The following is a 144,179-nucleotide window of genomic DNA, read 5'->3' as shown; positions in this document are numbered from 1 at the left end:
TAGTCATCCCTCGCATAGACTACGGAATTGTGGCCCTCAGCGGACTCCCGCTATCCACAACAGCACCCCTAAGGGCCTCCCTGAACGCTGCCGCGAGACTCATTACTGGCTCAAGAAAACATTCGCATATATCCCCAGACTTACATTCTCTAAAATGGCTGCCTTTTGAAGCCAGAATACAGCTAAAAATTGCCGTTATGACACACTCGCCGTGCACCACAAGGCACCCAACTACCTCGCTCAAAAGTTGTCTATATCAGGAGGTTCGAGATCCAATAGAAGTACAAAAAATCTACTCCTGAAACCTCGTAGATTCCGGAAGGAAAAACTTACAAGCGCTCCTTCTCAGGAATGGCACCCAGGATCTGGAATGCACTCCCTCCTGAAACCAGGCTTATCTCCTCCACTGCATTCTTCAAGAAAGAGGTGAAAACCATCCTTCTGGCCAAGATCTCCTGAACTTTATAGGTGTTGGATCAGAGACTCTGCATCGCTTTGTATTATTGATCACCTGATTGTCTCTTGGCACTATATTCTTACTTGATTGTGACACTACTATGCTACTCTCCTACTACCGACCAATATATGATACACTTTAGTTTGTTGAATCACCCTCCCGATGCCCCCACCCCGTGTTCTCTCTATCCTAAGAAATTGGTATAAGCCATCCATACATCCAAAGTTTACCTGAACTCTACTGTAGCGGGATCAATGACTTGCGCCGTCTTATATTACTTGTTACCTGATTGTATATCGATATGTTTTCTGTACATTACTGTTATCCTATTATGTTAGTGACTATTATACTGCTCCCATTATTTCTGTTCAGTCCTGTTGCCCCTACCCCTGTCTCTGTGAAGCGCTCTGATATCTGTAAAGATCTTGTTCGCGCTATATAAAACTTTGAATAAATAAATAAAATAAATAAGCCACGCCCTTAATAACATCTGAAACGCACCTCCGATAGACCCCCCCCCCTCAGTTTTGTCATCTCATTTAAAGCCCTGTCTAAAAGCCTCTGGATATACCTGGTGTTTGACAGACCAGAACCTATATTGCAAGTTGTCCGAAAGTATTACCTTTGTTTACAATCCATGAATTGCTATGACTGGAGTCCTGGTAATTAACAGGGCCGCTCGTAAATAATCCCAAAGCGAAACGTCTATACAGATTATTTACGGTGGCTCGTGCTGCGAGACGAATGGCGATAAAGTTGGCCTACTGTCTGCTTTCTGTCAGCCATTATGCATCACTGTGTTTGATAGACACTCTTGCTTTTCTTTGTGTGCCCTAGTCCCGTGTATTTCTGGCAACTCGCCTTCTTACACGCAACACCAACAAGCACATCATTTGTTAAAAGATAACCCTGAGTTTGTGCTGTCAGAGAGTCACCTGTCTGCATCCTTCAGGGCTACAGCTGAGCCAGTACTTAATTTGAGCCGGAGCTTTCTGGTGCTGAGCACCAGCACTTAATTGGTTTCCGGTGCTCGGCACCGGCACCTAATTGTCAACACCACACTTAGGGCAGTCTGCCACAAGATGGCGCTGCTCATGTAATTTAGAGCTGAGTAGTATAACAGTTGTTTAGGAAAACAATATACATTAAAAACATACTAATACCTGCCTCCCCAGCCATTCCTTTAGCTTTGGGGACCTGGAATAATCTGAACTGTCGCATTGACATGTGAGAGAGATGGTTAGTAGTTGTTTTGGCAGTGATGACAGGGGCAACGGGTGGTGCAAGCTGCAGTGGCTTAATGGTCAGAGCCCTGGCACTTAATATTTTACAAATTAAGCACTGAGAGAGCTATTCCTGTCCGCCTTTTCCCGTCTGTCGCCGGTGCAAATGCATTCCTCCCACTGAATGCGGACAAATCCTCGCCGAAGCCCTGTGGCATTTTATTGTCAGGCCCGGGTCACTGATGATGTCTCATGCACGTGTCATTGATGGTGTCGCAGCAAAAAATGAGGGAAGTTCCGGGAAATTAAACATATGCATTGCTTTCATAAATCGAGGCGGGAAACTTTGTGGTGCAATCTCTGGTAGTTGGAAGCCTGGGCCTTTTATCTTTGCTGGCCAGAGAGAAGTGACACATGCCGAATGGAAGTCAACGATGGAAAACGTCAGCTGACAGCCAAGCATTTGCAATGCAATAGGTCTTGCATTTCGCGAAACATGTTGACCGTTTAATAATAATTTCCAAAAACTGACATAGCAACAGGGGACATTATACCCCAACGAGTGTCAGTTACACTGTTTTTAACTGAGGCAGGAGACCCCTAGAATCAAAGTTTTTTCCAGGTACTCCCAGCCCCATTTTTAACTCACTCCTACGTCTACACACTGGTTCTTGTCCCCATACCCGCACTTCACCAAACGGCTGTTGGAAAAAGATCTCCGGTAAAGTGCCCCTCTTTGAGGTGAGCCCGTTAGGTATTGCACCGCCGACCCAATGAGGAGCAGCCCATATGATAAAGCATGACACTTGCAAGGGTGTGTGAGGACATTCTAATCCAACAAATGGATTTCCCCTGTAACTCCCAGAGGAACAGCACCACATATCTTTCTTTGACGATGTTTTAAAAGACAAACATAAAAGGCATTGCCATTTGCAATGTTAATAGCTCAAACTCGCGTAAATGCGAGACCTATTGCATTGCAAATGCTTGTTCTACATCTGGTCACCCTCCTGGGACATAGTGGTTGCAGGTAACGTGCTTTCTGGGAATCGGCATTCACCGCTGGTCTCCAGAGGCACTTTCGGAACAATGGAAGGAGGCCAAGGATGACGCAGTGAAAAACTTCACACAGATACAGACTCATTTAAGTAAGAAATTGGATGAGGAAGGGATCAGGAGGTAACTTGTATTTGAACAGATGGTTAAGCAGCCCTGCTGCCCCACTGGTATTATGGCATGGTACTGCCTAAGTCCCCTTTTCTCTAAAACCCAAGACCACCCTGGTATGAGGACTCCCTCCCTCCCCAAAGGCAAGCATTTCCGACCACACTCTTTTGGATTAGGGGGATTAACCCCCGGCCGTATTTATTACATAATTAAAAACATTCATATTATTTACATTATGTACAATTACACAGAAAGTCCGGGTATCTTGATCGATACACATGGTTACTTGGCTAACCTTAACATGTTGCTAGTACATCATCATTCCTATCGTAATCTACACATATATATTCATTACTTTCTGCGTGTCCCCGCCAGATCCTACGGCAAGGTCAATGACTGGCAGCCCCAAATCCTGGTAAGAAGAAAAAAGACTCCACTGGAGTAGACCTGCGTAGGGCCTACAGCTTATCGGATAGATATTTTCCCTGGACCCCCCCTACGCCCTGAGCCTCAAGTCCATAACGGGGGCTGCAATTCTGCATATTTGCGCCCCGATGCGCATACATGTTGGCCACAGGCCTACTGGAAAGAGTGACTCCCCTGGCCCCCGCACCCCGACAGCCTACCTACTGCTGTCACTGCCCCTGGAGATGTAAACGTTGTGTAGGGGGTCCAGCTTACCGGACTGATATCTCCCCCAGCCCCCCCACGCTCTGAGCCTTAATGCCATAAATGGGCGCAGCAATTCTGCATCCTTGCGCCCTTGTGCGCATGTGTGTGCGACAGCCTACCCAATGCGAGACCCTCTGTCTCCTCCTCGTAGCCTAAACTACTTCTCGTGAAGGCTCCACTACCCTACTGCCCCTGTTTTTTTACTCCTGAATAGTGCTCCCGAAAGATTCAGGAGCCCAGACAGACTCACCCCTCCTTCTACTGTGATATGGGTGTTGTGTCTGATCACCTATTACGTGACTTGGCGCATTGTTCCCCTATCCTTGCCCCTGCAATCATTAACTGCTGGGAGCCCATCCTCCTGTTGGAACGCTTCCTCCTGGAGATCGCGCCGGCCGCCTCCGTGCCCACACTGGTCCTGTGCTCTCTCTTCCGACGCACCCGCCGACAAAACCATTGCTTCCCTGATCCTCATGTCCAGGATCACGCTGCAACGCCAGCCTGCTCCGGAACCACCGCAGTACTCCCCAAGGATCCACCTGCAGAACGAAGAAAAGAAAAACAAGTTACATGCTCTTTTTCGGCCCGGACCCGTATGCAGGGAGCGTGAGAGAACAAGAGACTGTTCCCGCTCCTCTCGCCCCCTTTTAAAAGAGGTCTAAACCGGCCTGCCCCGATGTCTACAGGTCGCGCTGAACCGGAAGCACTAATCTTCCGGTTCGCACTCCCACTGGCACAGTCATTGGTTGTTCGTTGGAGGTGGGCCCCGCGTCAGAGGGCGCGTCGACCCCCCACCTCCTCCTGGCCCCGGGGACTGATGCGACTGCCATAATGGTGGCCCGCGCTAGGTCGCGCTAGCCTTGCCCAGACGTGCGTGCAAGGATGAAAGGCCAGTCCCAGTCCCTCTACAGCAAGGGCTGAAAAAAATGTTGTGTATCAAACCGACATGGTGGCCAATCTAAGCAGCCCTGCCACAGGACACCACCATGTCAGGCACTGGCAACTCTGCATCTGCCCGGCTTGCCGCCTGATCAGGACATGCCCAGGATGAAACCTGCTAATGCAAGGCGGCCCTGACTCATGGTTCCACAGCAACACCCACCCCATAGGGGGCACTGGAGCGGGACAGACCATAGCAACCATGCTGTGCAATATACTGCCTTCTAAGCACAGCAGGGTTTGAAAAAAATGCAATACAACTCTTGAAATCAGGGCTTTGTTTCATGGTGAGATAAACAGGCTGTCTTATGAATAAGGGGCGAAGCCGAAATATAAAAAGGGAAAAAAAGCTATCCACTATGTGAAAATGACTTATTTCCCATCATGGAATACAGGGCTATATGCCTCAGAATGAGGACTCGCCTCACATATGCAATTGCTGGGATGAGGCAGACGAGCAAGGTGCCTTATAATCGTGACAGATTGCCAAGCTGTGATTTTACCAGATATCGATCTTTATAGCCAATATGTAAGAGGGATCATTCAATATGACCCACCTCCGGACAGGAAGAGAAACAGCAGGCTGGAATGTATTTTACTGCTGCCAGACCACGTGTTTTTTTTTATTTGTCTGTTTCCTTCCAGTCATTGTTTACTTGTTATTAACCAGATAAAACATCTATCATATTAGATCCGCCGTGTTCTGCATTGTATGAAAGCTGAATAACTTCAATCAGAGCAGTATTCTTAAAATTATACTGATGTTAGGTTGTCTAAATTTATGGAAATATAAATGTACTAGCAGCCCGTCCCGACCTTGTCCGGGAGCAATCAGGCTTCAGGGCCCCCGCCCGCCCCCAGCCCCCCCGACATTGTCCGTGGGTCCCCCGGAGCCTTACCTCATCCGCCGCACATCCCCGCGCTCCTGAGTACACCGGTCCGCCGCTAGCAATCAGGCTTCAAGGCCCCCGCCCACCCGCCCCAACATTGTCCGTGGGTCCCCCGGAGTAGCAGCTTGTCCCGACCTTGGCTTCAGGGCCCCTGCCCGCCCCGACATTGTCCGTGGGTCCCCCGGAGCCTTACCTCATCCGCCGCTGCTCGCCGCTCCTCCCCGCCTGTCCGCCGCTCCTCCCAGCCTGTCCGCAGCTCCTCACCGCTCCTCCCCGCCTGTCCGCCGCTCCTCCCCGCGCTCATGTCTGCCGCTCCTCCCCGCGCTCATGTCCGCCGCTCCTCCTCGCGCTCCTGGACGCCGCTCCTCCCCGTGCTCCTGATGTCAGCACGCACGTCGCGGCCGGCGCTACTTCCATGGGACTACTTTTTTTTTCTCGTACATTTTTTAAATAACTTATATTTTTTTAATTTATATAGCCTATGTCCATCTGCACACCCTGACAATTACAACAATGTATCGGGTGTGTGGATTGGCGCTGTGGTTCCCGAGTTTACCCGCCTCAAAGGCTCAAAGTTCTTCCTTTATAATAGTAGTATAGATTGTCTTCAACTATAGATGTCAGAAAGAATGGACCACTCTTGTTTGACTTCACTTTCCTTCAAGTGACACCCTCTGGCTTAGGAAGTAAAGCTAATTAAGAGCCTCATTCAGAATATGGCCTGCTGGCCATCAGGGTAGTTCAGGTAATGACTGAGACTGGACTAAAGGCCTGCAGGGATCTCTGTGCCTTCAGAGGAGCCAGCTTCACAGGTCTCCTCTGCAGGGCCGGACTGGCCGTAGCAGGCCCCAGGCATTTCCTCGGTGGGCCGGAAGGGTGGGGCCGGTTTTGTACCGGTGGGGGGCGTTTTTTGGGGGCTGGGGGCTTGGGCCGGTTTTGCAGCAGTGCTGCAAAATTGGCCCCTTGTAACAAATGCGCAGCAGCAGTTTTTCCATCCCTGGCAATTACATATGACCAACCCCATATCCCTCTCCCCCAAGGCCGGTCGGACGTAATTGCCAGGGCTGGTTTGCAATCCCAGTCTTGCCCTGTTCGTCTGAATGCACTGAAAGTTGTTGAGCAGACGCCATGTTTCAGGCGGCCGTTCAGACAACTTTTTTGTTTTTCGAAAACAAACTCCCAACGCAAAACAAACAAGCATTTGCAATGCAATGGGTCTCGCCTTTGGGATTTAGCAATGCAGCAAATTGTGCAGATCAACACTGCTTAGTAAACAAATGTGAGAAAGGAAAGGGGACTAAAGAAAGGGGTGCAAAAGAGAGGAGAGAAGGAACACAAAGATGTCGATACATCTTTGCAACACCACTGCATTCATACTTCTATTAATGTCTTTTTACAGTGTTTTTATTATTTCTCTTGGCATTATCACAAGTGCTGATTGCATTGCATTTCAAGTATCACAAGTAGGGGATACAAGCTGACGGCCTTAGGCTTGCTCACAGAATTTCAACAAGCCAGCCTCAGCGTCACAGGAAAATGTCACACATACATCACAACCAGAGGCATCACCTTCTCCCTGCCTGTGTCTGTCTACACAGGAAAAGAACTACACACCGCATACTTCGACACAACCGGGAAGTAATACTTCACTACATATGCTGCACATTTAGGAGGATCGCCCCACTAGTTGCAGGCAAAGCTCAAACAGAGCCCAGCCACAACCCCAAGAGTCACCACCCAGGCAGAGGCCAGCAAGTCAGCAGCTGACAGACAGAGCCCAGGACAGCCAGAGCCACGAGTCACCTTAGACCAGAGGTCTTCAAACTTTTGTAGGTTGAGCCCCCCAGCTGAATTTTTTTAGATGTTGGGCCCCCCAACCACCTGACAGAAATTTCTGGACTCGACCGCCACGGGCACTTTCCGGGTATATTCAGCGAATAACATTCAATACAATAAGAGTGTTTAGTAAACTGCAGGTTTGTGAGTGGGTGTGGTGAAATGACAGAGGCTTATTACACAGCTCAAAACACCTCTTTCCAAGATAAAGTGTGTGCAACTTGTTTTTACTAGGATGCTTTGTTTTACACATGACATGGATTGATAATAACACCACCAACATAAATGTGACAGGTGTGCCTGTTTTTCAGAGACGGTCAATCTGTGGATGGATTTTTGCTACTGCCATCCTCAGGTTGTGCTCCACATCCAGTCTTGAATGGTAGTTAGTCTTTAATATCGCATGTGCTGAGAACCCAATCTCGCATAAATAGGATGAGCTGAAAGGCAAGAAAGTTTTGATAGCAGTTTGTCCCAAAGCTGAATATTCTGCAGACATTTTCAGCCAAGACAGGGACTGTAAGGGAGACAGTGTTGTCAGATGTTTCGAGCACTTCCTAGATCAGAGTAAGTACAAGAGAAACAAATCTTCTCTAGAAATCATTAAAAACGTTTTAGGCAGCATTATAATGGGATAATTGCCCACCAACCAGTTGTGGATCCGAAGAGAGTTGAAAGTCCACAGAGGAGGAGCTGAACAAACACCTCATTGAGAATTCCTTAGTGGTACGATAAGTTGCTTGCCTGAAGTAGTGGGGGTTTGGCACACGTCACTCTTATGTTTAAAAAATAATAGAACTAATACTAAATTAATGATGTTGTCTAGTTTACTTCAGAGTAATGTTGTCTGACAGACTTTGTGATGGCAGGGACATGTTAGGGATTTTGGGTGCACTGGGCCAAAACTATTCTGGGGGCCCCTGTTCAGTACAGGTTTGAGTTTAAATGATTTATTTTTAGCTCTGACATACCCTATTAGCCAGGCTACTAACGATGCACAGGCACTGTAGTCGAAATTCTAAAAGCATTTACAACTAATATTCAGAGATAGTGATGTGTTTTCACTGTTGTAACAAAGCAGCCGCCCACTAATTTTACAGTGAATAATATCTGTGATATCCTCCAATTTCTCATACATGAGGACCCGCTTGGATCTAACTTTTTTATGGTTAACATTTTTATGGTTGTTGCATGAAACAAACACATTTCTCTACAAATAGTAATAGACTCCCTCACATCAATTACATTAACAAGAAATTAAACAAAACGGTATTTGCAAGAATCTGTTTAGGAATTATTCCAGTCCATCAGGGCAAAAACAGAACTGTCTCTATCAAGGGGCCTTTAGAAGGCTGGATTGTAGTGCATTTAGATATCTCCTTTTGTAATTTAGGACGAAAACCTTAATGGGGCACAACATGCCCATACTTGTGTACAGGGGTGAGTGAGGCGACCATATGAATTTGGGTGTGCATGTTAGTGTAGAGTGGGACAAATTAATGTATGATAGTGGTGGGCTTATTGGAGTGAGATTGCAGATTGAACAGTGAGGAGGACAGGTGAGTGAAGTGTCACGAGTGCAGGTTAAGTAGTGTGCTCGTGTGACTGCAGGGTGAGGTCCAGGGTGAACAGCGCAAGTGCATTGTGAGTGCAAAGTGATCACTGTGAGTGGAGGGTAAGTGGGTGTATGGTGTGAGAACATGGTGATCAGTGTGAGTGCAGGGTGAGCGGGTGAATGGTGTGAGTGCATGGTGATCAGTGTGAGCGCATTGTGAGCGCATTGTGATCGCTGTGAGTGCAGAGTGATCACTGTGAGTGGAGGGTAAGTGGGTGAATGGTGTGAGTGCATCGGGATCAGTGTGAGTGCTGGGTGAGAGTGAAAGTGAAGGGCGAGAATGAGGAGTGAGTTGTCTGAATGCAGGGTGCAATCCCAAACACTTGAAGTAACTCAGCATGTTATTGACTGCAGCGTAGGGTTTCAAATGTGTTAAACTATTGCTATTATGGCTGTAACCAGGGATCAGGGTGGAGGAAATAAATGATATGCTGATCCCTCAACAAACTTTCAGTCTTATGATTGGGGTTGCCAGCTCATTATTTTGATGTCACAGATGGTATAAAAATAAGCAGTCACCTAAAGCTGTATTTTCAGCACGTGTGTGTGCATACTTTGAACAGCAAATATAAATAGAAATAACTTTTAATTGTTTTCTAGAGCAGCATGAATGATCCATGACTGATAATGAAAGGGAACCAAGATAGAAAAAACACATTACAAATGAATCAACAAAAAGAAGGGGGGACCGGGAGCTCGTTAACATTACAAATGAATACGTACTTCTTATATATAACCATATTTAGCAATTTGCAAGCTGTTTAAATTACACATGACTGGCTGGCATTTTGCGTGCCTGCCTGTGTAATTTTAAAAGAAACTTTCAGGGATGTTTTAAGGATTTTGGGACCTGTGGGCCAAATGTATTTTTGGGGCCCCTGTTCGGACCAGCTTTGATTTTATGATGTGGGAGCTTTAAAGTAGGTGCCCTTAGCCTGATGTCATCTTCTTCCACGTAACCCAGAACATTACTTTGTTTTCCTTACCAACTTCTATTCTCTCATGCCGCTGACAGTTGTGGCTCTGGACACGTAATTAAAAATAGATAACTCAGTACAAATAGGAACCTGGTTAGGGAAGTAATTTGGGTAGATAAAAGTCAGAACAGTGGTTCCTACTCAATAAATGATAAAAATAATTGGCACCAGTGACACTTTTCGGCTACTGGTATGACTCTTGAGCAACAGCTTAATTGTAAACATAAAATGGAGAAGCGCACACATTTTATGAACATGAGATTAATGATACAATAAAGCATGATATCAGTGAATTATGAGCAATGCAGTTCTCAGACTCAGTCCAAAGTGTCAACGAATAATTGTGCACAGAAGCATCTTTAAGAATTAAGTAGTCATCCCAACTAGAATAAGCAGGTGACTGGTCAGGTTCCTGAGTCCAGGTCAAAATCTTCAATTATATAATGGTCAGAGAATAATATACGTGTGCTACCTGACCACAGGCAATGTTTTGACCTATTAGGATTAGCCAAAATACCATCATCAGGACAGCATAATAAAGTATACCTGAAAACAGCAACAATCCTGCCATGGAATTAGGTGTAATAGATGTTTTGTATTTCAGTATTGGGAGTGGAAGAGGTCTGCTGAATTAGTTAAGCAGGAGTACCATTAAATCAATTACAATTCCCGCAAAGAGCGAAGCAGACAACTGTCGCTGTTCATGCTATGGATGAGCACTGTGTTATTCATATATCACGGATATCATTAACGCAAAATGTAAGAACAGAATTTTTGGTCACAAAACTTTTGGTCTTCACCTAGTATAAAACAGTTTGGATTAGCCGTCTACTATGTTACTATAACAGAAAGAGTTAAAGGTGAATCTGAGTCCCTGAGAGGGCTGGGGAGCATCCGGTGCTAGGAGCAAAGCACCAAAGAATATCAACGGTAAGTTGAGAGGTTATGCATCAACTTGTACAGCTACTACTTGAACAAGGGAAGTGATCCCAAGAAAGAATGCAGAAAGGGGCAGTGCCAAGCCAGATGTCCTATGGACATTTTTTTGCATAGCCCTATTCCTGTTAAACTGCTATACGACTTAAGTGACCCATCTAATTACCGTGGGCTTGGTAGTGAATTCTCCACCAGCCAGAACGGACTCATATGGGAGGGCACCAAAGCCTTTCAACATAACTGTATCTGCGTATCGAATTGAGAGAGCACCAATCTGGGAAAAAAATGTATAAGTGCACCATATTTACAAGCACATAGTTAGTTAACATATACCTTGCACCAGAGTGTCTTATATTCAGTAGTGAAATGTATAGAGTGTTCAGGTAGGGTAACAATAATCATAGCAGTGTGAGACTAATGTAGAAATGTTGGAATGAATATGAAAACCTCACGTTCTCATGTTAAAGGAATCATGTAAGAGTTAAGTGGAACCTTGCAAACCAGTTAAATTGTGTAGGCCTCATGGCAATTCACAGAAAATCTAAACGTGCTGCTAAAATAATGTGAGGTGGGGTTAACATGGTTCTTTCAAAATGTATTATCGAATTTAGTATTGAAATATATGCTTTATAGATGTGTTGCTTTTAGAAACGTATTTTAGTTAAGAATGCTGTTTAAATCAAGTTAAATGTTTTCAGAGTGCAGGGACCCGCTTCATGTAAATCAAGTAGGCCCGAACTGATAACGTTGTTCCTTTGATCTGTAATGTGCTCGTTAGAGAAGAAGTCGAGAGGCGCCAAGTACTGTGCTTTCCATATGCTTTACGACCTATAGATATGGTGGAGCCTGGAATTTGAGGCCCACTGGAGGACGGCCTGTATGCAGGTGCGAGGGGTCCTAATCAGTCGAAATGAATGGAGCTTTGTTCAGTGACGCTTGGCGCAGGCCTGTAGGAGTCTTCAGGAATTTCAGGGGGTACCGGCGCACTGAAGAAGAAGCCTGGGAACCAAGGTCAACTTTAACGAGGGTCTTGAAGAGTACCATCATGGAGTCTACCGCCAAATTTGATACCACGTGAGGGGCGTCCCGAGGGGCGTTCCCATTGGAAATGTGATTTTGTATTAGGGAAAGCGACCCGGGAGGAGAGCAGAGCAGATGATATTGGAAGCCTAAGAGAGCGGTTGGGTAGGCAGATAGGCTGATCAGGAGAGACCCATTATCAGAGAAGAGACAAAGAGAAGTGCGTGATCTTCTTAGGAAGTCACCACGGCTGACACCTTTTTGGGGTAAAGATTTTGTTAAGTAGGGATGTCACTTAGTTCAGTGCAGGGACAGACTAACCTGAATTTTCTTTTCTGTAATGACTCTTAAGTTGCAACTTGTATCCATTTTGGCAACACTAATGATATTTGAACTTGTACTTATTATTCTGTTTTGTAGACTCAGACTATTCAAAGAATTCATGTTCATAGTGATACCAGTATATCTCTTGAACCTCATCTTAAGAAGTTTGTATCTTCAGTTATCTTTGGCTTTATATTAAATCTTTAAACTTTATCACTGGTCACTGGTTATTTAGAGTGGTGTAAGTTCTTAATTGACTAACCTAGTAGTAGATTATCTTTTACTCAATGACAGGTACCAACGATCCAGTCGACTTGATTTGGGATCTGGTAAAGTAACTAGAAACCAGAAACCCCGCGTTAACAGAATGTTAGAATGAGAAGGTTGTTCCGGTGTCCAAGTAGGGAGCAATATTGTACCACACTTGAGGAGTTGTGGCAGTAGGGCACAGAAATTCGGGGATAGCAATGTAATGGTACAGGGGAGCCAATCACCCCCTCAATGTATATATATGATGGAGATTCAGCAGATATTATAAGCCACCACATTGCATGGTGAGCCAAAGAGTCAAACACCAAAGCAACACATTTGGGATTTTCAGACACCCCCCCCCCCCCCCCCACCCTCCCACACACACAAGACAGTCAATGCATCAAAGCCAATCCAGGTAGCCTCTCCCCCAACAGCAGCCGGCGCCGGCACAACTGTTCTGGGAAGAGCTAACTCTCCCAGGAGGGGGTTAATTTACAGAGCTGACAGCTTCAGTTGCAGTGGGAGGCAAGGGGTCCGAAAGTGTGTCTGTTTGCTTTTGGTTTTAGCAGAGGAGACTCCTTACCTCACACTGCAGCTGAAGCTGTCAGCTCTGTGAATTAACCCCGTCCTGGGAGAGTTAGCAATACAAAAGAACGGGCACCTCGTGCCCCATCGATCTCCCCTCCCTCCCCCTTCCACATACTGGAGTCCTCCAAGAAGACTTGCACAGAGGCACAGAACAAAGGTCAGATTGTAGTGGAGTGCGCGCCCCCCCTGGGATGGTGTCGCGCCGCACCCTACAGATTGAAGAACACTGCCTTAGACAGCAAGCCTCTTGTTTACTCCTTTATTCTGCAATGTCAGATTGTTGTTTACTTTTTTTTTTTTACAGAGTTTTATATAGCGCGGACTTGACCCGAATCGGGTATCAGAGCGCTCTACACAGCACCAGTTGCATTACATTAGGACACATTAATTTTTTTGTTAGGCACAGGGAGATCTGGGGCATATTAACAACAGCCAGCGATAATTATAGCTGGCCGTGCTTAGCGATAATTATATTATCGCAGGCTATCTCTGGTATTTATTGCCCTGGTAGCGCGTAATTAACAATGCGTTACTCCAGGGCGATAAAAATTCCAGAGATAGCGAGGTTATCGCCCTTTTGCAGGAACATCGCTGGTTTTCCAGCGATGTTCACTGCAAAAGGGCGATAACCTTGCTGATATGACCCACAGGGTCCTATCAGCATAATCCACCCCCTATATTAGTGATGGCTAAGTCAGGATTTTAGCAGACGTTAGATTTTGGCGAAAATGGCTGTTTTCGCCAAAATCTAATGTGTGCTAAAATCATGTGGGCTGCCTTGTAAATATCGCGATGTAAAAATCTGCGATATTTGCAAGGTAGTCCAACAGGGGTACGCCCAGTAACACCCACTTTGCATCTCATTAGAGATGCATAGGGAGGCATTGGGAAAAAGGGTGCTAACATGCGTTACACATGTTAGAACCCTCTTGTAAATAGGGCGCTGGTTTTAGCTTCACTTTTTTGGCTCTGTTAGCCAAAAAGCGGATATAAAGCCCTTGTAAATATGCACCTAAGTAATTTGCGCATAATCACAGGATGTTCAGCATCATTGCCGAGACTCAAACCCAGTTCCCCAGATTCCAGGTCGACCGCCCTAGCGGTAGTCCAACTCCTCTCTACTTTCTTGTCTCCCTCTCTGTTATCCTTGCTCTTATGTGAAGCGCTCTGATACCCGCTTGAGTCATGTTCGCGCTATATAAAACTTTATAAATAAATAAATAGATCAGGAAATTTTGCGGCACACTATTGCACTTTTTGTGGCATATTCTTTGTTGATATTCATTAGTTATGCATGGTTTTGTTTCAGATTTTTGATTTAAACTATGAGTTACCTTCAGCGTGTGCGCTGTTCTCTGATAAAAGTCCTGAATAAAAAAATGAACTATGAAATAAAAATTGTTTTGACATTGCGGATGTAGCAATCTCAGAGTCTGAAAGGTAAACACATTCAACTAATTGCTGCAGATGCTTTTGCAAGGAAATGTGGGGCTTTCTTAAACTGACAGGTCAAACAGTTCCTCTTTTCCTTTTAAAGATATAAAGATGAAATTAATGTTAGCACATTGAACTTCGATAGCAAAAGTAGTTAAACATCCCTCATTGTAGGCTCTACTATAAGCTGCTTACGGTTTCCTGTAAATGTGCCGGTCATTTGGCAGTCCTGAATTATATATATATTTTTTTTAAATCAGCAATACATTTGGGAGCTATAATTATTTTCCAACATTCTCAGTCCCCGTCCAATGCTCTGGAGTGCACTTCTGCCTGACAGGATGACATAAAAAAAGTAAAACACACCCCTGTTTGGGGAAATTCGGTTCTTCATCTGTACTCCATATTGTAGCCAGGGCTCACTGCAATATCGTGCACCTACATTAAAGGGGATGAGTGTTTTATTTTATCTGTACAGTTTGGCCTGTCCAGTGAGGTATGCTGTGCAGAATATAAGAAGCAGGTCTGCACTTCTCGTTCTCCCCCAAGCAATTGCTCCAGCAGGAAGGAGAAATGGGCCAAGGCTTTCTCTCTGATACTGCCTGCCATAACATCCCGGTGGCAATGCTGGGCTATGATGGCAACTAAAGACGTGGGCGGGTGGAGGGGTTGGAGAGTGGTTGGGGGCGGCTGTGGGAGGTCCATAAGTCAGAGCCCTACTTTGAGGAAGTGTCTTATGGTGAACTATGGTGGACCATGCCCCGCTCACCGAGTGAACCTGAGACTAGCTTAGGTAGTGAGCACTCCAGGGGCCATATTATCAAGAACGGCGATAAGGGGCTTGATAATACGCCCTTGTGAATTCCCATAGAAGCCCAGGTTCTGGTGTGCTGGACATCAAACCTGGGCTTCCATGGGAATTCACAAGGGCATATTATCAAGCCCCTTATCGCCGCTTTAGCGGCAGTTTCCTGCCGCTAAAACGCCGATAATGTTATCGCCGTTCTTGATAATATGGCCCCAGATATTTTAGCACGCTATCCAGTCTACAAGCTCTAATGAGCGAGATGCTGTGGTGACCCATTTATTTCAATGGGCAGCGGCACAGGTATCAGGATAGGATTGCTTCAAACATTTGTTCCTTTGTGCGTTTTGCTGATGTGGCGGTTCGCTGTAAGGTTGGGTAAATAGTGCTGTCCGTTGCTTCCCATGCAAGCCACGGCCGGGCTGAAGTGCAGCTCAGGCATATACAGCTCAACTTTACATCCCTTCATTATAGCACAAAGCAAAACTTTCAGTAGAATTCATTTGTGCCGAAAAGCACATTGACGCCTCGTCTGGGGTAGAAAGCGCTATATAAATACAACTAAAAGTACATAAAATGACAAAATCTCTTACACTGCAGTCGGGGTCGGGAAACATGGGAGCCGAGAGATGTCCTTGTCTAACATCAAAGAGCTTGTTGCAGATAGGCTACGGATCACATGATGTTTTAACCCCGCAATGGCTGTAGATAAATCCATTGTGTTGGAGCTGCAATAAAAATAAGAAAAGGCTCACGGACGACCAGGAGGACCCGTGAACGCATAGCGTCAGGCAAACAAAATAAACAATGAGTGAAATCGCCTGGGATGGAACAAAGCACATAAGGCGGGACAATTACAGCGAATGCTCCAGTAACAAGCCAGCATTTCTGAATGCCACAGATAACAACCAATGTCAATTGGTGGTTGTGCCAAAAGCCCACCGAAGTGAGACAACTGATCCTGCAGACAGCACAAGCGCTGTAGAGGCTCGACCTAAAAACCAAGTGTGGGGGTCATTAGGTCGAGCCTTCTGACAGCGTGCATGAGCTATCAATTGGCGACCTATTGTGTATTAACACCTTCCGTGCGGGGCTGTTTCCCCTGGGGGGCGCGTACAGCACCCCGGTGCTCATGACGAGGTCAGCTCGTCATGAGCTCCGGTGCTCCAGTGCTCATAACGAGCTGAGCTCGTCATGGCCACACCCATTCCAATGGAACGCTCAGCACTGCAGGGGAAACAGCCCAGCATGCGAGCGTTCCACGGAACGGGCGCGGTCATGATGAGCTCAGCTCGTCATGAGCACCGGAGCGCCGTTGCTCATGACGAGCTGACCTCGTCATGAGCACTCAAGGGGTTAAAAAGACTCCTAAAAAGGCATTTAGCCCTCCCACTACTTACCATTCATTGGCATCATTACTGGAGCTCTTTAAATGAGCACTAGTTACACAAGTTTACTTGCATTTTTTTAGGCATGGGGATATTAAGTGGTTTGCCCAGAATCACAGGATATAGCTGACACCAAGACTTAAACATGGTTACCCAGTTCCAAAGTCGGCAGTTCTGGCAATAGCAACACATCCAACTTCCCCTTCCCATTCACTCATTTTCCATTTTTAGGTCTCGGCTAGCCGCGCGAAGCGCGTCTCCGCCGAGAACCTTTTGTCGGCATGTGTGCTTCCCAGGAGACAATCCTGGCCGCGCGCATCGCCTTGGAGGCGATTTGAAACTGGCACGCGCCGACTGGCACGCGCCGCACTCGGCCTGGCTGTCTCCTGGGAAGCGCAAACATACCCAGGCACACCTCCCCCTGCACGCATGCGGCCACACACACAGAGCGCAGACAGAGACACGCAGACAGAGACACTCCCCCCTCCCCCCGCCGTCGCACACAGAGACACACACACAGGAGCGCACATACACGCACACATACAGAGACACCCCCGCCTTCGCACACATACACACACACGCGCGCACACACACTCACACACACGAGCGCCCCCCAAGGCCCACTTACCGCCCATCCAGTGTTCTGTCGCCTCCGCGGGGCTCTCCCTCAGGCATGGGAGCCCCGCGTCACGCACTGCTCTTCGGACCAGGAACTCCGTGGGCGCGGGCTTCGCGCACAAGACGGAAGTCCCGCCCCCACGCTAGGTTTCGTTTTGGAATGTGCGCGCAGATATTGCAGTCATCTCGAAACTAAGATGGCGAAGAAACTAAAATGACAGGAAGAATGTAGATGATGCGAGAGGCCTGAAATACGGAATGGGAGGCACTGTGTAAATTGTAATGTATCGCTATTTAAATAGCGCTTCCCGTACGCTTAGCGAGACTCAGTGTAGTATGTTCATGGATAAGGGAATTTGACGCAATGTTGGGACGACGATGCATTGTGTAGGGTATTGCAATGGGTGATGTATTGGAGGTGAGATAGGTCCAGCGTAGGGGAAAATCTGGTGTATTACGAATAGGGATGCACGAAGCGCAGTGGTTAAAAGGCACTGTTCAGAAAAGGGAGCTCCGAAAAGGAAGTGAGTAACACTCAGAGAAAGCGAACGTTTCACGAGAATACACCCGATTGCGACAGGAGGCTCTAGTTTTTTTTCTTCAAAACAATCGCTGTGCTTTCCCATCGCTCCTTCTACAATCGCCTTATCTCCAAGGCACTTGAAAGGGGGGCATATATTACCTCAGTGTGTTTCCATATGTTGATCGGGCGTAGGTACCAAGGCAGGGGTGAGTGAGAGAACTAAGGTTTGAGAGACAAGAAGCCCGGCGCAAAACTGAACACACGGGGTGTTGGGGAAGTCACACGCCCACGACAGAGTGTTGAGCTGACTAGTGGAGGTGTAGTGAGAAGCCATTGCAGGTGGGTGAATGGGGTAGGTCAGCTAAGAGGCGTAAGTAAGGGTGGGGAGCGATTTCTGGTGTAGGTCATTAAACACTCAGTGAAAGAGAACGAGAAGAATGAAAGAGAGAGAGCTGTCTAAAGTAGTGAGTACAGAGTAGTGAGTGCAGAGTAGTGAATGCAGAGTAGTGAGTAGTGAGTGCCGAGTAGTGAGTAGTGAGTGCAGAGTAGTGAGTGCAGAGTGAGTGTGCAGAGTGGTGAGTAGTGAGTGCAGAGTGAGTGTGCAGAGTAGTGAGTAGTGAGTGCAGAGTAGTGAGTAGTGAGTGCAGAGTAGTGAGTGCAGAGTAGTGAGTAGTGAGTGCCGAGTAGTGAGTAGTGAGTGCAGAGTAGTGAGTGCAGAGTAGTGAGTAGTGAGTGCCGAGTAGTGAGTAGTGAGTGCAGAGTAGTGAGTGCAGAGTAGTGAGTGCAGAGTAGTGGGTGCAGAGTAGTGAGTAGTGAGTGCAGAGTAGTGAGTGCAGAGTAGTGAGTGCAGAGTAGTGGGTGCAGTGTAGTGAGTGGTGAGAACAGAGTAGTGAGTAGTGAGTGCAGAGTAGTGAGTGCAGAGTAGTGAGTGCAGAGTAGTGAGTGCAGAGTAGTGAGCGCAGAGTAGTGAGTGCAGAGTAGTGAGTGCAGAGTAGTGAGTGCAGAGTAGTGAGTAGTGGGTGCAGAGTGAGTGTGCAGAGTAGTGAGTAGTTAGTGCAGAGTGAGTGTGCAGAGTAGTGAGTAGTGAGTGAAGAGTAGTGAGTAGTGAGTGCAGAGTAGTGAGTGCAGAGTAGTGAGTAGTGAGTGCAGAGTAGTGAGTAGTGAGTGCAGAGTAGTGAGTGCAAAGTAGTGAGTGCAGAGTAGTGAGTAGTGAGTGCAGAGTAGTGAGTAGTGAGTGCAGAGTAGTGAGTGCAGAGTAGTGAGTGCAAAGTAGTGAGTGCAAAGTAGTGAGTGCAGAGTAATGAGTAGTGAGTGCAGAGTAGTGAGTGTAGAGTAGTGAGTGCAGAGTAGTGAGTGCAGAGTAGTGAGTAGTGAGTGCAGAGTAGTGAGTGCAGAGTAGTGAGTGCAAAGTAGTGAGTGCAAAGTAGTGAGTGCAGAGTAGTGAGTGCAGAGTAGTGAGTGCAAAGTAGTGAGTGCAGAGTAGTGAGTGCAGAGTAGTGAGTAGTGATTGCAGAGTAGTGAGTGCAGAGTAGTGAGTAGTGAGTGCAGAGTAGTGAGTAGTGAGTGCAGAGTAGTGAGTGCAGAGTAGTGAGTAGTGAGTGCAGAGTAGTGAGTAGTGAGTGCAGAGTAGTGAGTGCAGAGTAGTGAGTAGTGAGTGCAGAGTAGTGAGTGCAGAGTAGTGAGTGCAGAGTAGTGAGTAGTGAGTGCAGAGTAGTGAATAGTGAGTACAGAGTAGTGAGTAGTGAATGCAGAGTAGTGAGTGCAGAGTAGTGAGTGCAGAGTAGTGAGTGCAGAGTAGTGAGTGCAAAGTAGTGAGTGCAAAGTAGTGAGTGCAAAGTAGTGAGTGCAGAGTAGTGAGTAGTGATAGCAGAGTAGTGAGTGCAGAGTAGTGAGTTCAGAGTAGTGAGTGCAGAGTAGTGAGTGCAGAGTAGTGAGTGCAGAGTAGTGAGTGCAGAGTAGTGAGTGCAGAGTAGTGAGTGCAGAGTAGTGAGTGCAGAGTAGTGAGTAGTGAGTGCAGAGTAGTGAGTGCAGTGTAGTGAGTAGTGAGTGCAGAGTAGTGAGTGCAGAGTAGTGAGTGCAGAGTAGTGAGTGCAGAGTAGTGGGTGCAAAGTAGTGAGTGCAGAGTAGTGAGTGCAGAGTAGTGGGTGCAGAGTAGTGAGCTGCCTCAAGTGAAGTACTCTGGTACCCAAGGATGACTAGCAAACAATATTATTCACAACGTTGCTTACTATTCAGCAACATTTGACAGTTTGCAAATCATCTTTATACAACAATTCAGAGTTTGATAACAAATTAATGTAACACATTGTAATATACAATGCCAATAGCTCAAACTTTAATGCTGCGAGACCTATTGCATTGTAAATGCTTGTTCTTTGAGCATCTCAGCCGAGGGAGGTAGAGGCATGAGCATACATACATGATAGTGAAAGAGGCTTGTCATTTTTCTGGTTTTTCTTTAAATGACACAGAGCTACTTCCTTTATTTTATCCACTTAAAGCCTAACAAGTAGCCAACTCACTGTTTCCCAACATTACAACAAGCTATGTTCAGCATGCCTAGAAGTAACAAAAATAGTTCTAGGACGCGGTCAACCCAGGCTGCTTCATAGAATTTTTTTTTTTGTTTTTTTACTTTTAACCAACTACACAGCTGTACAACATGGCAAAGAAAACATTAACAAAGCCAAATAGCTCTATTTTTTTGTTTTACAATGTTTTTATACATACTTTGAACAGCTGTGTGCCTGCTGTGTAGCATGATGGAAAGTTAAAAAAAAGCTCTATAACGCGTGACATGACTAGCGTTGATTGAGTCACAGCACTTTTTTTTACACTTCCACTCATGCTGCTCAGGTCTGAGGCAGGACACGGCCAAAAAAACATTGACAAAGCCAATAGATCCCACATAGGCGAGGCCTATTGGCTTTGCCAGTGCTTGTTTTTTAATTCTTTTCGGTTTGTGGCTGCCAGGGTTTCGCTGACAATCTGCACTGAAAAAAAAGTACATCAGAACGTCTTCTCTAAATAAGGCAAATTGTCTGATGCATCTACACTGGCGGCCATCAACTCCATTGGGTGTCAGTGTATGTTTTTCGGTGGGCAGAGCCAATGGGGAACCGACGTAGGAAACATGACGTCCCACCTAGAAATAGAGCGCGTGGAGCATCAGTTTGGCAGGCAGGATTTCCCACTAAATTTATGCCGAAGTACCATGTACTGCCTCTAGCAGCTTTAAACAAGTGCTTTGAGGGATCTCTATCCACATGGCTAGCACTGAGGTGACTGGACTGTGCAGGCCGAGGCTGAGATAGTGTCACAACCAGAGGAGCTAACCTTCTGCTGCAAGGCTGTAAATGCACTGGTGAGCACTTCTGTATCTCCAAGGACCAAGCTCTGCACTCTGTTTGCTGTTACATACTCTTCCAAAAGGGTACACACAACAGTTTGTGCTGAAAGAAACCCTGCTCACGGGGATTTGTGCTTTACATGGCACTGCACTATTCTAAATTGAGCAAAGCACTGATAAAAGCACAGCATAAAAAGCAGAAATAAAACTCCAATCATTTTGCTGCTTTGCCCAACATCATAGTTCTTTGTTTTTAAAGAATTTTAGTTGCAGGTATGATACTCTTCATTTAAGTTTTCACAGCATCTTCTCTCACCTCTCCCTCTCTCTCTCCTTTTCCACTCTCTTTACTGGCATCTTCAAGTCTTCTTCCCTCCTGTCTACTCCCAGTGCCCTTCTGGCCCTCTCTTCCTTTTCTTGTCCTTTTTCAACCCCCTTCCTAAATGTCCTCTCCCTGTTCTGTCTCCTTCTTTTCCTTTCCTCCTTACATTTCCTTCTCCCCTTCCTGTTCTTCACTCCACCCTTCGTTCTCTCCTGAGTTTTGTATTTTTGTTGCCTTGGTTGTCACTTTAGCTCCTTCCTCTGGGCTTCAAATAAATCAGGTCCGCGACCAAAATTATAGGTGCCTGGTTCATGCTTTAAACAAATATCCGCTTGTCTGGAACACGGTCTGCAATTTGAAACATAAATAGAAGCACAGGCTTTATAAGGGCGGATATGGAGAGAGCTGAATTGCTTTCCCAAAATGTTTTTCAGTGAATATAAAGGTTTTTGACCATTTCTGTAAAGTAAAGTGTTGTGCCATCCCCTTTTAGATAAATTCCTATTTTACACCACAGGTTGCACCCCAGTAGCATCTCTAGAAGGAGGGGGGCGGACGGGGCCCATGCCCAGCTCTATTTGTATTACCCACTCTAGGGCCCACCCTAGTGCCCGACCACTACAGCTGCTGAACGTGCCAGGGGGCGACATAAGAAAAACAAACAGACTCTGCAACTTGACATTCACATGCATTTGTTCAACACCTTTCCTTGCAGAGCAGTGTTTGCCCAAAATGTTTAAATCTGACTTTGTATTATGTATGTGCCTATATATAAATATGCAGTGCTTTGCAAGGGGCGCGAGTCATAGTTAGCTAATTATAACGGATGAATTTCTCTGTTTTTTTATGAGTGAAATGACAGCCTAACTATAACGTCCCTGAAACCTGCGTTTTTTTCATTGAATGTCTAAGGTTTTTTAAATGCTAATTTGTAACTATAACGTCCCTGAAACCTGTGTTTTTTTCAGTGAATTTCTAAGGGTTTTTAAATGCTAATTTCTAAATATAACGTCCCTGAAACCTGTGTTTTTTTCAGTGAATTTCTAAGGGTTTTTAAATGCTAATTTCTAAATATAACGTCCCTGAAACCTGTGTTTTTTTCAGTGAATTTCTAAGGGTTTTTAAATGCTAATTCCTAGCCATAAAGTCCCTGAAACCAGTGTTTTTGTTAGTAAATTTCTAAGGTTTTTTTTAACTAAAAGTCACGTTTGCAGAGTGATGGAGAATGGGTTCTGGGCATCCCACCAACTCTCAGGAATTCCGTTGCATAGGACTTACAGGATGTGCCAGGAGGGCTTCTTGGCCCCCAAGGTCCCTCTGGAGTAAAGTGGACTTCATCCCCCAACCAGTAGTGTGCCAAGAAGTGCGTTTGCAGAGTGGTGGACAAAGGGGCCGTGGCCTCTGAACACCTATTAGCAATCCCACTGTGTGGGACTTACTGGAGATAACAGGAAGGGTAGTTGGCCCCCAAGGACATCCTTGGGGGCCGACTACCCTCTTGTGACCTCCAGGATTGCTGAGTTCTGAGAGGAGGCCACGCCCCCTTTGCCCACCACTCTTTAAACGCGCTTCCTGGCGCGCTCTTCATTGAGGGATGATGCCCCCTTCGCTGCTAGGGGCCCTTAGGGGCCAACTAGCCTACCTGTTACCTCCAGTAAGCCCCACCACAGTGGGATTACTGAGATGTGGTCGCAGCTCACGCCCCCTTTCTCTACCCCTCTGCAAATGCGCCTCCTGGAACACTCTCGGTTGGGGGATGAAGCCCCTTTGCCTCTTGAGGGTCCCTGGAGCCAACTAGCCCTCCTGTTACCTCCAGTGTGCCCCACACAGTTGGATTACTGAGAGGTGGTCCGAGGCCACACCCCCTTTCTCCACCACCACTCTAGTCCTGAGGCCCTCAGGACACAAGGGGACCTCATCCCCCACTAGCAGTGAGCCAAGAGGCATGTTTGCAGCTTGGTGTAAAAAGGGCCAAGGCCTTCAACCACCTCTCAGCAATCCCACTTTGTGGGGCTAACTGGATGTACCTGGTTGGCTAGTTGGTCCCTAAGGACCCTCTGCAGAGATGGGTACTTCATCCCCCAATCAAGAGCGCACCAGGAGGCACATTTGCAGAGTAGTGGAGAAAGGGGGCTGGGCCTCCAGCGAGTTGCTGGTTCATGTATTTTTTTTTATTTTGGAAAGGGGGCTGTGTGGCCTTGCCTTCCCTTGCCGCTTTTCGGCCCTGGGAACTCCTTCCCCGGGGCTAGGCCTATGTTTTGATTATAATTCATTGAGGGAGGGGGTTGTGCGGTTCCCTCCCCAGGCCGATTTCAACCCAGGGGGCCCCATCCCTGAGGCCCGGCTAATTATTTTTTATTTTTTAAGGGAGAGGGACCCTCTCCCCTAGGCAATTATAGGCCCCGGGGACCCCATCCCCCGGGGCTTGGACTGGGGAGGTGGCGGTCCCTGGGTCTGCGGTTGAGGGCAGGAGCCCACACACACATTTATTTATTTTTAAAAGGCCCCAGGGAGGTGGTAGTCCCCGGGGCTGCAGGGGGCCCTCGTGGCTCCCCCGCACTTAATAAACATAGTCCTAAAGAGGTGGCGATGGACTGGGCTGCGGGGGCCCCCATGGGACCCAGCATATCTAATTACAATTGCCCCCAGTACCTGGCCCACCCGGGGGCTTAAAAGAAACAAAACATAGGAGACCGCGCTTCATTTTATAAAAACAAAATTCGGCAGGATTTGCGGACCCTAAGCACTTCTAGAAACGCCACTGTCCTGCGATCCTTCCATGGGGTGATGGAGATCTACTCTGGCTCTGTGCTCTGCTCGGTTCTCCTTGGTGATTTCTTGGCTCAGCCACATCTAGTTAGCAGCCATCATTCCACTTATGGGGGCCAAGATACATGAAGGGGTACATATTTGTTATTTCTACTCAGTGCCTAGTTTGTAAAAGAGTAAGTGTGAGGGCCTAAAGTTTTCTTCAGAAGTCCGCAGGCTGCATTATTAAATATAGGCTGCATAATCTTGATCTCCTCGAAGGATCGCCACCTTGAAGTGGGCCCGCATGTCTCAGTGACCTGGAGAGCTGTGCTGATGGGAGCTGAGTCTCCTGGCAGGGCCTCCCAGGCCGGTCAGGTCAACACGTCAAAGGTGAGAGACCAGACAAGCCCAATACACTGGTCCTCCAGGTTGGAGGTTGGGCACAAGGCTAACAACCTTGTCCCATAAAAAGTATTTGTTACGAAAACAGCAGCAAGAATCCATAATCTGGATGCAAGGGATTTCCGGAGTCTCTCGATGAGACGTGAATGCTTAACAGTAGTCAAAGCAGCAAGGAAACTGCTGACAGGATGATGGAAGTTCTGAGTGTCAAGTGTAAGACCACATTTGAATTGTGGAACATACCAACTATGCATGACACAGGAAAGCTGGCTCAAGTAACATTTGAGATGAGGCGCTACAACCTTCATAATTTAGGAGTCACCAAAAGTAGGTGAACCAGATTTGACAGATTGAAAATCACCGTAGGGGAGATGGTACTGTACTCAGGAAGGGACGGTGTCCAACATCATAAAGGAGAAGTCATCATCTTGAGCAAGGAGGCAGAGAAAAGTCTACTTGAGTGATTTCAGTCAACAGCAGAATCAGGACAGCAAGGTTAAAAGGTAGACACATCAACACTACCATTATCCATTGTGGTGCTCCAACAAAGGATGCAGTGGAAAGAGTCATGGACATATTCTACCAACAGATGCAAGCTGGGCATGAAGCCATGTAGGCTGTGAAGGGAGGGGAACTTGAATGCTAAAGTGGAAAGTGACAACAAGAACCATGACAGTGTTTTGGGAAAGGAAGGTTGTAGAACAACGAGTGACAATGGAAAAAAAAACTGTTTGAAGATTGCACCACAAAAAATCTGGTAGTATGAGTGACCCTCTTCCCCACCGTGATATTCAAAAATCAACTTGGTGCTACCTCAATGGCAGAGACAGAAACCAGACTGACCAACTGATGATAAGCGGCACCTGGAGATACTCACTGCAAGATGTCAGAGTGACGACGGGAGCAGATGTTAGCAGTGATCACCATCTAGAGATGGCTGGTATGAAGCTGAAGATCAGAAAAACAGAACACAAAACATCAAAACGGCAGCCCTTCGATGAGACAGAATTAAAGGACACCAAGACCGAGAGATTAATTTGTCTTACAAATCAAAAACAGGTTCCAATGAATGGCAAACAAGGAAGATCAGTTTGAGCCAGCTGCAGACGCAGTCAACATGAAATGGTAAAAGGTCTCTTCAGTATTTGTGAAGAGCAGTGAAACATGCTAGGGGACCAAGTCACAGAAGAGGAAAGGATGGATAAGACAAGACACTTGGCAAGCTATTGAAGAGAGGAGAGAAAAAGAAAAGGGCAACCCGATAACCCCTTGTGAGCTTGGGTACTGAATTACTAGAAAGTAAATGGCAAACAAGGGGATCAAATTAATGAAAAAAGCATATTTATAATGTCCCAAAAAGTGACATCTAAAATCAGTCCTATGATGCATATAAATGAGCAAAATAGAAAATTATTTTGAAATTAATCAAAATGGACGAAAAACAGGCATACATGAGAGAATTGTCTTAGTAAGTTACTTCATAATATGTCAGGTTGAAGAAACCAAACAAAAGGCACAAAGTAAGCAAAACAATCATACGCTAGACACCTGGAAAAATTACTTGCAAAGAATATAGACCTTGAAGCAATGTATTACACAGTCCACTCTCAGCTGAGGGAATCTGTCCTTTGTATGAAACCAATGATTGAAGGATATAGATCCACAAAGTAGGTTATGAAGATGATGTGGAAGCACCATCGCTGTTTCAGTCTCTAATGTCCTCAGTGTGCGATACAATCATCAGGGCTGTTTTGAAAAGGAATTTTAGTTGTTGACCCCTATAAGTTATGATTTTCAAAGTCAAAGTACAGGCAACAAAAATGATATAGATGTCTTGAACAACTTATGAGAAGATAATATAAATCAGATATGAGGGGTGCCGGTTTTCAGCCTTTGTTGCCTCTTCCACACCTGCCAGCCTTGAGCCTTCTATCTTACCACTAATTAAGAGCTTCTAATTTTACTTGCAAGGTGGGAGATTATGAGTATAGTTTCAAAGTCAAGACCAGAGTGAAAAAGGGATGTGTGATGTCAGCATTGCATTTCAACCTAGTCATCGACTGGGTGATGTGATGCACAACTGAAGATCAAGCCAGAGGTGTCAGATGGACTTTATTCTCTACGCTGGAGGACCTTGACTATTTAGAGGACCTAGACTTGCTCTTGCAAACACTAGCATATGCAGGGAAAGATTTCTTGCCTCAGTATCTAGCCACAGCAAATGGACCTGGAGATCAGCACGAAGAAATCAGAATCCATGCCACTCAGCAAACCAAACCCTTCACAAATCAAGGTGGATAAAGATGCCCGAGCCATGACTGATGAGTTTACCTACCTACGCAGTACTATCAGACATGAAGGAGGGGCAGGGAGGGACATCAAAAGCGGACTTAGCAAGCCCAGGAATGCCTTCAAGATGCTGAACAATGTATAGAGTTCATCTCAGTGCAGCACCAACACCAAGCTGCGTCTTTACCAGAGCTGCAATCAGTCCACACTCTTGTATGGACCAGAATGCTGGTAGATGACAAAAAGCAACATCACCAAACTGTCAGCCTTCCACACCAGTAACCTGAGAAGAATCCCCAACCAGGAACTGCTCATAAGATCAAACAAGAGAGCATGGACGTCATTATGATGAGAAAATGATGAGACGGACAGGCTACACCATCAGAAGAGAACAAGACTCCATCACAAGAACAGCAGTCTACTGGACCCCAGAAAGGAAATGGAAAAGAGACATACCAGAGAACACCTGGAGGCGAACTGTGGAAACCGAAATGAAGACCCTAAACCACAGCTGGGGCGCTGTGCAGAAACTTACCCAAGATTGACAGAAGTGGAGATCCTTCGTTGCTGCGTTACACAGCCGCGGTCCCTGCAGGTAACATTTGTTGGGCTGGTTGGGGGGGATTCCAATGGACGATGACGAGGGAAACGTATTTATTTATTTTATTTTCCCTAGAAATCCCCCCAACCGTGCCCCACCGCCCCACCACTGTTACCTGCACGGACCACGGCTGGCTTTACATATCAATTTGCATAATGGACAGTAAGCTAGCATAGTCTTGAATCCACCTCATGCCGCTTTAATCCACCACCAGACATTTCCTGCCCCCTTACCTCACTCTTGCAGGTTCCTGCTTTCTCTCTTGTCATAGTTGTCACAGTCTTACTCTTCCTGTTTCTTCTCCCCTTGTGTGTTAGCAAAACACCTCAGCTAACCGAAAGGCTTCCTGCTGAGTCCTCCTAGTTCAAATTTGGGGGGGAAAGAGTGTTGGGAAATGTGAGCTTAACAGGACACAGAAAACACAAACCGCAAGAGCATGAGCATGAAGTTAGTCATAAAAATGATGTCAGGCACAGCTGACAATATTTTTCTTGGCAGGCAGAAAAAAAAACAAGGGCTCACCCCAGTCAAATACATGCCACACTCAGACACCTTTCTTTCTTCTTCGGTGTGGAATGTGTTTCCTTTCTGGTACTATTTATCTCAATGTTTCTTCCTTTACGTAGAGTTTGCTGTATTCATTACCATGAATAAAGTTGGAAGTTAGCCCATCTACTCAATTTGATTCACAGGATTAGGTAAATACACTGTTTATTTGTAAAAGAATAAGGTTTGATGTGAAGCCCGTGGCTGGAGCTATTGAATGTCAGGGGTGCCAAATACTAAGTCTATGGGACCTTGATTCCACATCATGCCTCCTACATTCTTCACCACACATTGCCTGCCCCTTTATCTCACTCTTTCGAGGTCTGTTTCATCCCTCCTATCTCTCTTCGTCACCTTTGTTATATCTTTATCTTACTCCTTCTATCCCCATTGTGTGTTTGCTCTTTCTTTCCCTGTCTTGCTCTTTGTCAAAGACCGAGGTTGCAAAATAAGAGTTGGTCCCGAAAATGAGTGTCGTAGAGCGCCCCTGCAACCACTTGCTCAAATCGAGGACTGGGTTAAGGCATGGAAATATTTACAGTTTGCAGGCCCACTACTCTCAGCCGGCAGGACTGGGTGCCCAATCTGCAAGGCTGTACAGACCTAGCATAGGATTATGGACTACAATGGATCCAGTTAGAATAACCAATTGCTATCATTGTACCACTTATTAATGGGTTCACATTTCTTTCTGCCTTCCACTGACAGAGAGATTACTATGAGTCTGGAGAATGAAAATGCAGACCCTCGCTTGGGTGTCACTGCTGTGCTGGTGTTTGCTCCCTGGGAAACCTCAGACAGTGCTATGGTGCCATTAGCCACTGGGAGTCATTTCTGCACTGCTGTTTGAGTACTTCTTAGAGAACCCCAAATCATGGCTTACTGCAGTTGAATGTCACTGCTGCATCAGTGTTTGTACATTTCCTTGCAAACCTTAGACAGTGCTGTACCGCAATTAGCCACTTGGAGTCACTGTTGCTCTGGTGTTTGCCTGCTCTCTGATCAACCTTAGACAGTGCCCTACTGTGAATGGCCAGTGGGAGGGAGTTACTGTGCATCAGTGTTTGAGTGCTACTTGGAGAAACTCAGAGAGTGCCTTACTGCTTTTGGCCAGTGGGTGTCACTGATACGCCAGTCTGCTCCCTGGACAACCTAAGACAGTGCCACATGCTATGCTAGTATTGCCCACTTGGAGTCGCTGCTGCACTGTTGTGCTCTGCTTCTCATCTCTGTGCTCCCACTGACATGCCTCTTGTACTCCTATCTGTCTTTTCTGACAGAAGCTTAGTCTATCAGCTGACTCTTGGGTGTGAATGGTGCACCATTGTTTCCTTCCACCACATACGGGTCACTGCCAAGCTGTTGTCAATGATACAGCTGTAGTAGTCTCTATCTGCTGTCTTTAGGCTCTGAGTGACTACTATTCTGTGATTGGCTAATCAGTGTCACTATTGCACTAGTGTGTTTCTCCTTTTACCCTGAGGACCTGAGCTCACACTATTTTGCGATGAGATTTTTGATGTCACTCTTCATGAGTGCCTGCCTGCTCCCATGGAAGACTCTAGCCAATGCCTTACGAGGAGTCCCTTTGGCAAAAAAGGGCAAAATGTGGCCTTTCATCCTCTGTTTACAGCACGTGAAGCTTTCACTGTAGACACAGGTTTCTCCTACATCTGGGGCGATGGCCTTGACTACTTCTGAGAGGAGTGCCCTGGCTGTGCTGGGTACCTGAAAAAAAGAACCTGCCCCATATGCCAAGATTCTTCATTGGGTACTCCAGGTCACGTTCAACAAAGATTATCACAAGGAAAACAGCTTGCTATTATTTTTATGGAATCAATAGAAGTTTTGGATGGGCTCCTCTTTAAGGGGCAAAACTCATTTGTTAGAGATGTTAATGTAATGGGAACTAGCCAGTTAGGGAAATACTTTTGCACAATCCCAGGAGCAATGAAAGGAACACACAATACAGCAGTTTGCTCAGGAAGACTGCGTTGTGTGCTTCCCTCAACCGTGTCAGTTGGTGTCACCATACCTGTGACACTTTATGATGGGCCCTCAGCGTTGCTCTCAGGAATGGTATCTGTTCTGTCCTCTCTTTGTCTGGTGTGTTGAGCAGCTTCCCTGGTGACAGATGCTCATCAAGTTCTCGGACCTCTGTCTCGGCGTTGGGGGTGCTGCTCTGAATCTTGTTCCATGAATCCATTGAGGGGGTCCTTTGACCGTCTGTGGTCCAGTCCTTCTAGAAGTAAGAGAAACAGCTTTTATTTTTCTCACCATGACCATGTCTCCAGAGTCGCTTTAGCTAGCTTCACCCTTATGGCCTGCAGTACTAAAGGCAGACCATCAGGCCATTTCAGGCCTGTTGCATCAGTTGTCTTTACTAATCTATTTTTTTATTTTGGAGTTCAACCTCTCCGCCTGGTCTGAACATTAGGGAGTGATATCGGACATGCAGTTTCCACTCTATTCCCAAACACACCATAAAGTCTCCCCCTGTGTCACTATTCATGCCCTGGGGAATCCCAAACCTGGGGGGTGATGGCTTTCATCAAGCATTGCATGACCTTTGCTGCATCTTTCTTCCTTCTGGGAATTCCTCAGCCTATTTTGAAAACTGAACCTAACACATCAGCAATATTTCAAATCATTCACTGGGAAGAGAAACCCATCTGCAAATTGGTAAAGGGACCCTGTGGTCCCTGCAAGTTATTATGTATAGCATGTGTACAAACCGATTAGAATGTTTGGTATAGACAAGACATTGGGAGCAGAATTGTGCAATGGAAGCTGTTATTCCTGGTGCAAACCTACTCCTGTCTAATTAGCACATTTACCCTCCTTTTCCAATATCAGTGGATCCATGTGTAAGCCTTGTAAAGGGAAGGAACATACTGCGTGGGTTCACAGGCCTCTTATCTGGTAGATCCTCAGTCACTCTCCATTGAAATCACATCCAGCGCCAATCCACATCCTCCTCATCTGGTGTTTAAGACCATTGGGCTTCCTTCATATCAGCTACCAACAATTGTCTCTGAATGAGCTGAATTTTTGGAATGCTTTTGGCCATTGAAGGCACCATCTGTACTGGCTGTCACATGCTCTCTCGTGCTGCTGTGTCAGCCATGGCATTACCTTTAGCTATCTTAGTATTTGCTACTGTGTGGGCTTCGCATTTCTTTAACGTTATCCTTTTGGGTAGTAGTATTGCTTTTAACAAGCTCTTTACTGAAAGGCCATTTTGAATGGGGCGCCCTGCTGCTGTTATGAAACCACAATACTGCCACAGCCGGCAAAATCTTGGACAACTCCAAAGGCATAACGTGTGTGAGTGTAAATGTTAACATTTTTCCCCTCAGCTAGGATGCATGCTCTTGTTACAGCATACAGCTCAGCGTGTTGGGCAAATGTGCCAGGTGGCAAAGCTTCACTTTCAACTATGATGTCAGCCGTTATAATAGTATACCCTGCTGTGTAATTAGTGTCTATCAGTCTGCAGGAGAAACCATCAGAATACAACTAATAGTCTGCCTTTTCTAAGGGTGTCTGCTATAAATCGGGCCTTGGTGTGTTGCAATTTTCTACGGCGAACACACAGTCATGCTGAGGGGTCTTGTCAAAATGACCTACTGAAGGTAATACTACTGCCAAATTAACAGGTGGCCATCTTTTAATGGTGATCTTAGCGTTAGATAACAAGGTGACCTTATACCATGTGTGCCTGTCAGCCGAAAAATGTTGCGTCCCTCCATATGACAACTGCTGTACCGAATGTGGCACCTAAACAATACAAGTATAGTCCAACCCAATGGCAGTCGTCCTCTCTACATCACAGCTGCTGATGCTCAATGCAGCAGCGATGGGTTACGTGGAGCGTCGGAGCGCCGCCCTCTCAACTCTCCACCTTGTTTTCCCTTTATTTTACTGCCACCACCGAGATATGGTTTTCTTTATATCTGCTTTGCCCTCATTCATTCTGAGCATCAGCCAGGCACGTTTGAAAGGCATATGCTAGAGTGCGCATGTGCCATCTGTCGCATGTTTTGCAGGACTTCTTTGTTTTTAGCGCTGACCCATTGTGGTCTTAAACAATGTTAAACCACGCCCTTATGTGACGTAGTGAAGCCTTCCTCATTGAACTCAGGCTGGGTGCTTTCAGCTTCAGCCTGTGCTCCATGAGTTTGTCTTTCAGTTATGTTACACCTTTTCGGCCTCGTCACAGGGAGGGAGGAGACTAGGCAAGTCTCAAAGGCCCCACCCAAGCTGTGAACAGCATCACTGAGACATGAAAACAACATTGGGAGTGTAGATGACCAGAAGAGCACCCAGCGAGCAAAGGTGATGTAAAATTATGAATTTTAAGTAACACGTTGCTGCTCTGTTAATCCTATAGACATGGGTATATATTCTATATATTCTGGTTGTGCATATGGGATGGGGCGAGGAGGCAGGCATAGATATAGATGTTTGCCCAGGATGATGCTGAATGTGGGTTCAGAGGGGGTAAATGCATACCCTGTGCAGTAGTGGAAACAGAGCTCTCAAGTTTTAAAGGTTCATGCATGAACAGCTCATTCAGACCTGGTGTTTCTTTGCATTGTGGGACTTGTTGTCCTAATTTTCTAAAAAGATCAGAAAAATAGGAAAGTCAGAAAGCCCAAAAAAAATACAGTTTGCTGAGCTACTCAGGTATAAAAATGGAAACGCGAGAGCTTGTAGGGTTTTGTGGAAGTGCTCATATTTCTCAAAGTAATACAGATCCTCGCTTGTTCGCAGCAATGATAGGTGCTGCACCTTGGCAGATTTAGGTCTGATCACCCCTTTGCATCAAGCAGGGATGAACCAGGAAAGGCCATGTGCGCAGGGGAACCAGAGACCGACCTAAGTGCAGGGAGGACCTGGGAGAGGCATTTGTGCTGCAGACACCAGGAACAGACCTTGTTTTCAGAGAATATCAGTCAGACGAGACCACACATCAGGAAGCACCAGGGACAGTCCTCGTGCAGAAGGTATTTCTCAGAAAAGCACTCCTGCCGCAAAACAGCAGCTCTCGCTGGGTGTGTATGAGGCATGTTAGAGGATTTGACATAGATATTACTTGTGCTTAGGGCTGTTTATTGTCCTACGTTTAACACACCTTCAGTCTGAGCAAGTACACGCCACAGTGACCAACTGCATGCATGGATAGGTATTAATAGTTACCACAAGCAGAATAAAAGGGTACACCATTAATTACAAAGAATGTATACAGTGACATAAAAAATGGAAGTCAGCAAGGCACAACAGCTAAGTAATTAACACAAGCGTTCCATGTATTGACAACCTCCTCTCACCACTGCCAAAATTCTATTTATTAATTAAGATTTTAGGTTACACATTGTATAGATTACGTATTATGTTGCACACACAGGGGTACTTTTTGTGGGCAATACTTTTTCAACGTTTTAGGGCTCAGTTGTGTAGTTATGTGGTGCACTCCAGGGAGAGGTATCTCTGTTTCTTTGATTGGGCATTTGGAAATAGGTTAATGAAAGTCACCCTAGAACATACTAAGACACCATACGTTGTTACCTGGGACATCTTAGGACAGTCTGAGGTGTTAGAATTGGGGGTCTCTGGTTGGCATAGGTAAGGATTTGTGACAAGCAGGGACCCTCTCCTCTAGTCAGGGCAAGGGACTTACTCTTTAAAATAACCCCTGCTCACCCTCTAGGTTGCGTGGCGCGAGCAGACAAGGCTAAGCTTCAGAGTGTTATGGGTTAAGCATTTTTAAGTGCATACAGTAATTCAATGATAACACCACAAAAGGGATACCACACAAGGTTTTGTATCAAAAATAATTACTTTATATAAGGCTTAGCACAAGAACCAATTACGTTTTAAAATTAGGCCAAAATACTATTAGAAAGGCAAAGTTTTACTTCACAAATGCTTGTCTTAATGGTCTCTGCGTGTCGCGCTGACTGTGGTTCTCTCGTGTCTTAAAAGAGTAAAAACCGTTGCGGACTGGCTGGTCCGATGCGCACACAGTCTGGGGCAACTCTCACAGTACCTTGAAGTTCGTAGGGGTCGACGCGGATGATGCGGCAGGTGAAGGTGTCCCAGGAGCGTGCATGGGCACATCTCCGGTGCGGGCCTGGCTTGGTTAGATGCCTCAGTTCGGGGCGCCTGACGGGGCTGCAGGGTGAAGCGGACGCCCGGGTCGTAGCAGCTTCACAATGAGGTGCAGGATGAGCGTCGTGCCTTGTAGCGGGGATGCCAATCCGAACCCAGCGGCGCAGTACGGGGGGGCCGGTACGCCTCGAGCGTACGAGCCGTACTCTTCAGTGCGCGGCTGCGGGTTCAGTTTCTGGAGTGCGGTGCCAGGGGAGCCGGTACGCTTTGGCGTACATGGCGGATTCTCCTTGCGGGGCGATCCGATCTTTAACTGCCAGCGGGCCGGGCGGCGAGACAAGCAGTGCTGCTCACGGGGGGAGGGTGCAGCGGGGTGTAGGCGGCCCGGCAATGGACAGTGCGGGTTACGGCTCGGACAGAGCGGAGCCACACGGTGCAGGGCGGCCACAGACACGGCTGCAGAGTAAACAGGGTTTCGAGTCGCACTTCGATCGCGGCTCCAGCAGCAGGGCAAGTTTTGGGCAATGTCCAGCTGCTCTTGAGGCAGGAGGAGTCCAATATACCTGGGACTCCGTTCAGGGGGCAAGCTCACCCACAAGCCCTTGGAGATTTGGTTGAAGCACAAGTTCTGTAAAGTCTCTCTCAGTCTTTTCCTCTCCTTTCTCAGCAAGGCACCCACTGCAGGACAATCCCCCAAGTCAGGGACAGTACTCCTCCTTCAGCTTTTCCAGGTCCTTCTTGTCGGGCAGAGGCTCTTCGTGGTTCAAGCAGGATCTGATTTCTTAGGAGCAGGGCTCCTATATTTATACTGCATTTCTTTTGTTCTTTCAGGCCAGGGGGCCTTTGCCATGTTCAGTCCAGTTCCTGAGCACCTTGTTGACATGATACAGGCTTCTGCTTTCAGGGTGTAGGGCAGAGACATCAGACGCTCCACAGGAGGTGGAGCCATCATTGTGGTGGCAGAGCACAGCCCTATTCAGAGTCAAGGGGCACTCCTCCCACCCATCCTGGTGTAATCTTTCTATTCACCACCTGGCTGCCCAGCCTGTCTCCTGGAATTCCTCAGCCCTGTCACACACAGAAACCAGACAGCAGATGCACATCTTAGCAGAGGTGGGCTGAAATGGTCCGGTAAGCAAATACCAACTTTCTAAAAGTGGTATTTGCAAACACAGGATATTAAAATAAACTTTACTAAAAGATATATTTTATTATTCTGAGTTCAGGCATACCAAACTTGAATTTCTACCATGTTCCCTGAGTCGGTTGGGATCATAGAGTGTAACAATTCCAACAGCCCATTCTGGCCTATGAGAACAGGTAGCCTTACAATAGTGAAAAACGAAAATGGCTGTAATTCACTATTAGGACATGCCACAGACATCAGGGCTTGTCCTACCTTATGCTTACAATGCACCCTGCCCTTGGGCTTACCTTAGGGGTGACTAATATGAAGCTACGGGAAGGTTTAGGTACACTTGCCCAGTCAGCATGACAGTACCAGACTGCACGCAGGCTCTGCAATGGCAGACCTTAGACACATTTTACCAAGCCGCTACTGTCGGTGGCACAACCAGTGCTGGAAGCCCACTAGCAGCATTTGGATTTACAAGCCCTGGGCACTCCTGGTGCACTGTACTGTGGTCTGACAGTAAACCAAATAAGCCAATCATGGAATCCAATCAATATCGCTTTAATTTATAGTAGGGAGAGCATATGCACTTTAGCACTGATCAGCAGTGGTAAAGTGCCCAGAGTCATTAAACCAACAAAAACAGGTCAGAGAGAATATAGGAGGAAGGCAAAAAGTTCAGGGATGACCCTGCAGAAAGGGCCAAGTCCAACATGAGGTATAACCACAAGCAGCGACCACAGTAGACCCAAGAGTTATGGGGAAGCCTGTAATCTGATGGTAAGCACTGAACTAAGGATTCTTGGACAAGACCTACTTCACCCCTCTGCTACCAACCGTCAATAGACACTTAAACTGAAATCAAATTACCTGCAACAAGGTAACCAGATGTCTATATGTACACCAGGTCAGATACCAAACCATTGTTGATGGGGCTCAGGAAATTAATTATTAATTTAGACTATGTGCCACAAATGGTTTGGATGCAAAACGTGGGGTTTTAAAGTGTTAGTCCATAATCTGTGGGTGCAGAACATCTAAGTGCTGAGAGTTAGTGCAGTAGCGGTAGACACAGGATATCTTTACAGGATGTGGTAATGAAAGTCCTGTAGTTAGAAGAATTGTGCGTAGAGAACCTGTGGGTTTAAGGCATGCGGAAGCAGAGAATTAATACAAGAGCTGCCTGGACAGGATCATTCCAAAGCATGTATTTGTTCAAGTCCTGTGTGCATAGGACTTCTCAATTTGAGATTAAACATTTGAATGTCTAGTTATATATGTACATAGCAGTGAATGATAATTCACTGCAGGTCAGTGACAAGATGAAGAGACTATCAAGAGAGCACGAGGAGACAATCTGATGAGGATGAGGTAAGAAGAAAGGAGTAACGAGGCATTTAAGGAAGAGGTAAGATAACAATCAGAAAGTGTTAAGGATATAGTCAAGGAGGCATGAGGAGACAGGTAACAATGGATGACAAGACAATTAAGAAAGAGGCAAGAGACAGTTCAATTATGAATGAAAAGAGAATCAAGCAATGTTTGCAGTGAGGTAGAAGAAGGGATGAGGTAACAATCAAGAAACAGCAGAAGAACAGAGGAGGAGACAGTTAAGGAAGGGGTGAGATGACAATTAGGAAAGGAGTTACAAAGTATGAGGTGATTATTGAAGAAGAACTGAAGTGGCATACCAGAATATATGTAGGACGTAGGATGAGGTTATAGTGTACGTCAGCTTACTTGGCCAAACAGCAATTCTATGAAATATTGTATGAGTGTTTATATAGAGACGCCTGTTCAAACAATTGCTTTTTTCTCAAATTCTTCTGGCAATTGTGTTTGAAAATGCATTATTTTACACCATTATTAAACAAAGTTCTCTGGGCGAAGAACCTCAGAATCCTCCTTTTGTACTATGCTTGTAAGAACATGAAAATACTGGATTTTGTCTAATGCCTCACCACTTTCAATGTTCACCAGCCGCCACTGGCCCAATGACTGTGAGACGAAAGCCACATTGTAGTACGCCACATGTCTTTTTTCTGGTGTTTCCGCACACCATGTGCGATGCCATTTAGCCATTTCACTCTGACACGTAGAGATGGAAGGGAGTTTGTAGTCAAGCATCCCCAATGCTGGTGCAGGACACAATGTCTCTTTCAGTTTCTTGAAACAGTCTGCAAATTCATTAGTCCATACATTGTTGTTGGGTGCATTTTTAACATACATTGTCTCAAGATGGCATCATAGGATCTGTGTTCAGGGATCCATGGGCTGCAGTTGCTTATCATTGCCAGGAAAGACATCATTACTTTCTTGGTGGACAGGGGCTGCATGCTCTGAAAAATGTTTAATCTGTCAGGTGATATGCAGTATGTACCTTGATATATCACATAATCCAGGAAAGTCACCTGTTTTTTGCAGCACTGGAATTTTGGCAATGATACTTTTGTGTCCTCTCTCCTTGAGGTTGTTCAGCATAGCTACTGTGTCTTTTTCACAGGGTGCAAGTGATGGAGATGCCACAAGGAGGTCATCACCACCCCCTTTTGTACCGCTTTGGCCGCCATAAGTGTGGCAGGGTATGCTCAGTCGTGAGTCCCTTGCTCACTTTGCCACTGGATTCAAGCAAGCCGGGCTGAAGACGGCTGTAATTCCAGAAACCGGTCCTCGGAAGCTTGTTTCCGGTCCAGGGAAGGCATGGCTTGGCAGTTCCGGCTGGACTGTTCCCATGAGGCACAGGGTCAGACTGATTTGCATATAGCCATGTCTGAACTGGGGTGGCAGAGTGGGCTAAAGAACGGTGATGGATTCAACCCAGATCTTTTGACTGGGTGTGAGTGTTTGATTGGTTCAGATGCTCCGTCCATCACCACCCCCTTTTGTACCACAAGGAGGTCATCAGCATTGTGAAAGGCAACGCTTCCACTTTCCAGGTGTAGGTGATACAAGTCTCTCTTTAGTGCCTACTCGTAGACCATGAGACTCTCAGTGAAGGATGTTTACGTGGAGGGCAAAGAGAAACTCACTCCCTGGATGGACTTTAATTGTTAACAATCCTGAGGAGATTAAAATACTCTGACTCTACATGTGTAGAAGATAACAAAGTATTGGTGTCAGGCACTACAGGCACTAAGGGTACCACAAGTTTGTTTATTTGGTGCAAATCATGTATGCCCTGTTTTGCCCAATGGCAGTTGAATGATACGACTAATACATGGGCTAGTGCTCTCGGTTAATGATAACCTGGTGCAGGAGAGATTAAATCAACAGTTTCATTCCCTCCACTGCGTGAGGTGACAGTCTGTCCTGTCCACACCTTTTGCCTGACTCTGATGCACCTTTGACTGATTGTGCACTGGGTTCCTGCTAACCAGGTTCCCAATGTCTGTGTTCCTTCACAAAACTGTACCTTTCTTTCCTCAATTGGCACACCTCTGGCTCACATATGACCCTTGCAAAATGTATCAGTGGTACCAAAAGCCTTGTGACCAGAGAGAGTCTCTAAGGACTGCAGCATGTATGTTACCACCCTAAGAGACCCCTCACCAAACACAGGCATACAGCCACAGCAACCTGCATGTTTTGGTGCAGCTAAAAGGGAAGAGTAAACCTGGCACACATCACTGTGTGCCAGGCCTAACAGCACTGCCATAGGCATGGGTAAGTCACTCCTACAGCAGGCCTTACATCCCTAAGGCAGGGTGCACCATACCTCTTGTGAGGGCATCAATGCATGAGCAGATACACCCCTATAGTGTCTAAGTTCATTCTTAGACATTATAAGCACACAGTGAAGCCATACTGAGTACATAGGCTGGGAGCTTGTCATTACGAGTTCCACAGAACGTGATGACTTCACTCAGTTCTAAGATTTTTATACCAAACATCTCAGCTTAATAAAGCCACACTAATGTCAGTGTTGGATTTATCTAGCAATGCACCAAGAGGGAACCTCAGAGGTGCCCCCTGAAGTCCTACTAACCTGCTAGTGTGTGGTCCCCACCAGCCTGCTACCTCTAGACATGTTTCTGACCATCTGAGATGGGAGCCTTTTGCTCTCATGGGTGGAGGTGCTTCACACCTACCCGCAAGCAGGAACAGCATAGAAAGGCGGTGAAGCTCAAGGGCTTCCTGTCCTTTGTTATGCTAAACAGGGCTTCTCCAGCTAGTGGAGACACCCACACCACTGACCAAGCCTCATTTTTGGCTACAAGGTCACTGTGAAAATGATCAAACGAGAGGTGTGTCACCTCTCAGCCAAGGCCACCCCTAAGGTGCCCTGAGCTGAAGTGAGCACTCCTTTCAGAATCCTTCATATTGTTTTGGAGTTCGCAAGCCAATAGGGTTAGGGATATGGACATACAAAGAGTGTAGGCACCCTAAAGGTAAGTAGCCCATTGGCTACTACCTTTTGACCCCTTTAACACCCCCAAAAGTTAGTAATTAGGGGCACTCCTGAACCCTAATCCTCAGATTACTGATGATCTATGAAAAAGAGGAAAAAGAAGAGCCAATTCCAGCACAACAAGAAGCTCCAGCCACTGACAAGGTCCCAGCCCTGCCAGCCTATCTGCAAACTTGGAACTTTGCAAGCTTTCATGACTCATCCCGCAGACCAGCGACATCCAAAACCATAGGAGGACTGCCTGCCTTCCATAAAGACTCCTGATCGTCCATGTACAGCGGACCTGTCCAAAACAAAAAAAAAAACACTTTCAAAGAACTAAGCTCTGCCTGCGGAAATACAAAACCGACTACCTCTGCACCCGGCACCCGTGATCTAAGTCCCAGTGGCCCACCGGGCCAGCAAAGGTTCCCCAGCTTTTCTGAGCAAGAGTCCACTGTGGGCTAACCCATTGAAGCCTGCAGCCTTCCAACAACTCTCCCCCAACCGTGACCTGCTCCAGTAAGCTGTTTTCCAAGGCCAACTGACATCCTTGCACCAGGAGCCCCTGGGCCTTGGGGAGATCAACCAACGGTGTCCTGTCGCTCCAGCACATCCCAACTTACCTGTGCAGCTGTAGATCTCCTTTGATCAGCCTCCTGGCCTGAGCCTGCAACACTTTTCTGACTTTGAGATTCCTCATTGGTTTGCATTGGGCACCTGACGCTGAGTTGGCTCTCTGCACGCAGCTGCCTCTTTGCCGCTATAGGTGTGAGTTTAATGCTGCCTTGTGCACCACCCACTACATACCTTAACCCCGGAGACTGGGATACCAAACCATGCCACTCATTTGTAAGTAGTACCACTTTGATTGCCCTCTTTCTCCATTGGATAGCATTGGCACCAGATACCGAGTTTGACCTCCGCACCCAGCCACCCCATGCAGTTTTGTCACTTACCTGAACTTTACCTGGTACTGATCCCTTATGCAAAAACTCAATATCGTAAATCGTTCACTTATCTGCATACTGCTGATTGTATTTCCTCTCTTAGGATGACATTGTATTGTTTAAAAATGCACTGTGTCCACTTTTTATATTGAATAGCATTGATATTGCAAAACATATTTACATGCAGAAAAGTATCTTTGGTTCTAGAAAATAAATATACTAAGAGTATTATTTTTACAAACCTTTGGTCTCGGATTCAGTCATTGAGTGTGTGTATCATTTATTGCCTGTGTGTATACAACAAATGCTTAGCACAGCCCTCTGGTAAGCCTAACTGCTCATCCACACTACCACAAAAGAGAGCATTATTATTATTATCTACTTGAGCCTCTGTAAAGCCTCTGGGGATCCACTGGACTCTGTGTACACTATACCTCATTTTGGTATAGTATACACATACAGAGTCAGCTTCCTACATTGGTCGATCAGCTGTGGGGTCTAGGACTTTGCATTTGCTGAACCACTACGACAAAAAGTGACTATTGGACTAAAATCTAAAATTGCCCTTAGATTCAACTGTATTTTTAAATTGACAATTTATTTTAAAAAAAAAATCTTGCTAGGGCCTTGGTTCCATCCCTGTAGTATTTTAAAAGTTAAAAGTCTCCCATAGTTAGGGGTAAAAGTACTGTAGAAGTTTTTAAGTCGTCCTTTTACAAAGACCCAAACTTTTGTGAAATAAGGAAGATACAGAGAATGTGGTTGTGGAGCTCAGCCTGACTCCTTACCTACATCTTGGCATGAAGGCGCTAAGGACCCTCCGTCAATTCAAGAAAATTAAAACTGGTTCCAATCCTACCAAGCTCTAGCTCAGGGAGCTCTTGTCAGAATATACTAAGTAACACCCTTCTGAAGAGGAGGACCTCCTCACAGAACACGGAAGTAGTGATGAGGAGACAATTCCCAACCTACTTTCCTAGGCAGAAAAAACATGGTCCATTCACCAATTGTTCCAAGAGTAGTGCAAACGGTACCTGGCTCCCACTCAGGTGGATCCGGAACCCCAAGCAGCCTTGAGGATATCCTCAATGGGGAGGACATCCTGTTAGCAAGGATGGCTTGTTTAATAGCCCTGTAGGATAGACTCCTGGCTGTTGAAAGGGAAAGAGCAGATATGGGCCTAGCCGCCATAAATGGTGGCAGCAACATAATTCCTAGGGACAGAGAGAACTCTTATGACCCTAAAATCCCCAAAGGGATTGTCCCAAAATATGAGGAATGTAATGACATCACAAAATGGTTCACAGCCTTTGTGAGGGCCTATGAAATGAGAAAGGTGAAGAAGTCACACTAGGGAGCATTTATTTGGGAACCATTCACTGGTAAGTGCAGGGATAGACTCCTGGCACTCACTGGGGCAGATGCTGAGTCCCATGACCTCATCAAGGGTAGGCTGACTGAGGGCTTTGGTTTCACCACTGAAGAGAATAGGATCAAGTTCATGGGGGGCTCACAAAACTTCAAATCAGCCCTGTGTTGGTTTTATAGACTTCTCAGTGCAAACACTAGCTGGCTGGTTAACTGGAAGTGAATGTGCATGAATATGGTGGGCTGTATAATCTGCTTATGAAAGAACCCATTTTAAGTAATTGCATTAATAAAAAGGTGGATCAGTATCTAGAACACCTGAGGTCAGCCTCTCCCCAAGAGATGGGGAAGAAGGCTGATCATTGGGTAAGAACCAGGGTGTCCCAAACTAGGCATGGAGGGGGTGACCAAAAGACTGATGCCAAAAAGAACCCATAAAACAGAAGGGCCTCCTGAAAAATATACACCACATAAGTGGGTACCAAGGTAAGAACAGGGGCCCCAAGAAGGATTAGTGCCTTAACTGCAACAAGACAGGGCACCTATCCAAGGACTCTTGTTGTCCTAAAAACCAAACCCCTAGGGTAAGCTCAGGGGCTGCCAGTGTAGCCTTTCAGGAATGTTCCTCAGGTGAGGAAGTCCTCTTAGTCTTCAAATGGAAAGTGGGCCCAAAAGGTGAGTTGGAGATTCCAGAGGGGATAGACACTTTCCCCACCTACTGGTGAATGGAATCCCAGCCACTGCCCTGAGAGATACCTATTCCAGTCAGAATGACAGGTTGGTACTCTCAAACTAGTATATCCCAGGTGAGACAAAAAGAGTAAGGGCTATCCCAGGGGAGGTTGCTGTTAGGCCTTTGGCTGTGTTGCACCTAGAAAAAGCTTGGTCACTTAGTTGGAAAAAAGCAGTAGTCAGTAAATACCTCCCCCTTGACTGTCTCCTTGGAAATGACCACCCAGAGGTAGGTCTGAGCCAAAGTGAGGTACTGGTACAGTGCCAGTCCTCACCCAAGGATTCTGAGGGGGGCGCGGGCTGAGCCAGCAGCTTATGCAGGTAAGTCAAAAGAAGAAGAAGAAGAGAAAGTATAGGAAAGATGGACAACTGTTAGCCACAGTTCCAGTGAGCCAATGAGATTCTACACTAGCTAGGGAGAACTCCAAAGTTGGCAGTGTTGAAGCCCTACCTGCCCCACCAGAAGTCCTGATCCCTCAGGCAGCTGTTCAGATTGAGATGGTGGCTCCTCAGCTGACAGAAAAGGGGAAGGAAGAATGGTGTTCACTACAAGATGAAGAGACCCCCCCTACTCTAAAACAGCAGGCAGGCAACCTGAGCCCAAAGAAACTGTACGTTAGCACCTTAACATATCAGTAAAGAGCTAAAAGAGTGGTTCTGGTCACTGACAGCTGTCAGTGGCCTCTGCTGGGTGTTAGCCTTCATGGCTGCACTGTCCTTGGCATGGTGGTCTAACCCCATGTCAAATATGGCAAGTTAGGCCCCCTGACCCTGTTAGTCATGGTGGGGTTACTCAAACTGTGGATAGCCTCTTTGGGTAAGCTTGATGTTGCCCTGGCTAAGTTAGAATTTGCAGAGGCGGACACCCCGATCCTAAATTAAAAAGATTGGGTAAAGACGCCAAAGACTTAGGAAAGAGGCATTGTAAGTTACATCCTGAAACTGCTTAGGTAGGTCACCTTTCCAAAGGGACTGACCTGGACAGAAGGATGTAAGGCAGAGTAGGCCCTTCAACATTCAAACCATTTCCTCTACTCTTCTTCACCTGACAGACTAGGAAGACTCTCCTATGTTTTGCTGAGTCTCCTGGCCTGTGGGGAGGGGAGCTTGTGTAGGAAAGTGGGTTTCTGTTGCAGTACCTCCCCACACTTTTTGCCTGACTCTGATGCATCTTTGACTGAGTGTGCAGTGGGTCCCTGCTTACCAGGCCCCAGTGCCGGTGTTCTTTCCCAAAACTGTACCTTTTTTTCCAGAATTGGCACACCTCTGGCTTACATATAAGTCCCTTGTAAAAGGTATCAGGGGTACCAAGGGCCATGTGACCAGAGAGGGTGTCTATGGGCTGCAGCATGCATTATGCCACCCTCAGAGAAGGCTCACCAAACACAGACATACTGCAGATAAAAGTGAAGAGTCGACCTGGCACATATCCCTGTGTGCCAGGCCTACCAGCACTGCAAGAGGCAAAGGTAAGTCCCCCTACACTAGTCCTTACAGCCCTAAGGCAGTGTGCACTATACCTCATGTGAGGGCATAACTGCATGACCAGATGTGCCCCTATAGTGTCTAAGTCCATTCTTAGACATTATAAATGCACTGTGAAGCCATACTGAGTACTTGGGCTGGGAGCATGTCACTACGAGTTCCACAGCTCAATGATTGCTTCACTGAATTCAAAGATGTTTGGTACCAAACATCGCAGCTTAATAAACCCACACTGATGCCAGTGTTGGATATATTTATAAATGCACCCAGTGGGCACCTTAGAGGTGCCCCCTGAAATCCTGCTAACTCACTCTTATCTGTTTGACTGGCCCCACTAGCCTGCTACCTCTAGATATGTTTCTGACCCCCTGAGGTGGGAACCTTTTGATCTTGTGGGTCATAAACAGAGCCTGTCTGGATAGAGGTGATTCCCACCTACCCCTAAACAGGAACAGCATAGAAAGGAGGTGAGTCTCAAAGGCTTCCCATCCTTTGTTATGCTGACCAGGGCTTTTCAAGTTAGTGGAGACACCTGCCTCCTGGACCAAGCCCCATTTCTGGCTGCAAGGTTGGCAGGAAAATTAGTAAGCAAGAGAGGTGTGTCCCCTCTCAGCCAGGGCCACTCTTAATGTGCCCTGAGCTGAAGTGCCCCCCTCCTTTCAAAATCCTCCATATTATTTTGGAGGACTCTAGCCAATAGGGTTATGGATATGCCTCATAAATCCTGTCTGGCCAATATATGACAGAGGACCCCTGTGATGCCCCATCTGATCCTGAGATCAAGAAGTATAGATAGGACTGCCGTGCATCACATCATGTTACCGTCTAGCTTGGTAATGTATACATATGGAAACATAAACATAAATCAATGTCTCCATTATTTAGGATGTCTCAGGATGTGTGTACTGGATAGTAAGGAAAGTATATTTTCAGACTTCCAGGAGCACTTAAAGCATTATCGGGATGTGGCAACCTCTGTCACACTCCAGAGTATCTTTGTTATTAAGCTATAAAATTTGCATGCATGTCTGTCATCTTTAACTATGGTGTGTCTCCAAGACTAGAGATACACTCAAAGTCTGTATGCAGCCGGGAGAAGAACTCCAAGAGCAAAGAAGTGGGTGCTGGAGATAACTGTCTGCTATTCTATCAGGAACATAATGACAATTTAGCCAGCTCGCGCTGTTATCTCTGCTCCTGAGACCAGCTGCAGCACATGGGCTTGTGAACAGGTAAGTTTTATTACCCCACATTCATTTACATTGCTGAATACATGTGAAGGACGACTGCATGGCTCTCTGTTTCTTAACCCTGCTCTTTGGAAATGTTGCCAAGAAAATAGGTTATTGGCTGCCACACAATCAATCAGGACATTTGTAGAGCGCACTACTTACCCGTGAGCTCTGCCTCACCTCTCTCTGGCAGTGTCTCACACTGTGTACTTGTAGTCTGGGACTTGCTGCACCCTGGCTCTGTTGACATTCCGGATGAATGAGTGGGTGCTCGTGGCGTGGTCATTACACGGCGTTCCCCACAGTCTCGTTAAATGGCCAGGGTGAGTGCCAGTGACATACACATGAACTCATCCTTGTGAAAATACCAAATATTGCTTGCCTGTACTTCAGTTTGCACAAATCAACATGAAGCTTGGTGTTTACTTTTTTATTTCCCACCCTCAAAAAGTCAGAGAGAGTCTGACATCATTAAGGGGCCTATTCAGAATATTCTTGCAAGTGGTGCCAATGTTATCTTAACCACCGGCGGTATCAATGATAGGTGCTTGAAATATTCTGCTGACGTAGGTGCAATGGGGCTACTATTTAATCAACTCTGGCCAATCTGGAGGGTGAAGAAAGCTTAGAAGAGCTTATGTTGGGACAGGCAGAAGAAGTTGAGAAGTACACTTCCCTTTCCAGTTTTTAGTAATAATTCTACTTGGTGTATACACAATTGACAAATTTAGTTTACTTGAAAGTCTTTTATAAAGTGGTATACCCTCTGCCTACTCCTCTTATATTGATTGCCTTATTATTGGGAAAGTTCATTTTATCATTACTATTTTATAAATGTCCCTTCTACAATGTAAAAAATAAATCAAAATATAAATGAGGGGTCCAGTTCCTTATGACAGAAGACTTTGGGGCACATGCATCAAGCTAATTACCGGACGCAAACGGGCTGATTCGCAGAATCAGTCCCTTTGCGACCGGTAAATAGTCTTTTGGGATGCATCAAACCCAAAGCCATTCGCAAAATAGGTAATCGCAAAATTTGCGATTACCTATTTTGCGAATGCAGTTAGGGAATCGCAATTTGCGATTCCCTAAATGTAATGCAAGAAGCATTCTCAGAATGCTAGTTTGCATTAAGGAATCACAAATTTCCATCAACTTCAACTTGATGGTAATTTGCAATTCCTTAGAAAAAGCACAAAATTGCATTTTGTTAAGTGCCATGTGGAGCTCACACATGCCCTGGGGGTATGTGTGTGCAGCACTATTTGAATTTTTACACTGGTAACATTCAAAAACTGGGCTGCCCTTATTTTGGCCTATTTAAATTGGTTTTCTCCCATTGAATACTAGGGTTGGTCTTGCCTAAACTGGTTTGGTAACCTCTGATCCTAAGCTTCAATGGAGGACAGGAAGAGCAAATATTTTTCCCTCTCAAATCCCAGCCCTGCTAGTTTCTTTGAAGATTCCCTGAAGGACATTCCTTCTTATCTTCCAATGGGCCTCCTAGGAAAGTAGCCATCCTTCCTCCTTTCCTCCTCATCAGACTCTTCTGAGATCTAGCAAAGGTAAAAAACAGCCAGTCTGCCGCTTTTTCCTGAGAAGAACCAGCCGGTTGTGCACCTGTAGCTGAGAACTGAATGCAGTCAACTTAAACATCATAACAGAAACACATGCACTGAGAAACCAGGATCTTCGAGTCCCTAGGGATTTCAAAATCGAAGGGGGGTACACCAGGGCTGCACTCTGGCCCCCTTCCTGTTTAATTTTTATATAAATGACCTCGAAGGAGCCCTGGTTGCAACGGGGGCTGATTTTCCGCATATAGGGTGACGGGGTCTCCCAGGCCCGGACTGGCAATGCCGGGCACCGGGCAATCCCCCGGTCGGCTGCCAGGGTTGGGGGCCGGTTTTTTGGCCGGGGGCCGGTTTTGTTGCTGGGTGGGGCTGGTGCCGTTTTTTTAACACTGCGTGCGTGTCACTCGCTCCGGAGCCTCCTTGCGGTAAAACACACAATTTAAACCATCTCAACAGAATTGCAATCACCTGTGACTGCAGCTGCGTTCTGTTCAGGATAAATACATTTGGAGCTGGCGCAGCAGTGCCATTTTAGTGGGTGGGTGGGTGGGTCGCGTGCGCGCCCGGGCTGCCCCTAGTCTTCAGTTCAGTTCAATCACCTCAGGAGGGGGAGGAGGGAGGGGGGCAGGCGCGGCTGTTGGCGTGGCACATGCGCAATAAAAAGTGCGCGCGGCGTGACCAGAATTCCAGATCCCAGAGACTGAAACAACAAGAGGCCCTCGGCCTCTCCCACCCCATAATTTAATAATTTCTAGCCCTGGCCCTGCCTGTCCCAGTGTCCAACTTCCTGCAGTGGCCTGTCTGCCACCCGCCGCCAGGTGAGTGTTATTTGCATTTTTCCAAATTGAATTTCAATCCGATAATGCACAGCAGAATAGGAGCGCGGGGTTAACAGGTAGGTAGGGCCGAAGTTAGTACATGTAGGAAGCGTCTATTTATCTAATGTGCGGAGCGCTGAAACGAGTCAGTCTGCTTTTAGGGCGCTGAGACTAATGAAGCACAATTTCTGCTAAAAAAATGATTGCTCGACATATTTGCCTTGTTCCCACGTGATGAATGTTCCTTTGCAAGCATCCATAGCTAAATGAACCTTTCAGCCCTGTAAGTTATCTAATGCAAATGCTATCAAAATTTGCTTTTTTATTTCCTGGCTAAGATTTGCAAAGATACGGGCTGTGTTCCCTCAGGTTTTATGATTGCAGAATTTCTGTACATCCAGGGGTAATTAATATAGTTGGACTCGAGGTCATTATTTTTGAGGAGAGTTAAAATGTACTAGAATTTCTATGTGTAAGAGATAAACGAATTTACTAGGTTCAAAAACGGGGATGTGCATTTCCAACAGCAATGTAGCCTGTGTCATTACACACATTGCTGTTTGAGACCTTCGTCCCTTACTTTAAAACAACACAGTTTTGAAATGACAATACCTTTGCACACGCAATGGTGTGATGAAAGGTGGTACTTTGCAGCACACAAAGAAGCAGCAATAAACATTTCAGATACAAAAGCTATATTGCGCCAAAAGTTGACACTAGCACCGTGCAAATTTGCTTTATGCCACAGAGCCCCGTCCCGTTATTAGCCAAGCAAAGGGGATTAACAGGGCAGGAACAACACAACCATTCAATTTTGACGCAAAACCACATTTACTGACCTGGCTCTGCCTGAAATCTGAATGCCAAATGACACCAGGGACAAGTGGACTATAGTTTGAGATTTCTATACATAACGTGTGATTTCTGGGAAATAATTAATTTTACCCTGCTTACCCCTGAATAGTCAGGGCCCCTAGAGCGGGCAGCTCTGCACATTCTGTGCTTGGAAGGTTGGTGTAAGGGCGGGGCCAAAGGCCCCCATAGCTAGTAAATGACCACACAGATGAAGTGCTATACTATCTGGAATGGGCTCAGAGCACGTACTCCTGGCCCCTTTTATTGGAAGGGTCACCTGACCATTGACACCTGTGATGGATGGGTGTGAGGTGTGTGGAAGCCAGCCCTCAAGGAGTGTCTGGTGGATGCACAGTATTTGGAAACACTAGAACGTGACAAGCCGGTCACTGCAGTTGGGTGGGGCAGAGGGAGTGATACTGTGACGTAGTGGCCGTAGGGCTGGCCACGTGGTGCTGGCACATACAACTTGAGCGTTCTTTCCTTTGAACAATCAATTTACAGATGACTTGAACTGATTGATTCTTATACATTTCTCTAATATTGCTCAGGAGGAGATTTATTTTGTAAGCGTTCTTTCCTTTGTGCCAGCTGCCAAGCAGAAGCCCACCGCCTATCCTGGTACATGTTGTTGGAGGTTGTGAGCAGGTGCAGGCCCGGACTGGCAATGCCGGGCACCGGGCAATCCCCCGGTAGGCTGGAGGGGGTGGGAGCCGGTTTTGTGGCTGGGGGCCGATTTTCAGTCCGCCCGTCACAGCCTGTGATAACCTAACATAAACAGACGGAGCGAGGAGGAGGAGGTGCCTGTGCGCAGCGCGCAGAATTCCATTTCCCGCATGCGCATTGGGCAATTAACTGCGCGTGACTGACGAGAGGAGCAGAGGTGCGCACGGACGGACTGTAGTTGAGCGGCCGGCCCCTGCATAATTTCATTCCTACAGTGGCTACTGGCAGTGGCTGGCTAGCGCCGCCGCCTAGCCCCCCCCGATCCCCCTGTGTCTGCCATAGTGCCAGTGCCACCCCGTCCCGTGACCCCACCAACAGCAGGCTTCAAGACGGCAAACCCGGTATAAAACCTAACTCTCCAAGACCAGAGGCCCGAAAACCAGCAAGGTAAATGTCCGGTTGGACGTTAAAAGACTTTCATAATTAAGTGTTCGTCACACGCCCTGGCCCCGGTGCCACTGCACCTGCTGCACCATCGATAGACAGGCCAAGTTAGAAAACTCCACCTAATTATCACCAATACTGCATGGAGCGTTAATAACAGCATGCAGGAATTCTCTCCAATAACGCGCCAGTGCTGAGCACGAGGAATAATCACGTAAATTGGTGTGCGCGGTGATTTTGACATTATTTCGAGCATTTTCCCCTACTACATTTCAGTTACCTTTCACAGGTGGTGGGGATGGAATGTGCAGGCATTCCCACTAAACGAATAATCTCTAAGGGGAATAAAATCCCATTCCTGTATCAATCGGGATTTCCAGCAGACTCGTTTTTCTTTTTTTTTAATTGGCCTCAACATAGAAGGTAATATAGCACATATCAATTTAAATCAAGCGACCACATAGCCTTAGTTTCTTTTCTACTAGGAGTTGGCCTAACAGCTAGGGCTGTCGCCCTCGAATGCGGGGAAATGGGTTCGAGTGACACTGAACATCCTGTGATTCTGGGCAAATCACTTAATCTCCCCGTGCCTAACAAAAATGAATGTGTTCTCATGTAATTCAACTGGTGCTATGTAAAGCGCGGCTCGATACCCGATTTGGGTCAAGTTCGCGCTATATAAACTCTGTGGAAAAAACAACATATTTTTCCAATTTTGTATCAGTAGATCCAAAGTTCAATTGTTAAAAGAATTCCCCAAATCTTATTGAACTTCTTGACAATTCCATGACGGCGATAGTAAATTCTTTCCTTCGCCATAACTCTGTTTATAGTGTTAATGCTTTCCAATAAAGTTGGGCTGTGTTATAAATTCCGTTTTTACACTATAGAGGATCTGGCCGTTAAGAAATGGAAAATACATTTCTAATCCGGACATTACTTCCATTTCAAAGAGGTAATACAAGCAAGGACTGTGGGTCTTTCCATTCCTTACTTTGGTGGGGAAAATGCTATATAATCTGAGCGCAGTTTGCCCGTCATAATATAATCTGAGCAAAGTTTGCCCGTCATACCCCCTTGGCTCAGGTAGCACAACACCTTACAGTCAGCATCAGCAGGCCTGCCGCCTGAGTGAGGTGAGTGAGTCCGTTTTTCTGCCCCGGGACGAGACTGAAAGAAGCATTCAGGATCCTATTCTGAGCCGGTGCACTGTGCACAGGAAGGGTTCATGAGTCCTGGTTTTGAACAAAATTGGCCGGCCAAGGGTTCAGACACTAACTTGGCAAGCAGGGTAAGAGAACTTACATTGGTTTGGAACACAGGGACCAGAATACACGATTAATCCTATCATTCATGAACCGAGTGATCCAACATATAATACAGGATCTAGGGTCTATGTACAACATGTATTTGAAATAAGTTGGCCCACGTACATATAAGGATTCTTATTTTGGCCCTTGTTTCTTTTATAACAATTCTACTTGATTCTATTGAATTTGCATTATATATTTATATGTGTGATTTGAATGGAATGTTTGTAGTGTGATTGATAGTTTGACTGTGGTATTTGGGGGGTTGAGCCTGGGTCTCTCCAGGGTGTACATACATTGTTATGAATATTGTTACTGTGGTGTTGGCATTTGAATAGATATTGTATATACCTAAGTCTAGGTGTATGTACCATAAGAATCGTTGAATATTGTGAATAAATATGATGTATACATTTTTGCCTCAAACCTGGCTTTGAGATTTGTGATGTATTGAATCGCTGGGCTTAATTGCGACTTATTGAGCTTTGAAAGTATTGATGAGTTATTTTACTTCGATCTATGTACCAGACGGGTGGTTACTTATATTAACTCGGCAACTTCCAGTTAGTGCATGAGATGCAGACAGCACAACTCAGAAACAGGAAGCGCCAACCACTTCTCGCTGTTCAACCACCAATTTGTAGAGTTATTATTTATTTCAGCATGTTTTTAAAAAATTTTATACATATATTTGTAGAGTTATTATGTTATTGTATGCGTTGTTAACAGTGAGAATTTGTTGAAAACGTTCTCAGGGCCCCTCCGTATCCGCAGATGGGGATCATGCTAAAGCCACAGGAAGGCTGGGTCTCATAAGCCAGCCCTCTTCATGACATTTAAGCATTTCTGGGTATTAAGGCCAGCAGGCTATTAAGTGTGTCCGTTGATGCCTGCCATGTGTGATCACTCTGCCTGAGGATGGCCAATCAGCGTGGATCAGTAGCTAAGCCGCGCTCTCATCATGTATACTAGTCAGGTTTATCATGAATGTCAAGGCTTCGTCTCATAGTTGTGATTTATATGATGCAGTGTATTTTTAGGTTAGGCAGAGGCATTTTTAGCTGTCTTGCAAAGCTTCTACCATCGATATTCAGGGTGAATAGGCCACCCCCCCTCAGCCACTGGTTGATTACTCCACATTACATAACTGTCATTCATGATTCTGCAACCACCATCACAACACGTGTGCTGACAACCAACAGCATGGGTGAGTTGTAAATGGACCTAGGTGCCTTCTTGTTCGCCACTTTCTATGGATGGTGGTACACCCTGGACATGCCAACTCACCCCACACAAATGTTCACAAGTCACATGACAAGTCACATCCTGGAGGTGAATGCTTCTAGAAAAGTCAGCAATCCACTATCATAAACTTGTTAAAAGGAACCATATACCAATTTTTAACATTACTTCGCTGTCTACAGTGAATGTACTAGCTAGGTATTCTCTTAGTAAGCCCATTCACTGCAATGCACCGTATCTCAGAAATAAAGCGGTGGTTACCTCTCTAACTTCCAGAGTTACACAGTTAGTGCATGCCCTGTGGACAGCATGTTTTGAAAACAAATGTTGTGTGGCTCTATTCCTTTCCTGCATGGCACAGAACACATTCATGATATGGGCCGCTGCTGGCCATTATGATGCCATTACTGTGGTTGCTGTGGTTGTGGTCTGTTCGTTTTGGTCTCCTCCCCCATTGCACTCCGTGCTCGTGCCCACCTACTTGCTCTCCACACCTGGGCTCTGGCTTCAGCACATTTTGTTTTGCATCTTGCTTCACAGCTTCAGCCTCTATCCCAGAGTTCAGTGGAGCATACGGAGTCACCGATTTAATTTTCAGAGTGTGCCTCCCAGAGTTCTGCTTAAGACTATTTCTTGAACCCGAAGTTGGTCCTTGGATGTGCTCCCCTACTGTTGAACATGTTGTACTCGAGAGGGTCTCTCCCTACTGAGTCACTGTCACCACCCATGGCTTAGCGCTGTCTCTTGGTGGAATCCAGCCCCATGTCTGTCCAGAACAAAACTTGTATTCCCCACCTACACCAGTTTTGCTATATAAAACAGTATAATCTAGAATTGATTCCCAAAAATGCTAGCATCTACATTCAGCACATACAATTTAATGACACATATTTCCTGACCGCCTAGCGTCCCAGTAGATATCTCCCCTTTGTGTCTACCTTACCCTCTCTCATCAGCAGCGAAACTAGGGCAGCCACATCATGTAAGTACACCATATGCTTAACTAGAGACAGCCCCAACATGCACTAAATGTTCCCATTCTTTGCGCACTTTATCTATTTCTGCTAGAGGTATGTTCTTCTCTTGTAACACTGGGATTACGATTCCTTTTGTTTTCTGGTAATAGTGCACCCTTGTGCCTTTTTGTGTAGCTAGCTATTCGTACCCTTGACATTATGTGTAAGGGTCTTCCATGTATCCCTATTGCCACTGACCTGATCCCTACTTTCCATCTCCCTTGGCCAAACATGATGCCCCCACATGATATCCACACCTGTTATAATCACCCTGGACCTTTCTTTGCCCCAAACTCCTGGCATCCTCTAAACCTAACCACAAAAAAACGCCCCCTTACAGACACACAGACAACCAACGACCGCCTATTCTACAACTCGGGTGCAACTTGTAACAGCATGTCAACAATAGTGCATAGAAAGTAGTCCCATTGTGAGCAATCCCCTAATAAAGACCCCATGAACTTCATGTTTGTATGCACCTTACTCTTTCCAGCACTAGAATGTAAGCTAGAGCCCTTCGTTCAAACATTTTCAGATTAGTCACATTGCATTGGGTCTACCGCGAGCATACCATTTGCCTGCCCCACCATTCTGCTTGTCTGCTGATTCTCCTCCTGAATGTTCAAATTGGTAGATATTTGGAATACAGGCTCTGTTCACTGTGGCCTTTCCGAATTTCGCCACCACTTTCCCCAATACCCTTGTCAAAAACATTTGATAAGGCACAATCCCACAGCTACTTCGGTCTCAATTTATACCAGCCTATTATTAGTATGATCGCACTTTCCCTGGCTTCAAGAGCAAAGGGAAACTCCCTACTTTTCTGGAGTGCCTGTCAACTATTCCCCTTGTAATTTGACCACCCAATTTGAATATGTGATGAAAATGTGCTGTAAAATTCACCATTTTGGTCTGTCGTTTTCCAAAAATTTCTCGGGGGGAAAATCCCCCCAAGCCCCCCTAGTGATAGTCCGGCTCGCTCGCTGCGCTCGCTCGCTACGCGCCACACGGGGGCTGGCTAGCTTCATGCCGTACGGGGGCTGGTCTGAAAAAATTTGCCAGGGCTGCTTTCAGTTCCCAGTCCGGCCCTGGGGTCTCCCCGTCCTACTGTATGCGGACGACGCGGTCATTATAGCTAGGACAGCCAGGGGACTGCAATCTCTATTAGACTCTTTTTTGACTTTCATGGGGTCTCGAGATCTGGCAATTAACATCGCCAAATCCTATATCTTGCAGGTAGGGGCTCAGCCTAGTAAAAAGCACTCCTTTGTGGTGGGCCCTGAGAAGGTCCCTTTGACAACAGTGTTTTCATACCTGGGGGTTCTACTGGATGACCGCCTGAAGTGGGGGCCCCTTACACAGAAGAAAAAGGGGGAATTCACCCGAATAACTGCTGCTATTTTCAACTTTGCTGTCAAGATGGGTAAGCACCCAATCGCAGCCACCTTGAACATTTATCAGGCTAGAGGTATAGCAACTGCCTGCTATGGCAGCGAAATCTGGGGATATACCACCCCAGATGCATTGTAGGTGGTTAAGAATAACTTTTTAAAACGCCTGCTGGGTGTGCCAAATAGTCTATCAAATTTGATAGCTCACGAGGAATGGGGGGTCCCATTTTTATGTGACATATTGGCATTGCGTCCTCTAGTATTTTGGCTTAAGTGCTGGTTAAACAAGGAATTAGAGCTCACCCAGCAGATTATAACTGACTGTATGAGCCTTGATTATATGTCCCGAATTCCATGGTTGAAATACATCGGAGGTTGTCTTGCAGAGCTGGGCCGCCCTGATCTTTTTTTTAAAACCCTCTACTGTAGTAAGAAAGGATGTGGAACTGGTTAAGAAAATTTTCAGTTCGACATTTTTTGCCTCTAAAAACCAACTCGTCAACCGAGCCATACCTTTTGGGAACTTTGTCCACCTATGAGCGGTCCTTATCGTCTGGGTTCCGCTGTGATCTTTTCCACCTGTTTCTTGCTGTTCTTAAAGGGTGAAACACAGGACAGGTGTTAGCACCCTGTGGCTGCGACAGCGTGTCTCCACAGGACTTGCTTCACTTTATGTTCCTCTGCAAATTTTATGAAATACCACGGAGACATTTCTTGCTTCCCCTCCTAAAGAGGCTGAATTTTAACCAGGTCCACCCAGCTCTTTTGTATTTGCAGATGCTGAAGCCAGGCTGTATTTTCATCATTGTGGGATACTTGAAATCAGTGCTGAGAACAAGGGCTTGTTTGGGACCCTAGCCACCTTAGTGGGAGAAGGTACCCTTTGCTTCAATTCATTGTTTATGTGTACTCTCCTTCTGAATTATACAGACTCGCCCACTTTCTTTTTATCGTTATGAATTGTAAATTTAAAAAAAAAAAAGTTACCTGAACCCATTGATGAGAACAAGGACTTGTCTAGCACACTGCCACTTTTATAGGGAGATGGCATTCTTTGTTACAATCCACGTTTCATGTGTCTTTCTCTTTTTAATCATATGTTCTTATCTGTTTTAATTTGCCATAAACAGTAAATCTTAAAATATCATTTTTTATGAGGTGCAGGCATGTTGCAACTTTTATGTTTTTTATACCGTAAAACCGAATAAAGTTGTCTTTGATTGTCTTTGATCATTGTTAAATGTTATGAAATAGGTGGGTTAATTCTCATAAACAAATAAAAAATATTTTGGAGCATAGTAGAATAATATACATTTGCTAAATGGTCAATAAAAAGTTTAATATTGAATAGTAAGATTATCCCAAATCACAATTGTAATAATTCAACAATAAATTGTGTAGGTTATTGAGCGGATTTGGTTTGGTTTCTGTGATTATCCCCTTTCCCAGTTCGTATCAAATTATTTTGAGTCTGATCTCTCTTGATTGAAAAGATCATGACATTTGGGACTTGACAATCTCGATTAGATGTATGCTTTGATGGCTACAAAAAGGAATAAGTAGGATTGTTTAATGGTCAAGGAATTAACCTGCTTCACTGGCACAGTGCCTCCTGGGAGTTGCACTTCATTAGTGCTATAGCAAAAGATCTGCTCTGTGAGTAACTTTCATTTTAATTACATCTGACCCTGTGACTCCACATCCCAAAACACTAGTAAAGGCAGAACTTCCTCACTCAGAAGAGTCATCTTTATTAACAAGCTTTTATGGGAGATGGGTTCTACACTTAGGAATGATGTGGATATTTTCTGCACCTCTGGTAGAATGTCATTTTTTTTATTGTGTGCCTTCTTGCACCTGAGTCCTTGTGAGATGCTTTTTTTGGAGCTCGCACCCACAAATGTGAGACCCCTTTCTACCTTAATTGGTGAATGCCTAACTTCACTTCTGAGAAGCACTGAGCCTGTATATTCTGCAAATTGCCATTGATGTAAACCTTCTGCCAAGAGGTATAAAGAAAGTTTAAAATGTAGGTTAATCCTCTTTAAAAAATAAATCCAAACAGATTAGCTTTTTAAACCTTTTATTGGACTAATTGAAAATAAAATACAAAGGTTGCACAATAAATTAACTTTGTAGAGCACAGATCACATTTCGAAATAACTATAACATTATCAAAACAGCTCAATTTCAGTCATGGTCTTAACCACTGAATGACCCATCAAGGAATCAAGGGCCAGATATACGACCCGCCAATTAGCGAGTCGCAAATTGTGTCGCATTTGCGACTCGTAATTTGCGAATCGCTTATTGGGATGCACAACAGTGCGTGAGACACTTTTTGCGATTCCCAATGGGGTTGCAAATTGCATGCCCCATGCATGTTAATGAGGATGTCGCAATGTTCGACCCCATTGGGAATGGCTGGCACTCCCAGGAATGGTGGCCTGCTGGGGTCAGCAGACCTACATGTCTGGGACTGCTTTTAAATAAATGCGTTTTTTTATTTTTTTAAATGCAGCCCCTTTTCCTTAAAGGAAAACGGGATGCATTTAAAAAATAAAAATGAAACTTTTCAGTTTCATTTTTTAAGGGCAGGCGGTGGTCCCTGGGATAGATGATCTATCTGAACCAGAACATGTAGGCGGCTGGGAGAATCATTTTTGACATTAAAGTGTTATGTCTTTTCTTGAATGTCATACCCTGCTTGATAAGTCTGCTGGGGCGTTTCATATGACACTTGGAGTGCACTTCAACAAGGTCTTTCCTGTCACAAGCAAATGCTAGTGGACCCTTGGTTAGGAGCTTTCTTTTGCTCTTGCCCCTTGCCCCCCCACTCCCTCCCCAACAGCTAGTCAAGCCAATATCACAGTAAGCCTCTTTTTGACATTATAGGGTCACAGCCTGTTTTATAACTCTGCTCAGCTTACATATAACATTTGTGGTGCACTTCAAAGGGTGAAGGCAGAATGCCAAACCAATTCTTGTGTATCCCATGTCTGCTTGTTAAAAATCTCAGATTTGTTCTAACAGACTTCTGTCTCTGAGATTGTTCTGGGTACAGGTACTGCCTCAAACTGTATTTTGGTGTTAGATATGGGACACTAGGATTGCCATGGTACACTTCACATCCACACCACTAGCCCCCAGAGCCATAGTTTAGTGTGGATGAACACTTTGGCCATCTCTTAAATGCCCAAAGTGGGTAGCGCTAGCACCGAGAAACCTTACCCCATTGGTTAGGGTCTTTCCCACCCACTAGCTCATAAAAGGCATAAAGTGGCATCTCCAGACACCCTCTTCAGAACACTCCTGGGCCTGTGGAAGATCAGCAGAGGACTGAACTTCCTGGCTGAAACCTCAGAAGAGCCTAGAGTATTGGACCTGCTCTGACTCTTGTACCCAGAAAGGAGAAGTGGCCTCCAAGAGTGATCAGGCTGATCTTCTGTTAAAGCTAAAGGGAAAACAAGTACAAGAGGCCCTTACCTGCAGCTGCCCAGCTGATCAGTGGCAACTGGATCTGGACTGGACCATCCTGTTGGCCTCTCCCTGCGACACCTATGAGTCTTTAAGTGCCTCCTCCTGGGTCCTGGGGGGCTTTAAAAGTGCATCCCTGTGGTAGATTGGGACAGAAAGGAATAAGGTTAGATTGTACAATCTTTGACTAGGACGAACCTGCTTAGTGTATCTGACCCATGATCTTTCACGGTCAGCCGCAAATTGCACCTAGTTCCTATTCACTGCTACCATTGACTACCATTGGCACTTTGTCCTTCTTGGTGCTATTTCTACTAATAACTTTCATAATGTACATCTCCGGTTCCCTTTATTGGATTTTTTTTGTCATTTAATCATCATTTTGTTTATTAAATTTTACTCTATGTTTCTAATTTATTTTGGGGTCTCTGATTTGTATTTTGACTTTATTGATGTTTTGGCACTGTATAAATACTTTACACATTGACTCTAAGTTAAGCCAGCCTGCCTGCTCTATGCCGTTGCTTCCAGCGGGTTGAGCTCAGGTTTCTTTAGTGACTTTAGTGGTTTACCCGGACAAGGATTGGGATTATTACTTGAGGTGGGTACTAACCACCCTCAACTAATAACCCAATTTCTTACAAGACTTACATATGAAGAGGCTGCATTGCTGGGGGAAATGCAAAGAAGCTCTGTAAGTTATTCAGTGATTGCTTGGAGAAGGTTTGGCTGCATGTTTGCAAGCTGTGAATCATTCTTCTATCTGGTAGGTGTGAATATGATAGGTATTCTGCTTACAGCATGGAACTGAGGGCCATATTATCAAGGAAGCTGCGGTAGTTTAACGCCGCTTCACCGGCAGGAAACTGCCGATAGAGCGGCGATAATGGCCTTGATAATATGCAATTCGAATTTCAATCAATACCCAGCTTAGATGTTCACACATCTAACCTGGACATCGATTGAAATTCGAATCGCATATTATCAAGCCCATTATCGCCGCTTTATCGGCAGTTTCCTGCCGGTAAAGCGGCGTTAAACTACCGCAGCTTCCTTGATAATATGGCAATCAGTTCTTGGCACAGTTAGTTTGTAATCTGCTGCAGAAGTAAATATGATTGTCACACTTAATCTTGCATAGTTGCCAAATGGTTGGAAGCCAGGTGTGACACCCTGATTATTAGGAAGCAATGTTGGGAATTTAGAAACCATGCTAACCATTAAAAAATCAAAACTTCAAGTCACAGAAAGCAATGTGCTGTTGACTAAAAAGTCAGAACTTGGTGGACGTCCAAGAGGAGGCCTCAAACAGCTTAGATTCGTGTCAGCTTCTACTATGCCTTTTTCGAGTACATGGTTGATAGGGCGTTTGGTTGTAGTTACGCCTATATGGGTGGTTCTAGGTCACTACACCCCGAGTAAACAGGGAGTAGTGAACTGGTAGCTGTACGTAAGCGTGAGGTCTTACAGATAAGTGTGAGACTAGACACAGCCGTGCATCTGGATACAACCACACTGTTATTGGGTGCTGTCTGTTTCATAACATTTAAAGTGCCAGTTTTTAATGCTCTCCAAAATTCCAAGTGGTTATCAACTATTCTAATTCTGGCAAGAATTGTGTTTCATATCTCTAATGTCTGAACTGATAAGAGGGGGGGGTCATTTTGGACAGTCTTACCTGCCACACGCCACACGCCGCTGCTGGGGCCCACATGCTGTTTGTTCCCCCCGCCGCCGTTGTCTTCCACCTGCACGGCCGCCGGGGAGGAGAACTACAGCTCCCAGCAGGCCGAGCGGGTCACTTCCTGCTTCCTGGTTCTGCGCGCCCGGAGGCGCTGAAAAGGAGGAGGCTCCCATTGAGGAGCGGGGGGTCATTTTGGACAGTCTTACCTGCCACACGCCGCTGCTGGGGCCCACACGCTGTTTGTTCCCCCCGCCGCTGTTGTCTTCCACCTGCACGGCCGCCGGGGAGGAGAACTACAGCTCCCAGCAGGCCGAGCGGGTCACTTCCTGCTTCCTGGTTCTGCGAGCCCAGAGGCGCTGGCCAGGGGTCCTTAAACTTTTCCGTGACCAGTAGATCATTGCCTACCTCCTGCAAAGATGTGAATGACCTGCGCCAATCCATAGTTACTAGGCAATCTCCCCCACTGATCCCAGATAGTCCGCAGAACTTGCCTTTTTGGGAGGAAATAAACACTTTATGCGGTACTAAGTATGCCCTAGTGGCATCCCCATCCCCCGTAACAGGCATCAACACCATTACCCCAATTAGGAAACCTTGCAACCCATCCTCATCATTTCTAATAGATATTACCCAAGGTAATGCATTGTTTCAGGGCCCAAATGCTAAAAGGAAACATGATAGGACAAATGGCAGCGGCAATATCCCGAAAATACCTAAATTCTGTGAAGGGCTTACATTGCCAGTCACTAACCCCACATTAACTACGGTGGAGGTTGGAAAGTGTGACGACCAAGTATCCTCTCCCCATTTTTCTCTTCTGTTTCAGTTAGAGCTATTACTAAACTCCACCGTATTACCACTGGTTGAAAAAATCAATCTCTTGGGTGATAGACTCACAGGCATCGAGAAAATCATTCAAGCCAACTCCCCACCAACCCTTAAAGGTCCATCTAATAGGGGAAGAGCCCCCTCACCAACCACCACAAGAAAAGAGATAAATGCTACAACTAAAACCAACTCACCGGCCACTACTAAGAAGGTATTAACCAATGGCTCTGACTTATTTATTGCCCCCAATACTCCTTTGCCTATCAAAATAAGTAAATTTGCCCAAACCTCTCCACAATTCCCAAATAAAACTGCTACAACTGCCCCGAAAGTCGCCCCTAAATCTGGTTTTACTAAGAATACTGCTACCAGAGTGGATTCGAACAGAGCAGTATACATACATTTACCCCCAGAAGCCACCCCATTTGTTCTTGTTCTCTCGGGAATACCGGTACCCTCCAACGGGAAACCCGAAAAAGACGCAAGGAACTCCTAAATAAGGTCATTTTCTGGCTATCCAAAAACAGGCCACTGACACCCGATCACGATGGTGGAATCCTGTGTGTAAGAAGGATGGGCTGGTTAGGGTCTTTAACCAAACACATCAGTGGAGACCTGGTCCTAGTGAAATTTAGAAATAGGAACATTGTCCCTTATCTTCGATCCAACCCGCCCCAAAAAGGAGACAGCCCCATATCTGTGTGGGATTTACATGATTTCTACCCAATACAGCCAATATATCCGGTCAATACAGATTATACCCATCTGCTGGGAAGGGGTCCCCACGCTTTCAGTGGTTGTAATTTTCTTGCATCTAAGAGACTTGATTCGCGGTATAATGGCTGCAACTGTTGATGCAACTGCTGATGAAATTGTATAAAGGGACAGCCTAATGTGTTAGCTTAGTTGGTAATCGCAAAACTGGAAAGTACTTCAAAAGTCTGGGCATAGGTTCCTTAATTTTTAGATATTTTTATCCTGTAGATATACGATTGTATTGTATTATCGCTTGTATGTTTGTTGCTTTTTCTTTGTTTTTTTTTTGTTATGATGATTGTATTTTATCCGTACGCTTTTATGATTTGAAAGAAAATCGAATAAAGCATTATCTGATGATAAGAAGCTTCCACCAGGTTGGGACCTTTTGAAAGAATGTAGGGTCAGGGATGAAGCCAACTTGGAACAAAACGATCTACCTCCTTAATAGGTATTTAGTTTATTTTGAAGGAAATTGGCTGGGTCCTGGACAGCATAGCGTGCTGTGCACATTGCTTTGGAGGTAATACTGCTTGCCTGCAGTAGCCAGTAGGATGACCGAAGGGCTGGAGAGATGTCTGTTCTGATGTGGATGTTTAGGAGTTGGCTTGGAGCAGAGTTCTGTATTCCCTAACATTTGCAAGTTAACAGCACAGGTGCCCCAAGGACTGTACCACCAGCATATGGTGGAGACGAGAGAGATGCTGCCCGGTCTGGACTGGCGCCCTTTGAGGCATAAGTAGCTGTAGGCAGAGCATAATTTGTCATCAGGAGGCCAGTTCAGCTAGCACCAACCATTGCGCCTGCTATGCTGCCAATGAAAGTACCAACACAACTACTAATCAGCACCAGTGTTCTCTCTGATTATTTTTAAGCTTGTGCAGCAGTGACCTGTTTGTGCGCGCGCATTTCTTGTTTGCGCGCGCAACTTAGTGATGCTAGCAAAAATGATTCTACTTTCTATTGAGACTAGAAAGGACACCTACCCAAACATTTAAAAATTGAAGAGTGAATTGAAAGCATATTTCCCTGCTAAATTGTTTAACAAGTATTGGCAATCCCAATAGGTCTGGCTTTAATGGACTGCACCCTGTGGCTATGTAGGCACACCACTCGTCTTGCACACTCAATACACACAGAGAACTTGCACTCAGGCACATTACTCACCCTGTACTCACAAAGATACACCACCTACCCTACATTCAACACAGAAGCGTTGCTTTTTTCTGTTTTTTTTTGCTTTCAAAATTAATTTGTGTTTATTTAAATATAAGACAATTTAGGAGCAGATATACGGTCCAAGCAGTTGTATAGTGTTTATTCAGTAAGAATCTACAAAAGAAATACAACTGGGGCCTCTGTACAATGGCACCCCATTGACAAGGTAGACAGAGTTCTCAATAGCATTTGGAAACCTTTGCGTCTCAGTACTTTAACCATTGCACAGTTACTCAATGGACAAAGACGCTAAACAAAATGCTGTAAGTGTATCGAGCCCACTCATTTGCGTTACATTAATAAGAACACCTCCCCGGTCTTCGCTATCCACAGGTAGGCGCATGAAGAAACGATCTCCTGCTAACGTGCCCTTCCTTGCCCATTGTTGAGTGGGTACACCCGTTGGTCCCCCAACCCAGCTTTTAGGTCTTCTCTTTAGATGGTGTAGCTCGTTGTATGTGTCAGTTTGTGTGTCACAGTAAAGCATATCTGCATGCCAGTCTTCCAGTTTTGGGATCAGGTCTTGCCCATCTCATAGCCACTCGCCTCTTGGCCAATAAGAGGCCAATAGCTATCAGCGGTTGGTGGATTTCTCTATACTGAGATCATATCCAAGCAGTGAAATTTTGGGATCTGGACCTAATTCTATGGCTGTCATGGATCTTAATTCTCTAAATGTCTGACTCCAGAACTCTTGTATCCCAGCGCATTGCCAAGAAATGAGCATAAACCCAGCATCTTCCACACCGCATCTTCAACAGTTTGAGTCCTCGTGTAACCCGTATCTATATTGTCGCTCAGCTGTGCGATAATCCCCATGTAGGAACTTGAAGTGTATAAGCCTGTGTCGTCCGTTCATGGAGATCGTTTGGTCGTAAAGCAGCAATATTGTCACTCCTTGTCGCTAAGGGGACACCCCAGAGATCTCTGCCAATCGACTCTAGTCTTCAGCATAGCCGGTTCATGTGGCTCCTGTGCACTGGTCTAAAATGTTGTGATTCATTTAGATGGTGTTTCTGTTAGTATTAATGTTGTGAGCCCATCCATTGCATGTGGCTCCAGCATATCCTCACCCAGCAACTCCTGCATGGTATGTCTAGCCCGGTGATAATAGTATCTAGCCATTACCAACATGTGTGGAGCCCTTTTCTGGATGGTTTCCCAGCTATTTACCGCTCCGTTAGCAAAGAAGTCCCCTATTGTGCTTATCCCCAGGGAGCAGAGTGCCTGTCTTGTCCCTGCGTCCTGCCCCATTGGGAACCACAAGCACCAGCGCAGTGGAATCTCTGGCGAATACAGTAGCGCACTGGCTTGTCTGTTTAATACCGTGTACCATGCCTGTGCTGTACCTGCCAGTGAGTCAAACATTCCATGCCGTCTAGGTGTAAGGCGAAAAGGGTCTGTAGCAAGGTAAGCTGAGTCCTTCTCTAAATATAGATGCGGCATGGTTTGTGGGGCACAAACATTGCTTACCCCACATTCAAACACTCTGCTTACCTTGCATAAGTGCACTCATAAAGACGCCAAAACTCTGCATTCAGGCTTACTATTCACTGTACACACAGACTATTCATTTTACTCTCACACAGATCTGACTCACCTTACACTCAAACATTCACACCAATCATTTGATACCCCACAAGCAATCCCTCAGCATGAACTCCCAGTGCATACAACTCACCTTGCACTCACAATGCACACACTGCACTCATACAAGCAAACTGGAACATTTTATACTCACAAAGGTAGACCTCAGCCCACACTCACAATACACGCCATTCAACCTGCACTCAAAATACACTTTGCTTACAGACTGAACACTTCTTATTCTCACACAGGCTGCATACCCTGCAAGTATACAGACAATCGAAAATCATGGACGTCATTTGGGGTAGTTAGGGGTCGCAGCTGTTACCTCTAGTTTGCTCCCTGCTATTCCTGGCACTTCCTTTGCGACCCCTGGGTACCCCCAAATGATGTCCATGTCACAAATCCCTTCATTATGCAGTTGTACTGACTCACATCCTCTGGCATGCACCATGCACCCCACTAACCCTACACTCACTGTACATTCACAAAGGTACACCCCTCACCCTCCACCCAAAAAGCTGAATCCCTCACCCTAGACTCAAACAGTTACACTGCTCCCCCTGCCCTTAAACATGCACACTGCTCATGTGCACTCACACAGAAACAACTCTTAACCTACACTAACATATATTCAGAGGCACAGACCTCACATTGCACTCAGGCACAGTCTTTGGGGAGAACTAGAGACAGAATAGGACCTGTAAAACCCAACCTTTAGGAGTTTGTGTGCTGCCAAGGAGTATCCAATCTCACCTCTTTCCCCATCCTTCTTAGACTTATGTGGGTGCAGGAGACAATTAAGACACATGATGAAGTTCTTTGTAAGGAAATGAAAATGTAGGGTGGCTTTGATATTACAGGCATTACGGAAGGGCAGTGTCTGTGAAGCAAGCAGGTAGTTTGATGCAAACCTACCAAATTATATAACATTACAAAAAGAAGAGACTGTGCTGGGAGGGAGTCTGCCTAGTGGGACCGGTGACAGAGGGCATTGGGGCTGAGAGCAAGGCAGAGAATCAAGGGACAGTCTTGAGTTTATAATAGTCATATTAGTCTGCAGTGATGAGGGAACCGAAGATAAGAGAGCTTTAATTGCGAGAGACTGTTGCACAAAGAAAATGAGACAGCAAGGAAAGAATCCTTGCCAGGGAAGAAGCAGTGACAGAGAGGGAACAAGAGCTGAGACAACTGTTTCTACGAAACACAGCTGCACAAAGAAGAAAGTACTGCTCCGAGGTGTTGACCAGGAAAGACAGCAGCAGAAAGTGCTGAGCGGAAGGAAAAAGTGTTTTCCTAATCCAGAAATTTTTAAAAACTACCCACCTCACTACAACTGATTTGCAGCGCACGGCACAACACTAAGTAAATATGCAGTGCGGTGTTGTGGATAAGGTGCCTGTTTTTGCAAAGCTGAAGCTAGTCCTTCTCTTCTCATGTTTTGGCTTCTAGTATACTTGGAATCCTTCCTCCCATGCATCATGATTTGTGCAACGGGGTATCCACCACTCCTCAACACTGTCACTCCAGTACTGTGCCAAAACACATCCCTAGACCAACGTCACTCTGCAACCCAGGCGCCTTAAAATATAACACTGTGCTGTCTGCAGCAAGCATGGGATCCTCTTTGAAGCTGGAGAAACAGAGACTAACAGGAAGAAGGAATGGGCAAAATTCAGATTCCAAGCACACCAGACAAGTATGCCACTGTTTCCGGGACCCACAAGAGAAATGTGCACCAGATAGGGAATCATACATGTATTTGTAAAACACGTGTTTAAACAAGAGTTTGTTTCGTAAGTCAATGGTACACTACTCTTCTCATTTTATTTATTTCCTTAGGGGCCTTATTTTTAACTACTACTTGGATTTACTTCTGCTCCTATTCAGCAATCTTGGTATTTGTTTTAGTTTAAAGAGCTTTATTGATGTAAATTAGAGAAAGGTACAATATACAACAATACTAATAAGAAAATAGGGAAAAAATAGCATGTATAATGTAATGGAATAAAGAACACAAGAAATCTATCAATAATGAAGAGATTTTCCAAAAAGGAAAAGCAATAGTACAAAGTTGTACCTAAAAAACCAAATAGCATTATACAAATTTTCCAGAGGAAGGAAGGAAACAAAAGGAAGAGAGAGAAAGAAGAAATGAAGAAGAGATAAAAGAAAAGAAAACGAAGAGAAAAAGAAAGTAGTATCTTCATCAGGTATCATACTAAAATTACAACATTATAATAATCATAATAGGTCTTAAAACAAGAATAACATCAGTAATTTGACTAATAAAAACTGCACAATGGAGGAAAGGAATAAAATGAAATACTTATGGTGGTTGATAAACAAAGGAACTGTCTCGAATACGCCTTGCAGATGAGGATAAATAATTGGTGAGTGGTGACCAAAAGGCGTCCTTACGTATAAGTAGTTGAGAAGTGATGACGGAAGCTCTATCCAGTCTATGATGGTAGCAAAGAAGATTCCACCAGGCAGAAGAGGAGACCTTGGAGGCATCTTTCCAATTAGAGGTGATTATCTGAAAAGCAATAGGGATCAACAAATCCACAAATAAGCCCACCTTACATGATCCAAACCAATTCCCAAAAATATGGAGTAAGCATCAAAAAGAAAGTTAACAGAGCAAATGGAGGAAATCGATTCACACACTTTAGACCAAAACCGGGTGATACTAGGGCAAAGAAAAAAGGAGTGCATGAAAGTGCCAGGGATATTATGACAGAACCAACAGTTCGGAGATAAATTTGAGTTAAACTTGGAGAGAGCTAATGGAGTGAAAAATAGCCTGTGATAAAAAATAATAAAGAGACTGAGTAGTGCTGGCATTGCATGAAGTGCTATGTATGTGTGTCCATATGGAGTTCCAAGTGTGAACGGAGAGGGTGTGTTGCAAATCAATTTCCCAAAGGAGCTCAACTTCACTTTTAGGGTGGCAGAGAGAAGGGAAATGAAGATATCTGTAATCATGAGAATCTCGAATAGGCGAGGAAGTGGATACAGGTTCAAGTAAGGGGTCCTGAGTGGGAAGAGGTGATACAGAAAGAAGAGATAGCTGATCCATCAGGAGCGATTGTAAAAAATCATACCTAAAGGAAGAGGAAATAGATAGCTGAAAAATAGATTGAACTTCTTGCAGAGAGAGAATCCTGTATTAGAATTTTAACTAGGAGAATCCCTTTGGCGGCCCAAGTTTTCCAAAAAATAGTACGATTCGATAATTTGATATTTTTATTATGGCATAGAGGAGAGTCAAAGAAAATCTGCAATGGGCTATAAGATTTACACTTGCAATGGGCTGTAAGATTTACATAGGATGATAGGTAGCCATGAATTTCGAAATGGTCGGATAATTAAAAGAACGAGGGGGTGGATAAAACTAGCTGACATAGAAAAAGGGAAAGGGGAAATCAAAGATTCTTCCAACCTATGCCATACAGAAATGGGAGTTTCATCAGAGGAGGATAAATAGGGCAACACTTGACAAATTAAAAAGGAGGAGTGATACTGTCGAAAATTGTGAAAAGGAACTCCTTCTCAATCTTTAGAAGCAGAGAGAAGGGCTAATGAAATACGCGCTTACCGATCATTCCAAAGAAATCTGCTCAAGACTCCATTTAGTGTTTTAAAGAATTTTAATGGAAGTTTCACCGGTCGCTTGGACAAATAGAAGTTAATGACAGGGAGCATCATCATTTTAATTGTGCCCAATCTGCCCCACCATGACAAAAAAAGAGGAAACCATCCATCTATCATGGTGTGAACTTTTAAAAGAACTTCGTCCAAATTGACTTGGACCGTTTTAGCTATGGAAGAAGAATATTTAGTCCCCAGGCAAGTAATATGAGAAGTAGTCCATTAAAAGTCAATTCCTTCAAACATACTCTGTAAACAGTACTTATTTAAAGGAAACATTTCAGACTTGTAAAAATTCAACTTGTAACCAGACAAGGTCACATAGGTAGAAAGAAGTTTGTGAAAGGCAGGTAAGGATGTAGAAGGGTCAGAGATGTATAACATAATGTCGTCTGCATAGGCAGTAAATTAAATTTCAATAGTTTTATGATGAAAGCCATGGAAGAGTGTCGCAGAGAACGAAGAAATGGTTCAAGAGAGAGGATAAAAAGCAAAGAAGAAAGAGGACAACCCTGACGAGTGCCCCTTTGCAAAGAAAAGTAAGAGGATTGAGAGCCATTAACGAAAACAGAAGTGGCAGGAGAGGAATATAACAGATTGATAAGGGACAGAATAGAGGGACCAAAATCATGCCATTTAAGGGCACGCGTCATGAAAAGCCAATGAATACGGTCAAAAGCTTTTTCGGCATCAAGGGTTATGGCAGCGATGGGGGTAGAATTCTTAGATGCAAGATGTATAATATGGAGGAAAGTTCTAGAATTATCAGCAATGGTCCTTCCCTTAACAAAGCCTGTTTGCTCTGGCCCAACCAAATCAGGAATCACCTGATTAATACGAAGGGCTAACACCTTGGCAAACAATTTGCAATCAAGATTAATCAATGATATGGGAAGATAATTGGCACATCTAGAAGGGTCTTTATCTTTTTTGGAATTAAACAAATCATGGCCTCAAGAAAAGAACCTCCAGCCTCACCATTGAAAATAAAATGTTGATAGAGAGATAAAAGATGGGGCAGAAGGAGGGAGGAAAATCATGAATAGAATTCAGCAGTAAGACCATCAGGGCCAGGGGCCTTATCTTTAGGTAACATAGACAAAGCCAATTTAATCTCAGAAAGAGATATATATCCTTTTCCAAAATAGAACAATCAGGAGGAAAGGCGAGGGGGTAATGATTTAAAAAAGGAATCCAGATCAGCGTCTGAAGGGGAGGATTCTGTGGTGTTAAGGTGTTTATAGAAATCATTAAAACAATTCAATATCGCTTCGTCTTTAAAGTGGGGAGTAATGTGGTCATCAATAATTTTAACTATTCTCGATCTTTGAGAATTAGTCTTTAAATAATTCTCCAAAAGTTTACCTGCTCGATTACGACCACCATATAATTTAGAATTAATTTTTAATAATGTCCCTGAGGCTTCTTCCGTTGACTTCCTATTAAAGTCGAGTTTCGCTTGAATTAAAGGCTTGAGAGCATCAGTATTTTTGGAGGAGAAATAGGCATGTTCCAACTCCTTAATAGAGGATAGCATAGCAGCAGATTCTCTGTGATATTGTTTCTTTTCACCAGCTAAATAATCTATAATGAAATCTCTGGCAGTTGCTTTAAACGTATTCCCAGCGAGTATGAAAGGGCATATCTAAACTAGCGTTGAGAAGGAAGAATTCGGAAACAATGTCTTTAAAACAATCAATAAAGGAAAAATCTTTAAGAAGATAGTTGTTAAAACGCCAACAAGAAGACGTAGAGGGCAGGGAAGGAAGGTCTAAACTAATTAAAACTGGGGTATGATCAGAAATAAGAATAGATACGATCTCAGCATGCAGGAGGTTAGAAAGGAGGTGTGGGATTACAAATATATAATCAATTCTAGTGGTAGAGTTGTGAGTAGGGGAGTAAAATGCATATTCTAAACTGTCAGGATTATATATCCTACAAGCATCGACCAAACCTCTCTTACAAATGGTCTCAACAAACTTCTTTTGCATTTTGTTAGGGATATACCTAGAAGAGGATTTCTTATCCGTAAAAGGGTCCATGACTTGATTACAGTCACCACCCAGTAGGAGATGGGAATCAGAACATGCATGAAGGGTGTGTGACATGGATTGCCAAAAGCGTGGATCAATACCAGTGGGGCCGTAAATGTTGAGGAAAGAAATATGGGATCCGTTAATAATAGTATAGAGGAGAAGCCAGCGTCCATTTCCATCCTTCTCCTCTTTTTTCTTTCTATTGTAAGGGATAAGGATTTATGGAAGAGTATCACCACTCCATTTTTCCTGTCTTTGGATGGGGAACTGTAAACATGACCCACCCATTGCTTTTTAACCACTTGGGAGCTAGTAAACAAACCTCCCCAGTGCTGCGCTGTCCATTATCCGGTGCTGAACTGGACGTCCAGCGGTCGCACGCAGCACTGGGGAGGTAGTGCCCGTGACGACCGTTGGCCGACGGCAGCACTTAAGGGGTTAAGGGAATTAACATCATTGTCATTGAGATGTGTTTCTTGTAACATTGCAATTTTGCATTGTATTTTGGAAAGATGGGTAAGTACCCTTTGCGTTTTGATTGGGTTATGTGATCCCTTAACGGATGTATGACATTACAACGCATGCTTTTACCACGCATGCTGTTACAACGCGGTTTTTACAACGCAAACCATTACAACGCATAGCGCTTTGGGATGCTGGATAGTGAATAGTTTAATTTACTATTCCAACTCCAGTCCCCGTGGACACTAGGGAAGGTGTTGGATAGTAAATTAAATCTATTCCCTATCCTAGGGCGCCCCCCAGCGCAATGTGTTGTAATGGTTTGTGTTGTAAAACCTGCGTTGTAAAAGCACTGCGTTGTAAAATTTTCGTTGTAAAGGATGTTTCCCAACTTGAATCAATAAGTTAGTAAAATCATTGTGCATAACATCAAAAAATGTAAAGTTAATGCGCTGAAAAGGACATAAATAAACTAAACAGGAAATATGAAAACAGTAACCAAAGAAGGGAAGCAAGGAAGAAGAAGAGAATAAAAAATGATGAAGATAAGCAATAAAGAGAAGAAACAAAACAAGGAATAGTGAAAAAACAGATGAAAAATAAGATGTATGTGCATTGTGTAAGAGGAAGAGGATGAAAAAAGAAACATGTACAAAGGAGAAACAGAAAAGAAAGAAAAGAAGGAAGAGAAGAAAGAGAAAATAAGTGATATACAAGGAAAAGTTGACACAGAGTCGAAAGACTTCTTAAAAAAAACATATCCAAAGAGCAGCAAAAAAGAGACTGACGGTAGAACCTGAAAGACCTCCGGAAGCGACCTGAACCCAATGCATATATAAAGGAGCAGAAACATAGCAAAGAGTGAGATGGAAATGACAAGAGATAAATTGACGCAGATCTTCAGGACGATCAAAGGAGTAGGAACGTTCCATGTAGGTAACCTTGAAGAAGCAGGGATGTACAAGGCCATATATTGCATTCTTTGATCGAAGATCAGGGCAGAGAGCCAAAAACTCTTTGCGACGAGCAGCGGTTGCCTGCACCTTGTTCTGAGAGAAAAAAACTTTTCGGCCGGACCACAGCATCTGCTTTCTAAGTTTCAACGCTGAAAGGACCATTAAGAGTTCAGTATACTCCAAGAATAGAACAATTATTCCACGGGGCGAGCAACCGCTGAAGAGGAAGATTGACCTCGGAGATTGGAGCCAATGCGGTGTGCACGCTGTAAGTTAAGAGGAGTACCATCCTTGAGTTTGGGAATGTGTAGTTTCAAAAAAGCAATCATGTCCGTACCCTCCTCTCCTTCCAGAAGGCCATAAATTCTAAGGTTCTTTCATCTGTTGCGATTTTCCAAATTGTCATGATTCCGTGTGAAGTCTCCATTGGGGGGCTCCAATGTTATTCTGGCGCTATTCGCCTTAAAAAACCCGCCCCTTTCCCGTGCACCTGCACTCCAAAAGAATGTATCATGAGGGTAATTGTGTTTGTGAATACTGAATGTTAACGTTATGACATTGAATGCTTTTAATTGTGATGCCTTTGAGTATTTCTAGCATCTAATGATGTTTACTATCGGTTTTATTATGCCTTTGATGTCTGAATTCACCTTGCCCTTAGTTTGGTAAACATGCCAGCTTGCTTAGGAACTACAGCAGCCAAACTGTTCACTCGGGTGCGCCTCTGTTTAATCAGGCCAGGCGCACGCATACGTGGGGTGCGGCTGGGTGCGGTCAGGTATTTAAACTGCACCCAGCCTTCTGGAAGGTGCTTTGCCTTCCGCCTGCTTAAGAGAAAGGACCTGCTCTGCACCCACGCTTGAGAAGACGACAGCTTACCGGATTTATGACCCCAGAGCTTCAGTCTTCGAACTTCGAGATCCTCTTGAAGATAAAGGCCTGGCATCTTCTTTTCTGCCTCGGAAATCTGCAAAGACAAAAGATAAGTGAAATAACTTATTAGTAAAAGGCGCCCTTCGCAAGAAAGGTTACCGGAACAATTTTTGGAACTAATTAATCAAGAGAAATCCTACAAGACTTTTGGAAGCTAACTTAAGATTTGTTTTAGGTATTTAGGAATTAGAGTTTGTTAAAGAAAAGGTCAAAAGGTGATTTCTGCAATTTGGAAAGGCGTCATTTCTGAATGTTGTACTTGTTATTTCTTGCAATGTAAAACCTTTATTTTTAGACTAAAGACACAGAGCAAAAGACACAGATTTTAAAACTAAGTAAGTGAAGAAGGGAGAAAGGCCTTTTGTTTCTTAAGGTAGAAGGGGGTTTCACGACAAGAGGAAGGGTAGGAAAAGACTAAAACTATTCTTTGTTATTTACAGAATTATCTTCAAAAGCTCGAATTCACAACAAGACAACAAGACAGGGCAACTGAAATCACCTGACAAGACTGACCAACAAGACAAGAAAGACATACTGGACGAAGGACAGACAACAGCTGATCGCAGGTAGGCGAGAGTTTGAGCATCTAAAGAGAGAGTAGTAGGTACAGAAGTAGTGCTAAATCACAAGATTCAGAATAAGAGGTAAAACCTAGATTCCTTGTTGTTTCGCAGGTCGACAGCAAGAACATCTACGTCCAGTACCGGCCCTCCTCCCCTTAGTCTAGCTCATATCTTGTAGTGTCTATACTTCCTCCAGGAAGGGGTTAGTCTCTAGGGAGGTTGGTCCCTTGCGTCCCTGTGAATTCACTACTCGTCTCATATCAAGACAAGGTAAGGGACGACGTTTTATTGTTCCGACAGAAGGCAAAGCCCACGTTGAATAATTCGCCTGGACGCAATGGACCAAGTTTCTCTTCAAGATATAGCAGCCATGTTAAATGAGTTAAAACAGGAAAATGAAGCCTTGCGTAGAGATATGGCTTCTCTTCAACATACAGTCCAACAGCAAAAGACAATTTTAAAGCCAGCCACTTTTCAGGGAGGAGCTTCTTCTTCTGAAGCTCAAACTCAGATTCAAGTAATCACACCAGTTCCCTTAGCTCAACCTGAGAGGTTTTACGGAGACCCAAACAAATTTACCATCTTTCTCAATCAGTGCCATTTACATTTTTTGGCCAAAACCACAGCTTTCCCAGATGATTCCTCCAAGGTAGCTTTTATGTTATCCTACTTAGGAGGAGATGCAGCCTTGTGGTCTGTCCCCTTGGTAGAAAGAGACGATCCGGTTTTATATAATTTTAGAGCTTTCGAACGGTCTTTAAAAAAGATATTTGCAAAACATGTCTTTGTTCAATCGGCTGACAGTGAGCTTTTAAATTTAAAACAGGGTTCGTCTGATTTACTACACTATATATCTGTCTTCAATCGTTTGGTTCTAGAAGCTGACTGGCCAAATGAAAAAAGGGTGTCCTTATTCTACCGTGGTTTGAGGGACGAGCTCAAGGACATGGTAACCCAAGTCCTAGAACCTCCAGAAGAAATTAGTGAATTCATTGACCTAGTAGTAAAATTAAATCATAGGCTGTCTGAAAGGAAAGGAGAAAGAGGAAGATTGGACCATAAGGTAATGTTTCAGAAAGAAAGAGTCCTGACTCCTCGTGATATAACCCAAAAGGTAGATCCAGTGGAACCCATGCAAATAGGATCTATTCGAGGACCCTTAACAAAAGAGGAAAAGGAAAAAAGACGAAAATTAAATCAATGTCTTTATTGTGGGAAGACTGGACATTTTGTGAAAGAATGTCCTTCCAAACCAAATAAGGGGAAGTCTAAGTCTGCAGATGTAGCTTTAACATCAGAAGGAACGGAAAACTAGAACGCTCGATAAAGGAAGAGGTCAGTTTATCGAGTGTGTGTTCTAGTTCGGCCTCAACTGTCCCACCCAAGGGGTGTCGACACTTTTGTGTAATAGTAGAGTTAAAACGTTTAGCCAATCCAGTGAGTCCTAGGAAAGTAGAAGCAATCATCGATTCAGGAGCTACAGGAAATTTCATTGACACACAATTTTTGAAACTTTTAGGGTTCAACTCAATTCTAAAAACTCATCCTGAAACTGTTAGAGCTGTAGACGATAAGGAACTGACTTCTGGACCCATAAATAAGCAAACCGAGGTCCTACTTATGGACAGTTCTCCTATCCATAGAGAAAGAATTATTTTTGATGTTATTGACGCTCCTCAATTTAAACTAATTTTGGGACTCCCTTGGCTTGTTTTACACAACCCTAATATTGACTGGCAGGCAAGAACCTTGACTTTTAGATCTCACCATTGTTTGAGTCAATGTTTTTTGTTAGACAGGCCAGAAGACTCAATTCAGGGCTTTGATTTTACCGCAGACTCTTCTAGTATCTTGCTCCTAGAGGGAGTGCCTACAGAATATTCAGATTTACTGGACGTGTTTGATAAAAAAAAGGCTAACACTCTTCCCCCCATAGGGATTTTGATTGCAGGATTGATCTCTTGCCTGGGGCAACCTTGCCATGTAGTAGAATCTATGCCTTGACCGAGAAAGAAAACGAGCACTTGCGAGAATACCTGGACGAGTATCTCGCTAATGGATTCATTAGGCACTCTAAGTCTCCAGTATCATCTTCTCTTTTTTTTATTCCGAAACGTGGAGGGGAATTAAGAACGTGCATTGATTATAGAGCCTTAAACAATGTCACAATTAAGAACAGGTACCCCTTGCCTCTCATTCCAACTCTCCTAGATCAAGTAAAAAATGCAACCTTTTATACAAAATTGGATTTGCGCGGAGCTTACCATCTTGTCAGAGTCCGAAAAGGCGATGAGTGGAAAACGGCCTTTCGTACCAAATTTGGCCTTTACGAATATCAAGTCATGCCTTTCGGACTCTGCAACGCTCCTGCAGCTTTTCAATTTTTCATAAATGAGGTGTTGCATGAATTTATGGACATTTGTTGTGTGGTCTATATAGACGACATCTTGATTTACTCTCATTCAAAGGACGAACACGTACAACAAGTTCGCGCCATTCTTCAGAAACTGCTTTTAAATTCATTATACGTGAAATTAGAAAAAAGTATTTTTCATGTGTCTAAGGTAGATTTTTTGGGATACATTATTAGTCCCTCAGGCATAGAAATGGACCCAAAGAAAGTGGAAGCCGTGACTTCTTGGCCTCGACCCTCATCAGTAAAACAGATACAAAGTTTTCTAGGATTCGCGAATTTTTATCGTAGATTCATTCAAAATTTTTCACAAACTATAACTCCCATTACCAAACTACTGCGCAAAGGAGTGAAATTTGATTGGACAGAATCCGCCGATCAGGCCTTTCATGACTTAAAGGAAAAGTTTACGTCAGCTCCCATTTTGAGTCACCCAGATCCAAAACTTCCATTCGTTGTCGAGGCGGATGCTTCCCAGTTTGCTTTAGGAGGGATTCTGTCGCAACGACATTTAGAAACTGGTCAAATGCATCCCATTGCCTATTTCTCTAGGAAAATGTCCCCTGCAGAATTAAATTACGCAATTGCTGATAAAGAATTATTAGCTATAAAAGCAGTGTTCGAAGAATGGCGTGACTACTTGTTGGGTGCACGTCACCCCATCACAATCTATACTGACCATAGGAACCTGCAAGCTTTACAAAAGGTGAAAGCCTTATCAGCCAGACAGCTAAGATGGTCTCTGTTCTTCAACGACTATAATTTTGTGATAACTTACCGTCCTGGAAGGAACATCTAAAAGCTGATGCATTGTCTCGTTTAGGAGAAAGTAGTTTGGAACTAGAAACTGTTGTTCAACCTGTGTTACCTACTACTTGTTTTCAAGCTTGCTTATCAGTCAAAAGCATTACTGATGGAATACTGATTGAGCAAAAGAAAAAGAGTCTTGAAGAATGGAAAAAAAGGTACCCGTATCTACAAGAGAAAGACAAGCTTCTTTATGTACATGATCTTGTCATGGTTCCTACAAAGGCCCTCCAGGAGTCAATTATCCACCTTCTTCATGACACCCCTCTCTCAGCTCATCCGGGAATTGCCAAAACTTACGAACTAATCAAAAGACAATTTTGGTGGCCTACAATGTTCAAAGATGTTCAATTGTATGTAACCACATGCAGTGTTTGTATCCAAAATAAGCCCTCACATCAACCTCCTAGTGGTTTGTTAACACCCCTTCCTATTCCACCTCAACCTTGGCATTCTATCTCTTTAGATTTTATTGTAGAACTTCCTTCAACACAAAGAGGGGACACTACGATTCTCACAGTAGTGGATCAGTTTTCACGTATGGCACATTTCATTCCACTGAAAAGACTTCCAACAACTATGGAATTAGCAAGACTTTTGATTACACATGTCATTCGTTTACATGGAATTCCATCAGTAGTAATTTCAGACAGGGGGTCTCAATTTATATCTCATGTTTGGAAGAATTTAAGTTCTCTTCTCCAAATGGAAATTCGTTTGTCATCTAGTTACCACCCCCAAACTGATGGGTTAACTGAACGCACTAACCAAACCATTGAACAATACCTGCGTTGCATGTTGACCTCTGTTTCAGGAGATTGGTCTGATCTCTTAAGTACTCTGGAATTTGCATACAATAATTCAGAACATTCTTCCACAAACATGTCTCCTTTTTTTTGTAATTATGGCTTCCACCCTAAAAGCTTTCCAGAAGACATTAAGAATCTAAATACAGTTCCAGCAATCCATGATTATATTTCTGGTTTGTCTTCTATTCATGAGGAAGCTCGGTACAATTTGGCTAAAGCAAAAGAATCCCAAAAAAGGGGTGCTGATAAACACAGAAGTGAACAACCCCAGTACAATCCTGGAGACAAGGTTTGGTTAAGCACAAAAAATTTGACCATAAAAGGAACTAAAAAATGTAATCCCAGGTTTATAGGTCCGTTTCCCATTGTAAAGATCATCAACCCGGTTTGTGTAAAGTTACTCCTTCCTCAGAAATATCGGATTCATCCTGTATTCCATGTGTCCTTAATTAAACCTTTTGATCCTCAAACTCGGTTGATTCGACCTCCTTCTTCTGTCTTAATTGATGGAAAGTCAGAATATGAAGTCAAAAAGGTTCTGGATTCCAAGAGAATCAGAGGCAAACTCTTCTATTTGGTAGATTGGAAGGGGTATGGCCCTGAGGAAAGGTCATGGGAACCAATCGCTCATTTAGAAAATGCTCCAAGGGCTCTGAGGTCTTTTCATATGCAGAACCCTTCCAAACCAAAGCCTATTGCAACAGTTTTAGGGGGGATCTTGAGGAGGGAGTACTGTCATGATTCCGTGTGAAGTCTCCATTGGGGGGCTCCAATGTTATTCTGGCGCTATTCGCCTTAAAAAACCCACCCCTTTCCCATGCACCTGCACTCCAAAAGAATGTATCATGAGGGTAATTGTGTTTGTGAATACTGAATGTTAACGTTATGACATTGAATGCGTTTAATTGTGATGCCTTTGAGTATTTCTAGCATCTAATGATGTTTACTATCGGTTTTATTATGCGTTTGATGTCTGAATTCACCTTGCCCTTAGTTTGGTAAACATGCCAGCTTGCTTAGGAACTACAGCAGCCAAACTGTTCACTCGGGTGCGCCTCGGTTTAATCAGGCCGGGCGCACGCATACGTGGGCTGCGGCTGGGTGCGGTCAGGTATTTAAACTGAACCCAGCCTTCTGGAAGGTGCTTTGCCTTCCGCCTGCTTAAGAGAAAGGACCTGCTCTGCACCCACGCTTGAGAAGACGACAGCTTACCGGATTTATGACCCCAGAGCTTCAGTCTTCGAACTTCGAGATCCTCTTGAAGATAAAGGCCCGGCATCTTCTTTTCTGCCTCGGAAATCTGCAAAGACAAAAGATAAGTGAAATAACTTATTAGTAAAAGGCGCCCTTCGCAAGAAAGGTTACCGGAACAATTTTTGGAACTAATTAATCAAGAGAAATCCTACAAGACTTTTGGAAGCTAACTTAAGATTTGTTTTAGGTATTTAGGAATTAGAGTTTGTTAAAGAAAAGGTCAAAAGGTGATTTCTGCAATTTGGAAAGGCGTCATTTCTGAATGTTGTACTTGTTATTTCTTGCAATGTAAAACCTTTATTTTTAGACTAAAGACACAGAGCAGAAGACACAGATTTTAAAACTAAGTAAGTGAAGAAGGGAGAAAGGCCTTTTGTTTCTTAAGGTAGAAGGAGGTTTCACGACAAGAGGAAGGGTAGGAAAAGACTAAAACTATTCTTTGTTATTTACAGAATTATCTTCAAAAGCTCGAATTCACAACAAGACAACAAGACAGGGCAACTGAAATCACCTGACAAGACTGACCAACAAGACAAGAAAGACATACTGGACGAAGGACAGACAACAGCTGATCGCAGGTAGGCGAGAGTTTGAGCATCTAAAGAGAGAGTAGTAGGTACAGAAGTAGTGCTAAATCACAAGATTCAGAATAAGAGGTAAAACCTAGATTCCTTGTTGTTTCGCAGGTCGACAGCAAGAACATCTACGTCCAGTACCGGCCCTCCTCCCCTTAGTCTAGCTCATATCTTGTAGTGTCTATACTTCCTCCAGGAAGGGGTTAGTCTCTAGGGAGGTTGGTCCCTTGCGTCCCTGCGAATTCACTACTCGTCTCATATCAAGACAAGGTAAGGGACGACGTTTTATTGTTCCGACACAAATCCTCGGTTTGAGCTTTAAGGAGAGCGATTTCCTTGGACATGGCTGCAACTTGAGGGATTATCTCCTGGGTGTCGCTGATTCTCTGCTCTACTTCAGACACCCTAGCTTCTAGATTAGACCACTTCTCCTCTAGCCTTTGAATAGTAGCATTAGTTTAAGTTCTTCCATAAGGTCTGCCATGGTAATAGGTAGAGAAGATTTAGTGGGAGAGTTGGGTTCTTTTTTCTGGCGCTTATATGCAGCAGCAGCGTTTGAGTCTTTGCGAATAGTAGATATAGTTGCTGTAGTATCTCTTTGACCAAGGGAGGAGGGTAACTCCATATAGATAAAGAATAAATATAGCCCAAAAAAAGGAAAAAGAGAAATACCCAGTAACAAGTGGCAAGGTACCTCTGGTATTTCACTGCAGTTGAAAAAATAAAGCGAGACCAAATACCTCTGTCAATGATCTGCACCAGTTAGTAGTGACTGCACACTTGGTCAATAGCCCATAAGGAAAAGTTTGGTAATAATAGTGCCAATCATCAATACGTGGAAATAGCAGGAATAACACCTACAGACAAATAATTTAAAACAGGTCTCGGAAATAAAAAAACATAAAAAAAAGGAGAAAAAGCATGGTAATAGCAGGAAGCAACTCCAGTAACAAGGCAGTCTGAGAATCCCCTAACCGAAGTAATTGCACAGAAAAATTATAAAAGTGAGGCTCATATACAACACTCCCATACATTTAGGCTCATATACAGCACTCCAATACATTTAGGTTGAGTTCGCACTGTATAAGAACTGCAGAAAAATGCACAATGAGGTAAAAACAACACCTTAACATAAGGAAAGACAAATAGATACCCATTTATTGGCTGATTTTTACAAAGTGAAGCAGAATGCCTGGATCAATCGGGACCTCCCTTCCTAAATTGTGTGATCGTAGGGCAATGTTTTATTTTACCCAAACACTTTTTTTATTACTGCATATGCAAACACTTTTAAATATGTGAGTTCAGACTACCAGTTGTACAGAAATCTATTCGTTTGATGTAATAGACCATGTTTCTTCATAATAATCTTACCCACTTTCAGGGGTTACAAGACACCTTTATGCATGTTAGTTCACTAAAGGTTCAGGTTTGAAAACTATCACTTCTAATATGTACTTCTCAGTGAAGTGCTATAATGTGACTATTATGTCAAAGGTTCCACATGTTAAAGAAGTACATGTTTTTGAATGTTGGTGAGTTATATTTTACATGATGTTTGTTGTATGATTTAGATAGCAAACATTTACAAGGCTCGGATCGTGCACAGGCTCTAACGGCCCGATTCACAGAATGAACTTAAGACTCAATCCTAAATGTACTACTATTTTGGTATTCACAGAATGCACTTACTACTTTTGGCATTCACAGAATGAACTTACTACTTTTGGTATTCACAGAAGTTAGGATTTTGTCTTAAGTCTGTCTTTTTTTTTATATATCTTTTTATTAAATGCAAAGAACAAAAAACATAGAAAGAAAAAAAAACAGAAAACAAGGCAATACATTACAGTTGTGTCATTTCGGCGCTGGGGGGGATACATATTCAAAGCAGATGTCAGAAGTATGCGATGAGATTGGGGAAGGGGGAGGAGACCAGGAATAAGCAAGATATCTAAATTCCAGTGGAGGAAACATCAGGTTGGGAGGATAACAGGTCAGTATCCAATTCTGAATGGGGGGGAGTACAGATGCCACCACGGTATGCGTTCCATTGATTCCTAACTTTCCCCCATTTGCGGGGCGTGCCACGGGAAACATACACTGTCTTTTCCCTAAACATGCACCAGTCCATGTTTTGTTGCCACACCAGAACTGTCGGTGGCCTCTGGGCACCCCACAACTGAGCAATGTCCCTCTTAGCAATCATATTACCCAAGATCACCCATCGAAGCTGCGCCAGGCCATAATCATTCGGCTCCCAGACATTCAACAGACACCGCCTCGCCTCAGGCATTGATTGCACACCCGTGACCTCACTCATAACTTAATGCACGCGAGTCCAATAGCGCATCACCGCAGGGCATTCCCAGATGATATGGAGAAACGTACCCACCAGACCACAACCACGCCTGCACAGTCCATCCACAGAGAACCCCATTCGCACCAAACGGGGACCAGTTACGTAGACCCTATGGAGAATTTTGAGCTGGACAAACCGGAGGCGCGCCGGGATAGCCACCTCCTTCGGGGAAGAGATCGCAGCCTGCCAATCCTCGTCATCAAATTCCAGACCGTCACTAGTCCATACCTCTGGAAGGTTACTCAGTAGGTCGGTTCTGGCATTGATCAACTTTTTATATATGAGTAAGATCGTGCCATCAGGGACATGTCCGTCTAGCACCCGATCTTCGAGCGGGGACGCCTCCGGAATATCCGAGCCATGGGGAAATACAGACAAAACCGCGTGTCGGATTTGCACATATCGAAAGGCTTCTCTATCATTCAAGTCATACTCAACTTTCAGCTCCTCAAACGTCTTGACTCTACCCTTGATCCACACATCATTCACCCTGCTGATACCGATCACATCCCACTTATCGAAACCCTTCGACTTCCAGAGGGAGCCAAGTTTTTCCGATGCATAAAGCGGGGTAGCACGGGTCGGCTTATCAGCCCAGCCCAGGGCCGCTGTAGCGCGATGCCACACCTGCACCGCTGTCCTAGTGGGGCCTGTGAGAGATCCGCCTGCAGATTTCGCATACAGAGCCCTGTTGTAGTCTCCACCAGGCAGCAGCCATCTATCCATCTCAAACGCCGGGCTCGGCAAAGGACCGTAAGTGCAGTGGTTGATGGCCCCCAACTGAGAGGCCCAATAGTAGCGGCGGATGTCTGGGAGCGCGATACCCCCATCGTACCACGGGAGCGTCAGTTTCGCAAGAGCAATACGAAGAGGGCCCCCCCATACCAATTGTCTCTGTAGACTTTCAATCTCCCGGAAGTAGCGGGCGGGCACAATCTCAAGTGTATTTTGCAACGCATAAAGGAACCGGGGGAGCGACATCATCTTAAATAACGCCGCCCGTCCCAGAGGAGAGAGAGGGAGCCTGCCCCACGCAGTCACATCGGCACGGAGGCGCTGGAGAGGGGGCAACAAATTGCGTTCATAACGAAGCACAGGGTCCAAGGTGATAAAAATCCCCAAGTACTTGAATCCCTCCCGCACCACCGAAATAGGACAGCCACGAGGCAGGAGAGGAGCCTCGCCGCATAGAACATAGATGCAAGACTTCGACCAGTTGATGACCAGACCGGAGTTTTTACGGAAAGAAGTCAAAACGTCAAAAAGGACGATCAACGATTTCCGAGGCGACGTAAGATATAGGAGTATATATAAGGATATTCGTCTTCAAACTCCGGAGTCCATCTAATGCCCCTCAAGGACGGTTCCCATCTCAGCCATGCCGCCAATGGCTCCAAAGCAAGGGCAAACAAGATAGGGGACAAAGGACAACCCTGGCACGCTCCCCTACCAAGAGCAAAGGAGGCCGAGACACGACCGTTTACCACCACTTGGGCTAAGGGGTCGGTGTAGAGCAATTTCACCCAGTTGATGAAGGTGGGGCCAAAGCCAAATTTAGAGAGAACCGCCCATAGATATGGCCACTCCAGCGTGTCGAACGCCATGGTGGCGTCCAAAGACGCCAAGATGGCCGGCTCACGCAGAGTCGCCGCTCGCGCGAGGACTCCATGCAGGCGCCGGAGATTAAGTGCCGTGTTACGATGGGGTATGAATCCGGATTGGTCCGGGTGAACCAGATCGCCTATGACAGTGACCAAGCGGTTGGCAAGCACTTTGGCCAGAATCTTCGGTTCGGCGTTAATCAATGATATGGGCCTAAAAGAGGCGCAGCGGTCACGTGGTTTGCCATCCTTGTGGATCACCACTATGGAAGCCAATCTTTGGTCAGGAGGGAGGGAGCCTGCCTCCAGTGATTCCAAGAACATCGACCGCAGATACGGTGCTATCACATCCGGACGGAGCTTGTAAAGCTCCACAGGGAGCCCATTGGGACCCGAGGCCTTCCCCGAGCGAACCGAGCGGATGGCCGTAACAACCTCATCAACTGTAGGCGGAGCCTCTAGAAGATCCCTTTCAGGGTCGGACAAACGTGGCAGCGAGATATCTGGCAGGAGCAAGTGGGAGTCCTGTTCAGGTCTATCAGAGACGGGGGAATACACTTCCCGGAAATAGTCAGCGAAACATTCAACAATATCAGCAGGGTCGGTGATACTCACGTCATTCACATCAACAATCACAGGGACCACCCGACTCGCACGTTCCCTCTTATCCAGCCAAGCAAGCAATTTCCCCGCCTTATCCCCCACATCATACAGACGTCCCTGTTGTTCCCTGCTCATCTTCTTCGCCGCATCAGTCACCAGCGCTCTATACTCAAGTTGTTTTAGACCCAAAAGGTGCAGCCTCTCCGGGGTGACCTCGGATTCCAACTCCCCTACAAGAACAGTGATGTCATTTTCAACACTGACAACCTGCTCCCGCCTACGTCTCTTGACATTGCCAATCAAGGAGAGGGCCTGGCCCCGAATAACAGTTTTGTACGCTTCCCACAACGTGACAGAAGAGGACACAGAACCCACATTTTCAGCAAAGTATTGGTCAATCGTTTTAATTAGTTCCGCCCTAACCTTGGGGTCGCGGCGATACCAGGAGTGTATCGGGGCCACCCTACCCTCCGACCCCAAGTGAGCGTCCACTACCAACCACAGTGGGGAATGATCCGAGATACCCCTAGCTAGATGTTTCACCTCCCTTATGGAGGAGGCCTGGGAGGAGGGCATCAGCACATAATCCAGTCTCGAAAGACTGCCATGGGCACCAGAATGGAAAGTATACTGCAGTTGCCCAGGATGAAGCAGGCGCCAGCAGTCGGTGAGCCCTAAAGCCTCCAGGAAATCCCCCAACCAGGATTGTGACTTCGCAATGTCTCGGGGAGGGTAGCGATCACACATCCCCGACACTACAGAGTTGAAATCCCCACCCACTACAAGCAGACCCTCGGGGACTCCCAAAATCACTCTTCCCAGATCCGCATAAGTGGTAGTCTGGAGACCCGGCGGCACATAGACGGAGAGCAGGGTGACAACCCTTCCCTCCCAGCGCCCCACAATGGCAGCGTACCCTCCCCTGTCATCAAGGATGATGTCGTCAACAGCAAGAGGGAGGGAGTTCCGAACCAGAATGCCCACCCCCCTGGAGCCAGAAGTGAAACCTGAGTGCGCGACGAGACGATAGCCACGCCTATTCATTGCATGGCACGTATTGCCAAGCAAATGCGTCTCCTGAAGCAAGACCACATCAGGGGACAACCGTCGCAAGAGCTGCAACACCATGCCCCGTTTGATCCTATCCCCCAACCCGTTCACGTTCCAACACAGTACCTTAAGTCCCCTAACCCCCATCCCAGAGATCAACCCCATCCCCACCCCACACCGGGTGCGACACTGTACAACAGGAGATCATCAATAATATGCCTTGAAGAAAACAATGAAACAAAAACTGTAACCCCCCAACCCCCCAAACAACCCGTACATCATACCCCCCACCCCGCACCCCTGCGTAAGACTCAAAAGCCACCCCAACTTGCAGTGTGCCTGTCGCCCTAACATACAACTATTCTACGAAAAGAACCCCAGAGGAGGAAGACTCACCCACACCCCAATAAGACAGCATGATAGCAAGCAATAGTGGCATAGCACCAAACCACAGCCGAAAGTCAACACGATAGGACCGGGAGCTGATTCCGCCCCCTATTCCTGCTCCACCGGGCCTCCCTCCGCACCACCGCAGTGTCCAGAGTGTTCAGAACGATCTGGTCCCGGGGCAGCGTGTCCAGCTAGTCACTCGCCGCCCCTGGATGATCAAAGAAAAATGTTCGTTCGTTGTACACCACACGTAACCGGGCCGAGAAAAGCATGGCGTATTTCATGTCTCTAGTCCTCAGTCTCTTTTTCACCCCCTGGAATCCAAGTCGCTGTTTCTGAACCTGCTGGGTAAAGTCCGGGTAGAAGCTGACTGCAGTGTTCTCATAAGCCGTTGGACCAGATAGGCGTGACGCTTGCAGGATCGCATCCCTGTCCCGAAAGTTAAAGATCCGAGCAATGATGGGACGCGGAGTGGCTCCCTGCTTAGGCGGACCACCCGGGATCCTGTGTGCCCGTTCAACAGCAAAAAACTTGCTGAGGCCCTTGGGTGCTAGGTGATTCAGGACCAGATCCTCCACCAGCAGGTCCACCGAGGATGCTTCCGAAGTTTCCGGGACTCCAACCAGACGGACGTTGTTTCGTCTTGCACGGCCCTCAAAGTCGTCCAGGCGTCGAGTGAGATAGTCACGGGCGGCTCGCAAGTTACCGACCTCTGCCTGTAAATCGGAGACGTCAGTAACAAGACTAGATGTCTTTAGATCGAGGGATTTGACCTTTTCATTGGTTTTCGCAAGGTCAGCCCTGACCAAGGTAACATCTATAGCGACCGTATCCAACTTGTGGGCCAGGGCCTCATATTGTTGACCCAGCGTGGCCTTCATCCCGGCAATGGCGCCCATGACGTCCCTCAACGACAGTTCTTCATCCATCGGGGAGTCTTCTCCCACGGTGGCCGGGGATTTAGTCGATCCACCCGGAGAGCCCTTGACGAGGGTGTATCTGTCCATGACATTTGATTGCACGGAGCCCCCTCGCGTTGCCGGTCTGGTCTTGCGTTTCTCTCCCTCAGGCTTGGTGGCCATCTTAGTTTGTGTGCCCCGAAGGGTAGTCTGAGACCTAGTAAAAATGGCTAAAGTCGATGCGCCCGCAACAATATAGAAATGAGGATGCGAACCAATCACCAAGTGATAGATGGCAAGGGGCCAAGTCACCAGTCGGTGAATAGTGGTGAGTTTGAAAGCAGCAAGCCTGGGCGATCGAAACAAAGTCAAGCAGGTCTAAGCGCGAGAAACGAAACTGAAAGTAGACAACCGGGCAAAGGAGGCTCGCATGATCCGTTGTTGTTCAATTACTGTCCAGCTGGCAGAGAAACCGAGCCCGGGGGCAGTACCATGGAGCAGGCCGAAAAAGTTCAAAAGTCCATATCTTCAGCTCCCGATGTCCAAATCGAAGTCCGAAAACGGATAAACAATCAGCAGGGCCGGGCCAGTAATAACCCGTCGTCCAAATCAGGATAGGGTTCAGGATAGTCGGTGGAGGTGGCGAAGGTCCGGGAGCCCTAAGCTCACGCGACCTTCTTGGGTGCGCGATAAGCCCCTCTTAAGTCTGTCTTAAGTCTGTCTTAAATCTGTCTTAAGTTTGTCTTAATACAAATTTAAGACAAAATTCTAACTTCTGTGAATACCAAAAGTAGTAAGTTCATTCTGTGAATGCCAAAAGTAGTAAGGGCATTCTGTGAATACCAAAATGGTAGTGAGTTTAGGATTGAGTCTTAAGTTCATTCTGTGAATCGGGCCCTAAGATCCTAGCCAGACTCTTGGCTCAGTCTGGCTTTGCTCTCCCTCTTCATTTGTTGGCTAGCGCATCTGTACTTTTATGCGATTTATTTAGTACTTTTAGAAACCCCTTCAGTGCCCCAGACTGTGACAGAGAGGTACTGCAATTATAAAGAATAATGTTGTGGTGAAATCACATATGTGATTACAAGGAGAGGATTGCAACTTTCAAATTGCATATAGAGAAGAATAAGTTAGCCGATTTAATTTACCTTAAGAATATACGTTGGTAAACGCATATTTCACCAAGCTGCAGAGCTGCAGATTATTTAATGAGCGTTACATTCAGGGGGGCTCTCTTCTTTTTCATCTCTGCATTGCTCTACTTCCCCAAATAAGTTAGCTTGAACAGAACAATGTTTACTTGGAACATCTGGGGCTTTTATCAACGCCTTCAAGTACAAACATGCCAATATAGTGTTAGCAAAAGAGTTTGTTTATTTGCCATGCTTTTAATATACAATTGTAGTACCCGCAAAATCGTCCCTCCTTTTGCAATTGTAAAATGTGTAAATCTTATGGGTTGCTAACAGTTTTAAAAACAGTGGACCCTATTTATGAGGCTGTGCGTCACTTTTACGCCGCCAGTGCGTCACTTTTTGTGACGCACCAGTGGCATAAAAAATGCGACTTGTTGCGCCATATTTACAAAGTGACGCATCTAGGTAGATGCGTCACTTTGTAAACCCCTGCGCCACATTATACCTGCGCCAGGTATAATGTATGCAAGGGGGGCGTATTGACGCAAGAAAGGGTCATGGAAGTGACGCAGTGAAATTTATGAGATTTCACTGTACCACTTCTAGGACTCAAATGCGTAAAAATCTTACGCTTGCCTCAGAGCCGGCGTAAGACTGACGCAGGCCGCCTCGCATTCTACACACCCACTAGCCAGCTCCGATCCGCCAACCTCGCCCTCGCCACCGTCCCACGTATTCGCAGATCCACCGCCGGAGGAAGATCCTTCTCCTACCTGGCGGCCAAGACATGGAACTCCCTCCCCATCCACCTACGGCTGACCCAGGATCATCTCTCCTTCAGGAAACAACTCAAGACCTGGCTGTTCGAGCAGTAGCGACTCCCCCTCTCCCCAGCGCCTTGAGACCCCAGCGGGTGAGTAGCGCGCTCTACAAATGTCATGATTGATTGATTGATTGATTTCACATGGGGCTTGCCCCATGTGAAAGGACACATTGCTGGAATTGCGTCACTTTTGTGACACACTCCAGCAATGCGCCACTTTTGCGCCTACAGATACGTCAGAAATACTGACGTATCTGTAACTCCTTGCGACATGATGCGTCATACTGTAAATATGACGCATCATTGGTGTCGCAAGGAGGGTGCAATGAAACGTGATGCATCGCTGTTTTCACGCAGCGATGCGTCACTTTTCATAAATGAGGCCCAGTGAACCTAAGAATTGTGGAAGGGCTTAAGAGTCACACCTTAAACAATCAAAGTCAGGAGGGAGGAGGAAACATATCAAGAGCTTCTCTTTGACTTCATTAGCAGCTCATTGAAAGCTCTTCTCTTGTCAGCAGCACATCCATTTGTTTTGCTCGTTCCTTAAGGCTCCCTGGTGGCGAAAAGTCACCTGTGCGCAGCCAGCCTAGGCACGCAGCTTAGAGGGAACATGGATCCTCATACTCCAACAAGTGTGACAATTCTGAATATTTCAGGCCTCAACGCCATAAGATTGCCTTGGGCAGCAGGTAATAGTAATTTTTAATGTATATTGAATTAAAAATAAACTGTTGTTGTGGTCATCGCTAAAATAGTCAGAAAGAACCACCATATACAGGTGTGGACAATTAAGTGCTGGTGCCAAGCACCTTAACCCACTGGCTCAAATTAAGCACTGGCTAAAGAACAATTCTGCAAAGAATCTGCATCATGTAGAAGGAACCCTTGGTTACTTGATTAACGTGTTTGAAGAGAGAGAGCAGAGTGTTGGTGGAAAATATACATATCTCCATATGTATGCACTTAGTACACATCTGACCTTGCCTGGACAAGCTCCAGCAGCTGTTCAGAACTAACTTAGAGGTCACTTTATGTTTATCACTACGATGTTGGCTGGCTTATTGGGTTGTTAATTTCTGCTATTTTGTATGCCTATATTATAATTGGCACAGTGTATAATTGGCGCGGTGCCGATCTTGCATCTCTCTGTTGACCATATTTGATATCCCTTTTAATTCTGTTAGAGTGGCATTACTAAGTGCATATATGACCCAGAAATCAGTCACTCAGAGAAGAAGCAGGCTGAGAACACCACTTTGTGCCCTGACTTCTTCCTTGCTGGCCCGCAAGTGTGCATGAGTAAAGACAAATACATTTCCGGCCAGGTGTACGACCCTTCCAATTTGCATGTCACAAATTGTGTTGTTTTGCGACTCGCAAATTGGAATTAACAACAGTGTCCCAGACACTGTTTGCGATACTTAATTGGGTCGCAAATTGCCTGTCTTATTAATATTCATGAGGCAGGTGCAATTTGCAACCCCATTAGGAATGGCTAGCACTCCCAGGGATGGTGGCCTGCTGGGGTCACATGTCCGTGACTGCTTTTTAAATAATGCAGCCTGTTTACTTTAGATGAAAAAGGGATGCATTCAAACAAGAAAAATTAAACTTTACTGTTTCATTTGTAGGTCTTGCTAGAGCCAGCGCATACGCTGGTCTAGCGAGACATTTAGTAAGCGGGTTTTTAAAGTCCTACCAAAGGCAGCCACCAGCTTACTCTTACGCGCACAAGCGCGCGTGCCTCGCTCCGCTTCTCCAATGCTAACTTGCAGCGGAGGCGCGCGCGCTTGTCTTTTCTTGTTTTTTTTTACTTTTGCCGCGCACGCTCACGTGCACCACTCAGGTGCTTTTTTTTTCTTTCAGCACGCACACACAACACCCGGGCTTGTTTTTGGTAGTCCAAGAGCTGCATGCCGGGATAGTGGAGGAGCCGATGAATGAAGACTTCTACTGTTGTCTTGTAAAGGTGGGAGATAGCAGTGTCAGGTTATTAGTGTTTTGGGGTTGGATGTGTCACAAATATTCTGTGGGAGGGGCATAGCTACTGGCAAGGCTTTGCGCATCTTGGGGGTCTTGCTGCTTCTTAGTGTTAGAGCCTGCTGTGTATTTAAAGAAGGGGCCCACTCCTGTAAATGTGATCAGCAAACAACGGTAAAAGCCTTTCCGCTGTGGATCTATAAGTCTTTGATTTGAAACCTCACTGCGACTTTCACTTTTGCATTCTGTAGAAATTTGGAATAAAGGATAAAAAGAGTATTACAGGCCAACAAACGTCAGTCATACAGGTTTGAGATCGGGGCGGGTGTTCTTGAGTTTAAACATGACATTCTAATGATAAATGCAGGTACGTGAGGCTCACCCAGTAAAGCTGTCAAGATTGCTCAGGAGTAAGGTTGCCTTTCTTGGCGTATAACTCACTACAGAAGTGCGACTCGTTAGGTGTCTGCCTGCAAGACACTAGCAGTTTGAAGCAGCAGTACGCCCACTAATTATGTTTAATACTTTTGAACATAGTTAGAACCCCCATTCCTTTTGATTTGTCTTAGACATTTTTCTCTGTTTATTGTACACGTTTTAATATTTTAAAAGGAAGCACCCGTGTAACACTTACACACAGCGCAGCCACTTTGTGAGGAGGTTATCCTATTAATATTGTTGGTCTCCAAAATTCAGATGGTTTTGGAATAAAAGCAGTGCACTCTTGTGTCCCCAATACTCCGGTTTAAAGACATGCAAATAACACAGAAAAATACTAATTTGATGATACACTGGAAACACAAAAGTAGTGATTGTATTGCTTTTTTATGATTCATGTTTTTTAAGCTACAAAAAAAGTAAGCAAGCGAAACTGCACTGCATACATGTTCTCGTTTTGTGAACAGATCTCGGGATCTCGGTCTGTAGTGCTCTGTGATTGCCGCATAATAATTGTTCGCGTAAATGGGGCACATGGGCAATCACTTGCATAGCTGCTAGTTTTGTTGTAATGAGTGACACAGTTAACACAGATTTGTTTTTGTTTTTTTACTTTGTTTTATTGAGTTTCTCATAAGAACAGAGCATAAACAGGCAGTACTAAATTCAAACAACAAATTAGTATCAATAGAAATACCACTTCCATACACGAGGCAATGTCCTGAAAATGGAGGCAAACATTTAGCTACAAGTGAGAGGTGACAAAAGACATTAGTTAAAAACTGTTTGAAATTGAGTTCAAGACATCGACTGGATATACAATAAAAAGATATATAGATGTTCAGGTTCGGTCAGTTTGACTGTGGGCACTATCTAAATCTGAATAGGTTCAAACAGTTGTGGAGAAGCTTTGTCATATTCTAAGATTAGAAGTCCTATTTTGCATTCTCCACAAGGAATTGAAAGATGTAGTGAAAATATGAGCTTGTTTAGAAATATTTTTTTCACGCATTTTCGTTAGGTACTTGGGCAAAGATTGGTTGCTGGTCTGTATTGCTGTTGGTCTTTAATGAGTATTTTGTGTAAAACCAAAAGTTAATAATTTTAAAGAAATCGTGACACTGACAAAGCTGTGGGGCGAATTAAACAAGCATTGGCATAGCCCAATAGGTCTTTAGTTAAAGAGCACAATATCCTTGGTGCTACATCATCAATTGTTGCATGGCTAAACACTTATAATGTCCCAAAAGTGAGACCTATTGGTTATGCCAATGCTTGTTTAAGAGTAGGCAGTGGTCCGTGAGACCACTGCCTGCTCCTAAAAAATATTTTCATTGCTAGTCACGAAGGGGAAGGGATCTGCTGGGGACCCCTTCACGTTTGCGAGCGGCTTACCACCCATTTGAAATGGGTGGTAAATTGCAGCTGCAAACAATCTTACTTTGAAGTGCAAGTTGTATTAGGAAGGGACGTCCTTGATACGCCCCTTCCTAATAGCGAGTCGCAAATCCTATTTTGCGAGTCGGTAATAAGTTACCAATTCGCAAAATAGGGTTTGTAAATAGCGCAGACCGATTTTGAAGTTTCAAACAGCCCGATTTCCCATTTGCGACCACAAAAAACAGTCGTTCATCTGGCCCCAGATTTGTTCCTGCGGAAACTGCTGTATTGTGTGTCTCTTTCATTGCTCCTGGGAGGGTTCAAAAAGTATTTATTTTCCCTAACAAAGAGCCCAGCATCCCCTCCAGATTTTTTACTTGGTTGAGTGGGTTTGGAGTTGGGTGGCCTCTATTGGGCAGACTGTCATCAGGCAGTCCAGTGTCTATTTCCCGTATCACAGTATCCATGTGTTTTTGTGTGCTTAGCTTGATGTGGTTGGTTAGCATCCCATGGTTAAGCACTTGGAAGCCTTGGCCAATGATTCACACATTAAGTTTTTACTTGGTGGGAAATACCAAGACACGCTGGAAATGGAATACCTTGCTCACCCTTACTGAATACAACACTTCATCTTCCCCACCCATGCTTGAAAACATCTCTGAAAATATATTGAAAGGTATGGGATGGAAGTGCTGGGTGATTGTTTTTTAAATTGGCTCTTTATGGTCATTCTGGAATATAACACGTAGGGGCCAATCACGATTGCGGAAGGCCCATCACCGCCAGCCATGCGGTGACGGTCCTTCCGGAATCGGACCGGGAGATTCCCACTGCCATGTTCCGATGGCAGAGGGAATCGTCCTCGGACCGTGGCAGATACATTGACTGTCCGCCACGGGTCCGCCAAAAGCAATCTAACAGATTGCCTTGTGGACCGATCAGATAGCCCAAAATGGTGGCAGTGCCTAGCAGGCACCATCCATCAAATTAGGATGCTGGCTATTGCAGGCCTTTGCATGGAGGCGATGCTGCCATGGAAAGGCTGGTGGGGATTTGTGACGGATTTGCAATGGGGCCTGTTGTTGGCCCCCCTTGCGTTGACGGAAGATGAGGTGCACTTGGGGTACCCATGGTACCCCCTACATTTCACAGCACTACGTAGTGCTGTGAAAAGCACACCATGGCATTTTAACATCATGGCAATGTTAAAAGTCGAGATCCGACCGCCATGGTGACAGTGCTGATCCTGATCGGGGGTGCAGGACCGCCGCAAGCATGGCGAACGGTCCCGGTTCCCACCAGGATGGCGGACAGACTCCAGTCCATTTGCCATCCTAATGACCCCCTAAGGGGGTGATTTACAAAAGTTTATACTGGCTTTGTGTCATAAAAGTGAAACAAACCAGTACAAAATATTTTTTGTATTATATACTTCCCAGCACGAAAATTGTTTTGCTCTGGAAATTAACTAAAAGTAATGCATAGCATTACTTAGCATCAAGGGGGGGCGTCACATGGGCATTCCCATGCAACCATAAACCCTTTTTGACACAAAACTCTATCTACCAAAAATGTGAGACAGGGTTTTGCATAAATAACAACACCTCTTGAAACCAGGTGTTAAAAGGAGACATGTTGTTCATTCTGCTTTCTTTTCCAACATTGCATGTGTGCTGCACTGTACAGCACATATAAAAAGTAGGAAATTAAGTGCTCCCATGTATTCCGTTGGTTAGTAGCACGCAGCACCGCGTAGAGGGGTGCAAAGACCCCGATAATGAAGCATGACACCAAGGCTCCTTTTGGTGTGTGAGGAGTATTAAAAGAACACTGAGTGCTCTCCACCAATGTGGGGACTACTCTAGAAACACCCAAATGTGGATTCTTTCTGTTTATTAAATATTTCCTAACTGCAACGTCCCTGTTACCTTTGTTTTTTAATAATTGTTTTTTATGTTTTTTTAAAACCTATTTGCCAGCTATAACGTGCCAGTAACCTTTGTCTTTTTTTTCTAGTATATTTCTGAAGTTTTTCAACTCTGTCTCTTAACTATAATATTTGTGTAAGCTTTGCTTTTTCAGTGCTTTAAATCTTTATTCTTTCACTATTACTTCCCTGTTAACTTTGTTTGTTTCATAGGGCAAGATGTAGGTAATCCCAATTTACCTATTCTTAAATACCGAATTTTACCGATTCGGTATTTAAGAATAGGTAAATGGGATGTAAATTTTCGGTAAAAATTACCGAATCGGTAAGATTCGGTATTTACCAAATCGGTATTTACCGATTTGGTAATTGCCATTCATTCCTCTGGGCCTGGAGGATTTGCATTTTCAAAGGAATTCCTTATTTACCACCAACTTATAGTTGGTGGTTAATAACGAATCCAAAAATGGGAAAAGCACTCCTTTGAGTGCTCCCTACATTGCAAATTCGGTAATTTACCGATTCGGTATTTTAAGGAATCAGTAATTTACCGATTCCTTAAAATACCGAATTTAAGCCACCTACATCCCAAATGCCCAATACATCTGGCCCATAGTATATTAAAGGTTTTGTAGTCTTTTAATTTTAAATACTTTTTCACTATCATACTTTGTAGAATAAATCAACGGCTTATATTTTTAAAAATGTTATGTATGAATTGTTTGTCACCTAATTTGTAATATAACTTGCTTATTTTTAAGACTATATGATAACATATTGTTGTACTTATGTTATATAATTTGCTTTATATATATTAATATATTTATTCCTATTTGCAGGTGTCTTTTAACAAACTTTTTTAATATAATTGTTATAATATTTTCAAATTTTTAAATTTGGAATTGTATCAATTATCTGGCAGATGCATCAACGTAGCCTTTTGCTATTCCTAAATAGCGATTTTTAAGGAATTGCTATTTAGGAATAGCAAAAGCCTATGCATGTGTAAACATTCCTTAATTGCTACTCGCAAATTGCTAGTCGCAATTAAGGAATGCTGTACCATTCATTCCTATGGGCCTACAGGCCCATAGGAATGAATTGGAGATTGCATGAGCAATTTGCGAGTACCAGTAGGTACTTGCAAATTGCTCATGCAATTTCAAGGGTGCAAGGGTGTCAAAATGACACCCTGTTGCACCCCTGAAATTGATCTCTGCACATATGTTTCACACACACATGCCCTAAGGGCATGTGTGTGCGCAACATGAAACTTTGAAAAATGCACAAAAGTGCTTTTTTCAAAGCTTTAGCAAATTACCATGAAGTTCAACTTCATGGTAATTTGCTGCTCCTATTAGCGAATTTGCAATTTTTTTGACTTTCATGCATTGCATTTAAGGAATCTCAATTTGGGATTCCTTAAATGCAATCGCAATTTAAGGAATCTCAATTTAGAGATTCCTTAAATTGCGATTTTTGCATTTGGGATGATACATCCCATATGCAAAAATACCGGTCGCAAAGGGGCAGATTCTGAGAATCTGCCCATTTGCGACCGGTATTTACTTTGATGCATATGCCTGTATACCTTTTACATAAATATGTAGGTATACATGATTGCATGAATCGTTTTTTAATTTATTTTTTTCTCTTTTTTTGAGTTCCCCAATTTCTCAGAAGGGCCAAAATACAAGCTAGACGGCAGGAAAACACTATTTTGGTTTTTAAAATTAGAGGGAACATTTTGGAGGATAACAATGTCAGACTGTATATTTCATTTTGGAATAATTTACGTGAGTTATGCATTTTTTGGCCTTGCGAATCTGCCAATGGGAATTGAAGATTTGTTTGCTTGCACAGAAAAATATCTCCTTATTTCATTGGCCATATAGGGACCACACCTTTTCTGGTTAACACTTCACCCATCATCAGTTTTTTGTGAAAGAGGCTACAGATAGGAGGACTTACATTGGAATTTCCGCTGTTTTATGTGTTAACTCTTATTGGTTTATTTTGGAAATGTCTACAGCATCATCATCTGCTACAGAAAGTCATGTTCTTCTAGAAGAAGAGGAGGGAGAAGAACAAGCAACACCACAGAAGAAGGCGAGTGAAATGTGGTGTTTGTTTAGTATACCATCTGGTGAAAAGACAATAACTGCAAAAATTGTTAAATGCAACATCTGCGGAAAAGAATTTTCAAGAGGGACCAGTAAAAAGTACAGCCAAGGGACATTCTCTACGTGGAAGCATTTAAAGACCTTCCAGGACAGAGCCTACCAGAGGATGATCAGAGAGAAGAAAGCTGCTGCTCGTTCCTCTGGTTCTTCAGCAACAGTACCAGCACCTTCCATGTCAGCAAAAATACCGGTGGCAGCTGTGTGTCCAAATTTGGGGCACATGACGACACATTGTTTATGGTGTCATATGCCAGTAGGAATAAATACATCATCTGTCGCTGAGTATTTGGATGCAGTTATCAGTCATCCATGTTAATATTTTTTTGTTTTTGCAATTTAACATCCATATTTGTTTGCTCTTTGTTGAAGCTTCATAACAAGTTTATTTACATACAAATAGTTTTCAAATAGTTCTGTACCATGTTTTTTTGGGTATGTTAAATCTGTTTTAAATTTTTTTATAAAAAAGGTTTCTTTTTAGAACCTTAGCAAGAAATTAAAAAAGAACTGTGTTTCGCCTTTTATTTATTTATTGTATATATGGTGTCAAGGTGTCTGTGTGGGTGTGTTTGAGTGTATGTATGAGTGAGTGTCTGAATGAGTTAGTGAATGCATCAATGTGTTCTTGCTGTTGTCGGCATGTGTATAAGTGAGTGACCGGGGTGTCTGAGTGTATCTATGAGGGAGAGTCTGAGTGACTCAGTGAATCCATGAGTGTGTGCCTGGGTATGTCAATATATGTATAAATATGTCTCAGGATGTATGAGTGCATGTTTAAGTGAGTGGCTTACTATGTCAGTGAATGCATTGGTGTGTGCATGGTTGTGTCAGTGTATGCATTAGTGAGTCCTAGGGTGTGTGAGTATGTATATGAGTGAGTATGACCTAGGGTGGCTTCAAGTGATACAGAACGCGGCTGCTCGGCTAGTTCTTATGCTCCCTAGGAGGGCTGCCTCGAAGATGACGTTAGCTTCCCTGCACTTGCTGCCGATAAGGGAGAGAATCCTGTTCAAGGCACTGTGTGTGTGCCACCGTATCATTCAGGGGACTTGTCCTTCCTATCTGTCTGATTTATTGAGGCTCTAATCCCCAACACGCCAACTGAGATCGGTGGGGACGGGTCAGGTGTGCGTCCCTGCCATTAAGAGAGCCACAATGGGTGGCCGCTCTTTCCGCTTTTTGGCAGCTCAGCATTGGAACAAGCTCCCTGTGAGCCTACGGTTGGAGGGCTCGGAAGCTAGCTTCCGGAAAAAGTTGAAAACGTATCTTTTCCCTACAGGATAGGCACGCTGGGCCAGGCTGGGTAGGGGTTGAGGCAGTTTTTTGCACCGCAGCGCGGGGACACACTGGCCGAGTGTAACCATGCGCTCTATAAATGTATCTATTATTCTTATTGTTTTATTGTATGTATCAGTGGGTGTGTGAATGTGTCACTGAAAGTATGAGTGTGTTGTGTAGTTTCCACCCTAAAGTAGGAACTGCACGTTTGTGGGTGACATAACCACTGGGATGGTTCCAGACTGATCCTATGCCCCGCTTAAAATATATTGTCCTGTAGACCAGCTAGCTCACACTGCCACCATGAGTACCCCTAAATCTAGGCAGGTAACAAATGGTTCTGGCAACCACTGAGCATGACAACCCTGATCCCCCAGGGATTGTGGAAACAGATCTAGAACCCTTTTGCTCAGTCACTCGTGCTCTGGTACTCTCAGAGAAATATACGAGGAATACACAGTGGGGTGTTTTCACTGTTTATTGAACCAACATGATTCTTGTACAGAATATATGTGCTGAAATGATCAAGACACAGAAGCAGATGAAAGTTATTAGAAGTACCAGGACAGTGACCAGAATAAAAAGTTCCACCATCGTGCTGAGACAATGTATAGATGCAAGCATATAAAAACAATATAGAGATCCGGTGTACTCCTACTATGTAGTGCCTAACTTAAGTGTCTAGGGCATGTATGTGTGTTCGGCCAAGATTCCCCTTACTGGATGATCCATAACAGTTACCTGATGGGAAGGAATGTAAGTTCCCGTCTTGGTCGTGTAAGCCAGCATTGTTCTGGTCTATAGATAACTGTGTCGCCTCATGGATAAAGTATAGAACAACATTTGTACAATGCATGTTGAGGCCTTGATATGATGTTCAAGGAGTCGTGATAATGGTCTAGCGAAGTGGTATCTGAAAGCGAAGCAGTTTCAGAGAAACTAATCCAGCATTGTCATGCACACAAATGTCTGTAAAAGGTTATTATGTGAAAGGGAAAAGCAATGTAAGAAACGTGTACATGGTAAAAAATTACAATGTTTCTATTTGGGCCTAACTAAGACACATGACAAGTGTGTGTGTGTGGGTGCATCTGTATATGTATAAATGTGTCCTAGTGTGAGTGAGTGAGAGGCTCAGTGAATTCATCAGTGTACTTGATTGGCTGTGTTAGTATGTGTTTGAGTGAGTCTTGTACTGTCTTATTTGATCCACAGTTTCAGTATATGTATGAGTGTGTACTGGGGTGTCTCAGTGTATGTATGAATGAGTCTCTTAGTTACAAAGTCAATGTATGAGTGTGTGTGGGGATGTTTCTGTATATGAATGACTGTTTCCCAGGGTGTCTGAGTGTATGAACGAGTTACTGTGTGAGTCAGTGAATGCATTACTGTACTTGCTTTGTTGTGTTAGTATATGTATGAGCATGTCTTGGGGTGTTTGAGTGTATGAACAAGTGAGTGACTCATTGAATGCATCAGTGTGTGCTTGGCTGTCCCATTATATGTATGAGTGTGTCCTGCTGTGTTCGGCTATATGTATGAGTGAGTCCATGTTTGCATCAATCTGTGCATGGATATCTCAGTATATGTATGAGTGTGTTGCAGGCTGTCTGACTGTATGTATGTATGAGTGTTTGAGTGATTGAGAGAATGCATTAGTGTATTTTCTTGGCTGTGTCAGTATATGTATGAGTGTGTCCAGGGGTGTTTCAGTGTATGTATCACTGATTGTCTGAGCATGTCAGTGCATGTATCAGTGTTTAAGTGGGTGTGTCAGTATATGTATGATTGAAACCCATGGTGACTGAGTATATGTATGAGTGAGTGTCTAAGTATGTCAGTGAATGTGTTAGTGTGTCTTTGGGTAAGTCTGTATATGTATGACTATGTTTCAGGATGCTTCATTCTATGTATCAGTGGGTGTTTGAGTCAGTTAGTGAATGCATCAGGGTATTTGCTTGGCTGTGTGTCCTGGATATCTTGGTGTATATATCAGTGAGTGTATAAGTGACCCAGTAACTGCATTAGTGTGTGTGTAGGTGTATCAGTATATGTGTGATTGTGTGACAGGCTGTATGAGTGTATGGCTGGGTGGTCCAATGTGTACCCCACTGTCTACCTGGATGTATGACTGTATACATCAGTACGTGCCTGGATGTATTACTCTATGCATCAGTATGTGTCTGGGTGTCTTAGTGTATGAAATAGTGTGTACCTGGGTGTGTGAGTGTACGCATGAGGGTGTTACTGGGTATGAAAGTCTTTGTTTCACTCTGTCTGGGTGTGTCAGTGTATAGTAAGTGTGAGGTTTAGTATATCAATATATACCTTCATTGTGTGCATGGAAGTATCGGTATCTGTATCAGTGTGTGCTTGAGTTTGTCACTGAATGCAACAACATTAGGACAAGATGGCCGCCCGGTGAGGAGCTCCGGCCGGGGGCTCCTGGCCAGACACATCCTTTTTGGCTATAATCCCCAGATCCCCACTTCTCCCAGGGATAAACCCACTCACATGGGTTCATGATGCTCCTCGATGCTCCCTTCCAGCGCTTGTGAGCCCGAGATACTCGTCGGAGTAGGCGCTTGACACTTTCTCCCGCGGAGTTCCAGAGCCAGCATGGCCGATGTCCAGTGGAGCTGCTCTGTTCAGCTACAGGGGTGTCTGGCCCAGGTATCTCGCCGTGGCCGACATAGGTGCATTGCTCCCCTCCTAACTCCGCTGCTAGTCTTTGTCTTCCCCCAGCCTTTTCCTCTTCATTTCCTGGGTTTCATCGCTGGACGGACCCCTTTGCTTCGTAGCCGATGCCTCGCTGGTCTCTCCGAAGGGCGGCTGAAGAGCCGGGCAAAGACTCCCCATCCTGTCTTTGGGTCCGATTGCTGCTGCCCTTCTCTACAACCAGCTCCCCTGCTTTGCCTCTTTGCAGGACATCTGGATTGATTTGGAGACACAGCGGAGGTGAGAGTGTGCCGGCACTGCTCTCCATGGCTGCCCTAAGCCCTTAATTCCTAAACCGTATCAGAGAGGTGCCCCCTCCTATTCTCTTGCCTTGGCTGCTGCTTTGCCTCCTGGCTAGACTTCTTGGCCGATGTGATTCACAGCAGAGGTTTGAAATCTGCACCGCTCTCCGTGGCTATTCTTAAGCCCATCTTTCTGCTAAGGTGCCGGAGAGACGCCCCTCCTGCTTTCCTTTGACTTCGTTTATAGACTTTTTTGCCTCCCGTTCTGAGGACAGCTGCCATGGTCTTTCTTCCCTGCACCGTGGTCTCCAGATTGGACACCTCTGCCCCCGCTGCTCATGGACAGTGCGGCTGTGACGGTGGGGCTGACTGCCTTTCTCCCTCCTGACTTGATGGCTCGTGTCCCCCTCTGGTAGCCCTCTGCCGTGACTTTCGGACTTGGACCCTTGTGCTACCAGCTATTTTATAACTTGCTTCTTCTACTACCTTTTTACTGATCCGCCATTTTAGCGATCTCTGACCTCTTCCTCTGTCCCAGCGACCTTTCTATTGTCTCTATTGGCCCAATGATTGTAGAAAAAACAGAACTGTACAGTATGAATCTATAATTGAGTGCATTGCACTCACTATAAATAATTAGTAACATTTTGTAACTATAGCAGCTGTCCTAATTTAAAGTAACATATCAGAAAAAAGTAAAATGTTATCCTATTGCAAGTAGTTCATTACTCGAAATAGATGTAAAGCACATTGGATTTTTGGAGTCCGTTTTCAAGACATCACCCCTGGTAGGCCGAATGATGCCTTAGACAATGATTATCTATGAAGAACAAACATTGCATAACACTTTTTAAACAGTAATCCTCCTTAGAACTTTGGTTGAAGAAAGAAGAGGTATAACTTGGAAGTTTGAAAGGCAGTTTTTGTTTCAATGTAAGCTTGCTGTCATTGACTTCTACCCATCCACTTACACTTTTAAATACACAGTGTAGTGTACTGAAGTTATACGAAGTCCTTCATGAAAGATGATATCCACTCTAGTGTATGTTCTTCTAGAATTTGAAATTTGACCTGGTTTGAAGTTTGTGATTTCAGTTTTAGATCTATCTGCCCTGCATAGTTGTAGCATTAGTCTAAGCTATATCCCAGTTCTCTGCAACTGCAATGTAGACATACAATCTGATCTACAATTTGGCCAGGTCATAATTTGGATAGCCTTTTTCATCAGTCTGTCAAAACGCACAGTTTTAGAATCTGGCAATATTAAGTAGAGAAATCACTTTGAATGTATTTCAGTAGTCGGTGTGAAAGAGCAATATTCACAGTCATGGTTCCATTTGTAACTCAGTTCAAATAAGTCATCAATATTTACTTCTTGTTCTAAAACACCATGGATGACCTTTATGAATTCTTGTGCGTCTTGTTGAGTGTTGAGAGTAAATATTAGCAATCCACTACAAATATCTTAAAGGTCTCTAATGCCTAAAGCAGAATGAATTACAGTTTAGTCACTTAGTAAACATTTGAGCAAACGAAACAGTGCAGGACACAACCTCTAATTTGAGTTTTGTTCAATTTGGTTTAAAAGATGTGGCAAATAAAATAGTCCATTGAGAACAACATTTGCCTAGAAATTGACACCAGAATTGTTTTCTAACTGGCATCCTACAATATCTCCCTGATTTTCCACTCTTTCCTTCTTAATGCCTTCTTCTTTGTCTTTATTTTGCTTCTTTTGAGGAACATCCATTGATTGTTTTGTAAGCTTCCGCTTAGGACAGATTATCTGTTTCTCATAAATAGAATACTGCCCTAAATGGGAAGCATAGACACTTCTTAACCGATTATACTCTCTTACACAGCTTGCATCAGCACTCACTTTCTTATCATCATAGTTAACGAAAAACAAACCGGACAATGTTTTAATTCAGGATAATTCTACGCACGACATACCTTCTTTAAATGCTGTACTTCCAATATTAATAAAAGCAGTGTCTACACTTAAACCTTCAGATTTGTGTATAGTTACAGCACATGCTAGAGACACTGGAAACTGTTTCTGTAGCACATAGAAGTCCTTTACAAGTAGAAAACATACAATACATTGACCGATCTGCTTCACGCCATCAATCTGATACTATTTTATGGCTACGTTTTCAACCTCATCCCTATTAAGAAAATTAATGACATCAATAGCTTTGTCCATAGCACCGTTTACTAACCGTTTTTCCACATTTATATTATGACACAAAATTACTCTACACTTTTTAAATACACATAGACACTTTTCTAACCCTGCAGTCCTCGACATAGACTTCGCCAAACAATCCAATTTTGCTCTTATTTTTTCAGTTAGTAGTATTGTTACTCCCTGCTGCTCCATTTTTATAGATAGCCGTAATTTCTAAAATATATTCTTTTCCAGTTTCAGTAGCTGTTTGTTGAAGTTGGAGCACTCTTGAAGTGTTGGCTTTAAACAGACTATGCATTTGTCTATTTTAATGAAATTGTACATTTGTTCTGCTGCTGTATTGTTAGATGACATTTTTTGGGGGGTAAAGCACGTTCCCTTTCTTTTGTCAGAACTCCTACTCGAATGTCCATCAGGATGTTTCCATATTCCATATCCGATGCCTGACGCATATTCTTCATTAGTTCCTTGTATTTGAAGTTTAGCTGAATATTTACATTGCCAATACTTCTCAAATAATTTCTTGTTTCATAATGGAGAAGTGTCCAATACTTCCCAAAGAATGTATTGTTTCATTATGGAGAAGTGTCTTGAAAACAGGCTGTTCTTTCGCGGGGGTTAGCTGCTGTTGATCACAGAAGAAAATTAAATGTTTTCCTCTAAATAGTACGTCATACTCAGTTCTACAAATAGTCTGCATTCTTAAGTGTTTGAAGACAAGCATTATTTTTGAAACCATGCTCACCTCTGCAATGATTAAAAGGTTCAGTTTCTTCAATACTCTTGTTACCTCAAGTCAATCTTCACCAGGTAACATCTGGTATTCCAGTTTATTCTCATATTCAACAGGTAGCATAAGTAGTCGGTGTAAAGTGATTCCTTTAATGTTGTGTGTAGCTAATCCAGTTGGTGCTGTTACAACACATGATACATGTTATTCTGTAGTCTTCTGTAGATAAGCGGTGAGAACTTTAATTAGAAAACTTTTCCCAGGGCCAATTTGACCACTGACGTATAGAGGTATTGGCTTAAATGAAGAGCATACACATTCTTTTTTCTCATGAAGAAATCCATGCTCTTTTTTATTTTTACTTCAATATAAATTTCTTTTGGTTTGTCGTTCAGTTTTGCTACTAAGTGTTCAAAATCAAAAATATCCTCCCTTACTTGATGCATTGCAGTCTCCACCTCACACATGGCTACAGCTGCTTCATTTTGAACAAATGGTTGTCCAAGTGGATCTTGGCTTAATGGTCCAGAACTTTGGCTACTTTGTGAACTTTCTTTAGTTACTTCAGTAGCAAGGGTTTCTTCCTGTTCCATCTCATCTTTCAACATTTGCAAGTAGCTTGAAATGACTAGACACTGAATTCTATGTTTAACAGCATTGAAAGACTCTTCACAGCAGTTGTAGTCTCCAAGTAGTTCTAATTCAGCATGTCAAGGTTTGAACAGTTGCAGAAGAGCCCAATAGAAAACCTCTCTTCTGTCTGCAGTGTGGCAACTCAGTTTTCTGTAGTTAATTAGGCTGCCTTTGCTATGACTCACCAAACAAGCGTCACATCCAACCACTGCATATTTCCCTTCCTCTATGTTTTCCGTTACATTCCTTTAGAATCTGTAGTATTGAAGTACTTCATAGAGGCACATACTGACTAGAGAGCTACGATCCTCCTACCTTGCTTTGGGCCACATTCCACGCATCCGCCGCAGCTGTTGTGGAGGCCATTACTTCTCCTACCTCACCGACAGGTCCTGGAACGACCTCCACCTGCGCTCACCCCATCGCCGAAGGATTTCGGGAAGCAGCTCTAGAGCTGGCTCTTCGATCGCCACCTCCCTTTGACTGAGACTCGCACTGCCAATCAGCACCTGGAGACCCCCCCGGTGACAAGCCACAATCTACAAGACTTCCTGATTGATTGATTGATACCATGCAGGTGAGTTCTATTCATCTCTCCTAAACATGAAGCAGGACTCTTTTCATGGTAAAGTCTACTAACTGAAACAAGTATTTTGGAGTGATGAACAGCAAACACTGAAATGATGAAATGTGCTTGGCACACTTTCTTTGACAGACATTGAAAATACTACTACAGTTCCATTTGTATACTGGGGCCCATTTATATACTGAGGTCTGTCTATGCCTTCCTTGCACATTACATCTTCAGCTTTGACTTCTTCTACATTCTGAGGAACCATCTCCTCTTTTGCAACAAGAGTACCATCTTTTACCTCATAACAATGACCAGTTAAATCAACTGATGCGCTAGTGGAGTAGTGTGGCTCACTGGTTAGAGGCGGCAGGCCCGAGAGCAGAAGTCAGCCTGGGACCAGGGTTCAATTCCCGACGCGGCAGGGTCGTGGACCTTGGTCAGCGGACTCGATAATTCTCGCTTCGGTGCTTACTCTAATCAGGGGTTCCACTCGGCAACTCTGGGCATTAGCTTGCCTAATCTCCACAACGGCCCCACCAATTCCAGGGATGCCTGGCTCCACCTTGGGGACTCCCAGCAAGGGACCATCCCACAGGGAAAGCCAGGACGGGTTCCCCAGAGTTATACAGCGCCGGGACGCCCCGTTGCTGGGGCAGCTGTGCGCTTTAAAAGTATACTACATTTACATAATGTGTTCTGTTGTAAATAACGTTCCTTATTAAAATAAGGTTCTGTTCTAGAGGTATGCATCCATTCACCTTTAAAAATCTTGCTAAATTAGTTCTGTTAATCAGCCTTTTTTCTGAAGTTTTTGTTTCTTCATACACAGTACAGTTTTGTCTAGTGTCCTCATTCCATTCAATATTAAGATAGTTTCTTCTTCAAAGCAAATGCTTTCTCAACAACCCTCCTAATATGTTGCTTTTGCTTAAATGCAATACCACTCTTATATTTCTTTATCCTTTGTTGCAAATTCTGTATTACTCTAGTCTGAATTTTTTAGCACGTAACTCCTTAAACTGTTTCTGTCTCCATGATAAACTCCCTGATGTCTTAGAGCGTTTCCTACTGGAAGAAAACATGTAATCCTTCCTTTTTTCCACTGGACGTGTATATGTGATTTTTAGATTAGACTGTACTTTCATCCTTTATTTTACAGCATATTTTTTTCCAGAAACTGCTTAGTACTCTTAACAGCTTTTTTTCTGTAGACAGTCTCCCCCTTATTTTGTTTTTCTCTCCTCTCTCAGTTTGAAGTTGATAATACTGTTTCCTCTGTTTCTTTCTTCTTTCTCTGTTGTCAGGCATTGCAATTATTCTTGAAATAAAAGTAGATGTCTGTAAAAAAAACAATGAATCAACATCTACTTTAAATGACTCTATTACTAATTCACTGATGGGTTTATTCATTGATCTATGGTTTCTAGTTATACAAGAGATACATTCCTTATATTATTATTTACTCTGCTTTGTACAGTAGACACATATAACTGTCTAGCCATCCACCTCTCTTGGGCATAGGTATTAGAGATACACTGAGAATATTGCTATAGGTATTAATGTGTACAAATGTGGACCCTGTTTTGTTTTAGAACCACAATTGAATCAAACAAACAGTCTGGCTCTTTATTATTCCTGTGTATTTTTGGCTAGATGTTAATAGGTGTATGAATAACTGTGTCTTTGGGTGTGTTAGTGTATGTATAAGTGAGTCCTAAGGTGCTTGATTGTATATATGAGCGAGTGTGTGAGAGAGACAGTGAGTCCATGGGTGTCTTAGAGTATGTTTTACTGTGTCCCTGGGAGTCTGAGTGTGTGTATAAGTGTGTGTGTCAGTATATCAGTGAACGCATTGGTGTGTGCATGGTTGTGTCAGTGTATGTATCAGTGTGTCTCAGGGTGTCTCCGTGTGTTTATGAGTGTGTAAACGTGTCAGTGAATGCATCTGTGTGTCCATGGTTGTGTCCGTGTATGTATTAGTGAGTCCCAGGATATCTTAGAGTGTGTATGAGTGAGTGTGTGATTGTGTCAATGAATGTATAGATGTGTGCCTGAGTGTGCCAGTGTATATATCTGTATGTCCCATGGTGTCTCAGTGTCTGTATGAGTGAGTGTCTTGTTGTAAATAAATTATTTACACTATCATAATTTCTATAGATGCAAAAAGGATCAAATATAAATGAGGAGCAGAGTCCGTGGTGTTACAGTCAATGGGCTTTATTGCATTAACTCGAGTTAAGGGAGAGCTCCTTTCACCAAGCAGGTTCAGGAGAGTTCTGAGCTTTATTCACAGAGTACAATATTTATACATTCTTTGCATACATAGGGAGGAGCCCTCCAAGCAGAAGGAAAGAAAAAGATATGAGCATGTAGGCGTTAACTGTAATGAGTCATAGGTGGGTGGGTGCATAGAGGGGGCAGCAAGGTCAGCAAAAACTCGCACTGCCTGTTTGCGTAACTTTATCAGACTTTTACACGAGTGCTGTTTCCTTTCTGTTGGTCAGGGAGGGCCCTGGGTGTCAGAGTGACTAGCATGTCTGGTCTTATCTCTAGCTCGGGGCAGCATGCAGATTGCTCTCATCGGTAGAAGTGTTGCTGCTTCATACTAGCAAGTTGGTTTGGCCCTTCCTGTCCACCCCTTGTGTAACTGTCTTGGAGGTTTCCCTTGACATGGGCCCCACTTATCTCTGAGAGCCGACAGCAAAACTGGGCCTTATCTCTGCAGAGGGGCTTCTGCTCGCCTCCTGCTCAGGGCCGGAATGCAGCTTTATCAGGTCTACCCTTGTTTGACATTGTTAAGACACCCCGGGCTGGGCCTCTTCTCCGTGACTGCTCAGCAAAATATCTAATGTGCTGCAGAGAAATGTAACATGTGCCTTTTTCAGGGTCTGGCATGGAGGGGCCTGGTGACTGAGAAATAAGGCCTCTAAATGTGAAGTAATGCAGGGGTTTTTATTCAACATGGCAGATGGTGAGAGGGTAGCGCGTGGGGCACAAATACATATAAATATGTAATTTTCTTCATTCCCTCCTTGTCCCCAAGCGCACCCCTCTAATAGACCTCTATTTTCATCAGGCCGATAAAGTGTTCTTGCAACATGATCTTTTCATTTTTTCTGCTCTGCACATGTGGACGGGGAATGCAGGCAGTGGCGCACAGACCGCAGATGGCCGGGCCGCATTGGATGCAGAGGCAACAACTGAAGATGATAAACAGTATTGATCCTACTACAGTCAACACTTTCCATCCCCATGTTGATACTAATCCCCACAACCAGCTGCTTAAGGACCATTCTCCTTTATCCATGTCTAGCTGACTTGACATCTTGTGTACCTTGGCAATGGCCTGGTATACCGTAGGTGCGTTATTTGGAATAAACACACAACAACTCGTGGAGATCAATCTGCATACACCACCACGGTCAGCCAGAACGATGTCTAAAACAATGCGATTTTGAAGGGTCATGAGTCTATCCGCGACCACCTCGGCTGTGAGATTAGAGAGGGCAACTGCCGTTGCATCTATTGTATTTTGCACCACCCGTGTGAGGTGGCGGATGTTCCTGCTGTTTACCATTGGACCCCAAAATGGAATGACTCCGGCAAAGAAGTCTCCCGCCTCCTGCCCTGCTGTATCTTCTGTATCTATGACCCCCCTTCGCCATCTGTTATAGACAGTCAGAGGCTCAATTTCATGATAGTCCGCAGGGGCAGTGTAGGTGGGGGGAAGGAGAAAAGCAATGTAACAAGTGCCGGACCAGCCCTGTGGGAGCCATGTATAACCTTTATCCCCACATATGAAGTAGGTGCCCTGTGCGGCTATAAGCCGTGTATTGTTTTTTCCATTCAAATTTACTGTGTGATTGCAGATGCTATCACCCATACGTATCTTTCCTTTACTTTGGACACAAAAAGGGGCTTTCGTTGAGGCCACAAAAACAGGTGAAACGGATCTTTTTCTCCTGTCCATATACTGATAATATAACTTATTAGATCTGTTACCGTGGGCAGCATAGGCTTCCTGCTCTAGTGGGGTACCACATGCCCTGTTCTTTTCACCTCGCCAACATAAAATGTATAGGTGATATCGGAGCTGAGACTGCTCTTTTGTGTCCGTGTTGGCCATATAGGAAGCTTTGTTTGTTTCCCACCAACCAGTACAAGAGCCTTCATAAGAAAAAGGGAGAGTGATGAAAGGCATGCCTTTGGCAACTGTGTGGGGAAGAAGACCGCACACCCAGCAGTTGGATGTGTTTATGGCCAGTTGATGTTGTTGTAAAAGGGTGATGAAAGTATTGTTCTTAAATTCATTTCTTCTGTTCTCTAAGTGTACTGGGAGCTCAACATGTGAGTGTACTGTGGTGGCGTTCTGTGAGACAGCAGGTGGATAGAGAACATGTAAGAACCATCCAATACTTATTACCACAATGCTCATAAAAATTACAATAATCAGAGACACTATACATCTGCTGTGTAATAGCTTGCAGTATTTCTCTCTCATATTAGTCCTTTTTTCTTTACTGTTCACTAGTTTATTCAAGTCAGACATCATGTTCAACCGCTTCACCACCGAGTGGACTTAGACAATCAAACGTCGACTGACCTTCTAGATCTCAGTTTGGAAGTGTACTCTTGCTGGGGAGTCTTTTCCAAAAAGGGGGGCTCAAAGTCTGTACTGTCTTTGTTTTTAGCAAATGTTCCGGTAGTCCCAAAGTATTTTTTACAGTGACTGGCATGCAGCCACCCCTTTCTTCCCTCGACTTTGATGGCCGTCCTCGTCGTCAGCAGGACTAATTTTGGTGCCTTCCACCTGGGGTCCAGAGGGCTCGTCCGGTCGAAGTTCCTCACTAGCACCCAGTCCCCTGGGGCTATGGCATGGTCCTCGACCTGGGTGTTGTCAGGGAAGGCAGCGGCAACCTGCGAACGGCAAGAGAGTAGTGCAGACATCAAGGAAGCCAGGTAATCTGTGAGCATAGTACTGTCAACATAAGTTATTCTTTTAGGCATTGGTGTACCCCACATATTCGGCAGTCTTCCAAAGACCACCTCATATGGGGATAGGCCGGTTCTAGAATGAGCTACCATGCGCATGTAAAAGAGGGCAACCGGTAAGGCTGCCATCCAATCCACGCCCTTTTCTGCACAGACTTTAGCTAATTTTGTTTTGAGGGTCTGGTTATGTCTCTCTACTAGACCTGCTGCTTGGGGATGCCTTACACAATGGAACTTCCAGGTATATCCCAACAGAAGGGACACCTGTTTCATGAGCTCAGAGGAGAAGGGCTGGCCATTGTCTGAGTAAATGACACGTGGCAACCAGTATCTAGGGAAGAACTCCCTCACTAACTGTTTGGCTGTTGTAACTGCAGTATAATCTGGGACTGGGTAAGCTTCTGTCCATCTGGTTAGGGCACACACCATTACCAGGACGTACTTCTGACCTCTACATCTGTCCATTTGAATATAATCCATTTGGAGAACCTCAAAAGGGTGATCAGGGGGATGAAATCCACCCTGTTCCAATGAGATGCCTTTTCCAGGGTTGAATTGGCAACAAATCATGCAAGTCTTCACTTTCTGTTTTGCTGCCGCTCGCAAGTGTTTGTTAAACCAGATATTCTGCAGGCCATCCAACATTCCCTTCTCTCCCAAGTGTGCCGGGCTATGTGCTATCTCTATTACGACCAGTACCATAGAATCTGGGAGGAACCATGTCTTTTTGTTTTTAGTCATCCAACCCTGGTCAGTCTGGACCCCTCCTTGTTCAGTCCATTTCTTTATTTCATCTGGAGTGGCATGGGTCTGCATATCTTGTACATCTTTGGAGGGATCCCTGACTGTCATAGTCCTTGTCAGTGGTAATACCTGTGAGTTTGTTATGTCAATTGGAGTCTGAGCTGTCTGTTTAGCAGTTCGGTCTGCCAGGTCATTACCTTGGGAAATGACATCTGTGGCTTTGGTGTGTGCTTTGCATTTCAGGATCGCTATGGCTGTAGGTAGGTGTATTGCTTCTAACAAGGCCTGTATGAGAGGGCCATGCTGTATCTTGGCCCCGTGTGAGGTCAGAAAACCTCTCTCCCTCCATAGTACCCCAAAGTCATGAACTACCCCAAACGCATATTGTGAATCAGTGTAGATGTTAACCCTTAACTGTTTTGCTCGTTTACAGGCTTGCGTTAAAGCAATGAGCTCTGCTGCTTGTGCTGACAGGATATCTATTCTTTGTGTCTCTAGGATCTCATGGTCAGTAGTTACGGCGTATGCTGCCACTAATTCTCCTGCCCCTGTTCTCAAGCATGATCCATCTACATAAAACGTTATGTCAGGGTCTGGGAGTGCAACATCTGTCAAGTCTTGTCTTGGCTTCGTCACTACATTTATTACTTCCACACAGTCATGGGGTGTGGTGTCATCTGTGCTTGAGGGTAAAAGAGTGGCAGGGTTGAGTATGTTACATCTTTTAATCTCTATGTGGGGTTGAAATAGTGTCAGCTCGTATCCTGTCAATCTTGCTACAGTCAGGTGTTGTGTCTGTGTCCTATTCAGGAGAACTTCCACTGCGTGTGGTACTTGTACTGTCAGGGAGTGTCCCAGCACTATCGCGTCACTTTGTCTTATGGCCAAAGCTGTGGCCGCAACAGATTTCAAGCATGCTGGCAGAGCCTGTGCAACAGGGTCCAGTGTACAAGAAAAATAAGCACATGGCTTGTGTTTCCCTGCTTGGTCTTGTGTGAGAACAGATAGTGCTGTTCCATCCCGCTCTGTCACGAACAGGGTGAAGTGTTTCTTGTAATTAGGAGTGGCTAAAACTGGCGCTTGACATAACGCCCGTTTTAGTTCCTCAAATGCTAGGGTGTGCTCTGATGTCCAAGGGAGGATGTTAGAGGTGGCCGCCTCCAATGTAGTCAATTGTATGAGTGGCTTGACTATGTGGGCATACTGGGGAATCCATTGTCTGCAATAGGAAGTAAGGCCAATGAATGCACGTACTTCTTTCTGTGTTTTGGGTTGTGAAATGTTGGAAATCAATTTAATTTGTTCTTGTGTCAGCTGCCTACCCTCCTTGGACAGCAAGTGCCCTAAGTAAGCCACTTGCTGTTCACAGAACTGTAACTTCGAAGGGGACACCTTGTGCCCCTTGTCCGCCAGAAAGTGAAGGACCGTGAGGGAAGCCTTTTCACAGTCAGGTTCTGATCTTCCTGTTATGAGAATGTCATCCACGTACTGTATTAATGCTGTGTTGGTAGGCATACTTATACTGTCAAGTTGTCTCTTTAATGCCTGACTGTAAACACTGGGGCTTTCTGTAAAACCTTGGGGAGCTCTTGTAAATTTGAAGCTGCGTCCTTTTAAACTGAATCCGAAAAGACATTGACTGTCAGGATGTATTGGAATGCTGAAGAATGCATTCTTCAGGTCAATGACCGTGAAAAATGTTGCCTCAGAATCAATGGCAGTAAATAATGAGGAAATGTCTGGGACCACTGTGTATTGTGGGACCACACATTTGTTCAGTTCTCGAAGGTCAACTACTAGTCTGTAAACTGGGGGTGCTTGAGGGTCTGTGCGTTTAAGAACAGGGAGGACGGGGGAGTTACACACATTCGAGTCTGTCTCCACCACCACCCCCTGTTCAATGAGTTCTTGAATTATTTTTAATAAGGCTGTTTCAGCCTCAGGTGGAATCCTGCACTGTCGTATTCGGGGTAGGACTACTCCTTCCTTAAGAGTGACCTCGTGTGGTGTTATATCCATGTAACCTACGTCAGTCGAACCTTGTGCCCATAGATACTGTGGGACATCCTGAAGTCTGGGATCAAAATCTCTAACCGTGAAATGCCCTTTGAAATCACGCAAAAACAGTCTTACTCCTTCTGGTGAGCAACAGATAACTGCTCCCAGTTCTTTTAGGGCCTTTATACCTAGTAAATTTTCTGGACATGTTTTAGTGAGTAGTAGGAATGTGGTGCGTGTCAGTGGACCCACCCCTATAGAGACTGGTTCTGATACTTTGTTGACAATTGGCTTTCCAGAAAATCCCAGGGATATATTCTGTGAGCCCGAGAGAGGTGCCCCTGGGACCTCGTCATGACTGATGGTAGTCCTGCTTGCCCCTGTGTCAATCAGAAACTTTCTATCTTGCCCCAGCAAACGAGCATGTACATAAGGACCCTCTTGGTCCACAGGAACTGGGATAAGGGGCAAGCGATCTTCCCTCTCGAGGCTGTTTCATGAAAAAGATTGGTATTCTGGGTAGTCTGACTGCGTGTACTGATACATTTGAGGTGCAGCGGCAGCGGGCGTCTGGACCTGCTGCGGGGTGGGGGCTTGTGTCTGCTGAGTGTTGTACTGTCTAGGTGTATAGGGCCGTTCCTTTGTTTTACCTGTGGCTATATTGTGCTTTAGGACGGGGCATTCCCTTACAAAGTGACCCTGTTGTTCACAATAATTGCAGGTCCCTTTAGTGGGTGCAGTACCATTCTTGTTCGTGTTTGCAGGTACTGTTTGGGCAACTAGCACCTTCATTTTTGTATCCTTCATGCGCTTCTTTTCTTGTTCTTGTTCTTCCCTTATTCTATTTTGGTGGTATTGCAACATCTGTAACATTTGTGAGGGGCTATTTGCTTGCCAAGTACTCTCAACCTTCAGCACCCTATTCCTAATCTGAGGAAGGGCGTTATCTACCAGTTTGGTCACAAAAAGATGGGGATAGGCCTCACTACTGTTTTTTAAACCACTGTTGACAGCGAAACATTTCTCCAACCTAGTGTAGTAATCGCTTGTGTCTTCCTCTGGTTTCTGTTTACATGCTGAAATTGCATCCCAGTCTTCCTTTTTGGTCGTCAATAGTCTTGGTAAAATTTGTATAAGGAGTTCGGGAAGCTCCTTAATTTTTTCACCAAGGCCATCCCCCGGGGCCCTACCTGCATCCTCAGCTTGCAACTCTGCCCATTTCAAAGTTTTATCTCCCACATCCCAGTCTTTCTCTTTAAGTTCCTCGTAAATGCCTGCTGGTAACAAGACCTTTAGTAACCTTAGGATATCAGGGTAAGTATAGTCTCCTATACGGAGTATATCTTTTATTTCTCTGTGAAACCCCCCCGGGTCTTTATCATGGGAAGGTAACAACCTCTTCATTTCCAGTATTTCTAGCTTGGTGAGAGGGGTATAGACATATACCCGCTGAACAGAGCCATCTTGTTTTGTTATGGGGTGGACCTCTCGCAGAGGGTACTGTCCTCTGGGGCGAGGATCGGTGTCATTGAGGCGGACAGGAATTGTTCATATTGGAGACGCAAGTCTAAAATGGTGTTAAACCACTGTGCCTTCTACGAGGCCGGGTCACCCCTCCTGCTGCCAAGCGCCTTCCTTCCTGTCTGCCAGCCTACCTACGCGACCCAGCCGCCGCTGAGCCGCACGTCGCCTCCGCCGATTCCCGCCGCTGCCTCCCTGCGGCCCCGCCCACCTCCAGCCCATTGGATAACCCGCTACCCGCCTCCCAGCTGACCCGCCCTCCCGGCTACGGACTTAAGGAGAGTGCTGCTGACATCGCTGGAGTGACCACTGTGCCTTCTACGAGGCCGGGTCACCCCTCCTGCTGCCAAGCGCCTTCCTTCCTGTCTGCCAGACTACCTACGCGACCCAGCCGCCGCTGAGCCGCACGTCGCCTCCGCCGATTCCCGCCGCTGCCTCCCTGCGTCCCTGCCCACCTCCAGCCCATTGGACAACCCGCTACCCGCCTCCCAGCTGACCCGCCCTCCCGGCTACGGACTTAAGGAGAGCGCTGCTGACATCGCTGGAGTGACCACTGTGCCTTCTACGAGGCCGGGTCACCCCTCCTGCTGCCAAGCGCCTTCCTTCCTGTCTGCCAGCCTACCTACGCGACCCAGCCGCCGCTGAGCCGCACGTCGCCTCCGCCGATTCCCGCCGCTGCCTCCCTGCAGCCCCGCCCACCTCCAGCCCATTGGACAACCCGCTACCCGCCTCCCAGCTGACCCGCCCTCCCGGCTACGGACTTATGACGCCCCCTCAGCGACCGCGCAGCGGACGCGCGCAGCGGGAGCACCGAATGAGCGCCGAAGGTGCGCCAAAGGTAAGCCCGTCTGCGCCCGTCCGCGCCTGGACCGCGCCCAGTGCCAGGACCCCTGGCCCCCGCAGACCCCAGCCCACCCGCCGGACGTACGACGCCGCCGCCCTCAACGCACTCAACGCCGGCCGAGCCCCGGGCTGCTACCGAGCCACCCCGAGACGCACCCACGGACCCTTCTGCTTCAACGCCTGCAAGGTCACCTGCACCCCGACCCGCACCACTCCAGCAGTGCCCAAGACCTCAACGAACAACAGCAGCAGCCACCTGAGATGCATCCTGCTCAACACCCGCTCCGTCCACAGGCACGCCGTCGAGCTCTGGAACCTGCTCGACACCACAGCCCCAGACATCGCCTTCCTCACGGAAACCTGGATGAACGCCTCTTCAGCGCCCGACATCGCCATGGCCATCCCAGACGGCTACAAGATCATCCGAAGGGACCGCATCAACAACACCGGAGGAGGCATCGCCATCGTCCACAGGAACACCATCCGCATCACGACCAACACCGATGAAACCCTCGCTACCGCCGAGCACCTGCACTTCCAAGTCCACATCAACCCCAAGACCACCCTCAGAGGCACCCTCATCTACAGACCCCCTGGACTACGCACACAATTCAGCGAAGACATCGCCGACTTCATCAGCCCGCACGCCCTCTGCTCCGCTGACTACATCCTCCTCGGGGACCTCAACTTCCACCTGGAGAACAACAACGACCGCAACACCACCACCCTGCTGGACAACCTCGGACTCAAGCAACTGGTGACCACCCCCACCCACTACGCCGGACACACACTCGACCCCGTCTTCTCATCCAGCAAGGACATCGCCTTCAGCCACGCCACCGGACTCCACTGGACGGACCACAGTTGCGTCCACTTCAGCTTCGCAAGGACCACGATCCACCACCACCAGCAACAGGCTGCACGCAGAGGCTGGAACAAGATCACAGCCGACCAGCTCGCGTCCTCCCTGAGCACGAACCCCCCCACCAGCACAACGAACCCTAGCCAGGCGGCCACCAACCTCACGACGTGGATCAGCGACTGCGCAGACGAGCTCGCCCCCCTGAGGACCCAGCCCAGCAGACCCGGCAGCAAGAAAGCCCCATGGTTCACCGACGAACTCAAGAGCTCCAAGAAGAACTGCCGAGCCCTCGAGAGAACCTGGCGCAGAGACCCAACACCGGACAACATGACTGCCCTCAAGCTCGCCACCCGGAAACACCACCAACTCATCCGCGCCACCAAGAAAACTGCTTTCAAGGAACAACTGGACAACAACGCACACAACAGCAAAGAACTCTTCAACATCGTCAAAGAGCTCTCCAACCCCAACGCCGGAAACAACAACATCACCCCTTCGCAAGACCTCTGCAACTCCCTCGCCTCCTACTTCCACAACAAGATCGCGGACATACACAACAGCTTCAGCACTCAACCGACGAGCACCACGACCGAACCACCGCCCCCCACCACCACCCTCCGCGCCTGAACTCCGATCAGCACCGAAGACACCATCCGCACGATGAACTCCATCCACTCCGGATCTCCGACCGACCCCTGCCCTCACCACGTCTTCAACAAGGCCGACGCTATCATCGCACCCCACCTACGGGACATCATCAACACCTCCTTCGACACCGCCACCTTCCCGGAGAGCTGGAAGCACGCCGAACTCAGCGCTCTACTCAAGAAGCCATCGGCTGACCCCACCGACCTCAAGAACTACCGCCCCATCTCGCTGCTCCCGTTTCCTGCAAAAGTCATCGAGAAGACCGTCAACAAGCAACTGGCCGCCTTCCTCGAGACGAACGGATCCCTCGACCCCTCGCAGTCCGGCTTCCGGGCCAACCACAGCACCGAGACCGCCCTGATCGCAGCCACCGATGACATCCGAGCGCTGCTCGACAACGGAGAAACAGCGGCCCTCATCATCCTCGACCTCTCCGCGGCCTTCGACACTGTTTGCCAACGTACCTTAGTACAACGCCTCAGCAACGTCGGAGTCCAGGAGAAGGCACTGGAGTGGATCATCTCCTTCCTCGCGGGAAGAACACAGAGAGTCCGCCTCCCCCCGTTCAGATCTGAAGCCACCAAAGTCATCTGCGGCGTCCCTCAAGGCTCCTCGCTCAGTCCGACCCTCTTCAACATCTACATGAGCCCCCTCGCAGACATCGCACGCCAGCACAACCTCAACATCATCTCCTACGCCGACGACACCCAGCTGATCCTCTCCCTTACCAACGACCCCGCCACCGCCAGAGCCAACCTTCACGAAGGGATGAAAGAGGTAGCCGATTGGATGAAGAACAGCCGCTTGAAACTGAACTCGGACAAGACGGAAGTCCTCATCCTGGGATCCTCACCCTCCGCCTGGGACGACTCCTGGTGGCCCCCGCCCTAGGCAGCGCACCCAAACCAACAGACCACGCACGCAACCTGGGCTTCATCCTGGACTCCTCCCTCTCCATGACGAGACAAGTCAACGCCGTCTCCTCGTCATGCTTCAATATCCTGCGCATGCTACGTAAGATCTTCCGGTGGATCCCCACCGAGACCAGGAAGACGGTCACCCAGGCCCTCGTCACCAGCCGTCTGGACTACGGCAACACCCTCTACGCCGGAACCACCGCCAAACTCCAGAAGAGACTCCAGCGGATCCAGAACGCCTCCGCACGACTCATCCTGGACATCCCCCGTCGCAGCCACATCTCCGGACACCTGAGAGATCTACATTGGCTCCCGGTCAACAAGAGAATCACCTTCCGTCTCCTCACCCACGCACACAAAGCCCTACACAGCCAAGGACCAGGATACCTCAACAGCCGCCTCAACTTCTACGCTCCCAAACGCCAGCTCCGTTCGACCAGCCACGCCCTCGCCGCTGTCCCCCGCATCCACAGAGCCACCACAGGGGGACGATCCTTCTCCTACCTTGCCGCCAAGACTTGGAACTCCCTCCCCACCCACCTCCGCCTGACCCAGGACCACCTCGCCTTCAGGAAGCAACTCAAGACCTGGTTGTTCGAGCAGTAGCAGATTCCCCCCCCCCCTCTCCCAGCGCCTTGAGACCCTCTAGGTGTGTAGTGCGCTATATAAATACGATGATTGATTGATTGATTGAATCAGTTCTGGGCCCTGTTTCATCCATCTATCTAGTATTACCTTTTCCAGTATTTTATATAATTTGCCAGGGTGGTGATATTGGCTCTCATACAACGTGATCAAGTGTTGGACCATATAGATGCTGGCCAGGCGTTGTTCGAGTGGTGGGAGGCTCAGGAACATCTGGGCCACTATGTCGGGATTATATACATGATGTTGGGACACCCACTGGGTGGCCGACCGAGCCAACTCCCTCTCATGTGGCGTGAGGGGTGGCTCGTCGTCCATCCAATAGTCTAGGGCCTTTTCAGTTGTTTGAAAAAAATCCTCAGGAGAGATGTGTCTTTCCTTGTTAACCCTTGTTTTCTGAGGTCGATGGTGTTTGGCGCCATTACAGTGCCGTGCTATGCCCAGAAAATTCATTTTGTCTGCCGGCTCGTTGTTATCCCCTTCCTCTGACACACTATCCCTGCCTTCCTTCTCGACGTTGCGTACTGCTAGTATTTTCTTTTTAATCTTGTTCGTCATTGCTTCTGTCTGCGCTGCCTCATCATGTTTACCATCATTGATGTTGTCGCTCCACTCTATTAAACTAGCCTCCACATCCCCATCACCCCCATCAAGTTCCCTGATCAGACAGTTGATAATAAAACGGAGGATGTTGTTCTTAGCCTTTACTTTTCTATTTTCCATAGCTTGAGCTACGCATTCATGGTTCCGTCCTGTTCTGATGAACTCATACAAGGCATTTAAATGTGTATTCATATCAGGCAGTCCATCTAGCTCTGCGATGGCTTGCCTTACTCGTATTGATATGGCACGCATTGGACCAGTAATACCTGGCTGTAAATCATATATACATCTAGGGAGTTCGACGTCATCCTTTATTTCCTTATCCCCCCCCCCCTTCCGCACCCCCGGAAGCCTGTTGTTGGTTCTGGACTGGCTGGGGCACGGCCTCTGGTGGGAGCGGGGGAAATGGTGCGTCTATGTAGGCTGGGGGTGGCTCTGCTAGGTTGGCGGAAAGGAACGCCTCTGGTGCAGTTTGTTTAATTTTAAGGGGTACATCTTGGGGAACCTCCTCCTTGATCTCCTCTGAGAGTACAGGGTAGATACCAGTAACAAGAGCGTTTCTCTCCCTATCCATCTATTCTGATCTGACCTGTTCACCCTCATCTTGTAACTTCTTTTCTTTAGCCTGTTCTGACATCTGTCTACCTTTCTCAGCTTTGTTGAGTTCTTTCTGGGCTCTCCTATTCGCTTCTTTGCGCCATAAGTCAATGGCTTCTTTTTGAGAAGGCCTTGATTTCCTTTTCCATAGTTGCTCTTCTACTCTCATGATACATTCTGCATCCCATGTTCCCGTAACAGGCCATCTATACATTGCCTCTAAATCCTTTGTATAATCTACCCAGAGATCAAGGTATAAAACGGCGCCTATGCCATGTTTGTTATACATAAAATGGCCGGGGGTATCTCTTGGCGGGACATTAACTGCCTCTTCTAATATTCCCTTTTTAGTGCCTATTTTACGCAATTTTGAAAACAACGGCATGCTGAAACCTAACTAAAACAATTTCAAACTCAAAACATATACAACATATACTTATGTACTGAAATACAGTACAACCATACCGGTCTCGTGAAGGAGACACGTCTTTACCGTGTTCATTAAATGAACCCGTCTTTATGCGTTCTCAGTGGTACTCACCGGGAAGCAGAACTTGAAGACCTGGTCATCGAACGCTTGACGCTTGCGCAGGAATGGCGGACCTCTGAAGACCTCGGACTCGGCTCTCTCACGGGTTGGGCTCTGGGTCAGGACGCTCCGCAATCTTCCTCACCGCCTCGTGTGGATGTCTGGTCGCAGTCCGCCTCCTCCGTGGGCCTGAGGGAGTTGGCGGGAAGTCCCGCTGGCGTGTACACTTGAAGTCCGTCTAGGCTGTAGAAGGGGGCAGGGGCCGGACCTACATCGCCGGCACGTGGGGAAGGGGATGCGTCCCTATTCGGGCGCCAGAAAATGTTGTAAATAAATTATTTACACTATCATAATTTCTATAGATGCAAAAAGGATCAAATATAAATGAGGAGCAGAGTCCGTGGTGTTAGAGTCAATGGGCTTTATTGCATTAACTCGAGTTAAGGGAGAGCTCCTTTCACCAAGCAGGTTCAGGAGAGTTCTGAGCTTTATTCACAGAGTACAATATGTATACATTCTTTGCATACATAGGGAGGAGCCCTCCAAGCAGAAGGAAAGAAAAAGATATGAGCATGTAGGCGTTCACTGTAATGAGTCATAGGTGGGTGGGTGCATAGAGGGGGCAGCAAGGTCAGCAAAAACTCGCACTGCCTGTTTGCGTAACTTTATCAGACTTTTACACGAGGGCTGTTTCCTTTCTGTTGGTCAGGGAGGGCCCTGGGTGTCAGAGTGACTAGCATGTCTGGTCTTATCTCTAGCTTGGGGCAGCATGCAGATTGCTCTCATCTGTAGAAGTGTTGCTGCTTCATACTAGCAAGTTGGTTTGGCCCTTCCTGTCCACCCCTTGTGTAACTGTCTTGGAGGTTTCCCTTGACATGGGCCCCACTTATCTCTGAGAGCCGACAGCAAAACTGGGCCTTATCTCTGCAGAGGGGTTTCTGCTCGCCTCCTGCTCAGGGCCGGAATGCAGCTTTATCAGGTCGACCCTTGTTTGACACTGTTAAGACACCCCGGGCTGGGCCTCTTCTCCGTGACTGCTCAGCAAAATATCTAATGTGCTGCAGAGAAATGTAACATGTGCCTTTTTCAGGGTCTGGCATGGAGGGGCCTGGTGACAGAGAAATAAGGCCTCTGAATGTGAAGTAATGCAGGGGTTTTTATTCAACATGGCAGATGGTGAGAGGGTAGCGCGTGGGGCACAAATACATATAAATATGTAATTTTCTTCAGTCTGAGGAAGTCATTGTGTCAATCAGTGTGTCCATGGGTGTGTCAGTATTTGTTTCAATGTCTCACATGGAGTCTGAGTGCGTATATAAGTGACTATGTAAGTGTATCAGTGAATGCATAAATGTGTGCATGTGTGTGTCAGTCTATCTATTAGTGTGTGCCAGGATGTCTGATTCCAGCTATGAGTCAGTGTCTGAGTAAGTCAGTGAGACTATCAGTATCTCTATCGCTGTTTTAGTGCACATATTATTCTGTCTCAGGGTTTCTGAGTGTGTGTATGAATGAGTGTGAGAGTGAGTTGCTGAGTCTATCAGTGTGTCCATGGGTGTGTCAGTGTATGCATCAATGTGTCCCAGGGTATCTGAGTGTATGTATAAGTAAGTGTGTTAGTGTGTCAGTGAATGCATCAGTGTGTTCATGGGTTTTCTATGTTTGTACTCTATGGTTTCTCAATAGTTATACATAAGACACTTGTTTTCTTCTTTGCTCTGCTTTGAATAGTGGACAGATATAACTCTCTATCCATCTACTTCTCTTGGACATTAGTATTAGAAAAAAGCTGAGTATATTTCTGTAGGTATTCATGTGTCTATATGTGTATAACTACATACATTACGTTTTCAGTCAGTCTATTTTTGTGATTTTCACTGTATATCTGGGCCTCTAAATACCACTATTTATCTTTCGGTGGCTATCTTTCTACAATTTACTATATACTTCATTGTGCTTCCGCCTACATTAATTTGTCTGGTTTGGGTCTGTCAGTACTTACCTATAAATGCATAGCTGTACTAGTACCCCGTTACTACGTGTCTGTGTATATAAGTGTGTTAATATAGCTATAATAGTGTCCTTTAATGTCTCATATTATGTTGCAGTATCTCTGGATGTCTTACTACATGCACCAGCTTCTGTCTAGGTACATGAGCATACACTTTACTATCTACTTGGTTATTTGTCTGTTTACATTAGTTATTGCACACATCCTTTTGTACCTGATTATGTAAATATATGTATGAGTGTATCCTTGACTCTGTTATGTATGCATAAGCTTACCTGTATGTGTGATAGTGCATATATCAAATTATATCCGGCTGTCTTAGTAAAAGTATCAGTGTGAGCCAGGTTATCTTAATGTATATATCAGTGTATATCTGTAGGAATCTGTCTCTTTATGTGATATACCAATAATCTGATATACGGGGTAAAGAGTCCAAGGGTTCGCTTACTTGTGGACAGGGCTTGCTATACAATCTCAAAGTGTTCTATTGGGGGTAGTGTGGTCGAGCAGCCTTCGGCTTAACATAGAGTAGTGAAAGACATTTGCAAATACACACAATGATTAATAAATGAAAACAAGACTCAAGAAAGAGATCCGCACCAATTTATTACAAGCATTGGTAAATGCATTAGGTTTCACCTATGTGATTACTTATAAGCTTTTTTTGTGTAAGTTGTAGTTTGCTGAGTAGTTGTACAATATAAGTTACAGTAAGTCTGTTGAAGTGTTATGACTTGTTTATGTATAAAAATGCAATATATTGTGCTGTCACTAGTAGTATAGTGCGGGTCAGTAATGGCAAAATGTTGAAAAATTTAATGACAGAGGGAAATAATAGAATTAATTGATGTTCTAGCAATATTATGTCTGACATTTTTTGGGCCTGGTGCCACTGCACCTGCTACACCATTCAAATCGTGCCCCTAGAGCCCGCAGGCTAACTGTATTTGTGACTGCCAGTTTAGTAGTAAAATATAGCAATATTTGGTGTTTAGAGGACTTTTTACAGTGAATGGGGCTTAAGCAGTGTGAACAGATCTAGTAGAAGTATTGTAAATGCTTACAGTCAGAAGAAGTTAAAAAAAAATGTTCCACACAAATGCGAATGAACACAGAAATTCGGCGTTGGGAACTGATAAGAGCCCCCTTTTAAGATATATTAAATATAAGTTCCTCTGAATGCAAAGTGAGACGAATTTGTAAACACCAATTCCCAATTTGCCAGAAGATATAGCCTGACATTTGACTTCTGTCTTTGATGCGCAGCAAATGTGAGAAGATAAATTCAGTTAGGAAACACTAGTTTAAAACATAAATGAGCAGCTATTTCTACAGGTTCTACATTTCTAAATAATTTGTTTCCAAAACTACACTAAATCACTTAGATTCTGGTTTTCACTGTTCCCTCTGTGAACAGCTCTCCCTCAGACTAGTTAACTGACACTCTGAAAATGATCTTTGCTTGCAGCATCAATTACTTGAGACGTGTTAAATATCGTGGAAACGAGGGATTAACTTTGCAGCAAAAGAGAACTTTATTGCACAAATGTATCTTAGTGGTTACATTTGTAAATAAATGGCTTGCTGGAACGGTGGGATATTTAAAAAATCGTTGTTTCATTTCAACTTTATCGCTGCTACTTGGAACAACTTATTTCCAAAAATATTTCAGATCGTGGACCAAGAAAGAGAGTGTAAATTACAAGTAAAGAAATAATTTGATTTAAATACAAATTGCCAGGCCAAAAAGTCAATACTTTCATGTACTCATCTATGAGTGTAATTGTCAAGGATTCACATGAGCCGACTCCTTAATTTTTTTCCCGAATAATTGAACATCCGTAGTGCGTTATATTCTATTATTATATGGGCGAACGGATCGTTTCAATGCCAATCGTTAAAAACAAACAGATAAACATTGCCACATAGTATGAGGAGGTGCAAATTTGGGAGGATGATCGATTAATTTAATTGATAGTGTAGTATTTGGATGAACTGTTAATACATACATAAAAACAAATATGTTTGAGTGTTGCGTATAAGAACGACATAATGAAACTGAGAGAGCACAAGTTTGAAAAAAATGTATAAGTGTACCATATTTACAAGCACGTAGTTAGTTTAAACATGCTTTTGCACACGAGTGTTTTATATTTAGAAGTGGAATACACAGAGTGTCTTATATTCAGTAGTGAAATGTATAGAATGTTTAAGTAGAGTAACAATAATCATAACTGTGTGAGACTAATGTAGAAATGTTTGGGATGAATATGAAAACCTCATGTTCTCATATTAAAGGAATCATGTTAGAGTTGAATAGAGCTTTACAAAACCAGTATAATGTGTAGGCCTCATGGCAATTCACAGAAAATCTAAACGTGCTGCTAAAATAATGTGAGACAAGGTTGACGTGGTTCTTCCAAATGTATTATTGAACTTAGGGTTGAAGTATATGCTTTATAGATGTGTTATTTTAGAAACGTATGCTAGTTAAGAATGTTTGCTGTTTAAATCAAGTTAATGTTTTAAGAGTGCAGGGACCTGCTTCATGTAAATCAAGTAGGCCTGAACAGATAATGTCATATCGTTTGAACTACCATGTGCTCGTTAAGGAAGAAGTCGAGAGGTGTCCAGCACAGAGCTTGGAGTGTGTTTTATGACTCAAAGATATGGTGGAGTCTGGAATTTGAGGCCCACTGCAGGACGGACTGTATGCAGGTGCGAGGGTCTTAATCAGCTCGAATGAAAGGGGCTTTGTTCAGTGGCGCTTGGCGCAGGCCTGTAGGAGTTTCCAGGAATTTCAGGGGGTATCAGCGCACTGGAGAAGAAGCCTGGGAACCAAGGTCAACTATAACGAGGGTCTTCAAGAGTACCATCATGGAGTTTGCCGCGCAAAGATGTACCACGTGAGGGGCGTCCCAAGGGGCGTTTCTATTGGAAATGTGATTTGGTATTAGGGAAAGAGACCCGGGAGGAGAGCAGAGCAGATGATTTTGGGAGCCTAAGGAAGCGGATGGGTAGGCAGATAGGCTGATCAGGAGAGACCCATTATCCAGAGAAGAGACAAAGAGAAGTGCGTGATCTTCTTAGGAAGTCACCACGGCTGACACCTAGAGGGGTAAAGATCTTGTTAAGTAGGGATGTCACTTAGTGTAGTGTAGGGATAGACTAACCTTAATTTTCTTTTCTGTAATGACTTTGAGGTTGCAACTTGTATCCATTTTGGCAACCCTTATGGTTTTCGAGCTTGTACTTATTATTTTGTTTTTCAGACTCAGACTACTCAAGAAGTTCATGTTCATAGTGATACCAATTTATCTTTTGAATCTCATTTTGAGAAGTTTGTATCTTCAGTTATCTTTGACTTTATATTAAATCTTTGAAACTTAAAATTTGGTCAGTGGTCATTTAGAGTGGTGTAAGTTCTTAAATTGATTGACTTATTGTAAGATTACCTTTTACTCAATGACAGGTACCAACGATTCAGTCGACATAGTTTGGGATTTGGTAAGGTAACTAGTAACCAGTAATCCCGCGTTAGCAGTTGGTAGCAGAGTGAGGATGGTTATCTTCTTGAGGAAGGTAATCTAGAGAGGTTAGTTTACCCCAAGGCCCCTAGACGTTGAGAGACGAGCAGCGGAAGAATCGTGTGCCGAAAGGTGCAGACGGTGCGAGAAAAGCAGCAGTATCGGAGAGTGAGTATAAAAAGGGTCATGCGTGAACAGATTGCGGTGTTTTGTGTTGTATTTGTATTGTAATGTCTTGCGGAGTTGAATGCCTGTAGTGTGAATGAGAGAAGGTTGTGAGCGCGCGCAACCTGGTAAGCTGGTTACCTGGTAAACGGGTGAACTGGTGAAATCTTAAGTTCAGGCCAGAGCTTAAGTGGTTTTGGGTGTATCGAACATCCAGGGTAGTTGTCGACCATAGTACGGAGGTCACGAGGTACCATTGACCGCCGTGGATCCAAGATAGGGGGAGTGTAAGAGTGAGTGTATGAGTAACGGACGCTGGTCGAAAGTTACTGTGTGTGAGTAACCTATCGGAGAAGGCGATTGTCTGGAAGTAAACGGAAAGACATTTCGCCAAGTTAAGGTGACAACTACAGAAAGACTGTGGGCGTACAGTCAAGAAAGGTGATCGCTTGGACGGAAGTAATCATTTTTCAGAGTATGAATGGGACGCGTGCATGACCGAGGAGACGAGCTGAGAAAGGAGGGGAACTGCTGCGAAGGGGGACGGGTGACGTCGGCTAGAGCCGCGCTGTGATTGAGCGGTTGGTGTGACGTTAGCTAGAGCCGCGCTCTGGTTGGGCGGCTAGAGTGACGTCGAAGGAAAGTCGCGTACGGATAGGCCAGTTAGTGCGAACGGGGCTGAGATTGGTGGATTGTCATCAGGAAGTAAATAAACGCGGAGAAAGAGCGAAATCATGAAGTGTTTTAAGTGTTTGAAAGGGATTTTTAAACGTAAACGAAGTGAACATTATTACGGGGAAGAGGCTCCGCCGGAGGGTACACCAGCTCATTATATGGCAACGAATGTTGGGCTGCATACGATATTATGGATTGGGGCTTGGAATAAGCTTACGGAAGGGAATGAGGAAATGCAGTTCCCGAGGTACGGGACGTTTAAGTTAGAGGTGTTACATCGGCTAAAAGCAACCATGTCCTCATTGAAACCCTCGCCCAGACCAACACAGTTTGAGGCCCTTAATGCATGGATTAGGGCTGCACACGACAGAAATTTGAACAGGCGTCAACAAAGACTGACGCGATCGGTAAGAGCAGTGCGAGATTCTAAATGGGATGAGGAAGCAAAGCGGTGGAGGGTACAGGTTATTGAGGTGGAAAAAATGTATCCGATGAGGGAGGTGGCAGGAGGAGGAGGAAACCTCATGGAAGAAGACGAGGAAAGCGAGTCGGAAGACAATCTGATAAATAGATTGTTAATGGATAGACCACCTCCGAGAGTTGAGGAAATTGAAGATAGAGGGCTCGCAAGGGAAGATGGGAATGCCATAGAGGGGTATACACCACTCCCTATATCGGAATGGACACCTATCAAAGGTGGGGAGACACCTCAACCTAGTACAGTACAGAGTGTAGTGGGAAGGTTTGTGGTGCAGAAAACGCCAGCCACCGAAAGGGTTGAGTCCTTTGGATTGCCAGACGCTCTTCAAGTGCCTGTTACCATAGGACCTATAGTATCGATCTATAACCCAGAGAGAGATAGAGAGGAAGAACAGAGGCAATTGGATAGAGAAAGGATCGAGATGGAAAGGAGGAATAACGTGACAAATGCATGGAAGCAATTGCCAGGTTCGGTAACATGGAACACCCCATTAGATACATCTGTAGGTCCCAACACAGGACAGGGAGGTCTGAGAGGACCGATGGACCTAAGGGAACCACGGCCAAAGTCCTATACAGAAATAAGAGCTGATTTGAGGGAATGGGATGGGTCCGCAGTAACCCCGAGTAATAGGTCGAGAACTGAACCAGAATGGGAAAGCAGAGGTAACGGGACTGTATCTCATTGTGGGGCCAGCGAAAGCAGTCAGGGGCGGGAAGGCCGAAGTCCCGAGAATAGAGGGGATGCATGTCCTACAAATCAGAGAGAACAGCAGGAACAGAATACGAGGAGTATGGAGTGTGAGGAGGTGTCTCGCCTCACGCAAACAGAGGGAGACCAAAGAACGCAAGAGTACAGAGATAGGTTTAGGTGCACTCATCACTCACACGCACCTGGGGAAAATGTACAGCACTGGCAAAGAGGGAACAGTGAAAGGTCATGTCATACATCGAGTGATCGGAGGTCACAGATGCATGAGGAAGAAAGAGGGAGTAATGGAACATCTTGCCCTGCATCCCGTGAAACTAGCCAGGATGGGGAGAGAGAGGCTAGGAGGCATGAAGGAGTGTTTCACCACCCACCCCGAGAAGATGGAAAGGCATGGGACCTAGAGAGATGGGAACAGGGGAGGACTCCCTATAACTCACCAATACCTAAACGTAGATCTCGGAGCTGGGATGGGAGAGATGCGGATGGAGGAGCTAAATTGAGTGTCTTGAAAGCTGAAATTAAGGCAAAAAGGCTTGATGTTACTAGTTTAAAATCAGATGTTGATGAGATAATAGATGGAACATTGCCTTTGGAAAGGATAGAATTGTATGAACAGGATGAGTTATTGTTCATGGCAAAGGATATTACTAGGAAAGCTAGAGCGTTTCATGAGAAACTGACTGATTTGGCAGATAGGTATGCCGTGGATTTATCTAGGACAAGGGCATTGCAGAGTAACCACAGATTACAGTACGCAGACCAAGACCTAGATGAGAAGAGGACTACTGGATTAAAAACTCACATAAGGGAGTTGATATCTGGGATAAGAGTGTGGAGAGAACTGGATAAATGGGAAGAAAGGTGGTCAAAAAAAGGCACGGTTAGGCCAAGTACAAATGTGATGACCCCTGAGGGAAGGGTAATGCAGATGGAGGCATTCCCTTTGCGAGAAATATCAAATGGAAATTATGTACATGTGCCCTGGAGTAGAGGAGACTTAGCTGCATTTACCAACTCATTTCCGAAGTTGAGGGACAATCCAGTAGAGTGGTATAAACAGGTAGAGAGGTTTGTCAAAATCTCGAAAGTACTGTGGATTGATTTGAACACGTTGTTTGACATCGTGGTCCCATCTGATTTGTGGACCCCGTGCAAGACTAGTGTTGAATGGCCAAATACTGAACCAGTGAGGGATGTTCGGACTAATGGACCGTCCGAGATTGTCATGCGAAAATATGAAAGGGTAATAGCATGGCTGAAAGATAAGGTACCACCACAGGATATAGATTGGGTGAAAATAGACCGAACAAGGCAGGAACCCAAGGAGACAGTTCACGAGTTTTATGAAAGATTATTGAAAACATTCAAGCAATACAGTGGACTAGATGTAATGGATCCCAAAGATATAGGGCAGTTTGTGTCAAAGTTTGTCTTGGGGTTGAGACCTGATATTTGTTTGATGATACAGCAACATTTAATCTGTTGGCAGAACAAACCACTAGATGAGATTTTACGTTATGCGAGGTACTGTAGTGACGAGATAGATTCTAAAGCCAAGAATCTAAAGGAGAAATTGATGGTGGTGCAAATGCAGTCCGCTGGGAAGGGTGGCCAGCAGAAGCAGGGGATGGGACGAAAACCAAACGGTCAGAACAAAGATAATGAAGAAGGGCAGAGACCTAGGATAGACTTTGCCACTTTAAAGAAAACGACAAAGTGCCATCAGTGTCACCAGGTGGGGCATTGGCGACGCGAGTGTCCCTTTAACCCTGAAAATGGAGAGCTAGAAGTAGAAGAGCAGGTTCAAGAAGTCCCAACTCCAAAGGTGACAGTTCCAGGAGGCAAGGTGGCCAAAGGGGGGACTTCGGCCCCACGGGCCCAGTTCCCACAGCCACCGAAGGTAGCGACAGGGAGTAAGGTCTTTAAGCAGATGCCTCTCTTCATCGAGGAAGAAAAGTGTTACTACATTGATCCATTGACAGGACAACGTGTGAGCAGTGAAGAGGACTGTACCCTCGGGGCAGTCCTAGAAGTGGATCAAAGAGGGCCATTTGTTGAGGCAGAGGTGGCAGGGTGTCCCACTACGTTCTTGGTGGATACTGGGGCTACCCGATCAACTCTGAGATCGGCGGTGGTTCCAGACTTGCCGATGTCAGGGGAAACAATTCAGGTGGTAGGAGTTGCGAACAAAAGAATGACTAGTCCCTTGACAGAACCAGTGTCTGTGAAAATAGGAAATCATATGAACGAACATCAGTTTGTGGTTTGTGACTCGAGTCCGGTATGTCTGTTAGGAAGGGATTTGTTGTGCAAATTGAACTGCACCATATACTGCACCCCGCAAGGAGTGGAGGTACAGACTACCGACGATGATGCTACCTTTAAGGTGGCCAATTCAAAATCCTGTGTAGAACTATATCCTACTCTGACTGTAGAAGATCTTCCCCAAGATTTAAGAGATGCAGTGGCGTCAGAGGTATGGGATTTCACAGGAGAAGATATAGGATTGATTAAAGGGGTAGAACCGGTAAAAATTCTGGTAAAACCAAATGTTGAGTTTCCAAGAACGCCTCAATACAAATTGTCCCAGGAAACGATTGCGGGGATAAAACCTGTGATCGAGTCAATGATACAACAGGGAATACTGAAAGAAATCGTGGGTAGTCCTTGTAACTCCCCGATTATGGGTTTGCAGAAACCTAGCGGAAAATTCAGGATAGTGCAGGATTTACGAAAGATTAACAACATAGTTGTTTCATGTTGTCCCGTGGTACCGAATCCTTCAGTGATATTGTTTCAAATACCATGTCAAGCAGAATGGTTCACAGTGATAGATCTTTGCCAGGCTTTCTTCTCCATCCCATTGGATGAAGAGAGCAGGTATCTTTTTGCTTTTAAAATGGAAGATCGCGTTTTAACATGGTGTCGAATCCCACAAGGATTCACAGACAGCCCATCCATCTTCAACCAGTTGTTGAAGAAGAATCTCGAAAATCTAGTACTGCCGCAGAACTCAGTTCTGGTCCAGTACATAGATGACCTACTTGTTGCGTCAGAGACAGAGGAAGCCTGTAAAGCAGATTCAATTGCCTTACTGAACCATTTGCCGAAAATGGACATAAGGTATCTCCGAGCAAGTTGCAGTACTGTCTGACGGAAGTACAGTATTTAGGGCACCGGTTAGAGAAAGGAAAACGTAAGGTGTCACCAGAGAGGATTGAGGCGATAATGAAGATGAATGCGCCCACAACACAGAGAGAAGTTAGAATGTTCCTAGGAATGGTGGGTTACTGCCGACAGTGGATAGTTAACTTTTCACTGAAAGCAAAGCCCTTACAGAAACTGACGCACAAGGAGGTGAGTGATCCGGTACCATGGGACGAAGAATGCTTGGTGGCGTTCTTGCAGCTGAGGGACGATTTATGTCGTGCTCCGGCTCTGGGAATGCCCGATTATGAGAAATCCTTTTCACTCTATTGCTGTGAGAGAGAGGGATGTGCTTTGTCAGTCTTGGCACAGACCCACGGAAATGCCCGTAGACCAGTTGCATATTTTTCGGCTACATTAGATCCAGTAGCCGCAGCGTTGCCCGGATGTCTCAAATCCGTTGCTGCAACGGGTGTCAGCATTGAAAGGAGCGAGAGTATTGTGATGGGACATCCAGTGGTGGTGTATGTACCACATTCAGTTGAATTGCTAATGACCAGGACGAAGACGCAGCATCTGACCAATAGTAGGCTCACGCGCTACGAGCAAGTTATCCTTGCTGCGGAGAACGTGACTCTTAGGAGATGCTCTGTCTTGAATCCTGCTACTTTGATGCCATTACCTACTGTAATAGAAGGCGAAGGATGTGAAGACCACGATTGCCTTGATGTGACTGAACTATGCACGAAACCCAGACCAGATATTGTGGATGAGCCGTTGTCTGACCCCGATGAAATTTATTTTGTTGATGGCTCATGTTTAAGAGACGATACTGGTCGATTGAGAGCAGCTTATGCTGTTTGTACCATTACTGGAGTTGTGGAAGCCGCTTGCCTGGAAGGAGTACATTCCGCACAGGTAGCAGAAATCATTGCCCTAACTCGTGCCTGCATAGCAGGAAACGGAAAGAGAGTCACCATATACACTGACAGCCAATATGGTTTCGGTGTGGTTCATGATTTCGGGCAGTTGTGGTCTCAGAGAGGTTACATGACCTCCTCTGGTTCGCCCATTCGAAACGGAGAATTTGTGAGGTTGTTGTTAGAAGCATTACAAGGTCCAGTTGACATCGCAATAGTAAAGTGTGTAGCACATACTAAAAATACAGATTTTGTGTCACAAGGCAACAGATACGCTGATGAAGTCGCACGCTATTGTGCGGAACAAAATTATTCTTTCTCAAAGGTGGAAATAGAAGGTGCAGAAGAAAAGACTGAATTAAGCATGATGTTAGAAACTGTAGACACTTGGGAGGATTTAAGAATAATGCAGGAGAACGCACCTGAAACAGAGAAAAAGGCATGGGAAATAGCAGGTTGTGTGCGAAGCGAAATGGATTTTTGGGTTTCAGCAGATGGGAGGGCTGTGTTACCTGAAGAATTAGCTAATCCCATGGCGAGAGAAATACATTGACCAGTACATCTAGGAAGGGATGCTATGATGAGAGTGTTTAGGCAAACTTGGTATTGCCCTAAATTTAGAATAGCAGCAGAATCAGTATGTAAGCGATGTGTTACCTGCCAACAACTGAACGTAGGTAAACGAACACCAGTCACACTGAGTCACATTGGGAGGTCGGGGGGGCCTTTCAATAGAATGCAACTAGATTTCATCGAAATGCCAAGAGTTAATCGCCTTCGGTATGTGTTGGTGATTGTATGCGTATTTTCCAGATGGGTTGAAGCGTACCCTACACGTAGGTGCGATACACTCACAGTGGCTAAATTGTTGCTCAGGGAGTTGATACCGCGCTTCGGGGTGCCTGCCTCTTTGGAATCTGACAGAGGAAAACATTTTAACAGCGAAATAGTGAAGATGTTGTGCTCCACACTGAATATCGATCAAAAGCTGCATTGTAGTTATCGACCAGAAGCTTCAGGAATTGTGGAACAAGTGAATGGCACATTGAAGAATAGATTGGCTAAAGTAGTGGCATCCACATCTTTGAGTTGGCCAGATGCTCTTCCTTTAGTGCTCATGAGCATGCGCAGCACACCTGACAGGAGGACAGGTCTCTCTCCCCACGAGATCCTGATGGGGAGGGCCATGAGACTTCCCACAGTTCCAACTACTGCCCTATTGAATATTACAGATGATCTGATCTTGGATTATTGTAAAGGACTGTCTGACGCCATCCATTCTGTGTCCCTTCAGGTGCATGCGGCTGAAGTTCCAGCATCGAGGAACCTGTGCCATGACCTGAACCCAGGGGACTGGGTGTTGGTTAAAAAACACGTCCGGAAGAACTGCCTAGATGTTCGCTGGCGTGGGCCCTTTCAGGTAATCCTGATAACGAACACCGCGGTGAAGTGCGGGGGGCTGCCAAATTGGATCCATGCATCCCATACTCGAAGAGTTCCAGCACCTCTAGAAGGAACAGCTCCTATCCCAGACGAAAGCCCGGAAGTGGAAGAAGGGTCGCAAGAAGGGATTGCAGCAGCTGAGGGGGTGTCGGAAGAAGTTGGGAACGCAACGGATTCAGAAGAAGAGCGAAGGCAGGACGGCAGTGAGACGGAAGACGCAACTGAAGGAGAGAGCAGAAGTGAATACGACTCAGACTCAGATCCGTATCAGAGCGACCAAGAACCAAGTGAGAGGACAAGGAATAGGAGAATAAGGCTTGGAGCTGCCACTTGGCCAGCAAGGAGAAGAAGGCTAAGTTTGAGGTCGGCCCAGGAAGAAACGCTTGCTCCTATATCCGAAGACTCAGATCCAGAAGAAGATATCCAGGATCAAGCCGAGGAGGGCCTTAGAAGATCAAGGAGGGTGCGAGTGCCTAGCAGAAGATACTCTACTCCCGACTGGACCTACCTCGTTGCAGATGTCTGGGGGGCACAGAACCGGGAGGATCCGGGAAGTGGACCTGGTCAGAACTAACCCGATCATCACAGTGCAAATAAGGTTTCTACTGCCAGGAGCGGAGACCGAAAGGTTGCTGACACTCAACATCGTTCATCCTCCTCTCCTGAGCGGAATAAGAAAATTGATTTTAGAGACAGTTGAGTTTCCAGTTTGCTGTTCACGATATCCAATATTGGAGGGAACTCTTCTTCGTTTGGAAATGCTTGAGCGAGTAGTAGAAATTCTAGGAGCGCTCATAGTTGTAGATTAATACCATATTGCGAATGTCTTCAAGGGGGCGCAGAACTGGGAAGGTGAAGAAAGTGATCCTGATTAGAACGGACCCCTTTGTAATTGTGGATGTAGAGCTGATAGTACCAGGAGTAGAAATTGAAAAAACGTTAACTCTCAATTTCGTCCGTCCACTTGTCCAGAGCGAAATAAGGAGAATAATCCTAGAAACAGTTGACTTTCCATGTTGTGGTACGAACTGCCCAGAACCTGAGGGAATGTTACTTCGGATGGACATTTATGAAGACGTAGTGTCCCTCCTTGAGCCATACATAACTTTAGATGAAAATAAGACTTTTGAAAAGAAATTGTAAACTTGTTGCAAGATAACCTAGCGCCGAGTGAAAGAAGAAAAGTGGTAGGGGTTTCCTTTTAGTGGATGGAGAAGGGCTAGGGTTGTCTAATTTCTACTGGACTTTGAACTGTTTTGCGGAAATAAATTGTCAAGCTTCCAAGTGTTCAAAAGAGAGACATTGCGAGAGAGAAAGACTTTGTTCGAAAAAAAGGAAGAAGTTGATGCAGGAGGAACATCCAGAACCACACTGTTTCAGAACATGGAGGCTGGCAACCCGAACCGCAGGGCAAAATGCATAGTTGGCACACTTTTAGGAGTAGTGATTTCTCTTATAGTTTTAGTGGTTACTGTCTCATACATAGTGGGACACGAGAGAGATGCAGCTGCAGTGAAGGAGGACAAGGGAGTGTCAACACCGAGAACTCCTATTGCTAATGATAAGGGAAACATCAATGATAAAGACAAAGCATTGTTAGATGCAGAAGTAAAAAGGTTACACATGGATGAGTCACAGGGAAATTACAGGTCAAATGCTTATGCTAAATTGCTTTATGAATACGTTGACGCCATGGAGGTGAAGAATTGCTACGTTTGTATGCAATTACCAGCTTCGGTGGAGGAGGGTATCAGATACCATCATCTTCCATTGACATATGGAATTACATGCAGTTTGTTGTTGAGCATATTCTATGGTCGAGAAGGATTTGAGTATTATTTCTCGAATTTCGACTCGACATTGCCAGAGGTCCCGAATTTCAAGCATTTGAACAAATGGGACTATTACAAAAGCGAAGACAGATTACACAAATGGTTTATTCCATGGAAAACGTTAGATACTTCACATGCCCGAAGAAACAATCTGACTTGTCAAGTATCAGAAGTTGAGAAAAAGTTTATAGGACAGGTAGATACTAGATACAGGAGGCAGAAGATTTTGAAGGCATCAGGACAATGGGAAACAGATTGGACCAAGGAGGAAAGGGCACATCAAAGAAAAGGTAGTATTGGTCCAATTGCTTTGGATAAGGAGAAACGGGGGAAACTGTGCATTCACAGGAGTTACTCCTATTATGAGAACTTTTATGTAGGTCAAGTCAATTGTGAACATGCCTTTCAATTGGAGTACTACTCTAAGGACTTTTTGAAAGGGATGCAAGCAATACCAAACTTATATTTTGTATGTGGAAGAAATGCCTATGTGAAGTTACCAGATAATTGGTACGGATCATGCTATCTGGCTGTTGTCTTCCCTAAAATATATCATGTTGAGAATTTAGAAACGACAAAGAAAGAAATACCAACTAGGTGGAAGAGAGGGCTGGGTGCAGCAGAAGTAGTTGGAGATGTACTCGGTGCTGCATTCCCTTTCTTAGGACTGATATTGAATGACATTAAGATCAGGAGGTTAGCTACAGTCGTAGATAGGCTATCTGCCAGTACTGCAAGATCATTGATGCTGATAGAAGGGGAGATGCAATCGATTAGGGCAATGGTTCTTCAGAACCGACTTGCTTTAGACGTCCTGTTAGCTAAAGAGGGAGGAGTCTGTAAGGCTTTGAAGGTCCAGGAATGCTGCATTTACATTCCAGACAATTCAAAACCTCTAGAGAAGTATATACGAAACATCACTGCCATACACTACGAAATTGAGGACCTGGCAAAAGTAAATGTGTGGGAAAAAGTAGGTCATGGAATGGGTAAAGTTGGAGGTTGGTTTGCCAACTTAGGAAAGGGTATCGTTTGGTACATACTGAAACCCATCATCATAATTGTGATTTGCGTAATCACTTTGTGGGGATTGGTGCGTTTGTATCAATGTTATAGAGCAAATAGGTTGCAGAGAATTATGAGGAAACAGGAAGAAGAGTTGACAGCGATGCAGGACACTCAATACAAGAGTCTGAAAGCATTGGAGACAATGAAAAGAGGTGGCACTGCCACGACTTCACTTTGAAAGGTTCTACATTTTGTGATGGTGTCTTGATGGTGATGACCCCTGAAGGTCATCAAAGGGGGGACTGAGAGAGCACAAGTTTGAAAAAAATGTATAAGTGTACCATATTTACAAGCACGTAGTTAGTTTAAACATGCTTTTGCACACGAGTGTTTTATATTTAGAAGTGGAATACACAGAGTGTCTTATATTCAGTAGTGAAATGTATAGAATGTTTAAGTAGAGTAACAATAATCATAACTGTGTGAGACTAATGTAGAAATGTTTGGGATGAATATGAAAACCTCATGTTCTCATATTAAAGGAATCATGTTAGAGTTGAATAGAGCTTTACAAAACCAGTATAATGTGTAGGCCTCATGGCAATTCACAGAAAATCTAAACGTGCTGCTAAAATAATGTGAGACAAGGTTGACGTGGTTCTTCCAAATGTATTATTGAACTTAGGGTTGAAGTATATGCTTTATAGATGTGTTATTTTAGAAACGTATGCTAGTTAAGAATGGTTGCTGTTTAAATCAAGTTAATGTTTTAAGAGTGCAGGGACCTGCTTCATGTAAATCAAGTAGGCCTGAACAGATAATGTCATATCGTTTGAACTACCATGTGCTCGTTAAGGAAGAAGTCGAGAGGTGTCCAGCACAGAGCTTGGAGTGTGTTTTATGACTCAAAGATATGGTGGAGTCTGGAATTTGAGGCCCACTGCAGGACGGACTGTATGCAGGTGCGAGGGTCTTAATCAGCTCGAATGAAAGGGGCTTTGTTCAGTGGCGCTTGGCGCAGGCCTGTAGGAGTTTCCAGGAATTTCAGGGGGTATCAGCGCACTGGAGAAGAAGCCTGGGAACCAAGGTCAACTATAACGAGGGTCTTCAAGAGTACCATCATGGAGTTTGCCGCGCAAAGATGTACCACGTGAGGGGCGTCCCAAGGGGCGTTTCTATTGGAAATGTGATTTGGTATTAGGGAAAGAGACCCGGGAGGAGAGCAGAGCAGATGATTTTGGGAGCCTAAGGAAGCGGATGGGTAGGCAGATAGGCTGATCAGGAGAGACCCATTATCCAGAGAAGAGACAAAGAGAAGTGCGTGATCTTCTTAGGAAGTCACCACGGCTGACACCTAGAGGGGTAAAGATCTTGTTAAGTAGGGATGTCACTTAGTGTAGTGTAGGGATAGACTAACCTTAATTTTCTTTTCTGTAATGACTTTGAGGTTGCAACTTGTATCCATTTTGGCAACCTTTTTGGTTTTCGAGCTTGTACTTATTATTTTGTTTTTCAGACTCAGACTACTCAAGAAGTTCATGTTCATAGTGATACCAATTTATCTTTTGAATCTCATTTTGAGAAGTTTGTATCTTCAGTTATCTTTGACTTTATATTAAATCTTTGAAACTTAAAATTTGGTCAGTGGTCATTTAGAGTGGTGTAAGTTCTTAAATTGATTGACTTATTGTAAGATTACCTTTTACTCAATGACAGGTACCAACGATTCAGTCGACATAGTTTGGGATTTGGTAAGGTAACTAGTAACCAGTAATCCCACGTTAGCAAAACCATAGAGTTACGTTACATTGTACTTTATACTGAGAGAGCACTTACTGGATTGAACTTCAGAATGTACAGTTAGTTAGATTTGGGAACTAGTTTACACATTGAAACTCGAGTTAAAATTACATCTAATTTGTTGAGATGATTTTTTTCACATTAGCCATTTTGTGCTTCGTGAACTGTCATTTCCGGTTCGTGAACCTTACTAGTAATACATCTCCAAACTTAGGGAGCCAGAGTTGCAAAGAATCACAAGAGAATTAATGCAGCTTATGAGTAACTAAGCAGAAACAAGTATCACAGGAGTGGAGAGGATGTTGTGCAGCAGCCAGAGCTGCTGACTCGAAAACTGCGGATCCTGGTTCGAGTCTTGGCAGCGCAACAGCCTGTGATTTTGGGCAAATCCCTTAATCTCTCAGGCTGATCAATTACACTATATAAATCTGCTGCTAGACAAAAATGCAGAAAGAGGCAAAACTCCATCAAAAAATAGTTCCACCAAAGTGGATGTTAACAGTATTTTGGATGCGGGTTACTTATAAGAGAATCAGAGGAGGAACAAGCATTGGTAAATGCAGGAAAATATGCCACAGCCAATAGAAATGGAGGAAAATTAAGAGGCAAGCACAGTCACCAATAAAAAGGCAGAAAAGCAAGGGGGCATGGGATGTAAACCCCTTTTAGGTTGATATTAAAAACAATAGATTTTGCTGTACAGGCGAAACCTAAAAATAGCAAGTATCTTTATAAATTCTTGGCATCAGGGAAAAATTGTTCCGGTAAGTATGTTTTCAAATAGAAATTATTTTCTCTATAAAAAGTGGACACAGTGCAATTTCTGAGTTCTGCAATGTTATCCTAAGGAAGCAAGAACAAGTTCTGCAAGTATACCAACTTAAAGAATACAGTATATCGACTTTAAGGACCAAACTCCAAGAGTTAAGGTGAGTGGTGGACATATCCAAATTAGCACCAACAGTACACCACCAGCGGCAGCCAGGTGCAGGGTGCATATCAGCCTCAGGAGCCCAATGCGTTTCGATGGGGTTCAGTCTGGGTAAAAAGAGGCTGCAGGTTCTGGCTAGGAAGCCAGTCGGGCTGAACCAGCAGGTGGGCTCAGGCCTTACTATGCTCAGGTACAGGGGGGCACCTTTGGTCTTCTTCTCCAAGGTCCAGGGGTGGCTGGTGCAGAGGAGACTTTGGGTGCCAAGTTTTTCTTACTGTAGCAGTCGTGGTCGAGGGGAACTGCGTGCAGAGGCTGCAAGATTCATCGGGGAGTCCATGAGGAATGAAATCATGATGAACTCGGGCTCTGGAGGAATGGGGACCCTTGTGGGCACCATTGGCCCACTTCACCTCTGACCAGAAGCGATGGGTGCAGCCGTTGCTTCAGTTGTCAGGTTTTGGTGGTTCCAGAGACCTCAGAGTCTCTTTTTTGGAGTTTCTTCTTGAACAGGTCCACTGTTCCTGGGTGGTCTTGATTCTTTTTTGAATGCAGGCAGTCCTCCTAAGTTTCTGAGGTCCACGGCTGACGGACGAGTCGACTTAGGTGCAGTTTTCGACTAGGGCTGCAGACAGGCTGGCGGGGCTGGGGCCAAGTCAGGTGCTCTCTCAGTCTTCTTGTTTTTGTGGCTCTTTAGTGTCCTCTCTCTTCTTAGGTCATCAAGATCTGCTTCTCTGGTATCAAGGACCCCCTTAAATACTGAATTTACAGGTGTTGGGGGACCCTTGGGGTCACTATGGCCCCTATATGACCACTACCTATGGGAAGTGGGCATAACCCTTTCCCAAAATTCCTATAAATGCCATCACAAAGATGGCTACCTCTGAAAAAGCATGTCCAACTCGCAGTTAGCTCATCATAGGGGTGGTACTAGCCTGGGGGTAGCACACCTACCTGACTGGCTAATTTCCCAACCTGTCCAGGTGACAAGTGGGCTCTGGAAAGGGGGTCTGCTTCCTCTCCTGTGAGGGGAGTCAGATTCTCATTCCAAAGGTGACGGCTCCTTTGAAGCTCCCCAGCCCAAGGAGACAAATCAGCAGGTCATCCTGTGGACAGGTTTAACACTCTCCTCCCAGACAGACTTTTGTTCTGGGCTTCCTGTGAGCAAAGGCCCTCACCCTAGGAGGTCAGAAAAGTGTATTTGGCGGCAGGCTGACAGAATCCAGTCAGCAAGCACACCTGAAACTGGTAGGTTAAAGGTGCCCCATGAGTGCATGCATTGATAAATCCAACACTGGCATCAGTGTAGTGTGGGTTTATCAAGACTAGATGTTTGGTACCAAACATCCCTATTTTCAGTGAAGCCATCATGTAGCTGGGCAACTTATTTTTTTCCAGTGTCCAGTACATGGTTTAAAATGGCTTCCCTGGTCACTTGCACTGGCAGTAGTAAGACTGACCAGTACAGGGTCATGTCTGCTCATGCAGGTGTGCCCTGACAAATGATATTAAGCACCCTGCCTTAGGGCAGTCAGCCTTGCTGTAGGGATGACAAATATCATATGCAGTGGTAGGAGACATGGCACACTGGGATGTGATACATGTTGTTTTTTACCTTTTGTCTGCACCAAGACATGCAGCCTGCCAGTAACAGTCATGCATGTGCTTGGTGAAGGGTCGCTTAGGGTCGCACAATTCGTGCGGCAGCCCTTATGGGCCCTCCTTAGTACCTCAGGCCCTAGGTTCCAAGGTACTATTTACTAGGGACTTAGAGAGGGTGCTGAAGGTTTGGCCAATTGGGGGAACAGTAGTACAGTTTTGGCCAAGAGCTTTGGCACTGAAGATCTGGTGAGCAGGAACCCAGTACACTTTCAGTTGAAATCACATCATGTCTAGGCACAAGGTAGGGGCAACTATGTCAAAAAGGGGCACTTTCCTACAATATCTGGTTGTGTAACTATATACACAATAGAACTCCTGAACATCTTACTGCATACATTAGTGTTTCACTGCCTGTGCCAGTGCCTACATTGCTCTACCTGTCTTTTGTTTCTCTTTACAACTTTTTACTCATATTCCTTAATCACTGGAGTTTCCTTCCATTTCATCATATATTCTCTTTTAATATTTCTTTTTACTTTTCCAAACATCATACTCTATTTCTTCCACCTTACTTGCACTCATTCCTTCTCTGTCAGCAGTTCAAATCAAATCAAATCAAAGATAGCTTTATTAGATTTTACATTAAAATCATAAAAGCAGATAGAAAGGTTACATGCAATAAAATAATGACAGTTGATTTAAAAGAAACTATATACAATACATAATTCATGAGTATCAAATATCAAAACTCCCCTTGCACCATGGTGCAGAAATAAATCAGCAGTTAAGAGAGTTTCAATCAAACCATAGTCAATCTGCATCTAATAACATATTTCGAGTACCTGGACACAGCAATAATAGTCGTTTCATCAGCTAGGGTCATTAATTTAAATAACGCAGGTCTGCTTTGTCTTAAATTCCAAGCTTTAAGGAGAGGTAGTAAATATCTTTTCCGCCCCCACTCATAAAACTTACAAAACAAAACAAAATGAATGGTTGATTGAGTGGAATGATCGTCACACGAACAAGTTGGTAGTTGTGATGACCAGTCATTTTGGACAGGAAAAGTTATCATCCTAAAGAAACTTCCAATTCTCAAACGTGCTAGAAGCATTCTGCTATAGCTAGTCTGATCAGGTGATAAATAAAGCGGTAGCCCAGTGTTTTGCAACAGGAAATGATGATGAATGACAGAGGCCTTCTTGCTCTCGAGGTACCAACGTTGATCTTCCAGATGGGCCAAACAAAGTTCTTTCAATGCCCGTCTGGAGATCGAGGACAGTGTCTCAGGGGAATCATAAAATTCAGGATGCCCAATACTAGTAGAAAATTCCCGGACATAAGACAACCATTGTATCCTGTTGGAACCTTCAAGTTTAGTACAGTCAGCAACAATCGCCCTGTTAAAGACAGTTTCTACTGTAGTCCAGATCTTATGCCACAACAACATAGGACTAATTTTGATTAGATCAGAAACAAAAGACAATGCTAATTCTTTGTGGCAGACATAAGTGGAGGTGGAGTGGGGTACAGCGAGCAGATAGCAGAGAAAACCATTTTCTTTTGTTTGGATTTCATGGCAATCTGCAACTCCCCAGATGCCAGCTCCATATATGGCTGTCGAAACACATTTCGCTTTATATATGTCGATCAAAATGCGCACTGGCCTGTCCCCCAACTTATTTGCGAATTGCTTTAGAGCACCTAATGCCCGTGAGAAGGCTACATTTCTTGTCATAATTGTTGATCTTCAAGTACCCTTCTTATTAAAAACAATTCCTAAATAGGAAAAAGTGTCAGTTAAGCCTATCTTAGATTTACCTAAATTAATATTACAAGTGGTATTTACCCTTTTAGCAGAACACATGGTAAAGGTCTTTCTTATATTAATCCTAAGGCCCCTATCACCCATGTATGTCGCGAAGCTGGTTATGGCCTTTTGAAGGCCAATTTGTGTTCGGGCCATAATGACCGCATCATCGGCATAGAGGAAAATAGGGACACTTTCACCTTCAATTTGTGGGTAGTCCGCCTTTAATTTTGATAAATGGTCTGCCACCCCATTTATGTATAAATTAAAGAGAAAAGGGGCTAGGATACATCCCTGACACACCCCCTTCTCAATTGGGAATTTAGATGTACATTCTCCCAATTTTCCAAAATGGACCTTCGCCCCTACACCTCTACAAAGCTCTTTTAAGAAATTAAGAATATTAAGGTCAATACCAAGCTCTGCCAGGGTAGCCCACAGGATATCGTGGTTCAAGCAGTCAAAGGCCGAGCTGAGATCTACAAAGGTCATAAATAAATTGCCCCTCTTTGCTGCCGAATATTTACCTATTACTAAGGCCAAATTTAGGCCTTGTTCGACAGTGCCAAGGCCTGACCCTAAGCCGTACTGAAATTTAGAAAGGGCGGCATTCTCCTCGCCCATAATTGAAGGCGATTTAAAAGAACTCTACCCGCTACCTTCATTAGCGAGTCAAGAAGAGAGATAGGCCTATAACATTTGGGATCGTTTCTATCCCCCTTCTTGAATATGGGCACGACAATAGCTTCCTGCCAAGTAGTTGGGAAACCTTTGATATTACAACTGTTTAAAACATTGGTCAGAAGTGGTGCCCACATGGCGGCGTTATCCTTGTAGATGTCGATTGGTATGCCGTCTGGCCCCGGGGCTTTACTGTTGGAACTCTCTGCCAATGCTATTTCTACTTCATCTAAAGAGAAAACTACATTGAGGGGAATAAATCTGATGCATCAGATTCTATGGGGGTCATGCCTTCCCTCGCTGAGGTTGGTAATCCAATACAAGTCTCTTGTTTATATAAATCAGTAAAATAATTTATCCAGAGGGTTTCTTCAATAACGATCTCTATCTGGTTAGCATTTCTCTCCACGTAGAAAGGAGCGTTAACCGCATTCCAAAATGCAGTAGTATCTTTTAATACACTCGCTTTAGTTAGAGCTTCCCATGCAGACTGCTTCAATTCCTTCCTCCGTTTTTTTATAGCATCCTTATAGGAAGCTCTGGCTACTCTAATATCCAGCTGGTTCCTCTGGGCTTTTTTTAAGGTCCGAATCAAGTGACAGTGGGCTTTGGAACACTCATGATTGAACCATCCTTCTGCTCTGCTCTGGCCCCCCTTTCGTGCTGAACCAGTTAGTTTGTTACTAATGTGGACTGTAATCTTTTGAAATGCTGCAATGACCTTAGTGGGGTTAAGATTCTCTTCTAAACAGGTCATGAAATCATTTATCTGTTCCGCTACCAAATACTCTAGGAAGCTATTTGGGTTTACCTTGCACCATTTGATTGCCCCCACCATTGGTTCTGGCCAAAGAAATCCTATGTAAATAAATGTTTTCCGCTACATTGGTGGCTTTACTACCTCCCTGCCCTATTTCATAGCTAGAACCAATTGGATAATGGTCGCTGAGTGCAATGTGCTCTAGAGTAAACGAGAGTACACTGCGGTGATAATTGTTAGAGACCAATGTGAAATCTATGATTGTACGGGACCCCCGCCCACAAAATTTAATTGAAGGAATGCAAAGTTCGTTTGCAAAGCCCAGGTCCCAGTCAAATAATAGATGATTTAAAAGGTTTCCGAGTGCAGAGTGCTTGAAATGGGTACAAGGGTCACCCCTGAGGTTCACCAAGCCACATGTCTCCGTATCGCTATGTATACATAGATGGCAATTGAAGTCCCCCGTCAGGATAATAAGATGTTCTTTCTGGTCAGATCCCAGTCCTCTGCGAATAACATCATTTAATTCCTCCAGGGCCCTTTGTAGGGCCTCCTTTGGGATGCTATTGTAAAAATTAATCAAGAGGATAGGGTGGTTTTCACTTGACCTTAACGTGAAGTGTTGATAGTATTGGGCTCCCCCAGTGGGTAAGCAATTACTGGTTATACTGCTTTTATTAGATATGTAAGTACAAAGTCCCCCAGAACACCTCCCTCTAGTGTTAGGTTGAGCTGCAAGAAAGTATGTACGAAACCCTATTATATGTAGCTCAGTCTTCTCCCAGCATTCCTGCAGGCAGATCACTTCATACTTGTCAATGAGTTCCACAAAAATTGGATCCCTTAATTTATTTGAAAGGCCCGCTATGTTCCAGGATAGTAACTCCAACTTGACCTTTTGAGCACATCGTGATGGTCCTGTATCTCGTATGGTGTGATTTGGAACGTGTGCCAAATTTGATGAGGGGGCCAAGCTCGCCACCTCGTCCCTTGGGATCTCAACAGGAAGTATGCTTTGTGATGAGCTATCTTTCCTGGGCAGCTCAAGGGAGGCGTTATGTTCTGAATGTAGCCAGGGTTTTTCGGTTGCTGTGGGGGTTGAGAGGTACTGATTGTTCTACGACCTTATCCTCAGAGACCGGAGCCAGTCAGTCAACCATGTCCAAACACTCATATCTGTTGGTTGTCTGAATGCCTCCCCAGGGTTCTCTAAAGGCTCGCGTCCTATTGTGAGCATAGTTACCACTCCAATCCCCCAATCACCTCCCCAATTTCGTCTGCCTACTCTACACCAGTTTCCCTCATAGGCATCGTAGTCAGAGCCAGGACGCCAAGTGGGGGGATAGAAAGAGAGACGTTTAGTCTCAATCCCTTCATTTCCTCCATGCAAGTCCCAGGAACATATATATTCTACCATATACGGATCCTCAAAATTTATCACAATACAGTCGCCCTGGGTTGTTTTCATTTCCTTCCCTAACCAATGTACCCTGCGGACCGTTAGAATCCTACTAAAAAGATTTGGTGGTGGCGGTCTGTTGATGTTCAACCAGTGGGTGACCTTATTTTTCAAGGACCAGTTTGATTCCTCCTTATGGTCTACTAGCTCGGGGACCCCTGTCATCACTACCACGTAAGGGGCTGACTCAGGTGGTAAATATACAATGGGTTTGCTAAACCCTCCTCCCCCAAACCGTACCTTGGTTTGAGGTGGGGGCAAAGCCCCATTTGACTTCACTTCCTGAAGAGGGTAATTAGTAGTATTCTTAGAGTTAGTTCTCTTATTGTTGTCTATAATAACAGAAGTCTTTGATCTTATCTGTGATTCGGTGGTAGATGTAGTTTTAGTATTAACAGGAGTCCCCCCCCCGCATTTTTACTTAATTGCTTAGGGGGTCCGTTTACTTTAGCGACCGCTCTTTTGGGTATCGTTTTAGGTGTTCCATTTTTAATGAGAGCATGTAATTCAAATAATAAGTT

This window comes from Lissotriton helveticus, chromosome 12 (genome assembly GCF_964261635.1).
Source record: "Lissotriton helveticus chromosome 12, aLisHel1.1, whole genome shotgun sequence".
NCBI classification, from domain to species: domain Eukaryota; kingdom Metazoa; phylum Chordata; class Amphibia; order Caudata; family Salamandridae; genus Lissotriton; species Lissotriton helveticus.
Note: the sequence above shows the minus strand (reverse complement) of the source record.